General features: G+C 44.4%; 1 protein-coding gene across 1 annotated transcript; it reads right to left on the reverse strand.

Annotated features, from left to right (window-relative positions):
* Positions 1 to 14,112: 14,112 nt before the first annotated feature.
* On the reverse strand, positions 14,113 to 104,664 carry AHNAK (AHNAK nucleoprotein). Its single transcript, XM_030219673.1, is given in 8 exon segments — positions 14,113 to 18,527; positions 18,530 to 22,690; positions 22,832 to 28,099; positions 28,102 to 32,233; positions 34,518 to 34,705; positions 36,643 to 36,799; positions 49,351 to 49,447; positions 104,576 to 104,664. Coding segments are annotated over 6 exon segments (17,514 nt in total). The 5' UTR covers positions 49,351 to 49,447; positions 104,576 to 104,664; the 3' UTR covers positions 14,113 to 14,919.
* Positions 104,665 to 144,179: the final 39,515 nt, after the last annotated feature.

The raw sequence follows: 144,179 nt of genomic DNA on the forward strand, positions 1-144,179 counted from the left end.
CTTCTTCCAGTTGATGATCCATCCCAGGGAGCTCAAAGGAGCAACTACCCGGTCCATAGCTTTGCCGCACTCTGCATAAGAGGGGGCTCGGATCAACCAGTCGTCCAGATAAGGATGGACTTGTACTCCTTCCTTTAGCAGGAAGGCCGCTATGACCCCCATTACTTTGGAAAAGGTCCGCGGAGCAGTAGCCAACCCGAAAGGGAGGGCTCTGAACTGGAAGTGTCGTCTCAGGACTGTAAAACGCAGAAAGCGTTGGAGAGGAGGCCAGATGGGAATATGCAGGTACGCTTCCTTGATGTCCAAGGAAGCCAAGAACTCTCCTGCCTTCACTGCCGCTATAACAGAGCGGAGAGTCTCCATGCGAAAGTGCCTCACTTTCCAGGCCCGATTGACCCCTTTGAGGTCGAGGATAGGCCGGACAGAACCTCCTTTCTTTGGAACCACAAAGTAAATGGAGTAACGTCCCTTGCCAATCTGATTTTTTGGCACCGGAACGACCGCACCCAGGCGGATCAGGTTGTCCAAGGTCTGCTGCACTACCACAGCTTGACCGGAGACTTGCAGGGAGAGAGTACAAACCCGTCTCTTAAGGGTTGGCAGAACTCTAGCTTGTAGCCGTCTCTGATGACTTCCAGCACCCACGCGTCTGAAGTTATAGTGGTCCACTCGCCCAGAAACGAGGACAGCCGTCCTCCAATCTGCACTGGGGCGTGGACCAAGGCCCCGTCATTGGGTACGAGACCCTGGGGGAGGACCGGAGGGAGCACCTCCGGGACGGCGGTCTCTGCGAAAGGAATGCTGCTTGGGGGAGAAATTCCTCTTGAAGGAAGAGGGGGCAGAGGAACCCGACTTGCCCGGGCGGTATGGAGGTATCGGGACGAGTACTAACCCGAGCCCTGACCTCTGGTAATTTCTTGCCCTTAGACGTGCCGAGATCGGTCACGATTTTGTCCAGCTCGACCCCAAAGAGCAGCTTGCCTTTAAAAGGCAATCTAGCCAGGCGGGATTTAGAGGCGTGGTCAGCAGACCAATGTTTCAGCCAAAGCCACCGCCGCGCAGAGACTGTCTGAGCCATGCCTTTAGCTGAGGCTCTCCAGACATCATACAGCAAGTCTGCCAAATAGGCTAAGCCCGATTCCAGGGCCGGCCAATCAGCCCTCAAGGAATGATCCGAGGGGGAAGCCCGCTGCACCATAGTCCGGCACGCCCTGGCCACATAGGAGCCGCAAACTGAGGCCTGCAAACTTAAAGCAGCTGCCTCCAAGGACGACCTTAAGGCCGCCTCCAATCTTCTGTCTTGGGCGTCCTTTAGGGCCGTGCCACCTTCCACCGGCAACGCCGTTTTCTTAGTCACCGCAGTGATTAAAGAATCCACGGTAGGCCACAGATAGGCCTCACGTTCACTCACAGCCAAAGGATAGAGGCGGGACATAGCCCTAGCCACTTTAAGGCTTGTTTCCGGGACATCCCATTGAGCCGCAATTAAGGTGTGCATGGCATCATGCACGTGGAAGGTTCTAGGCGGGCGCTTCGTCCCCAGCATAATGGCAGAGCCAACAGGGGCTGAGGGAGAGACGTCCTCCGGAGAGGAAATCTTCAAAGTGTCCATGGCCTGTAACAACAGGTTGGGCAAATCCTCTGGGCTAAAAAGCCGCGCTGCAGAGGGGTCATCCGCTCCATCCGAGCGGGGATCTATCTCCTCCAAGGAATCCGCAAAGGATCGTTGGGAGACCTCAGACACGCTGCCCTCATCTACATCGGAGGAGACAAAAGTCCTCCAAGGCCTGGAAATCAACCCGAGGGCGTTTACCTCTGGGAACCTCAACCTCTTTATCAGAAGAGGGAGCAGGGGCAGCGTTTTGCATGAGGAAAGCCTGATGCAGCAGCAAAACAAACTCGGGGGAGAAACCCCCCAGACTGTGCACTTCCGCAGCCTGGGCAACAGCCCTAGACGCACTCTCAACCGGCGCTCGCAATAGCGGGGGAGAGACATGCTGCGCATCCAAAATGGCGTCCGGCGCGAAACTCCGTGAAGGAGCCGCGCGGGAAGAACGGCGCTTAACTTTAGCCGCTTTTGTGCCGTCGCCCAAATTAAGGGCGTTCATGGCATTAATGTCTCCAACCTCAAGGGCGGCCCCGAAGAAGCCGTCCGAGCCGCGTGGCCGGCCAAGATGGCGGAGGCGAGGAGCGGGGGATGGGCGTTTATGGCGGGAAAAAACCGCCACGCCGGAGGAACGACCGGGACATTCATCGGTCACTAAACTATCATCCATCAAGGGCGAATCAGGTTGTAAAACCCCCGCATCCCCTCTAGAAGCGCTCCAGCGATCCGGGGAGCGACCCTTTGCGCCCTCGCCCTCCGACGCCATTGCCACGAGGAGAAGAATCGGGGAACCCCCTGCCCGCTATAAAAAGGTAAAATTACCTGCTTGCCGCTCCGAGCTGTAACGAACTGGTGTCCCAGTGAGTAGCTGCAATGAACGTTTAAAGAAACGTCGAATTAAACGCCTTTAAAGACGTTTAAAATTTTTTTTTTTTTTTTTTTTAAACGGAGCCAGCGGGAGGGGGGAGAAAAGGAGGGACCTGGCACCACCAGGTTTGCACTTGCTCAAAAGAGCCCTCAACCCCAGGCCTCAACAAAACCTAAGGATTAGGCTTGGAGGCCTAGCCAGAGCTGCTGCTGTGTGTGACCACCACCTGCTGAGATAGAGAACATACTGAGGAGTTTCCGGCAGCACATGACCACATATAGGGAGGCAAAAGTTTGCTCTCTATCTCCACCTGCTGGTAGATGGACACAACCCACCAGTCTATGGATTGATCAGCTTGATGATATGGAATGGAGGGTTAAGTGACTTGCCCAGAATCACAAGGAGCTGCAGTGGGAATTGAACTCAGTTCTCCAGGATCAAGGCCCACTGCATAACCATTAGGCTACTCCTCCACTCTAGGCATTAACACCTCCTTTCTTCTACTGGATAGGCCTCTCTCTATGCAACCTAGCATCATTCTGGCTACAGCCACCTTTTTGTCACATAGTTTCAGTGCCTTAAGATCCTCCGATACTATCACCCCAAGATCCATCTCCCAGTCTGTGCTTATCAGCCTCTCACCCCCTAGCAAATACAACTCTTTTGGGTTTCTATACCTGATGCACATCACTCTACACTTCTTTGAATTAAATTTTAACTGCCAAACATTAGACCATTCTTCTAATCTTTTTAGATCACTTCTCATGTTGTCAGCTCCCTCTGGGATATCCACTCTGTTGCAAATCTTCAAGCCGACTGCAAAAAGGCAAACTTTCCCTTCTAACCCTTTGACAATGTCACTCACAAATATGTTGAATAGAATTGTCCCCAACACTGATCCTTGGGGCACTCTGCTACTCACCTCTCTTTCGTCCAAATGAATTCCATTCACTACCACCCTCTGACTTATGTCAGTCAACCAGTTTATAATCCATTTCACCATTTTTGGATCCTAACATGCGCTTACCGCAACTTAAAATGCCTTCACGGGGCACTCTCAGCATGTGATACCTGTGCACTAAAAAATTGGGGTCTGGGGGTGAAGAGTAGGCATGTTCTGTGCTAATCGTTTAGCACATCTATATTGCTGCACGCTAACCGATTAGTGTGTGGTTAGTTCACGCAAGAGCCCTTACCACTTACAAAATAGGTGGCAATAGGGGCTCACACTCTAAAGGGAAAATAGCACCTGGCCATTAATAGAAAAAAGCAGAAATTCAGTCATTTTACCCAGGCGGTAAAAATGGCCTTAGCGTGCAGGAATGACCTACATAAGCACATCCTAAGGGAACAGAAGTTAGGGTGCGCTGATACCGGGTTGCACTAGTGTTCTATAATATTCTATAATGGAACTGTAGCGCCCCCTAGGTTTCAGCACTGCTTTGTTTCACTACAATAACAAAACTTGCTATTGGTCACAGCACCGGGGGGGTGGGTAAGATGGTTCCCCTGAAATGAAGTACACTTCCAACCTTGATACCACTGCCGCTAAAATCAACCAGTGTTGATTTGTCAGAGTGAGAGTAACATCCCCCTACAGGGATCAAACAATAAGCCACAACTTATAAAGTTAACAATATTTGATTTTATTGCACAATTATTTTGAAAAAGATAATTTTAGAGCTTTTCCAAAATTGTTGCATGAGTAAAGTGCTTCTAAAGTTAAAAACATATTTCTTAAGTAGTTAAAAGTGCAATAAGTGCAACTACAATTAAAACAATTTCATCCCTTCTACAGGTAATGTCTCAATTAAACAGGTATCGCTAATTCAGTTTTCCTTCCTTAATTGTACTTGCTTCTAAACCCTGGGTTTGTCCTTACAGGTTTCCCAATTGAACAGCAGTTGAACATGGATCAGTCAGTTCAGATAGGAGAGTACCATTCGGAAGGGACGGGCAATGACCTCGGTCGCCCTCGGCTGTTCGAAAGGAAGTCGGGTTCAGATTCCCCCCCCCCCCCCCCCCCCAGAACTTTCTTAACATTGCTATCTCTCTAGTATTCGCAACCTAAATTCTCAATTCAACCCCCCCCCACCCCCCCACCCCCCACACACACACTTCTTTACAGGTGATCTTCCTTTAATTACCGGTGAATATCACTCCAACCCAGGTATTTCCCAGTGTCTGTGTTCACTTTAAAAAAAATACATCAAAATTATTAAAACTCAAAAATAAATCAGTATGCACACTCTAAAAAGTAAACATAAACCTCTTCGCCGGCTCCGCCCCTTTCTTACGTTGGGTACCATTCAGCGGATGTTCTTCAGCCAGGAACCAGGTGACGTCTCTCTCCAGGCCAGGAACCAGAAGAGGAACTCAGGAATACCTACTGACCTCTCTTTAATAAAATCGATAAAGCAAAACCCTATGCCTCCCTGATGTATGCTTTCTATAGTCAGTGTCTTCTTAGGTGGGGCGGGCCATGTATTCTAGCTACTTTTTGAAACTAAAAATAATTCAGGAAACCCTGTACTAAACTCCCACAATTATATTGGCTCACTCAATTTAATTGGCTCAGGCTCACTCTCTCTTTCAGCCCCATACAAGCTCAAAGGCAGTATTCAGTTCCACCTCCAGGTCACAGTGCCTCACTGTACACAATTTGGCTTTGCACCACAACCTTCAGTGCAGCACCTCAGTTCAGTCTCAATAAATAGGCCGCACTTCACTCTGCTTTGCTTCTGCAGACTTCCAAAAAAAATCTAGTTCCTCTTCAATGCCTCTTTCAGGCAGCACTGATTAAATAGGACTCTATCTCTTTAATTAAATAGGACTCTATCTCTTTAATTGGAATCCTCTGCCCACAGAGCACAGTACAGCACTGCTCTCCATATACCAAAATTCTAATTACTAAAGCTCAGCTAAAAGTTTCTCAGATCTTATATATTTCACCACAAATCTTTCCCTTTCACGCCTTTACTTAGAGGCTTGCCCCAAACTCAGCTTGAGAGAATTTATTCTTCCCTTGAAACCACTTTAGTCACTTAAAAATGATTAAATTCCACTGATTTTTTTTAAACCCCACCAGAACCAGGTTTTCCCAATATATCCTGGCTAATTCTATCAATAATAAGCTCCTTTATCAATCTGAGTTTCAAGAGCCAACCAAACTTTTTTATAAGAAAGAATTTAAAAGCTTTCTGCCTCTAAAAAAAAAAAAACAGCTAGCTTATCCCAGCCTATTAAACATTAAATGTACTTTCACACTATTTCCCATTAAATTATCTCAAAATTCAGGCACACATCTAGCCATTACCTTAGCCTGTTTCCAACTGCCAAAACGTTTTTTCATCAGCCAATGAACTCACACCATTCCAGATCCAGATTTCACCAGCAAAAGATTCCATTTCCATACATTTCTTCAGAATTCTCTTCACAGTCTTCATAACACACAAATGCAGAGCTCTGCCATTCATCCCAACATTCATAAATATAGGGTTACCATATGTCCGGTTTTACCCGGAAGAGGACATGACCGGACAAACGGGTGGGTGGGCAGGCCTAGTGGTGTCCTATCCTCCACTCCCCTTACCTTACTATACTGCCCTGGTGGTCTAGTGACCTCTTTGGGGCAGGAAAGAGCCCCCTCTTTCCTGCCCGGAGCGCCTGCATACTACTTCCTTGCTGACGGTCCTGGCGCCAATTCAAAATGGCCACCGACAGTTGAAGGACGTCAGGACTCACAGCACAGATCAGCGAAGTAAACAAACGCACCGGAGACCAGCACTGAAGAAGACTAAGGCTGGCGGGGGTTGGAGACCCCAACCAGCAAAGGTAGCTTGCAGCGGTGATGGCAGCGGCGGCTATGGCGGCGGCAGGGGTTGAAAGTGGCAGGGGAGGGTTGGCAGGGGGGGGTCAAAAGTGGAGGGGGCCAGGACTAAATCTGTGGGGGCTCATGCCCCTGTGGCCCCACCTAGCTACGCCCCTGGTGCTGAACACAACCCAATATTCTCCCTCCGCCTTCCACCACCAAAGAAATAGTCTTAGGTTGCATTCAAAGATAAAATGAGGCTCCATTTCCCGAACTTTAGCTTGCACACCATTCCTGAGACATTACTACACCATCAAAGCACTGTCCCCTGCATGTTTTAAAATCCAAACCACACCTTATTAAGACATCTTTATACTATACATAAACTTGAGCACAAACACACTCAGAACCTTACCATAGCATAATAGCACTAACTCCCAGGACACGAAGAGCTACAACCTCATGTGTGAAAAGGCCGCATTGTAAATTCTACACTGGGCCCTAAAACACCAATACACTACCTAGTGGAAAAAAACAAAGCAAAACAAGATCTCTATGCAGATGCTACATGCTAGAAGAATACCGCATCGTGGACACACATGAAAAACACATGGCACAACAAGTATATCACAAGGGACCAGAGATCAATATGAAGGCAAAAAAACTGAACTGAAAACCTCAAGAAGTCAGACTCGGCATACAACAATACTAGAGAAATTGAAACTAAAATGCAAAACATCAGAAATGTGCATTTCCAAAAGTTGACATATTCCAATTAATAAATTCAGTATAAAATACTTTGTTCTACCTTTGTTGTCTGAGCATTTTATTTTTCTGTTCCCTTTGGTCCCTGTGTCTCTTTTTTGCATTTGTTTGTTTTCTTGTCTTTGCTATGGTCTGTCCATTTGACAATTCTTCTCGCTGCATGTCCACCATCCTCCTCCTGCATCCTTATCCGTCCTGTCTAACATCTCCCTCTCTGTGTCCCTGTCGTTTACCTTCCTCTATTTTCAGCATCTGCTCTTTCAGTGTCCCGATCCAGCCCTTATATTCAACATTTCCCCTCTGTGTTTGTCTTGCCCTAGCCTGCATTTCCCCTTCTGTGTCCCTGTCCCTCTCCCTGTGATCAGCATTATTCCTCTGTGTCCTTGTCCCCTCCTGTGTCCAGCACTACCCCTCTGTATCCCTATCTCTTCCCCCTCCATGGCCAGCATCTCTTCTCTGTCTCACTGTCCCTCCCCTCTCTCTTTCCTTCTACCCTTTGGGGCCAGTATCTCTTCCTGTCTGTTCCCACCCACATCCTCCACCCTAGGTCTAGTATCTCTTCCTGTCTGTTCTCACCCACACACCCCTCACAGTTCAGTAGGACTACCTCCTGGGTCTCCAGTGTCTTACCCCTCTCTTCCTTCTAGCATCTTCTTTCCCTATGTTTTTCCCCCAGTCTTTGTGTGTGTCTCCCCCTTCCCCCCAAGCTGGTCCAGTATCTATCCCTCTGTAATAAAAGTGAATTTTAAAGATTGTTTTTCAACGCTGCCTTGACCGACAAGTGCACTTGGGGTCTGTATTTTTGATTAGAAGTAATTCTGTTTAAAAATGATTGTTTAACTTTGTGTGAAAATAAGTTGGAATGTAGAAGATAAGACACAGCTCTAATTAATTTGGTATGTGAAGGGGGAGGTGGAGCCTGTTTCGAGTTCAGACTGGCCACCTGGACTGAGAAACATGTGACCACATTCCCACAGCATGGCTTGTTTACCAAAACAGAGAAATTCTCAAGCATTCTTTAATTTTCCTTAGCTCTGAATATGAGTTCTAAGCCTAATAAAAAAGGGAATTTCTATCAATGAAATTGGGAACTCGTCTGTGAGTAACGTACAAACTGCGCAGAGAACCATATTTCCTGATCAAAGAAACTCCTGGCTTTTGCTGTGAACAAGGCCCCCCCAGCTGATGGTAAGAGCCTGGATGATGTAATGATCAGTGATGAACGTATGTATATTATAGTGTATTATTGCTTCTTTTCCTGGTCTAGAAACTCCTAGCATTGCTTGGATGTAGAGATTAGGGACCAGTGATGTAATGATTGTTTATAGGTATTGTTTCTTTTCAGTTATATAGCTAATCATTGTGTGTGTGTGTGTGTATATATATATATACAAAGGGTGACATATATATATATATATATATATATATATATATATATATATATATATATATATATATATATATATATATATATAAATTATTGTGTATCTTAGATTTTAGTACCTCTAATAAAGGTCTCATTTACCTAATACGAATCCAAAATAATCCACAGTAATTACTGAGTAGTCTGTGTCCGTAAAGTAGGCTGTAAAACCAGGGCAGTACACTCTCTCACTCTCCCCTTTCTGTCCAGCACCTCTTCCTGTTTGTGTGCCCCTCCCTCCCCCCTCCCCGGTTCAGCAGAGCAGTACCTCTCTTCTTCCCTCTGCCCCCACAGGTCCATTTTTTCTCTCCTTTGTCACCCCCCCCCCCCCCAACTTACTGGTGCTGCTAACTACCTTGATTGCTGCTGCTGCTGGTAGAGGCACCACATGGATAGAAAGGTGCTGCCTCGGGGGCCTCGATCTTCCCTGTGACACGTCCTGCCCATGTGGAACAGGAAGTTGCATCAGAGAAGGCAGGACGTGTCATAGGGAAGACCAAGATCCCTGAGGTGTAACATGATGTCAGTTCAATTGTCAGAATTAAATATGCAGCAGAATTATTGAAATATGTAGAATTGTGCTGAATCAGATACAAATATATATATAGCAATACAAAAATACAGCTTTAAAAATATATTTGAAACTGCAGCAGAAACTGGCTTTCAGTTCAAGCCCCTCTTCCCCCTCCCTTTGGGAACACTTAACAGAGACAAAAGGGCACTGCTTCACAGAGATATAAAACTTTCTTCTCCTCCCACTTGAAGGACTGAGAACAAAAGCATGACTAAGGTGGGTACCTGAAGGCTCACTAACATCAAAACACAATTGCAGACAGAGGGTCTGGGAAGGCGTAACTCCAGCTATTGACAACAAAGAACTCAGAGGAAAACCATAAACAAAACATTTGCCTGTCATCAGAGGTATACCTGCCCCCTCCCATCAGTTATCAGACATGAAGATGCCAAGACATGTGCAGAAAGGAAAGACTTATAATGTGATCATGTGAACAGACTACAATAACCATAATGCCTTGCAAAATATCCAGTGCAAACCAAGAAGCAAATGATCCAGGACATGCACCCACCATGCTTCTCTGCTAACTATACAAAGCCTGGAAATAGCCCAGCCAGCCTCTTGGGGCCTGCTGCTCTCTCTTGGAAATCTGCTGTTCTGGAAACCTGTAGCCCACCTGCCTCTGCCTCATGGCTCTTCACTGGACTACAGCATGCTCTACAACAAAGACTGTTCTGTAAGTTACTTTTGATCTAGATTTGTTACCCTGCTTGCACAGATTCTCTGTAAGATCTCTTAAAAGAACTCTCGCTTGCAACCATATTTACACGATTACATTAATTATATTGTAAATAAACCCTTTTGAAGTTAAATATATGGTCTGTTGTTTCTTAAACCTGGTAATGCAGGTTAACGCAATCCAATAAATATATTTAATTCCTTTCATTCAGTGTAATTGTAGATCTTGTTGCTTTAATCGGCAACTGGTGGAGAATTTAAAATAAATATATATATATATATATATATATATAAAATTATAAACATTAGTGAGTGCTCTAGAGCTCTTCCCCCAAGATAAATCATTTCTTGTAACAGAGGCAGCGCCTTTTAATTGCCATGGAGCCTTTAGTGGCAGCGATCAAGGTAATTAGCAGCACCAGTGAGCCGCAGGGAGCGGGACAGCTACTGGCAGTGGGACAGTGCATGAATTGACAATCAGGGTCCAGGGGCCCTCTGATGGAGCATTGCACTTGCCATGCCATCTATGTCAGGCCCCAAAATATTGGGGGGTGATCAAGCACCCACAGAGAAGGTACCTCTGATGCCATGCTTCTTCCTGGGTTGTGTAGGTGGCAAACCTCACTTAGTAGGCTTTCACTTCCAGTGCATGGTTTGCTGCTTGCACAACTCGGGAAGGAGCAAGGGCATCAGTATTTGTGTAGCTGCATCTTCTACTGCTAGGCCGGATTTCCTGCAACCGTTTTCGTGCTGAGCCACAGCCCTGCTAAACATTGAAACCTGAACTTTTTTGGGGTTGGGAGAGAGGAGACAGTGAGCTGACAAGCCATAGGGGTAGAAGGGAAGAGAGAAGGGACAGAGAATTGCTGGATCATAAGGGGGAAGAGAGGGGTCAAGGAATTGGTGGACCATAGGGGTGGAGGGGAAGGGGAAAAAGAGGGGAGAGGGAAATGATGGACAATAGGAGTGGAGGAGAAGAAAGAGGGGCCAAGGAATTGCTGGAATATAGGGTTGGAGGGGAAGGGAGTGGCGACAGGGAGTTGCTGGACCACAGGGGTACAAGGACCAGGGGTCACTCAACACTCAGACTATTCATAAAGTTACAAATTTTCGATATAGCCAAGTCTTCAACATTTTTCAAAATGTCAGGTAGTCTCATGACATATAAAATGTAGTAGTGTATTCCACCATTTTGCTGCCTGGTAGGAGAACAAGGTGGTAAATTCTGTTCTATAGATAATACCCTTAGGCAAAGGAAACTGAAGAGTTGCTTCTATTCCCTCCGCCTTATACGTTCCCTCCGCGCTTACCTTTCTGTTGAAAGCTGTGCCACACTTCTCTATGTTTTGGTTGCAGTAATCAAGCTTTGTTGAGACACCATCTATGCAGGTCTTCTTGCTATCTCCCTTCGTAAACTCCAGACTGTACAAAATACTGCCATTCGTATCCTTACTCATGCCAGATGCTACGACCATGTTGCTCTTCTTCTGACAAAACATGATTGGTTTCCCTTCAAGTTTCTTATTATCCATATAATTCTAACCATTACCTGTACGGCTCTTTGTTCCAGCTCTCCTCCATATCTAGCCAGTCTGATTACTCCCTACTGTCCCACACGCGCTCTTCGTTTGGTTTTTGACTCTCGTCTCTCCATTTCTCCTCTTCACTGTGCCCAGCTTGATTCTACCCACCAGCTTTAGAACTCCCTCCCCTTTTTAGCATTTCCCTAATTTTCAGCATGCCCGGCAGGTACCCAGGTTGCGACATCCATTGGCTGCCAGCAGATGTTCTATTGCTATCTCCCCTTCTCTCAAACCCCTTGTCTTCTCCTCCTTTCCTTTCTCTGTCCTATCTCATTTTGGCATTTGCTTTATTTATTTATTTGCTACATTTGTACCCCACATTTTCCCACCTATTTCCTGATTTTGTTTTGTGTTGTACTCCGCTTTGATTTGCTGTCAAAGGCGGTTTATCGCGTCCCAATAAACATAAAACATAAACATGTTGTTTGAATCATTGAAATTAGTGCTACTGTTGCATGCTAAATTTGCTACATGTATGTTGAGTTAGGATTTTTTTTTAGGTTTTGTAATTTTTCACAATGTGCCCGGTAGTGGAGAGATGTATGTTGCTATCACTCAGTGACATGAGAATCAGAATATTTTTTGTATGATAACTTCCATGGAGGAAATGTGCTAGTTATGATCTGAACTTGTTGTTGGGGGAAGGGGAGGAGAGATTTTTGTGGATGCAGAGCATGTTTACATTTAAGTCACAAGAACTGCCATACTAAATCAGACCAAAGTCCATTAGTATCAGTGCATTTTTTCTAGCCAAAAAGGTGGACCATCCTTCAGGGGTGGGGTGATCACTGAGAAACCCACCCCACAATAACTAGGCACCTTGCAACCGGTCACAGAATCTATGAAAAGGCAGCAGCGGGTGTGCAGAACCTGGGCTCTTTCATTAATACTTGGGGACCATGGATCAGTTTTATCAGGCAATGGAAAAGGTGCCAGTACTCAGTACCCCTGAGTACCCCCTGAAAAAAAGTCCTGATTAGGATCATATATGATGTGTGTCACATATGCGAGCATCATCTGTCAGGAGTGTTCTGACTGAAAAAAGGTTGAGAACCACTGATTTAGGGTATTTAAGTATATCTGGAGATTTCTGAGGGACACAGAGGGGATAGCTGAAGTAATTTTGCAGAATGTTGAAGAAGAGGGGTAGCAGAGAGCCATTTTCAGGATCTAGATATAATATATTGAGGAATATAAGGGGTCCATTTACTAAAACACGTCAAAATCTAGGCTTTACACATTTTAATGCAGGAGTTTCCCGCGTGCTAAGCCCAGTTTAATGCATTCATATTTAGGGTTTTTTAATTGTAATGTTTATTTTTAGGTCCTGTGCTAATATTTCTATTAGCGCATGGGACTTGCAAAAAAAATTAACATGGGAGCACTCACCACCTCATATTTAGGAGGCGGTACATGATCCAAAGTCTGTGTTATCCAGTTACTGAGCTCTACTGCGAACATGTTAGCTGGATAACGCTTCCATGTCTATTCCCCGCCCATGACACACCTTCTCTCAAAAATATTTTTTGAAAAATAAACACACGATTAGCATTTTCCAGTGAATCTTTTTCATGCACTAAAAAGTATGTTAGGGTTTAAGATCCTTTAGTAAAAGGGCCTGTAAAGGCCCCCTTTTACTAAACCGCCCTAGTGAGGCAAATGAAATGCAGTCCAATCAATTTGAATGGGCTTCATTGCATTTTCTGTGAGGAAATCACTAGTGCAGTTCAGTAAAATGGGCACTAAGGGGGTCTTTAGAAAGGCACAATAGTGTTTTTAGTGCACACTAAATGGTATAGGAATATATGGAAGTCTCTTGAGCTTATTTTTGAAAGAGATGGCCGGCTATCTTCCGACACAAATCGATCCCGAACAAATCGGTATAATCGAAAGCCGATTTTAGCCGGCCCCAACTGCTTTTTGTCGTGGAGCCAACCAACCTTCAAGGGAGGGCACAGAAGGCGGGACGGGGTGGGGGCGGGACGTGGGCGTGGTTACGAGATAGCTGGCTTCACCCCATAATGGAAAAAAGATGGCCGGCTCAGATGAGCATTTCGCCGGCTGCACTTGATCCATTTCTTTTTAGGTCCAAGTCACAAAAAAGTGCCCCAATTGACCAGATGACCACTGGAGGGAAACAGGGATGACCTCCCCTTACTCCCCCCAGTGGTCACCAACCCCCTCCCACCCAAAAGAAATTAAAAAAAAAAAAGTTCTTTGCCAGCCTGTATGCCAGCCTGAAATGTCATACCCAGCTCCCTGACAGCAGTATGCAGGTCCCTGGAGCAGTATTTAGTGGGTGCAGTGCACTTCAGGCAGATGGACCCAGGCCCACCCCCCCCCCACCCCCCGTTCCACTTGTGGTGGTTAATGTTGAGTCCTCCAAAACCCACTGTACCCACATGTAGGTGCCCCCTTCACCCCTTAGGGCTATGGTAATGGTGTAGAGTTGTGGGGAGTGGGGTTTGGTGGGGATTTGGGGGGCTCAGTACCCAAGGTAAGGGAGCTATGCACCTGGGAGCTTTTTTTTTTTTTTTTTAATTTCTAGAAGTGCCCCCTAGGGTGCCCGGTTGGTGTTCTGGCATGTGAGGGGGGCCAGTGCACTACAAATGCTGGCTCCTCCCATGGCCAAAAGCCTTGCATTTCGCCGGGTTTGAGATGGCCGGGCCCGGTTTCCATTATGGCTGAAAAACGAAGCTGGCCATCTCCTCTAAACAACGCTTGCACACCTTTGTAAAAGGACCCCTAAATTATTTAAAACTTTAAGATTCTGATTCAAAATAAGAAGCAGACCAGGCAATATGTGAAGCTTAATAAACACTTTATTTGCACTTTACAAGATCAGTCTTCTTACATTCCTTAATAATTTGCCATTAAAGTGCTGAAAGATGTCTGAAATCAAGGGAAATTTATTAACAGAAAGTTTAACAAGCATCAGAAAAGTGGCAGTCAAATTTCTGCATCACATACTTAGGAAGAGACATTCTCCTATACAATACAAATAATAAAAGTGTCACATGGAACCAACTAAGATGATGACTGTAAAATAATGAATGTACAAATTTAACTGTATTTTAAATTAGCCTTTCTTTCAGAAAAGAAACTCCACATGAGAAAACAATGGTAATTGCTGCATTCCACAGTTTCCAAGACCAAGCTATGAAAAATATACACATTTTTTAACACATCTTGAAATTATATGTGAACGTGCAAATAAGACACATCTCAGTTGGGTCTATATGTATTACAGTATTTATTAAATCAGTTTTATTACAAATGTTGAAGCCCCTAAAAGCCAAAATGAATAAAAATGGAAAACAATTATTTCCATAAACAACACTGAAAAGACTTTGTAAAATGAAAACTGTATGAAAGACCCTACAAGTAAACGTAAGCTCTCAGCATAAAACGCACACATGACCATCCCATCAGTTAAACTCCCTGGATTCTTGTAAAGGACCATACATGAAGGCAATTCATCAGACATTCACCTCATTGCTGAGTTTCAAAGGATTCAAGCTATGAAATTTATATACAAACACAAAAGATGTATATATATATTTATTTATTTATTTATATATATATATATATATTTTACACAACTCAAAACATTACTCCTTCTTTTTTGCAACAGTCAATTCTGCTTTTGGTAGCTGCACTGCTCCCTTTGTACCACTGTCATGGCTAGAAGATGAAGAAATTCGGGATTTTTTGGATGCCAATAAGACACCGCTGCCCTGAACATCTCCTGCCTCATCACCACTTAATGTAACTTCATAAGACCCTTTTGTTTTGGATCCCAAACCACCAAAGGTGCCAAATTTAAGTTTTGAGTGCTTCTCTTTACCTTTTTTACCCTCTAGTGATGCTGTGCCACCCTCAAATTCCAGTGTGCCACTTGGCGTTGATGGTGAGGAGTGTTCATTATCATCACTAAAGGATGAAGACCTGTGCCGAGGCTTTTTATTTTTAAATAATGAAAATTCAAATGCAGAGGACTTTCCTTTTGGTGATGCTGTATCCCCTTCACCCTCCAAATGTGGTGATGCTTTCATTCTATCCATTTCACCCTCTGCAGAACCAAGACTGGTTTTTGAACTTTTCAAATCTTTAGATCCCTGCACTGAAAGTGAAGCTTCTGTTGACCCCAGACTCACATCACCACTTTTTCCCTTCTGCTTAGAAAAGTTAAACTTTGGCATTTTGATTTTAGATTTTTTTATTCTGATGTCTTGTTCAAGCTCAACATCCATGTTGGAGGCCTGAATATTTAGATCAGACCTTGGAAAATTCACATCAACCCCTACTTCCCTTCCAGTCAGCTCCGGCCCCGCATATGTGAATTTTGGCATCTTGAATTTTGGGAATGTCACTCTTCCCAATGGACTTGCTAAGTCACCAGGAGGGACATTTAGCTTTACTTGTGATTCAGCTCCTAGTTTGGGACCTGTCATCTCACCCTTTATTTCTTGCCCAGGTAGTTGAAAACTTCCTATAACAGTTGGCATATGCACATTGAAACCTGAAGAGGGCCCTTTCAGGGTGATGTTAGAGGTATCCGTTTTAAGGTTTGGAAAATCAACGTTTACTCCAAGGCCAGGAGCACTTACATCTTTAATCTCTGAACCAGGAATATCAATAGATGGCTTTGCCAGCTTTATATTCATATCTATATCAGACCCTTCCACTTTGGAATGAGATATGCCAAAGCCTGGCAAATTAGCTTTTGCAATTTCAAATTCCCCACCTCCACCATTTATGCCAACAGCAGGTGTATCAATGTCACCTGAAGCATTAACATTGCCCTTTAGTTTTGGTCCTTTTAAATTGATATTGGGTACTATGTTTATGCCTGATGCATCTAAACCCAAGTTAGGAGGGCCACCAGAAATATCCAGGCCACCTTTCAGGTTTGGTCCTTTCAGGTTTACATCTAAATCAGGTCCAGATATTGTTGGGGTTGAAACATCCAGTGAGGGTACCTGACCTGTAAGTCCTTTAAGCTTGCCATCAGAACTTTTAACATTTATATCTGGTGTATCAAGACTTGCAGTCATACCAGGGACTCTCATATCTCCTGTAATTCTAGGACCAGAAACATTGATATCTCCTTTTGGAAGCCTTACATGGAAATCAGCATCTGTTCCTTGCAAAGTGGGACCAGACATGCTAACATCTGGCATCTTAATATTTACTCCTTCACGTTTAAAATCAACATTTGGTGCTTCTACATCCAAATTTGGACCTTTAATATCACCAGAAATATTGAGGTCTCCTTTCAGCTTTGGTCCTTTCAGGTTTAAACCAAAATCAGATCCAGAGATCTTTGGAGCAGACATATCTAATGATGGCATCTGAATTGTAGGTCCACTAAGTTTTCCATCAGGTCTTTTCACATTAATATCCGGAGTATCGAGATGTATGTCTATGTCAGGTACTACTGTATGTCCTTCATGCTTTAACCCAGCGATATCAAGTTCCCCTTTTGGAAGATGGACATTCAAACCTGCATCAGGTCCCTCCACTTTTGCTTCTGACATGTTAAATGATGGTAACTTGAATTTTGGTTTTTTAAGTTTTATTTCAGAACCATCAATATTGACATCAGGTAGGCTTCCAGTGCCACCTGCAGAAATACCAATTCCAGGTGACTTTATTTCACCTTTAATATCTGGTGAAGACATGCTAAAATCGGGTGTTTTTAATTCTCCTTCAACCTTAGGACTTAGTACAGAGGCTTCACCTTTGAATTTAGGAGATCCTATGTCAAACTCTACATCTGGAAAATGTATTTTCCCAAACAAAGGTTTCTTAACTTTAGGTGCCTTTAGATCGCCCTTTAAGGCTACGTCTGGGTCAGATGCACTTAAATTTAAATCTGGTGACTTTAAACTTACATCTGCATCAACAGAGGGAACATCAAACCCACCTCTCTTGCCTTTCATTTTGGGACCACTCATATGAATTTTAGGCATTTTAAATTTACCTTTTTTCCCTTTATTCAGATCAGGAGATTCAATATTCAACTCGCCCTCTGGAGCACTAATATCCACAGAAGATTTGATCTCTGGTTTAGAGGTTTTCATTCCAAATGCAAATTTTGGTTTTTTAAACTTAGGGGCTTTAACATTCACCTCTGAACCTTCTAAATTAATATCGGGGGTATCTACATGTACATCCAAATCAGGAGTTTCTATATTCCCTTTTGGTCCTTTCACACCTATGTCAGGTCCTTCCAATTTATGTCCAGATAAACCTATGTTGGGTTTCTTTAGATTAAGTTCAACATCTGGTGCTGCAAGCTTTGGCCCTGATATATCCAAAGAAGGCATTTTTAACTTTGGCCCCTTCAATTTCGCATTAGGGCCTTCTATATCTAAATCAGATGTACCCATGCTCACATCCAATCCTGGGACATTCAAATCACCTTTTACCTTAGGAATTGACAAATCAAGGTCACCTTTTGGAAGATTTACATCAACCTCAGGACCAGCTATGCCAAACGCAGGAAAATGCAATTTTGGAATTTTCACTTTACCTTTTCCTTCTGGCCCTTCAACATTTAGAATGGGAGTACCAACATCAATAGTTGGGCCCTTAAAATCAACACTAGGACTTTTCAAATCACCTTCTATCTTAGGAATTGAAACATCTACATCTCCCTTCCATTTCGGACCTTTTAAGTTTAGGTCAAAATCTGGCATGGAGACCTTTGGTAGATTAACATTCATTGATGGCATCTTCAATTTAGGACCTTTCAGTTTACCTTCTGGTACTTCCATATCTACATCAGGTGCATCAACATCTATCTTTGGACCAGAGATATCAATATCAGCTTTAGGAATTTTGACGTCAACATCAGGCCCTTCAAATTTGGGACCGGACATACCAAAGTTTGGCATATGAAATTTTGGCATCTTCAGTTTTCCCTTTCCTTCTGGCCCTTCAATATCTATATCTGGAGCCTGAAGATTAAGATCTGGACCCTCAATATCCAGACTGGGACCTTTCAAATCACCTTCTATCTTTGGGACTGAAACATCTACATCTCCCTTCCATTTAGGACCTTTTAAGTTTAAGTCAAAATCAGGCATTGAAACCTTTGGTAGATTCACATTCATTGATGGCATCTTAAATTTAGGGCCTTTCACTTTACCTTCTGGACCTTCTAGGTCTACATCAGGTACATCAACATCTATCTTTGGACCAGAGATATCAAATCAGCTTTAGGAATTTTGACATCAACATCAGGCCCTTCAAATTTGGGACCAGACATACCAAATTTTGGCATGTGAAATTTTGGCATCTTCAGTTTTCCCTTTCCTTCTGGCCCTTCAATATCTATATCTGGAGCCTCAAGATTAAGATCTGGACCCTCAATATCAAGACTGGGACCTTTCAAATCACCTTCTATCTTTGGGACTGAAACATCTACATCTCCCTTCCATTTAGGACCTTTTAAGTTTAAGTCAAAATCAGGCATTGAAACCTTTGGTAGATTCACATTCATTGATGGCATCTTAAATTTAGGGCCTCTCACTTTACCTTCCGGACCTTCTAGGTCTACATCAGGTACATCAACATCTATCTTTGGACCAGAGATATCAAAATCAGCTTTAGGAAGTTTGACATCAACATCGGGCCCTTCAAATTTGGGACCAGACATACCAAATTTTGGCATATGAAATTTTGGCATCTTCAGTTTTCCCTTTCCTTCTGGCCCTTCAATATCTATATTTGGAGCCTCAAGATTAAGATCTGGACCCTCAATATCCAGATTGGGACCTTTCAAATCACCTTCTATCTTTGGGACTGAAACATCTACATCTCCCTTCCATTTAGGACCTTTTAAGTTTAAGTCAAAATCAGGCATTGAAACCTTTGGTAGATTCACATTCATTGATGGCATCTTAAATTTAGGGCCTCTCACTTTACCTTCTGGACCTTCTAGGTCTACATCAGGTACATCAACATCTATCTTTGGACCAGAGATATCAAAATCAGCTTTAGGAATTTTGACATCAACATCAGGCCCTTCAAATTTGGGACCAGACATACCAAATTTTGGCATGTGAAATTTTGGCATCTTCAGTTTTCCCTTTCCTTCTGGCCCTTCAATATCTATATCTGGAGCCTCAAGATTAAGATCTGGACCCTCAATATCCAGACTGGGACCTTTCAAATCACCTTCTATCTTTGGGACTGAAACATCTACATCTCCCTTCCATTTAGGACCTTTTAAGTTTAAGTCAAAATCAGGCATTGAAACCTTTGGTAGATTCACATTCATTGATGGCATCTTAAATTTAGGGCCTTTCACTTTACCTTCTGGACCTTCTAGGTCTACATCAGGTACATCAACATCTATCTTGGGACCAGAGATATCAATATCAGCTTTTGGTAGATTCATATCAATATCAGGTCCTTTAAGTTTAGGACTAGACATCCCAAATTTAGGCATATGAAATTTTGGCATCTTCAGTTTTCCCTTTCCTTCTGGTCCTTCAATGTCTATATCTGGAGCCTGAATATTAAGATCTGGTCCCTTAATATCAACAGTGGGACTTTTGAAATCCCCTTCTATCTTTGGGACTGAAACATCTAAGTCTCCCTTCCATTTAGGACCTTTTAGATTCAAATCAACATCAGGCATGGAAACCTTTGGTAGATGAATATTCATTGATGGCATCTTAAATTTAGGGCCTTTCAGTTTACCTTCTGGACCTTCAATATCTACATCAGGTACATCAGCATCTATCTTTGGACCTGAGATATCAATATCAGCTTTTGGTAGTTTCAAATCAACATCAGGCCCTTCAAGTTTAGGACCAGACATACCAAATTTAGGCATATGAAATTTTGGCATCTTCAGTTTTCCCTTTCCTTCTGGACCTTCAATGTCTATATCTGGAGCTTCAAGATTAAGATCTGGTCCCTTAATATCAGCACTGGGACCTTTCAAATCACCTTCTATCTTTGGGACTGAAACATCTACATCGCCCTTCCATTTAGGACCTTTTAGATTCAAATCAACATCAGGCATGGAAACCTTTGGTAGATGAATATTCATTGATGGCATCTTAAATTTAGGGCCTTTCAGTTTACCTTCTGGACCTTCAATTTCTACATCAGGTACATCAACATCTATCTTTGGACCAGAAATATCAACATCAGGTTTAGATAGTTTCACATCAACATCAGGCCCTTCAAGTTTGGGACCAGACATACCAAATTTAGGCATATGAAATTTTGGCATCTTCAGTTTTCCCTTTCCATCTGGCCCTTCAATGTCTATATCTGGAGCTTCAAGGTTAACATCTGGTCCTTTAATATCAACACTGGGACCTTTCAAATCACCTTCTATCTTCGGCCCTGAAACGTCTACATCTCCCTTCCATTTAGGACCTTTCAAATTCAGGTCAAAATCTGGCATGGAAACCTTTGGTAGATTAACATTCATTGATGGTATCTTAAATTTAGGACCTCTCAATTTGCCTTCTGGACCTTCTATATCTACATCGGGTATATCAACATCAGCTTTTGGTAGTTTCACATCAACATCAGGCCCTTCAAGTTTGGGACCAGACATACCAAATTTAGGCATATGAAATTTTGGCATCTTCAGTTTTCCCTTTCCATCTGGCCCTTCAATGTCTATATCTGGAGCCCCAAGATTAAGATCTGGTCCTTTAATATCAAGATTGGGACCTTTCAAATCACCTTCTATCTTCGGGCCTGAAACGTCTACATCTCCCTTCCATTTAGGACCTTTCAAATTCAGGTCAAAATCTGGCATGGAAACCTTTGGTAGATTAACATTCATTGATGGCATCTTAAATTTAGGACCTCTCAATTTGCCTTCTGGACCTTCTATATCTACATCAGGTATATCAACATCAGCTTTTGGTAGTTTCACATCAACATCAGGCCCTTCAAGTTTGGGACCAGACATACCAAATTTAGGCATATGAAATTTTGGCATCTTCAGTTTTCCCTTTCCATCTGGCCCTTCAATGTCTATATCTGGAGCCTCAAGATTAAGATCTGGTCCTTTAATATCAAGGTTGGGACCTTTCAAATCACCTTCTATCTTTGGGCCTGAAATGTCTACATCTCCCTTCCATTTAGGACCTTTCAAATTCAGGTCAAAATCTGGCATGGAAACCTTTGGTAGATTAACATTCATTGATGGCATCTTAAATTTAGGACCTCTCAATTTGCCTTCTGGACCTTCTATATCTACATCAGGTATATCAACATCAGCTTTTGGTAGTTTCACATCAACATCAGGCCCTTCAAGTTTGGGACCAGACATACCAAATTTAGGCATATGAAATGTTGGCATCTTCAGTTTTCCCTTTCCATCTGGCCCTTCAATGTCTATATCTGGAGCCTCAAGATTAAGATCTGGTCCTTTAATATCAACATTGGGACCTTTCAAATCACCTTCTATCTTTGGGCCTGAAATGTCTACATCTCCCTTCCATTTAGGACCTTTCAAATTCAGGTCAAAATCTGGCATGGAAACCTTTGGTAGATTAACATTCATTGATGGCATCTTAAATTTAGGACCTCTCAATTTGCCTTCTGGACCTTCTATATCTACATCAGGTATATCAACATCAGCTTTTGGTAGTCTCACATCAACATCAGGCCCTTCAAGTTTGGGACCAGACATACCAAATTTAGGCATATGAAATTTTGGCATCTTCAGTTTTCCCTTTCCATCTGGCCCTTCAATGTCTACATCTGGAGCCTCAAGATTAATATCTGGTCCTTTAATATCAAGGTTGGGACCTTTCAAATCACCTTCTATCTTTGGGCCTGAAATGTCTACATCTCCCTTCCATTTAGGACCTTTCAAATTCAGGTCAAAATCTGGCATGGAAACCTTTGGTAGATTAACATTCATTGATGGCATCTTAAATTTAGGACCTCTCAATTTGCCTTCTGGACCTTCTATATCTACATCAGGTATATCAACATCAGCTTTTGGTAGTTTCACATCAACATCAGGCCCTTCAAGTTTGGGACCAGACATACCAAATTTAGGCATATGAAATTTTGGCATCTTCAGTTTTCCCTTTCCATCTGGCCCTTCAATGTCTATATCTGGAGCCTCAAGATTAAGATCTGGTCCTTTAATATCAAGATTGGGACCTTTCAAATCACCTTCTATCTTCGGGCCTGAAACGTCTACATCTCCCTTCCATTTCGGACCTTTCAAATTCAGGTCAAAATCTGGCATGGAAACCTTTGGTAGATTAACATTCATTGATGGCATCTTAAATTTAGGACCTCTCAATTTGCCTTCTGGACCTTCTATATCTACATCAGGTATATCAACATCAGCTTTTGGTAGTTTCACATCAACATCAGGCCCTTCAAGTTTGGGACTAGACATACCAAATTTAGGCATATGAAATTTTGGCATCTTCAGTTTTCCCTTTCCATCTGGCCCTTCAATGTCTATATCTGGAGCCTCAAGATTAAGATCTGGTCCTTTAATATCAAGGTTGGGACCTTTCAAATCACCTTCTATCTTCGGGCCTGAAACGTCTACATCTCCCTTCCATTTAGGACCTTTCAAATTCAGGTCAAAATCTGGCATGGAAACCTTTGGTAGATTAACATTCATTGATGGCATCTTAAATTTAGGACCTCTCAATTTGCCTTCTGGACCTTCTATATCTACATCGGGTATATCAACATCAGCTTTTGGTAGTTTCACATCAACATCAGGCCCTTCAAGTTTGGGACCAGACATACCAAATTTAGGCATATGAAATTTTGGCATCTTCAGTTTTCCCTTTCCATCTGGCCCTTCAATGTCTATATCTGGAGCCTCAAGATTAAGATCTGGTCCCTTAATATCAACACTGGGACCTTTCAAATCACCTTCTATCTTTGGGACTGAAACATCTACATCTCCCTTCCATTTAGGACCTTTTAAGTTTAAGTCAAAATCAGGCATTGAAACCTTTGGTAGATTCACATTCATTGATGGCATCTTAAATTTAGGGCCTTTCACTTTACCTTCTGGACCTTCTAGGTCTACATCAGGTACATCAACATCTATCTTGGGACCAGAAATATCAAAATCAGTTTTTGGTAGTTTCACATCAACATCAGGCCCTTCAAGTTTAGGACCAGACATACCAAATTTAGGCATATGAAATTTTGGCATCTTCAGTTTTCCCTTTCCATCTGGCCCTTCAATGTCTATATCTGGAGCCTCAAGATTAAGATCTGGTCCCTTAATATCAACACTGGGACCTTTCAAATCACCTTCTATCTTCGGGCCTGAAACGTCTACATCTCCTTTCCATTTAGGACCTTTCAAATTCAGATCAAAATCTGGCATGGAAACCTTTGGTAGATTAACATTCATTGATGGCATCTTGAATTTAGGGCCTCTCAATTTACCTTCTGGACCTTCTATGTCCACATCAGGAACACCAACATCTATCTTGGGACCAGAAATATCAACATCAGCTTTTGGTAGTTTCACATCAACATCAGGCCCTTCAAGTTTGGGACCAGACATACCAAATTTAGGCATATGAAATTTTGGCATCTTCAGTTTTCCCTTTCCATCTGGCCCTTCAATGTCTATATCTGGAGCCTCAAGATTAAGATCTGGTCCTTTAATATCAAGGTTGGGACCTTTCAAATCACCTTCTATCTTCGGGCCTGAAACGTCTACATCTCCCTTCCATTTAGGACCTTTCAAATTCAGGTCAAAATCTGGCATGGAAACCTTTGGTAGATTAACATTCATTGATGGCATCTTAAATTTAGGACCTCTCAATTTGCCTTCTGGGCCTTCTATATCTACATCAGGTATATCAACATCAGCTTTTGGTAGTTTCACATCAACATCAGGCCCTTCAAGTTTGGGACCAGACATACCAAATTTAGGCATATGAAATTTTGGCATCTTCAGTTTTCCCTTTCCATCTGGCCCTTCAATGTCTATATCTGGAGCTTCAAGATTAAGATCTGGTCCCTTAATATCAACACTGGGACCTTTCAAATCACCTTCTATCTTTGGGACTGAAACATCTACATCTCCCTTCCATTTAGGACCTTTTAAGTTTAAGTCAAAATCAGGCATTGAAACCTTTGGTAGATTCACATTCATTGATGGCATCTTAAATTTAGGGCCTTTCACTTTACCTTCTGGACCTTCTAGGTCTACATCAGGTACATCAACATCTATCTTGGGACCAGAAATATCAAAATCAGCTTTTGGTAGTTTCACATCAACATCAGGCCCTTCAAGTTTAGGACCAGACATACCAAATTTAGGCATATGAAATTTTGGCATCTTCAGTTTTCCCTTTCCATCTGGCCCTTCAATGTCTATATCTGGAGCCTCAAGATTAAGATCTGGTCCCTTAATATCAACACTGGGACCTTTCAAATCACCTTCTATCTTTGGCCCTGAAACATCTACATCTCCTTTCCATTTAGGTCCTTTTAAATTTAGGTCAAAATCTGGCATGGAAACCTTTGGTAGATTAACATTCATTGATGGCATCTTAAATTTAGGACCTCTCAATTTGCCTTCTGGACCTTCTATATCGACATCAGGTATATCAACATCAGCTTTTGGTAGTTTCACATCAACATCAGGCCCTTCAAGTTTGGGACCAGACATACCAAATTTAGGCATATGAAATTTTGGCATCTTCAGTTTTCCCTTTCCATCTGGCCCTTCAATGTCTATATCTGGAGCCTCAAGATTAAGATCTGGTCCTTTAATATCAACATTGGGACCTTTCAAATCACCTTCTATCTTCGGGCCTGAAACGTCTACATCTCCCTTCCATTTAGGACCTTTCAAATTCAGGTCCAAATCCGGCATGGAAACCTTTGGTAGATTAACATTCATTGATGGCATCTTAAATTTAGGACCTCTCAATTTGCCTTCTGGACCTTCTATATCTACATCAGGTACATCAACATCAACATTAGCTTTTGGTAGTTTCACATCAACATCAGGCCCTTCAAGTTTAGGACCAGACATACCAAATTTAGGCATATGAAATTTTGGCATCTTCAGTTTTCCCATTCCTTCTGGTCCTTCAATGTCTATATCTGGAGCCTCAAGATTAAGATCTGGTCCCTTAATATCAACACTGGGACCTTTCAAATCACCTTCTATCTTTGGCCCTGAAACATCTACATCTCCTTTCCATTTAGGTCCTTTTAAATTTAGGTCAAAATCTGGCATGGAAACCTTTGGTAGATTAACATTCATTGAAGGCATCTTAAATTTAGGGCCTTTCAGTTTACCTTCTGGACCTTCTATATCTACATCGGGTACATCAACATCTATCTTTGGACCAGAGATATCAAAATCAGCTTTTGGAAGATTCACATCAACATCAGGACCTTCAAGCTTGGAACCAGATATACCAAATTTAGGCATATGGAGTTTTGGCATCTTCAGTTTTCCTTTACCTTCAGGACCTTCAATATCTATTTCAGGAGTATCAATCTCAACTTGAGGACTTCTGACACCTGGACCTTTCTTATTGCTTTCTATTTTTGGAATAGCAATGTCTACCTCTCCCTTTAGCTTTGGCCCTGATAGATTGAATGATGGCATTTTAAATTTCGAACTCTTCACTTTTCCTTCAGGGACTTGAATGTCTACTTCAGGGGATCCTATGTCTAATTTAGGGCTGGAAACCTCCATATCAGCTTTTGGAAGGCTCACTTCTGCACTAGATGACTGTGATTTAGATCCAGAAAAGTTAAATTTTGGAAGCTTGAACTTCGACTTTTTAACTTTTCCCTCTGGTATTTCAACATCCAACTTTTTACCACTAATGTCACCTTCAATTTTAGGGCTTGAAACTTCAGCATCACTTTTAATTTTGGGACTTTTTAGATTTATATCCACATCTGGAAGGGAAACACTGGGTTTAGAAAAGTTCCATGAAGGCAGCTTAAATTTGTGACCTTTCACTTTTCCTTCTGTGCTTTCAATAGATATGTCTGGTGTTTCAAGCTCAATATCTACTTTAGGAGTTTTCACCTCATCTTCAATCTTTGGCCCTGACACATCCATATCACCTTTTATTTTAGGACTTTTTAAATGTAGGTCAACCTCAGGAAGACTGGCATTCACTGAAGGCATGTTTAATTTAGGACCCTTCATTTTTCCATCTGGACCTTGAATGTTCACACTGGGTACATCAATGTCTACCACAGGAACAGAGATATCAAGGTCACCTTTTGGAAGTTTTACATCAACATCCAACCCTTCAAGTTGGGGATCGGAAATTCCAAATTTAGGAAAACTGAGTTTTGGTATTTTCACTTTTCCCTTACCTTCTGGCCCTTCTATACCTATATCCGGAGTCTCAAGACCAAGATCTGGACCCTTAAAGTCAACATTGGGACCTTTCAAATCACCTTGTATCTTTGGGCCTGAAACTTCTACATCTCCCTTCCATTTAGGATCTTTTAGATTCCAGTCAACATCAGGCATAGAAACGTTTGGTAGATTAACATTCATTGATGGCATCTTAACTTTAGGGACTTTCAGTTTACCTTCTGGACCTTCTACATCAGGAGCACCAACATCTATCTTTGGACCAGAAATATCAATGTCACCTTTTGGAAGCTTCACATTCACATCCGGGCCTTCTACTTTGGGACCTGACATTCCAAACTTAGGCATACTAAATTTAGGCATTTTTAATTTCCCTTTACCTTCAGGGCCTTCAATGTCTATAGCAGGGGCCTCAATATTCAGTTCAGGGCTTTTGATGTCTGCTTTAGGGACTTTTATATCACCCTCTATCTTAGGAACTGAAATATCCACATCCCCCTTCCATTTTGGACCTTTCACGTTCAAATCAACATCAGGCATGGAAATTTTCGGTAGATTTACATTCATTGACGGCATGCTAAATTTAGGACCTTTCAATTTTCCTTCCGGGCCTTCAATGTCAACACTTGGTACATCAATATCTACCTTTGGACTGGAAACATCAATGTCACCTTTTGGAAGTTTCACATCCACATCCGGTCCTTCTAATTTAGGACCCGATATTCCAAACTTAGGCATACTAAATTTAGGCATTTTTAATTTCCCTTTTCCTTCAGGTCCTTCAATGTCTATAGCAGGGGCCTCAAAATTCAATTCAGGACTTTTGATGTCTGCTTTTGGGACTTTCATACCACCCTCTATCCTAGGACCTGATACATCCACATCCCCCTTCCATTTTGGACCTTTCACGTTCAAATCAACATCAGGCATGGAAATTTTCGGTACATTTACATTCATTGATGGCATGTTAAATTTGGGACCTTTCAGTTTTCCTTCTGGGCCTTCCACGTCAACACTTGGAGCATCAATCTTTACTTTTGGACCAGAAATATCAATGTCACCTTTTGGAAGTTTCACATCCACATCCGGTCCTTCTAATTTGGGACCCGATATTCCAAACTTAGGCATGCTAAATTTAGGCATTTTTAATTTCCCTTTTCCTTCAGGTCCTTCAATGTCTACAGCAGGTGCCTCAATATTCAATTGAGGACTTTTGATATCTGCTTTTGGGACTTTCATATCACCCTCTATCTTAGGACCTGATATGTCCACATCCCCCTTCCATTTTGGACCTTTCACGTTCAAATCAACATCAGGCATGGAAATTTTCGGTAGATTTACATTCATTGATGGCAAGTTAAATTTGGGACCTTTCAGTTTTCCTTCTGGACCTTCAATGTCAACACTTGGAGCATCAATATCTACCTTTGGACCAGAATATCAATGTCACCTTTTGGAAGTTTCACATCCACATCCGGTCCTTCTAATTTGGGACCCGATATTCCAAACTTAGGCATACTAAATTTAGGCATTTTTAATTTCCCTTTTCCTTCAGGTCCTTCAATGTCTACAGCAGGGGCCTCAATATTCAATTCAGGACTTTTGATGTCTGCTTTTGGGACTTTCATATCACCCTCTATCTTGGGACCTGATATGTCCACATCCCCCTTCCATTTTGGACCTTTCACACTCAAATCAACATCAGGCATGGAAATTTTTGGTAGATTTACATTCATTGATGGCATGTTAAATTTGGGACCTTTCAGTTTTCCTTCTGGGCCTTCAATGTCAACACTTGGGGCATCAATATTTACTTTTGGACCAGAAATATCAATGTCACCTTTTGGAAGTTTCACATCCACATCTGGGACTTCTACTTTGGGACCCGATATTCCAAACTTAGGCATACTAAATTTAGGCATTTTTAATTTCCCTTTTCCTTCGGGTCCTTCAATGTCTACAGAAGGGGCCTCAATATTCAATTGAGGACTTTTGATGTCTGCTTTTGGAACTTTCATATCACCCTCTATTTTAGGACCTGATATGTCCACATCCCCCTTCCATTTTGGACCTTTCATGTTCAAATCAACATCAGGCATGGAAATTTTCGGTACATTTACATTCATTGATGGCAAGTTAAATTTGGGACCTTTCAGTTTTCCTTCTGGGCTTTCAATGTCAACACTTGGAGCATTAATATCTACTTTTGGACCAGAAATATCAATGTCACCTTTTGGAAGTTTCAAATCCACATCTGGGACGTCTACTTTGGGACCTGATATTCCAAACTTAGGCATACTAAATTTAGGCATTTTTAATTTCCCTTTTCCTTCAAGGCCTTCAATGTCCACAGCAGGGGCCTCAATATTCAATTCAGGACTTTTGATTTCTGCTTTTGGGACTTTGATATCACCCTCTATCTTAGGACCTGATATGTCCACATCCCCCTTCCATTTTGGACCTTTCACGTTCAAATCAACATCAGGCATGGAAATTTTTGGTAGATTTACATTCATTGATGGCATGTTAAATTTGGGGCCTTTCAGTTTTCCTTCTGGGCCTTCAATGTCAACACCTGGAGAATCAATATCTGCCTTTGGACCAGAAATATAAATGTCACCTTTTGGAAGCTTCACATCCACATCCGGGCCTTCTACTTTGGGACCTGATATTCCAAACTTAGGCATACTAAATTTAGGCATTTTTAATTTCCCTTTTCCTTCAGGTCCTTCAATGTCTACAGCAGGGGCCTCAATATTTAATTCAGGACTTTTGATTTCTGCTTTAGGGACTTTCATATCACCCTCTATCTTAGGACCTGATATGTCCACATCCCCCTTCCATTTTGGACCTTTCACGTTCAAATCAACATCAGGCATGGAAATTTTTGGTAGATTTACATTCATTGATGGCATGTTAAATTTGGGGCCTTTCAGTTTTCCTTCTGGGCCTTCAATGTCAACACCTGGAGAATCAATATCTGCCTTTGGACCAGAAATATAAATGTCACCTTTTGGAAGCTTCACATCCACATCCGGGCCTTCTACTTTGGGACCTGATATTCCAAACTTAGGCATACTAAATTTAGGCATTTTTAATTTCCCTTTTCCTTCAGGTCCTTCAATGTCTACAGCAGGGGCCTCAATATTTAATTCAGGACTTTTGATTTCTGCTTTAGGGACTTTCATATCACCCTCTATCTTAGGACCTGATATGTCCACATCCCCCTTCCATTTTGGACCTTTCACGTTCAAATCAACATCAGGCATGGACATTTTTGGTAGATTTACATTCATTGATGGCATGTTAAATTTGGGACCTTTCAGTTTTCCTTCTGGGCTTTCAATGTCAACACTTGGAGCATCAATATCTACCTTTGGACCAGAAATATAAATGTCACCTTTTGGAAGTTTCACATCCATATCTGGGCTTTCTACTTTGGGACCCGATATTCCAAACTTAGGCATACTAAATTTAGGCATTTTTAATTTCCCTTTTCCTTCAGGTCCTTCAATGTCTACAGCAGGGGCCTCAATATTCAATTCGGGACTTTTGATATCTGCTTTTGGGACTTTCATATCACCCTCTATCTTAGGACCTGATATGTCCACAACCCCCTTCCATTTTGGACCTTTCACATTCAAATCAACATCAGGCGTGGAAAGTTTCGGTATATTTACATTCATTGATGGCATGTTAAATTTGGGGCTTTTCAGTTTTCCTTCTGGGCTTTCAATGTCAACACTTGGGGCATCGATATCTGCCTTTGGACCAGAAATATAAATGTCACCTTTTGGAAGTTTCATATCCACATCCGGAACGTCTACTTTGGGACCCGATATTCCAAACTTAGGCATACTAAATTTAGGCATTTTTAATTTCCCTTTTCCTTCAGGTCCTTCAAAATCAACAGCAGGGGCCTCAATATTCAATTCAGGACTTCTGATGTCTGCTTTTGGGACTTTCATATCACCCTCTATCTTAGGACCTGATATGTCCACATCCCCCTTCCATTTTGGACCTTTCAAGTTCAAATCAACATCAGGCATGGAAACTTTTGGTAGATTTACATTCATTGATGGCATGTTAAATTTGGGGCTTTTCAGTTTTCCTTCTGGGCCTTCAATGTCAATACTTGGTGCATCAATATCTACCTTTGGACCAGAAATATCAATGTCACCTTTTGGAAGTTTCACATCCACATCTGGGACTTCTACTTTGGGACCTGATATTCCAAACTTAGGCATACTAAATTTAGGCATTTTTAATTTCCCTTTTCCTTCGGGTCCTTCAATGTCTACAGAAGGGGCCTCAATATTCAATTGAGGACTTTTGATGTCTGCTTTTGGGATTTTTACATCACCTTCTATCTTAGGAACTGATATGCCTACATCTCCCTTCCATTTTGGGCTTATCAGGTTCAAGTCAACATCAGGCATGGACATATCAGGCCCAGATATTTCCTTGTCACCATTTGGATGTTTTATAATGTATGGTGACTTGAAATTACCTTCTAGTGTTGGGCTGGAAATGTGAAACTTTTGTTTCTCGGTCTCAGAATTTTGAACAGAAACGTCATAATCTGCTTTGGGCAATTTAACATCAAAATAAGGACCTTCCAATTTTGATCCTGAGTATCCAAATTTCGGCATTTTCAGTTTAGGAATTTTTAGTTTTACCTCAGAACCTTCATCATCAACAGCTGGCATCTTTATATCAACATCTGCTTTTTTAAGGTCCTTATTTGTAATCTTCAAATCATCTGCTCTTTTTGGACTGGTCCAGTCAACTGTTGGGGCTTTGATACCCGCTTCATTCTGTGGTACGGAAATACTAATATCAGTCTTTCCTAAATTCCCATGTAAATCAGGCGCTTTCAATTCTGTGCCTGAAAGTTTAAACTGAGGAATTGACAGTTCTCCCCGTGGACCTTGGAAGCCAACTTTAGTAGTCTTAGTAATATCTTTTATCGTAGGGCTTGTCAAGTTAACTTCAGACAGATTAACATCTGCCTTAGTTTTTGATGCTGAAATATCTGCATGGAGATCAACATTTGGAACCTTCATGTCAACATCTGGTTTACTCATTTTAATATCAACACCAGGACCTGTTAGCGTAGGTCCAGAGATATTTAGATCAGGTTTTCCTAAACTGGGTTCTCTCAAATGGACATCAGAGGTTCCCACCCCTTCTTTCCTGCTTAATAATTCTGTTGGCCCAGAAGACATCTTGTTTCTTACGTCAATACTAATGTCTCTCGTTTTCAAGTCTTTCCCACTTATATCAACTTGCGGTAGTCTGATCACTGTCTTTCCCTCTTCTCTTTCCACATCCGTTTTTGAGATTTCTGTAAAGTCTTGCCTTGGAATTTTAATCTTAAATTCAGGGCTGCTGATATCAATGTCTTTCACGCCTTCTGACCCAGTCACATCCACAGTATATGCAGTAACTTTTCTGGTAACTGTTATGGTCCTGCTTTGTGTTTCCATATGTTCTGTTTCTGTCATCTCATCTGACTTGAGACGCGGTTTTATTTTCTTTGTGTAAATTCGCCTGTACTCTTCATCATCCCCACTCTAGAAATAAAACACATGTGCATATACAATTCAGACAAAATTAAATATTACTAGCAATTCCATACGTTAAAATTATAAACAAAGCACATCATCCAGTGGCCTAGTGGTTAGGGTGGTGGACTTTGGTCCTAGGGAACTGAGTTTGATTCCCACTTCAGGCACAGGCAGCTCCTTGTGACTCTGGGCAAGTCACTTAACTCTCCATTGCCCCATGTAAGCCGCATTGAGCCTGCCCTGAGTGGGAAAGCGCGGGGTACAAATGTAATAAAAATAAAAAATGAATCCAACTAAATTATCCTACAAATTGGATTGATGTTGTGAATCATATCACTGTGCTAAGAGAGAAGTGCAATGCAACTCAGAGTGCCAGGAGTGCAAAAATAATGAAAAAAACAGCAACAACAACAATAATAAAACATCAGTTAATCAAGGGATTTACTATACAGATCATTCACGTCTACTTAATATCAGCTGCATTTGTTACTATCAATCATGCACTTATGTTACATAGATTGCAATCCATCAGTGTGGAAGAAAATGTATTGAGCTGATTTTCTTTTTTTTTTTTTTCAATGTAGACAATGTTATGTTTCTCGGAAAGAGGATGTTTCCATTTTCAGGTGGATATCAACTGGAGTCCCTCAAGGCTCCTGTTTATCTGCAGTTTTGTTCAACATTTTTCTATTACCACTATGTCGTTTGTTGAACTGTTTTAATATCCAATTCAGACAGTTTTTTATTCCAAGTAAACATTTGATAATTTAGATTTGGTTATGCAGTCACTCCATTGCTGGATGAAAGCAGATCATCTAAAACTGAAGGTCAATAAAATGCAGATTTTGGTGTTCTTAAATTTGGAGGTGAAAACATTTCTTTTGTGAATAGTTTGCAAAACCTAGGAGTTACTGTAGACTCTGGTTTAACTATGGGACTCCATATTCAGAAAATCATTCGGGATGTGTTTTTTAACCTGAGACTGATTAGACATTTGAAAGAATTGCTAAAACCATGCAAGTTTAGGACAGTAGTACAAAGTATTAATTCACTCTGCTTCAATTACTGCAATGGGTTACTTCTGTGAATTAAAAAAAAATCAAGTTAAAGCCCTACAGGTAGCCCATATTTGATTGCCAGGGTACTAGCTGACTGCAATTGTTATGAGCACATCTCTCGGATTTTAAAAAGACTGCACTGGCTGGCCATTAAATATAGAATACAATTTAAGATCATGTGTATTTATTTATTTATTTATTTATTTTATTGCATTTGTATCCCACATGTGTATGGTTTTAAAAATATTAATGTGGCAGGTCATAGCAGCAAAACCCTACCTCCCCCCCCCCCCCAATATTTAGCACTATTTAACCGACCATAACGGCTGCTGACCGGTTAAATAGCACTTAACTGGCTATCGGTGGCTATACCCACTGAATATCCCCAGTTAGTGGCTAGCCAGTTATATCGCACAGTATAACCAGCTATCTGCCAGTTTTTTAAGCGAGTTTAGTGCCCATATTTTGACTGCGTGAAACCGGCCAAAAATAAACCGGATATTCAATACTGGTCACCGGAAATGGCCTGGCATTGAATATCCAGGCTAAGCGCTGTCCACAAGAGTTAGCCAGTCTAACTCCCACAGTCTGAAAATCAGCAATAAAGTCAAATGAGTTTCAAAATTCAATCTTTTATATTGGCGGGTCCCTCATTATGGAATATGCTGCCTTTGAGGATGAATACAGGACGTGAAAGAGTTTAAAAAAGAATTTAAATGTTCTTTTTCTTGCAGGCATATGAGAGGGTTGATGATTGAGCCAACTAAGGAGCAGGTCTATTTGTTTTGTACTGCACTGACTGTCTTTTTATCAGTTAATCTCTTATGAGATATTTTTATATATGTTATAAGGTGTCCTGTTTTTCATATCTGGTATTTTGTGAAATATATATTATGTATATATAATTTGTGGTCCACCTAGTAGTTTTGGATTGTGCGGAATAGAGGTTTTTTTTTTAACAAATAAGTAATCAGGCTGTTCAGAAGTTAACTTAAGTGTTACCCTTAAGGTGATTCCTGCTAGATGGTGAAAGAAGGCCACTGAAGATGCCTCCTGCTCTCTCTGCCTCCACAAGGTTATCAGAAAAGGTAGAAACAGAAAATGCTCAGTAACATACATAAGGGCTCCTTAAAGAGAGCCAGAAAAGAAGGTTGTCGGGGACAGCGCTTTTTGAGAGCATCTAGAACAGCAGAATGGCAGAGCAAGAAGTATTTTACTAATTTCTCTCATACCAGTACAATATCTGGACTTTTCAGACTGAAAACATCTTGAGACAAAGTCATTCCTGGTTGGGGAGACCTGTCCCCTTTCCTCTGGAGCCTAAGTCCCACGGTGTGATGGCCCATGCTTTCTAGAAGATGTTGGACTTCACCGGACGCCATGTTATCAAAATAGACAGTGGCACTAACAATCTGGTCACCTGCAACCAAGAAGAATAATTTTAACAAAACAGAAAATGCAGAAAAACTAAACAGCACTGTGCAAGGAAGCCACCTCTATCTACTTCCTCACAAAGAATTCTATGGGACATAATTTATGAATGTTGCTGTCAGGACTGTGGAGTCAGTTGTAGTCATGGAATTGGAGTCGGTAAAATGTATCGACTTTGACTCCAGCTTTAAAAATAAAAGCTTATAGCAGTATATAATTTTTTTTGTTCAAACTTCAAATAAATATATTTTGTGGTCTAGTAGTCCTAATTTTGTACATAAAGAATGTTACGGCAATTAATCAAATTTCTCTTAGATTTGCTATTCAGAATAGGAATTGGAGTCAAAGTCGAAGTCAAAGGTTTGGTGTACCGACTCCACAGCCCTGGTTGCTTTAAGCAATTTACATGGAACAATGTACTAGATAAAACATTTTCCATCATGAAGAGAAGGGATTTAGTTCACACCTTTTTCTGTAGTAGCTCAAGGCAAGTTATACACAGGGACAAAAGGCTTTTTCAGAGAGTTGTACCAGAGAGTTTACAATCTGAGTTTTGTACCCAAGATCAAAGGAGTGGAGATGGCATTTGAAATGGGCTTTCAGCCCACTCTCTGTTAGGCTACTTCTCCACTCCACAAGGGAAAAAAGTAAATACACTGGTGACTCGATATAACGCAGCTCTTGGGGACCAAAACATTCTACCACATTGTACTTGAGGCCACATTGTAAGGAGGAACCTTTTCTGTCATGTATACGAACAACCCATGGCCGCCATTGTTTATCAACTTACCAAATTGTTAGCGCTATGTACTGTGCTTTAGCAAACTGTACAATGCCGTGAATGTGCACATGAAAGGGAAGAGCCAATGGTCTTATTGACAGTGGATGCAGGTAACCAGTCATATTTAAAAACGATTTCTTATTTTACCGTTACCGAGCCCTGTTTTTAAAATGTTCAAAGAAACAGCTACAAGGAATACTGCTTTGAAGAAATGTGCGACAAATTTGTGAAGAAAAGTGTTTGTTTAGACTATGTTTGGATAATTAAATTTGCTGAGGACACAGTTATTCAAAGTTGTTAAGTTGCAAGAGGATTGTGAAAAATTGCAAAAGGACCTTATGAGATTGGGAGACTGGGCATCCAACTGACACATGAGGTTTAATGTGAGCAAGTGCAAAGAGATACACTTGGGAAAGAGGAAACCGAACTATAGCTATGTGATGTAAGGCTCCCTATTAGGAGTTACCGCCCAGGAAAAGGTTCAAGGTGTCATCGTTGATGATGATACGTTGAAACCCTCTGCTCAGTGTGCAGCAGCAGCTAAGAAAGCAAACAGAATGATAGGTATTTTTAGGAAAGGAATGGAAAACCAAAATGAGGACGTTATAATGCCTTTGTATCGCTCCATGGTGTGACCACACCTCAAATACTGTGTGCAATTCTGGTCACTGCAGATATAGTGGTATTAAAAAAGGCACAGAGAAGGGTGACGAAAATGATAAAGGGGATGGGATGACTTCCCTATGAGGAAAGGCTAAAGTGGCTAGGGGTCTTCAGCTTTGAGAAGAGAAGGCTGAAGGGAGATATGATACAGGTCTAGAAAATACTGAATGGAGTGGAACGGGTAGATGTGAACTGCTTGTTCACTCTTTCCAAAAATACTAGGACTAAGGGGCATATTTGGCCGCATGAAAACCTGGTATATCTTTGGCTAAGTCTGAATATTGCCCTAGCCAGTTATCTTTAAATCGGATAAAAATACACTGGATATTCAATGCTGTTCAACAGAAACGGCCCGGCATTGAATATCCGTGTTCAGCGCGGACCGCTGTAGATAGCTGGACTATCTCCTGCGGTCTGAATACCGGGGCATCTTGTTTAGCTGTCAGTAGCCCTGATCTAGGTCCTTTTCTTCACACACTCACCTTCTTTCACCACCCCCGTTTTGGCTGCAGGAGAGTTCTGCACCAGCTGCTTCACAAAGACACCTTCATCATTCTGATCAAGTGTAATTCCATGTGAGCTGCTTCCTTGCCAGTTCGGAAGCAGCAGCTCCCGTGTTCCTTCCTCTTCTTTTTCCATCTAAACATAATCAGAGAACAGCAATGGGAAAACTGTCAGTACCAAACAAAAATGAGTAGAAAAAACAATTTTCCACTCGATATTTAAAACTCTTTAACCAGCCAGGAATGGCTCCTGGCCAGCTAAATGGCACTTAGCCGGCTATCTCCCACTGAACGTTGCCAGTTAGCGCCTAGCGGATAACCAGTTATATCGCAGGATATAACCGGCTATCCACCAGTATTCAGTGCATTGCTGGCTAAGCTTGGCAGCCAAATTTAGCCACCAAAATAGCTGGTATATCTTTGGCTGGTTTAATCTTAACTGGCCAGCGCTGAATATCGGCTTAGCCGGTTAAATTTAAACCAGACAAACAGAACCGGCTTAAGGGACTGTGGCACCCTGAGCCAACTTTTGTTTTGGTACCCTCCTCTCCCTCCCTGCCCTCAATTGAGTATCTTCCCTTCCACTCTCCCCACCCCCACCCCACCACAGTGGTGACCCAGTATCTCCTCCTCTCAAATTACCCTCCCTCCCAACCCTCCCCACTGATGATAAAAGGGTATTCAGCAAGTCCCCACCTGGACAATTCCCATCTACCAATTACCCTCTGGACAATTGCCATCTAGGTCAATTTCCCCCTGGATAATTCCACCCCCCCCCCCCCTCAAGTATCAATTCCCACCTGATTCCGGTTAATTCCCTGTAATACATGGGATTGAAGGTCAGCTGGGGATGGAATGAGTGGAATGTTTTGGCTGTAATTATGTGTTGATATTCTCTGTTATGGGAAACAGGCTAGTTGTTTAAGGGATGCCAGCACCTTTGGGAAAGACACCTTCAACCTGTGCAGGTCTGGGGGAGTTATTCTCTGTTATGGTGGTTGTTTAAGGGATGCCAGCACATCTGGGAAAGGCACCTTCAACCTGTGCAAGTCTGGGGGAGTTATTCTCTGTTATGGGAAACAGGCTGGTTGTTGGAGGGATGCCAGCTTGTGCAAGTCTGGGAAAGGCACCTTTGTTTCACACTATAAAAGAGGGGGGAGCACGGACCTTCTTTAGAAGCTTGCCTGGACATAGGGACGCCTTGTTCAGTGAAGGGTATTTCCCTGCAATCTCTGAGGAAGAGCTAGTGCTTCCCTGGTAGTCTTCCCAGATGCTGACTGAATTGCGGGTGCTGTAAGTATCTTGGTGTATGTGTTCACAAATGTATCACCAATAAAAGCGATATACCGCATATTGTGTCTGGTGGCTTTTGTGTTGTCATAAGCACAGCGCCCCCTAGTGTTACATTCCCCCACCCTCATCTGCCTTTTCAGTGCTCACTCTTTCCTTGTTCTGCTCTTCAAGTCTTTGGTCTTCCTCCCTCTTCCCTCCTTGCAGTCACTGGCATTTCATTCCCTCCCCCCCCCCCCCAAGTTACCTGCATTTCATTCTTGCTTTGCCCCACCTCGCCCTTTCATGGTTACCGGCCTTTCCCTCCTCCTGTCCCTCTCTATGGTGACTGGCGCATCTATCCCTGACCTCCCCCCCCCCCCCCCATGACCAGTATTGCTCTTCTTCTCACGCTAATACCAATACTATGCTCTGTGCACAGCTCATAGCATTGGTGTCAGTGTGAGAAGTCATGGTTAGAGCAATGATGGTCGTCGGGGGGGGGGGGAGAGACAGAAGTGCTGGCAGAGGGCGGGACAAGAGTGATATACAGGAAACTGGAGGGGGGGAGTGGAAGACAGAAGCGCGGGTCTAGAAGAGGTGGGAAAATGGCTGTAGTGTAGCAAACTCACAGTACAGCCTGCAGACTATTAAAACTTAATATAGGGTTCAACTATAAATACTAGAGTTTTAAGAAACCTAGAGATACATCCAATTCAGTCTTATAACTGTCTACCCCACTTCCTCCTTTCTAATGGTTTACCAAGCAATAGTTTTTTCTTTAAATATACACTGTGTTTGAAGTATATTTGGTAACATAAATGTTATGAGGGGAGGGAATTGTCCTTGGTAAAGGGGGGAAGGGAATTAGTCAGACAGAAATTGACCTAGTTGGGAATTGTCCAAGGGGTAATTGGTGAGTGGGAATTGTCTGGGGAGAATTGTCCAGGTGGGAACTGATCTACAATCGATATAAGGCATCAAAATCCCAGTTCAGCATCTCTCCTTCTCTCTTCCTTCCCTCCTATCCTGTACGGACAGAGAGAAGGGAAGAGGACGGGATAGATGCTAGACTGGGATTTTGACGCCCTTTATCACTGGCACTCAGGTCCAGAGCCTTACGTGGTCCGTAGGTTGAGCCGGCCCTGTAACCAAAATACACCCGGATATTCAATGTCGGAAACGGCCCGGCATTGAATATCCGGGCTCAGCACCAACCACAGGAAGCAGTCCAGCAACCTTCCGTGGGCTGAATATTGGGCCCTAAGAGTTTTCTGTTTCACCAATAATAGTGTGCACTATGTAGAAAGAGGGTTCACTATTTCAGAAAGTGTGCACTTTTTCCCAATAGTGGAACCACCACATATGCAAGAAACATTGCACATGCAGAAATTAGTATGCAGGTGCACTTAAGGAGGTTTTATGACAGGAGGCAACATGATGTCAAAAAGTTGAAGCCGTCTCACCCGTGCAGCCGCCATATTGTGTGACCCAAACATTCATAGATGCTATTGAAAACAATAGCAAATGTGTGAGGCTTATGACTGCTTATGTGTGTGGATTTTTTTTTAATATTTGACAGCTTTTTTATTTTTTTGAAAGCTTCCTATATGTAACCTAAGGTTTTTTTTTTTCCCTCTGGGGCATCCCCACAACTTGGTCATGAGACTCAGGTAGAGCCGGAGCCTTTCTTAAAGCTGCCCCTTACAACAATAGAGCCCCATGGCTCTGGAGCGCCTGCACCTGCGAACCATAGTTCATGCCCCAAGACCCCCCAGAGATTAAAAAAAAAAAACCTTGGGCTACTTATGGGAAGCTTTCAAATAAATAAAAAAGCTATTTAAAAAAACCCCACACATACATAGGCATTCATAAACCTTGCAAGTTTGCTATTGTTTTCAATGGCATCTGCAAATGTTTGAGGTTACACAATATGGCGGCAAGCTCCGCCCACTGGCCTCAGCTCACAGAATGGGTCAGATAGGCTCATGCTGTCTCCTGTCCTAAAACCTCCTTGTGTGCACCCTATCTAGAAAAGAATGTGCTCTCTTTCTAAAATAGTGAGCCCTCTTTCCACACAGTGCGCACCATTTTCAAAGGGTGTGCACTAGCATCAGCAACTGACAAACTAGCCAAACGAAAATGACTAAAATGAAAATTCTTTTAAACAACATGGGAAACAAGAAATGAACATTTTCTGGGTGCCCATCCCTCCCAGCTCCCTTGTTTTTGAAATGACCATTTAGATTATATGCGCCAAGAACATTCCCCAAGGACAAAAACACAAGCAGCCAGTTTCCTTAGTCCCATCTGGAAGAGGATTCTCCCACTTACAGCTAACACTTTCCCAAATGTAAACCTTCCTGAGGCCCATAAATGGCAGAAAATCAGGAGATATTCAGCTGCAGCATTTTGTACTTATGCTGTAGAAAAGATTTTCAGGCTGATTCATGGGATTGCCTTTCTGTGCCCTTATGTACAATGTTTTGCTACACCTTCAAATTTTAAAGCATAATCATGTTATCTGAAATTTTGTAAACTACTGAAAGCACATTTATTTCAAAAATATTTGCACTGAAAAGTTGTTATTTTTGAAAATATTTGATGTTATATTTAATTATTTTGATGTTGTGTGATTCTTTATGCTTTTATGTATATTTTAAAATGATGTGATTAGTGATGGCCTGGTATTCTTATTTTGTAATCCGCACTGATCCAAGAATGGTTTGTAGCGGAATATAAATTGCAATTGTAATTACCCCTAAAAGCAGGACAGCAAGTATCATAAGAAAAAAAACAACAACAAATCAAATCCTTAATAATTAGCAATACATTTGAAGCCAATGTCTCTTCTGCCCAGCATGGAGTACTGTCCCATACTGTTGACATCACAGTTTGGTTTTTCTTCAATTGAACCACAAAATGATGTAATCACTAGAGGCAGTCACAAGCAATAACTTCCATGAGGGTAAGGTACGCACACACTCACTCAATATTTTCAGTAGTATCCACCATCCATTGCGTGACTCCAGGCCCTCTTGTCGGGCCCACTCAGTCTCTTGTGGGGCATAGATAGGGGTCTCTGTGGGGAGGTGAACGACGAGTACGGGGTCAGAGGAATGAGAGAGGTAAGGGAGTCGACTCGCCCTTTTTGCAGCATCATCCGCCCGTTGGTTACCGCGGGCAATAGGGTCCGTCCGGCCGGTGTGGGCCCTGCAGTGCATCACAGCCACCTTCTTCGGTTTCCATACTGACTCGAGTAATTGGCAGATCTCAGTGGCATTTGCAAGTCCTTTCCCCTCAGCTGTCAGAAATCCCCTCTCCTTGTACAAGGCTCCGTGCACCTGGAGGGTGAGGAAAGCGTATTTGGAGTCGGTGTAGATGTTAACAACTTTTCCTTCAGCCCACAGGAGGGCTTTGGTGAGGGCGATCAGCTCCGCTTTCTGGGCTGACGTTCCGGGCGGCAGGGCCATAGCCTCGATCACGTGGTCCTCAGATACAACAGCATAGCCAGCTCTTCGACTTCCCTCTATTACTTGACTGCTTCCATCGGTGAACAGGGTAATGCCCCCTTGCCAGGGTTGGTCCTTGAGGTCAGGTCTGCTAGAATGCACAGTGGCCATTACCTCCTCACAGTCGTGGAATGGTGGTTCAGGGGCTGGAAGGAGAGTGGCGGGATTGAGGTTAGTTGTGTCCAGGATCCGCACCTCCGGATTTTCGCACAGGAGGGCTTGGTATTTGACCAATCGGGAGTTGGTCATCCATCTGGGTCCGTGGCTCTCGAGTAGGCCTCGGATGGTGTGGGGCGTAGTTACAAAGAGTGTTTGGCCAAACGTGAGTTTATTGGCCTCGTGTATCAGCAGACAGGCTGCCGCAATGCTCCGGAGACAGCCCGGCCATCCTCGTGCTACGTTGTCCATTCCCTTGGAGAGATATGCTACAGGGCGTTGCCAGGTGCCGACCAGTTGGGTGAGGACTCCAAGTGCCAATCCCTTCTTTTCGTCAATGAACAAGTGGAACGGCTTAGTCACGTCTGGCAGTCCGAGCGCTGGTGGGGCCACAAGGGCCTCCTTGAGGTCCTGAAGGGCTTTCAGTTCGTGTTTCTCCCACTGGAGATTTTGGCCCTCGAGTTCAGGTCCTTTCAGTTTGGCGTACAAGTCTTGGGTCAGGACAGCGAAGTTGATGACCCAGATCCGGCAGTATCCAGCGGCTCCGAGGAGTGCCCGCAATTCCTTCTTATTCGCAGGAGTGGGTTGGCTGCGAATGGCTTGGGTTCGGGGGGTACCGAGTCTTCGGGTTCCTTCTCGGAGGCGAAACCCCAGATACTCGACTTCGATCTCACATATCTGGGCCTTTTTACGACTGGCCCGGTACCCCTGGGCTTCCAGGGTTTTCAAGAGGTAAAGGGTAGCTTCTGCACAGCCCGTGTACGTTTCACGGGCCACCAACAGGTCGTCCACGTATTGAACGACCGGCCCGTATTCGTCCTGGTACGTTTTCAGGTCCTGGGCAAGTTGGTCACCAAAGAGGGTGGGTGAATTCTTGAACCCCTGGGGGAGCCGGGTCCATGTAAATTGCTGCTTATTTCCTGTTTGTAAGTCTTCCCACGTGAAGGCAAACAACTTCTGGCTGTCGGTAGCAAGGGGGATGGAGAAGAAGGCGTCCTTTAGATCAATGACACTATACCACTTGCTGTGGGCTGGCACTTGGGCTAGAATGGAGTAAGGGTTCGGTACGAGGGCAACTATGTCGGCTACCTGGTTGTTGACTTTCCTCAGGTCCTGGACGGGTCTGTATTCTGATGTGCCTGGCTTCTTAACGGGCAGTAATGGGGTGTTCCACGCGGATCTGATCGGTTTAAGGACCCCCTGTTGAAGAAGTTTGTGTAAGTGAATTTGCATACTATGCCGGGCCGCATAAGGGATATGGTATTGTCCTTGGTTGACGACTTGGGCATTTGGTTTGAGTTCAATCCATATGGGGATAGCATTTACGGCCAGTCCGCCTGAGTTCACTTCTGCCCATACATTAGGCACTTCATCCATTAGGCCCCGCCTCTGCTGGGCGAAAGGGGTGTTCTGGTCATACCGACAGTCGCCGGGCCCTACAGTTGGGAGGGCGTGTAGTCTCCATTCTTCTCTCACTGGGCATACAAGTGTTACTGGCCGATCTTCAAAGCTAGCTTCCACCTCCCCCGTGGTCTTGAACTTCAAGGTGGCCTGGAGCTTACAGAGTAGGTCTCGACCAATCAAGGGGACTGGGCATCCGGGGATGTGTATGAACTGATGAGACACCATCGTCCCTCCGATCTGAACTTGGCGTTCCTTGAGAAGGGGCGCCGCAAGGGACTTCCCGGAGGCCCCCACAATTGGTATGGTTTCTTTTGTGGCCGGGGCTATGGCAGTGGTGATTACAGATCGTTGGGCCCCCGTGTCTAGCAAAGCTCTCATTAACTGCGTCCCCACCCGAATTTCCACCAGAGGGTCAGTGGGGACTCTGCCCTCCCGGTCTCTTCATGCGGTACTGTCCCGGGTAGCGTCAACAGCCATCTGCCATTCCCTTTGGTCATCCCATCCTCGACCTCCTCGGCCTCGGCCCCGGCCTCTTCTGGGGCCCCCTGTGCGGTCGTTATTCCCCTCCTCTCTCGGGCGGTCCCATGGTTCCTCCGTGCAGTCAGCCCACCAGTGCCCTTCTTGCCGACAATTTGCACACTGGTTACGTCCTATGGGGGACCGTGTTCCTCTTGTCCTTTTGCCCCTCCCCTTCGGTCTAGACCTCAGGCGCTCTTCCAGTACCGTGGCCAACACATCCGCCTTCTCCCGCATCCGTCTGGTCGATTCCTTCCGGGCCTCCGTCTTCTCTTCTTGGTCGCGATATCCGAATACGCGATCAGCTATAGCTTTCAGTTGGCTGATGCTCATCCCTTCAAACCCCTCCGTTCTCTGCAGCTTTCTTCGTATATCCGGTGCTGACTGACTAACAAAACTCATTACCACGGTTGGGAGGTTCTTGGGGTCTTCAGGGTTTATTGGACTGTGCCTTCTGAATGCCTCCATAAGTCGTTCAAGGAAGTCCCCCGGGCTCTCGTCCTTCAGTTGGACTACACTATGGATTTTCCCCATATTTGTAACCTTCTGCTTCCCCTTCTTCAAGGCTGCCAGGTACGCCTGCTGATACCGGCGGATAAAGGCCTGGCCTTCAACGGTCCGGTAATCCCACGCAGGGGCAGCGAGGGGCGCCTCCGTTTCTATTAGATTCTGTAAGTTAGCATGAGCCGGGTTCGCATCCCGGACAGCTTGCTCCATATTCTGTTGTAAGAGACGGCGTTCTTCCGTGGTCAGAATATGGGCGCTTAGTTGTCTAAGGTCTCCCCACGTAGGATTATAGCTGTATATAATGCCTTCCACTAATTCCACCAACTGCTCGGGCTTCTGGTCGTAAGATGGCCCATGTAATTTCCAATTGTACAAGTCGGCACTGGAGAAGGGAACGTGGCTATAAACTGTTGATTCAATGGGCTGACCCCCTTCTTCTGTCGGGTTTGGGGTAAAAGTGGTAGATAGTCGGACTGGGTATATATTGATGGGCCCCCCTTTACGGCCGGGAAGGATGGCCTTTTGTGGACTTAGTTGGGGAAACCGGGTAATGTTCTTCACCCCCCGTGTACTCTTCCGGGTAGTCGCGGGGCCCGTTGGTTCAGGTGAGGCTGGTCGGGAAATCTCTTCGGCCTCCGTCTCTGACCCGGAGGCTCTGGCGTTATCCGGGCCCTCCGCTAGGCCCGCGAAGCCGGGGTACATAGGGGCATATGGCAGTGGCGCAATATCGTCTTCGTATGCTTCCGTCGTAGCAAGTATCGGGGCCTTTGGGGGCTTCTTTTCGGGCAAACCCTGAACTTTCCCTCGGGTTTCCTTCGGGGTTTTCATTCTAGAAAGTGTGTTGGTAGTACTGGGCGTGGTTTCTGCTTTAACAATGGTAGCAGGGGGCGTGGTCTCAGTGGCCTCTACGCTAGGGGCGGTCGGCCGTATAGGGGCGGTCCCTGCGGCCTTCTGAACGGCAGCGGTTGCCGGGCTTTGGAGAGCGAAGGCATAGGTCGGCAGGGCTTTAAGTTTAGTTTTCCGGCCCTTCCTCTGCTTCACCACCATGAGGGCGGCTTTCTCTACCTTCCGTTGGGCCCAAGCCGGCGGATCCCGGACTACATCCAACCACGCTTGGATGTATGGAATGTCCTCGGGGCAGCCTGGGTTCCCTTCAACTATGACAATATTCATGACCGCCGCCACCTTTTCATACTCAAATGACCCTCCCGGGGGCCATTCAGCAATCCCTAGCCCTGGCCACATAAATTGACATCGTTGTATCATCCCGGCCCTGCTACACTTATCTTGATCGAACACTTCGCTAAAGTGTTTCGTCATTAAATCTAACGGTGTGGACCCACCCCCGCCCATCCTAACCTGAGTGCCAAAGGACAGGTGACGGACAAAGGGGGAAAGGGGTGGTGGAGGAGTAAGGGGTCTCGTTCCACCAGACACAAAAGGTTCAACACTCGGCCTGACCAGATCGCGGTCGCCCGGCCTGGAACTGCAAGCCCATTCACACACTTTCATACGCCACAAGAAACCCTCCCGTTCGCCGCTCGGTTTCGTCGTCGGAGCCTAGTGAGTTTCGGGACCTAGTCTTATACCAATAGTCCGTATTAGTCACTGGCTAAAAGAGGGTGATCACGCCTCTTCTTCGGTCCTACTGGGCCGGTCACTACGTAGAGTATACTCGCCTGTCCGCCGGGGTCGCAGGCCGCGCCGTCGTACGCTTCTCTCTGAAATAGAAAAAGGTGCCTTGCCGGAACCACACAGCCCCCTCTACAGTCAGGCGGAGTTGATCGGCCCTCCTCCGGGAGATGGACGCTGAAATCAGCGGTGGCCACTCACCACCTTCTCGGAAGGGGATCGATGACCCGTTCCGACCGCAGTGGGGGAGGGGAAGAATATAATCCGATTTCCCTTTTGATAACACTCCTGGCTGGCTCGCCAATGAAACAGGCTAGTAAATCAGAAGACAAAAGGCCAAATTTGGTTCCAACCAAGGCAACTTTATTGCTAGCAAGTGAACAGTACCGAGTAGTCTCGGGACACTGTGTGTCGCAAATCACCTGACACTTACATTTATACTTCCCTACTGGGCCTGCGCACTAGGCCCCTTACACGTCACATTTGGCATGCGCAGTAAACAGTTGTAGTTCTTACAGTGCATAATTGTAGTTCTCAGTACGTACACACGTCATAATACTGAAAAGATACTGGCAAGAGAAACGAAACTTAGCAGCTTATTCTACATACACACAATGCTCCTTTCTAGCACAGGAGATAAGGCTCGTCGGCTCAGAGATGCAGGGCGGGGTGTTAGCACCCTCCAAGGCCACCTATTCATGGGGCATCTACGTGCAAGCTGATCTCGTATACGCCTTGCTACTACAGTTACAGTTACAAGCTATATGTCTAATAGCCCTGCATTCTGTCTTACATTAGTAAACAATAAAACTGAGTAAGGCACAATGGTCCAGTGCAGTGATAAAGTATGGCTAAAAGCCAAAAGCAGAGGTAGAATACATAAGTATAAGTCCATCAATAGGCACAAAACATGAGGTTGTTCGGGTAGGCAGTAGTATTCGGGTAGTATCCAGTGTTCCACTCCTACAATACTGTATATTAAATTAGGCGTCAGACACTCAATTGTCTGATTACAGAGTAGCAAAAGCTATGTAGAATTCTGTGTAGCAGGGAGGATGTTTACGCTTGAATATTAAAGACTAGCCGTTAAGCCCGTAACAACGGGCTAGTTTTTTGTTTTCCTATGGCCTCCCCCCCCCCTCACCAACCCTGCTCTCTCCCCTGCCCTCCCCCCCAGCGTCTGTTTCCCTCAGTTCCGCCCCCTCCTTCCCTCCCTGCTCCCTCCTCCCCCGATTTCCACACCCATGACCAAGCCCTCCTCCCTATTGGGCTGTACTGCTGGTGGAGGCGGGGCTTGGAGTTCTACACTCTCAGCATTCCGACTCTACTGCGCATTTGCAGGTGAGTCGGTCACTTGCCGTTTATATGTTTGATGTGGCAGTAGATTTTTGGTATGGTATCAACTGACATTCTATGAACCTACTGTTCAGCCTAAAAAAATCCTGCTGATATTCAAAATACCCACATAACAATGAAACAATGCTGCAGATTATGAATGTCTGCTCCACCTGTTATTCTGAAACTGTAGATGATCGTCAGGTTAGCTCCAGAGATAAAACAATGCTTTCCCCACAGAAATGGGCTTTAGGACAATTGCCTAATGAGTATACAGAGAAGAGCAAACAAGTGAATCCCAGCAGCAGAGGGAGGTGCCCCTAGAGACAAGGACCAGGTGGGGTTTGAAAATACCCACCTATTTTTGAATTTTCAAAAGTCTGCTGGCATTTTGTCCTCAGATAAAGTACTCATATAACTCAGCAGCGTAAGAGTGGGGGTGAGGTATTTTTAACTTCAGCAATTATCAAAATGAAAGTAACACACAAACTTTCACTCTGAAAATTAGAACAAAGTCTATGAGTAAGAAATTCCTATGGACTTGGCAGCTACCTGGCCAGTCTTAAAATGACCTGCAATTTATTTATTCACAAATGCACAACCAGCATCTCTACCATGCACTCCAAGTGATAAAACAACATGATACATATATAATTCATCCTTAAACAGCACGTTTCTTATTTACATCTTAACTCCATAGATATTTAACTTGAAATTCACTTTATTATTATTATTAAAACATGACAAGATCCAAAACAATAAAATTTCACCATATTGAATAGAATTTAAAAAAACAACAAAAATACAAAGCCATCAATCATCGGAATATAGTACACAGACAAATCACAAGAATTATCACAATAATAATCCATGCCATTTCCTGAAGAAAAGAAAGGCCTACCTTTTACCCGCTGTGATAAAAGGGCACCTCGCCACACATAAATAACACGCACAGGCCCCCTTTTGCCGCAGCTTGGTAAAAGGGGCACATAATTCCCTAAAAGATAAACACAAAAATCTATACCCCTGAAGGCTGTGCATTTTAAGGGGTCTTTTTACTGAGCTGCACTAAAAAGTGGCCAGCGGTAGTTTTAGTTTGTGGGTTTCCCATGTGCTCCGGCCACTTTTTAGTGTGGCTCTAAAATGGCTAAATTTCTATTTCTGCCATTAATGGCCACATGTTAATTTCCAAGTCAGCACGTGACCATTACCGCCACCTATTTAGCTGGTAAGAGCTGACACGCTACTCATGCAGTAATCGGGCAACACACGGCAATGTGTCCACGCTGCCAGATTACCGCCGGGCATGCCTACTCCCCCCTGCCTCCTACACTAGAAAATCTTCTAGCATGGGAAATTGCACGCAACAAAAACGGAACTACCACAGGGCGCAACTGGAAGACGTGCTGTTTTGCCACACACTACTTACACAGCACCTTCGGAAAAGGGCCCCTAAGTTAGGCTAGACTTTCTGCTAGCCCAAATGTACCCACGTCCACACTCCACCAGCACTAACCTGATTGTACCACTGAAAATGAGTGGATAGAGCCCATATAGTGGCTACCACTCTGTGAATAAGTGCTTTCAAATACAACCCTGACTATTTTTATTTATGAAATGATATTTTGTATATTTATGTATGTGGATCATGTAATTAACTTTTTTTTTTTTGTAAAGTTATTTTGTAGTCACAATTTTTACCATTTTTGTGGGGAAACAGATATGCTGACAATCCCATTATCCAGCTCTGTTTTTAATAGATGTGCAGTTTTCTTTCCTGATCATATGAAGTTCCTGTGCACTTAGGCTAGCTAAAAAAATTACTTAAGAGGATTCAGTCTTTCTATCCACTGAAGCCTGGTTACTACCTATAAGGCTTGTGACAATGGTCAGGAAAATATACCATATGACTTCCTTCCATTGCCCTCTCTCTTAGGATTTTCATCCACTCTACATCTGTCACTCGCCAGTTCTCTCTCCTCCCTCCACATATGTCTACGCTAGCCTTCATTTGGTCAAGGAATTAAAAGGAAATCCTATACAAACTCTGACCCCTGTTCAATTCCAGGCCCTCCCTGATACCATGCCTGCAACCCAGTGCGTACTACAGCTCAGTGCTCTAACACAGTGTTTCCCAAGTCGGTCCTGGAGTACTCCCTTGCCAGTCGGGTTTTCAAGATATCCACAATGAATATGCATGAGATTGATTTGCATATACCGCCTCCATTGTATGCAAATCTCTTTTATGCATATTCACTGTGGATAACCTGAAAACTGACTGGCAAGAAGATATTCCAGGACCAACTTGGGAAACACTGATCTAACCCAAGAGTGAAGAAAACAGTTTATTTCAAACCTTAGAGCAGAGCAAGGGGAATCAGTCCCGGGTATCGTCACGTCCAGAAAGGTTCAGTCGAGCAGGACTTCACTTAGATTTGCAACAATGTGCTTGGCTGGAAGACAGAGAAAAACAGTTTCAGAAACAAGAGCCTTTCTCTCTTATTTTAGTTTAATTTAATTTGGGGGATTTATAATCCACCGTTATAATTATTGAAACCAAACCAAGCAGAGCATATCCTAAAACAAACAAACAGACCCAAAGAGCAATGTTTTATGTCCCATGGCATTCAAAACATCAGATAAACATTAAGATGACATCAACCCACACTTTTTGCACAAGTAAATGTGTTCACCTGTGTAAAATATGTCTTCATGATTGCTCCTCACCCAGCACACAATAAAAGGGACAGAGACAAGTTAGGAGGGTTAGCGCACACAGAGAGATTGTATTTACAAATCTCTACACCTATGTTCTGCTTTATCTACTTCCATACAAGCATAAAGCAAATGAGCATTTTGGACCCATGTTGTGGATAATTCTAGAACTTGGCGTCCCATTTAAGTGCTTAAAGGCAGATGAGAGGAGCCTATACTATAATGGAACCCTGGCGCACAAGGTGAATCGCATAAAGATAAAACTGTGTTTTATGCAGTCCTATTTATCCAGTTAACTATTGAATACCATCACTTAACCACATAAGTGCTGGCTCCGCCCCCGGACTACCCACAAAATAGCTGGCTTTAGCAGCCCCAGACAAGTGATTAAATGACCAGTTACTGCTGTTTACTGTTAACTACTGCCTCTTGTTACAATGTAAGCCACACTGTTAATTTAGGGCTCCTTTTACTAAGCGGCGGTAAGCCCAACGCGGGCTTACCACTTGCTATACAGGAAGTACCACCGGGCTACCGCAGCAGCCCAGCAGTACTTCCTACCCCTAGCATGCCGTCATTTCCGGCGCTACAAAAATGTATTTATTTTTGTAGCACCGGAGTGTACCCAGCGGTAATCAGGCAGTGCCATGCACTGCTCGGTTACTGCCAGGTTAACGTGGATGGCGGTAAGGGCTCCCACCCCCCCCCCCCCACAAAAAAAAAAATGGCCGTGCGGCAAGTGCTTCATTTGCCACACAGCCATTTCCTGGAGGAACGTGAGACTTCCCTTTTACCAGCTGCGGGAAAAGCGGGCCTCAATGCATGTGTAAATGTCATGTCCCCTACCTCAACGCAAGCGGCGTCCTCGTGCTGCACGGGGTCCCGTCGACACGCACACTTGACTGACACTGCCTGAGCCATGTGTGTGTAGTCCTCTCTGGGTTTGTTCAGAGAGCGGTGGTTGCAGGCTCCTTGATTGCTTTGCTTCCACCCACCTAGGTCTGCTCTTCCTCTGCCTGGCTTCCCTTGCTTCTCTCCTATTGGACTTCCGGTTCCTCCTTCCCCTGTTCTTGTCCTATGGCTGTGCCCCTTCTCCCTGCTGATGTCAGATGCCAGCACTTTATCAGCTGAGCTCTCCCTGGACTCCATGCTTCGGCTTCTACTTTGGTAGGTGTTTCTAACTCTGTAGTCTGCTTCTTATTTTCTGGTCCCTCGTTGCTGACTTTTGACTGTACCTGGATTGCCCTTCTGCCTGCTGCCTGCCTACTGACTTTTGCCTGCATCTGGATTACTCTCTTGCCTGCCACCTGCCTATTGACTTTCGCCTGTACCTGGATTACTGTCTTGACCTGCTGCCTGCCTGGCCGATACATTCATCACCCTGCTTCCAGCTCCATCCCATAAGTCCTGCAGGCTGCTCGCACCTAGGGGCTCAACCTCTGGGGAACAGTGGTCAGCGCAGGTGAAACCCAGGGTTGTCCAGCCGCCAAGCAAAACCTGGTCCGAGTACCGGGCTCATCAGCACCACTCTACTTGGTACAAGAACTCACGTCTGACAGTAAAACACGTGCCAACACCAGCGCCGGCCCCCTTTTGCCGCAGCTTGTTAAAAAGCCAAATATTGGCACCGATTGGCTTGTTATTCAATTAGATTACACATGCAAATTGGGCGCACGCCCAAATTTAAGCATGTAATTTGTGGTGACTTCTGTAGAATTAGGGAGTTAATGTTATGGTAAACTTTAAAAAATCCTTGAAGACATGGTTTTATGGGAAACTGTTTTTGTGAAGATGCTTAGTTAATCTGGGAGAATGAAGAGGATGATGGAAGTGTAATTCACCTCGAGCTATTTGGTGAGGTGAACAATCAATCTTGTAAAGCAAAGTATTTAAACATTTGCTTGTGTAATGCATGCATAAATGTTAGTGCCCATTTTATAGTATCACCCTTATTGTGTGACCAGTCAGCCTTTGGAAGTAGGCTTGTAGCCTCCTGGGTACCAAGCACATTCATTACTGTTCTTCCACAAGCCATTCTGAAAGGAATGCTTACTAAGGGGTCCTTTCCTAAACTGTGGGAAAAAGGGCCCTGCGGCAGTGGTGGGAGCTGTTTTTCCCGCGTGCCAGGGCCCTTTTTACTGCATCTGGTAAAATTCCCACCCCACCCCACCCCCCAAAAAAATGGCAAAGCGGTAAGGTAACTCTTACTGCATGGCCATGCGGCAGAGAGCACTTACTGCCACCCGCTGGGCCAGCAGTAGCTCCATTTTAGCGTGCGGTAAGCCCTTGTTGGGTTTACCGCCGCTTTGTAAAAGACCCCCTAGGGGTGATATGATACAGAACCTTTCAAGGGAAAGGAATCTCAGCTCCAGACCAAGGGATCACAGGATTAGTGTGAAAGGGGGTAGATTAAGGATTAATCTAAGGAAATACCTCTTTATGGGAAGGATGGTGGATGATTGGAACAGTCTCACAGCAGCCATGATGGAGACAAGGACTGTCTGAATTTGAGAAAGTATGGAACAAGCACAGAGGATCTCTAAGGGAGAGTAGATGGTATGGATGGGCAGAATAGATAGGCTGCAGGGTCTTTATCAACCATCATGTTGTACATTTCTATGTTTCTATGTTACTCAGAGTCATTTAATTAAACAATCAGATTCACTATTCAGGTCAAAGTGCTGTACAAGATCATTCATATGCCTGCAATGCTCCAGTCCCCGCAGATCTGGCAGCCTCCATTAGCACACAGTTAGTGCCAGAAAAGGGACTCTAACCTTACTTCCCACATAGCTAGATGCGAAACCTACACAAATCTATACTGCTAGTCATCAGGACTACAAAAGAACATTTCTTGAATGGCTGAAGTCACTCATCATGCTGGCACTGTACCAGAATGACAAAGGGCAACATCAATCAGGCAATTTCATTGGCTGAATGCCACCTGCTGTTCCTTAATAAGAACACAAGATGTGCCATGCTAGGTCTGATCACAGGTTCATCAAGCCAAGCATCCTGTCTCCAACAGTGGCCAGCCCAGATTACTAGGAAATGCCCAGCAGACCCCAAAAATTAGATGCCAACTTCAACGCACAGCCTCCAAATTCTATAACATTGCGCATAATTCTTTGGAACGCACCTCACCCGCCCATGCTCCTCCCACAGCAATACCCCCTTTTGGGTTGTGTGTGAGATGATTTGCGTAGGGATCTTTATACAATCGCGTACAGCCTGATCCATGCGTAAACCCAAATTAGAGACTGCTTATATCAATGATTAACAGCTCATTAACTAATTCATTTGTGTGTGGATCTCAGGATCACATGTAATTTCAGGCACCCGAATCTGAGCACCAGTTATAGAATCCAGGTGAAAGTGGACCTCGCCTCCCAGAATGCCTGTTCCACATTCATTTTCATTCATATATAAAACTAAGTGTACAACATAACGTATGCCTAATTTCACACATGTAGCTCCACTGAAAATGAGATTCAAGTGGCACTTAGACGTCTGGCACGTCTGAAGTCCCAATTCACCTTGTAATGTTCATAATGTTCAGCATTTAACTTTCTAAAGGTCAACTACTATCAAATAAGAAAACATGTTTTGTTTTGTTTTTAAAGCTAAAAGGAGCAGCTGCAAAGGTTAGAAGTTTAAATGAGGCATGGACATTGCTTAAAAATAGAATATTGGAAGTCTGGACCAGATACATAGTAACATAGTAACATAGTAGATGACGGCAGAAAAAGACCTGCACGGTCCATCCAGTCTGCCCAAGACAATAAATTCATATGTGCTACTTTTTTATTTGTACTGTCCTCTTCAGTGCACAGACCGTATAAGTCTGGCCAGCCCTATCCCCGCCTCCCAACCACCAACCCCGCCTCCCAACCACCAGCTCTGGCACAGACCCTATAAGTCTGCCCAGCACTATCCCTGCCTCCCACCACCGGCTCTGGCACAAACCGTATAAGTCTGCCCAGCACTATCCCCGCCGCCCAACCACCAGCCCCGGCACAGACCGTATAAGTCTGCCCAGCACTAGTCCCGCCTCACACCACCAGCTCTGGCACAGACCGTATAAGTCTGCCCAGCACTATCCCTGCCTCCCAACCACCAAACCCGCCTCCCAACCACCAGCTCTGGCACAGACCCTATAAGTCAGCCCAGCACTATCCCTGCCTCCCACCACCGGCTGTGTCACAGACCGTATAAGTCTGCCCAGCACTATCCCCGCCGCCCAACCACCAGCCCCGGCACAGACCCGTATAAGTCTGCCCAGCACTAGTCCCGCCTCCCACCACCGGCTCTGGCACAGACCGTATAAGTCTGCCCAGCACTATCCCCGCCGCCCAACCACCAGCCCCGGCACAGACCCGTATAACTCTGCCCAGCACTAGTCCCGCCTCCCACCACCAGCTCTGGCACAGACCGTATAAGTCTGCCCAGCACTATCCCTGCCTCCCACCACTGGCTCTGGCACAGACCATATAAGTCTGCCCAGCACTATCCCCGCTGCCCAGCCACCAGCCCCGGCACAGACATATTTAAAAAAGGTGGAAAGAAGACCAAACAGCAGCCACATGGTTAAAAGATGAGGTGAAAGAGGCTATTAGAGCCAAAACAACATCTTTCAAAAAATGGGGAAAGGATCTGAATGAAGATAAAAGAAAGAAGCATAAACACTGGCAAATTAGATGCAAAGTATTGATAAAGAAGACTAAAAGGGAATTTGAAAAGTAATCTACCATAGAGTGAAAAACTCATAGCAAAAGCTTTTTCAGTATATTGTAAGCAGAAAGCCTATGAGGGAGTCTGTGGGTCCATTAGATCATCAAAGAGTAAAAGTGGCACTCGGAGATCAAGTATGAAGCAAAACAGCAATGATGACTCAAAGGCAATAGATGATGCTTCAGATAAGAAAAACTGTTTATTAAGGATGGTGAAGACTCGACACAGCTGTGTTTCGGCCAACTAGGCCTGCATCAGGAGTCTCTTTTATCAAATAAGATCATCCACTGAAGATATTTTTCGTCGTCTGTGTGTATTAACAACAATTTGGTGCGCCTGGTACGCCAAAACAAAAGCTATTGTAGATAAAAGAACTTTGAGCATGAACCCGCAGTTTGTGAGATTAAGGCCAAAGTGGAGAGACTGTCAGGCTCATTTTCAAAAGAGAAGGGCACCCATCTTTCGACACAAATCGGAAGATGGGCGTCCTTCTCACAGGGTTGCCCAAATCGGTACAATCGAAAGCCAATTTTGGACATCCTCAACTGCTTTCCGTCGCAGGGACGGCCAAAGTTCCCGGGGGCATGTCAGAGACTTAGCGAAGGTGGGAATTGGGCGTGCCTAAAACATGGACATCCTCAACCCATAATGAAAAAAAAAGGGCGTCCCTGACGAGCACTTATACGACTTTATCTGGTCCTGTTTTTCTTACGACCAAGACACAAAAAGGTGCCCGAACTGACCAGATGACCACCAGAGAGAATCAGGGATGACCTCCCCTTACTCCCCCAGTGGTCACTAACCCCCTCCCACCCTCAAAAAAATCTTTCAAAATATTTTGTGCCAGCCTCAAATGTCATACTCAAGTCCATCACAGCAGTATGCAGGTCCCTGGAGCAGTTTTAGTGGGTGCAGTGCACTTCAGGCAGGCGGACCCAGGTCCATCTCCCCCCCCCCCCACCTGTTACACTTGTGGTGGTAAATGTGAGCCCTCCAAAACCCACCACAAACCCATTGTAACCACATCTAAGTGCCCCCCTTCACCTGTAAGGGCTATGGTAGTGGTGTACAGTAGTGGTAGTGGGTTTTGGGGGGGCTCAGCACACAAGTTAAGGGAGCTATGTACCTGGGAGCAATTTGTGAAGTCCACTGCAGTGCCCCCTAGGGTGCCCAGTTGGTGTCCTGAAATGTCAGGGGGCCCTGTGCACTACGAACGCTGTCTCCTCCCACGACCAAAGGGCTTGCATTTGGTCGTTTCTGACATGGTCGTCCTTGGTTTCAATTATCGCCGAAAATCAGAAACAACCAAGTCTAGGGATGACCATCTCTAAGGACGACCTAAATTTCAGGATTTGGGCATCCCGGACCGTATTATCGAAACGAAAGATGGACGTCCATCTTGTTTCGATAATACGGGTTTCCCCGCCCCTCCATCGGGACATTTTGCAAGGATGTCCTCAGCAAAACTTGGACGTCCCTTTCGATTATGCCCCTCTGTGGGCCCCTTTTACCGCAGCTTGGTAAAAGGTTGTTTTGGCCAAAAAAAAAAGAAAGAACCCAGCACTTTATCACAGGGATTAGTGCATGGCCATTTTCCGGAGGGAGCCCTTACAGCCACCGGAATGGCGTGTGCTGTAGGTGGGAACTACCACCGGGCTCCAAATTGGGAAATTTGGTGCACAGCAAAATGGTGGTACATATACTGCCACTAAGGGCCCTAAATGAATTATTTGCTTTGGTCTTTATTGAGGAGGATGAAACAAATCTCAGTGAACCTGGAAGACCTAATAAGCCAAATCAACAAGTTAAAGAGCACTAAATCACCTGGAATGGATGGTACACATCCCAATGTACTAAAATAACTCAAAAAAATGAAATTGCTGATCTATTATTAGTGATCTGTCATTAATAGAAATCAAACAAAATAAAACATGGAAAAGAAAATAAGATGATACCTTTTTTATTGGACATAACTTAATACATTTCTTGATTAGCTTTCGAAGGTTGCCCTTCCTCGTCAGATCGGAAATAAGCAAATGTGGTAGATGACAGTATATATAAGAAAAACTTCCAAGCATTTCATTGACAGTCTAACAGGGTGGGGATGGGCAGAAAGGTATGCATGGGAATATCAAAGCATTTCAGAGATAGTCTAACAGGATGGGGGTGGATAGGTGAGAGAGGAGGGTGATAAACATAGCAATACAACTTTATGGTTTATAATGGGCTAGAAAACCCAGATCTTTGTTAAGTCCTGTCTGTTGGGTGTCAAAATATTCAATCATTCTGACTTCAAAGGTCTTACATTCCTGAATTGTTTTAAAGTTACCTTTCAGGATTCTTACTATGAAGTCACTGGTACAGTGATCTGGTTTCGTAGAGTGCTGGCCCACAGGGGTGGGAACCCGGCTGGCACTAGTATTGTTCATGTGATGTCTATGTAAATTAAATCTTGTCTTTAGCATCTGGCCTGTTTCTCCAATATAGCATCCTTTGTTACATTTTTTACACTGAATGATATATACCACATTGGAAGATGTGCATGTGAAATATTCCTTTATGTTGAATATTTTTCCTTTGTGAATGACTGTGGGGTCCTGTGAAATGTTTTGGCATAGCTTACAGCTGGATATATTGCAAGGATGTGTGCCCTTCTCTTCTTTTTCAGTCTGTGTTGGGAGTTTACTTCTGATTAGCTTGTGTTTCAAGTTGGGTGGCTGTCGGAAGGCCAGCATTGGTGGGGCTGGGAATATCTCTTTCAGTAATTCATCCTCTTGGAGTAGAGGCTGAAGATCTTTTATGATTTTTCTTAATTTTTCCAGTTCTGGATTGTATGTCACTATAAGGGGGATTCTGTCTGTGGCTTTTTTTTCTTTGTATTGTAGCAGATTTTCCCTGGGTGTTTTGAGGGAGGAGGCAATATTTTTGGAGATTATTTTGGGGTTGTAGACTTTCCGTTCGAAGGATGCAGTCAGGATTTCAAGATTTCTGTCTCTGTCCCCTGGGTCAGAGCAGATACGGTGGTATCTTGTGGCTTGGCTGTAAATAATGGATCTCTTTGTATGTGAATGGTGGAAGATGGAGTTGTGGAGGTAGCTGCATCTGTCTGTGGGTTTCTTGTATATAGATGTTTGTATATAGCCATCACTGATTGAGACCGTAGTGTCCAAAAAATTGACTTTTTCTAGGGAGTAGTCAATTTTGAATCTGATTGAAGGATGGTATGTATTGAAGGAATAGTAAAATTGATCTGTCATTAAAACTGTCCATGGTAACCGAAGATTAAAAGTAGCCAATGTAATGCTAATGTTTTTAAAAGGGTTCCAGGGGTGATCCAGAAAATTACAGACTGGTAAGCCTGACATCAGTGATGGTAAAATGATATAAACTATTATGAAAAAACATGATTTAATAGAACAGAGTCAATATGGATTCAGCCAAGGGAAATCTTGCCTCACCAATTTGTTACATTTTTTGAAGGCATAAACATATGGATAAAGGAGAGCCACTTGATGTATTGTATCTAGATTTTCAGAAGGCCTTTGACAAAGCCCCTCATGAGAGACTCCTGAGAAAATTAAAAAGTCATGGGATAGGAGGCAATGTTCTGTTGTGGACTGGGAACTGATGAAAAGAATAGGGTTAAATGGCCAATTCTCTCACTGGAGAAAGATGAATAATGGAGTGCCGCAGGATCTGTACTGGGACCGGTGCTTTATAACATATCTAATATAATAAAACGCACCGTGAACGTTCTGAAGACAACGTTCTGAAGTCACTCAAACACTCCCTGGCTGTAGGGTTCGTGGATTCATGGTGTGAAGCCAGCCAGCCGTCTCTGCCCCGCCCTCGCGTCAAACGTCATGACGTTTGAGGGCGGAAAAAAAAACAAACGGATCGCACCCACGCACGGTGCGTTTTATTATATTACATTTACCTCCGTGGTGGCGGTTGCGGAAGCGCAGCATCAGGGAAGGAGGCGGCGCTCCCGACGTCTCTAGCCTTCCCTTCACTGTGTTCCGCCTTCTTCTGACGTCAAGGATGACGTCAAAAGAAGGCAGAACACAGCGAAGGGAAGGCTAGACGTCGGGAGCGCCGCCTCCTTCCCTGACGCTGCGCTGCCGGAACCGCCACGGAGGTAAATTTAAAAAGAAAAAAAAAAGGGATGTTGGGGGGAGAGAAGAGGGTGGGCAGTAAAGTTGAACAATGGGAGCGGGAGGGCAAGGGAAAAACGACAGCATGGATGCAAAGGGGGGGAGCATGGATGCGAGGGGGGGGGAAGAAGAGGGCGGGCCAGGCTGGGACATGGGAGAGAGAGGAGCATGGATGCGAGGGGGGGGTCATGAAAGGGAGAGAGGGGAATTGCTGGAAAAGGATGAATGGAGGGGGCAGGGGACAGAGGAGCATGGATGGGTATGGATTGGGAGGGCAGGGCTCAGGGAGAGAGGGGAATTGCTGGAAAGGGATGAATGGAGGGGGCAGGGGACAGAGGAGCATGGATGGGCATGGATTGGGAGGGCAGGGCTCAGGGAGAGAGGAGAATTGCTGGACAGGGATGACTGGAGGGGACAGATGGGCATGGATGGATATGGATTGCAGGGCAGGGCTCAGGGAGAGAGGGGAATTGCTGGATAGGGATGAATGGAGGGGGCAGGTGACAGAGGAGCATGGATGGGCATGGATTGGGAGGGCAGGGCTCACGGAGAGAGGGGAATTGCTGGATAGGGATGAATGGAGGGGACAGATGGGCATGGATGGATATGGATTGCAGGGCAGGGCTCAGGGAGAGAGGGGAATTGCTGGATAGGGATAAATGGAGGGGGCAGGTGACAGAGGAGCATGGATGGATATGGATTGGGAGGGCAGGGCTCAGGGAGAGAGAGGAATTGCTGGAAAAGGATGAATGGAGGGGGCAGGGGACAGAGGAGCATGGATGGGCATGGATTGGGAGGGCAGGGCTCAGGAAGAGAGGAGAATTGCTGGATAGGGATGAATGGAGGGGACAGATGGGAATGGATGGATATGGATTGCAGGGCAGGGCTCAGGGAGAGAGGGGAATTGCTGGATAGGGATGAATGGAGGGGGCAGGTGACAGAGGAGCATGAATGGGCATAGATTGGGAGGGCAGGGCTCACGGAGAGAGGGGAATTGCTGGATAGGGATGAATGGAGGGGACAGATGGGCATGGATGGATATGGATTGCAGGGCAGGGCTCAGGGAGAGAGGGGAATTGCTGGATAGGGATGAATGGAGGGGGCAGGTGACAGAGGAGCATGGATGGACATGGATTGGGAGGGCAGGGCTCAGGGAGAGAGGGGAATTGCTGGAAAAGGATGAATGGAGGGGGCAGGGGACAGATGGGCATGGATTGGGAGGGCAGGGCTCACACTCTCTCTCTCATATACAATGTCTTTCTGACTCTCACTCTCACACACTCTGTCTCACACTGTATCACATTCACTCTCTATGTGCCACACAGTCACTCACACACTCGCTTGGTCTCATACACTCACTCTCACAGAGAATCTGTCTCACACACACTCTCTCTCTCTCGCACACACACACACACACACTCTCTCACACTGTGTCTCACATACACACTTGCACACACTCTCATTCTCACACACACACTCTCTCACAAACACACTCACACCCAGACTCACTCTCTCTCTCACACACACACACTCCCACTTTCACTCTGACTCTCACACAGTCACTCTCACATACACTCTCCCAAACATACACACTCCGAGGAAAACCTTGCTAGCGCCCGTTTCATTTGTGTCAGAAACGGGCCTTTTTTACTAGTTTATAAATAATCTGGAAACAGAAACAATGGGTGAGGTGTTCGAATTTGCAGATCACACAAAACTATTCCATTAGGAGTGGAGGAGTGGCCTAGTGGTTAGGGTGGTGGACTTTGGTCCTGGGGAACTGAGGACCTGAGTTCAATTCCCCGCATAGGCAGCTCCTTGTGACTCTGGGCAAGTCACTTAACCCTCCATTGCCCCATGTAAGCTGCATTGAGCCTGCCATGAGTGGGAAAGCGCGGGGTACAAATGTAACAAAAAAAAAAAAAAGTTGTTAAATCGTATGCAGACTGTGAGAAATTACAGGAGGACCTTGGGAGGCTGAAAGACTGAGCATCCAAATGGCAAATGATGCAGAATGGGAAGAATAAGCCACATCAAAGCGACTTTATGCTAGGTTCCACATTAGCAGTCACCACACCCAAGAAAAAAGATCTAGGTATCATCATGGACAACGTAGTTAAACCTTCTACTCAGTGTGCAACAGTGGCCAAGAAATCAAACAGAATGTTAGGAATTATTAGGGAAAGGGAAAGGAAGGGAAATGGGACTTGATATATCGCCTTTCTGTGGTATTTTGCAACTACATTCAAAGCGGTTTACATATATACAGGTACTTATTTTGTACCTGGGGCAATGGAGGGTTAAGTGACTTGCCCACAGTCAGAAGGAGCTGTAGTGGGAATCGAACCCAGTTCCCCAGGATCAAAGTCCACTGCACTAACCACTAGGCTACTCCAAAAGGAATAGAAAAGTATCAAGTACAATTCTGGCGCCACATCTCAAAAAAGATATAGTGGAATTAGAAAAAGTAGAAAGAACGGCAACCAAAATAATTAAGGGGAAGGAACAACTCTCATATGTGGAAAGGCTTAAGATGTTAAGGCTCTTCAGCTCGGAGAAGAGATGGCTATGGGCAAATGTGATATTGGCCTACAAATTCCTGACTGGAGTAGAGTGGTTTAACATGAATCGTTTACTCTTTCAAAAAGTATAACTAGGAAACACTCCTTGAAGTTACAAGGTAATACTTTTTGGGTTGTTTTTGCTTCCTGGTACACAGATAAGAAACACACTGCGTGTTTAACATCCTATTCTTTGTGCTGGATCGTTTATTTTGTACTTGTACACTTAATTATAATTAATAAAGAGATTTTTTTAAAAATAATAATAATTTCGTGTCACTTGAACATTTCATCACCTCACCTGTTGCTCACTTTTCCTGATCATTTATGTCAATGTTAACCAGCAGTGGTCCCAGTACAGACCCCTGGGGCACTCCATCACTGGAAAAACTGACCATTTAGTCCTGTCCTCTTTTTCCTATATTTTCAGCAGTTCCCAAGCCACAAGAGGACATCACCTCTAGAGAATGACACGGGGACAGGGACCCGAAGTAACCGTGGGGATGGGGCCAGGGACAGATCTCGCGGGGACGAGATGTGGACAGATCCCACAGGGGTGGAGCAGGGATGAGGCACAGCTCACGGGACCATGTCATTTTCTACTTTGAAGCCTGTTAATGAACTGGACTGTTATTTATGTTTGAGTGATGCAGACAACGATATTTTGATTTTTTGGAAAAACAAGCAAGCATGCTGGCTGCAACTAGCAAAATTTGCATGGGGGGTCCTGTACATCCTGCTACCAGCACATCTTCTAAGAAGACATCTTCTATTGCAGGAAGGTCTGTGGAAGAGACAGGAGAGCTAGACTGAATCCTGAGATTATTGATGACTTCCTATTCATCCACAGATTAAAAAATCATAACAGTGCTTCAACGGGTTGTACTTTGTACCCCTGGACATTTTAACAAGGTGGATTAGGATTCCTTGGGGTAGTAGATTAGAAATCAGCTATTGTTGGGGTTGGAAGGGTAGAGGGTGGTGGTGAGGAGGGTTATTATAGCTGCTCGCTGTTTTATTATTGTTTTCTATTTGTAATTTATACACAATAGTTGCACAGCATATTGTTCCTTTTTGTACTTTAATAAAAAGATTTAAATATAAAATCATAATTGTTCGAGGCTTCTGCAGATGAGGACAGAGCCCATGGGGACGGGGTGGGGACAGGGACAGAACCTGCAGGGTTGGGGCAGGGATGGGGACAAGCTCTGTCCCCATGTCATTCTCTAATTACCTCCTTTTCAGTGACTTTTTAATTTCCTGAGCAGTGTCTCACGACTTTGTCAAATGCCTTCTGCAACCTCAGTTATACTTTATCCACATGCTTATTTACGCTATCAAAAAATTCTAATGGACTGGAAAAGCAAGACTTCCCTTTGCTAAATCCATGTTTGTACCTCCTCATTAAATCATATCTACCCATAAGCTCAATAATTGTGTCCTACGATTTTCCCAGCCCTGGCATCAGATTCATTCCCTCTGATATTCAAAACTATTTTATCGGCCAGGAATGGCTCCTGGCCACTTAAATAGGGTTTAAGCGCCTAACCACAGATATTCAGTAGGAGATAACTGGTTATCTCCTGCTGAATATTCTGGATAGCGGCTAGCCACTAACTAGTTATACCACACAACATTGCCAGTTAGGCACAGATATTCAGCGCTAAACCAGCTATGTTGAGCAGTCAAACTAGGTTGCTTACATGGGAAGCCTATTAACTGCTAAAAAGTTAACCAGTTAGCACTGAATATCAGCCTAACCAGTTAACTTTTTGGCGGCCAAAATAAACCTGGACATTCAGTGCCGGTTTCCGGCATTGCCAGCTGAATATCGGGCCCACTATGTATAGTTTCCCAGATAATTTCAGAGCCCTTTTTAAAAATTGGTGTTACACTAGCCACCTTCTATGACTCTCAGGCTGCCCCTTTGTACTGAACAGCCAGGCCGAGGGCCTGTTATTAAAAATGGAGCCAAACAGAAAAATAGTCCCCCTTCTTCCAGAGATTTAGGCCATCCATTTGTGGGATGTTCTAGTCAGAATTTCCCTGAGCAACATAGTTCATTAAGAGCTGGCCCTGTCTGTTCCCTGGCCCCCAGGGCTAGCTGACAATGCAGTAACTCCAACCAAAGTTGAGTACTTTGTAAACAAAGGCCAAGAGGCAAATAACATGGTTTATTTCCCCTGCTATCTGGAGAAGGCATTCAATCAAGGACTGTTAAAAAAAAAAAAGACCCTGAATACTTGTAAAGAGATAAATATTTACAGAGAATTTTGTAAATGAAAGATTGTAGTAACTTCTAAAACTCCTCCACTAGTTACAGCAGTTCTTCAAACACTTAAGGCCAAGCACTAACATAAGATCTTCTTTACGTCAGTGTTTGTACCCTATCAACTTCTTATGCGGGAGTAGAAAAAGCAAAGTTACATACTGTAGCAGGTGTTCCCCAAGGACAGCAGGATAAATAGCCTTAGATGTGGGTGAAATCTTTGACGGAGCCCTTGTGGGAACACTATACAACTATAACAACTTTTTAAAATGTTTTATTGCACATGCAATCAAACTTTTCAACTAATAGAATTGAACTCCAATAGGGGAGGAGGGAGGGTAAGGCTCGAACAGAGAACACCTCTCGGAGAACATCTACTACAGGTAAGTAACTTAGCTTTCTCCAAGGACAATCAGTATATAAAAGCCTTACATGTGGGACTACCTAACTAAAGCCTGCCTTCAACAACAAGGGAATATGCAGAAGCTCCCACAACAGACAACAGCTAATGAACAGTGATAATAAACTGCAAGAACTTGTAACCTGAGGTGGGAGGGTTATTTATTTGGGGGGGTTTTTGTCTTTGTTTTTTTTGGAAGGCAGTCTGGAACAGAAAAAAATGAGCCTAGAGAAATGGAGTTGGATTCTATACCCCAAAGAGATTCCGAAGGACTGTGTGGCCAAAACGACTGTTGCACTGGGAGTCTTGTTCCAAACAGTAACGGGATATGAATGTATGGACCAAGACAATGTTGCAGCTCTGCAAAGTTTGTCTATGGAGAATGATCTCAAGTGGGCTACTAACACAAGCATAGCTCTGACATTATAAATTATGACATGACCCTGCAGAGACAGCCCAGCCTGGGATAAGTGAAGGAAATGTGGTCTGCTAGCCAGTTAGAAAAAGTGTGTTTGCCAATGGCAGCCCCCCCCCCCCCCCCAAAAGCTGAGTGGAATTTCTATGGGCTTGAGTCCACTCCAAATAGAAGACCAAGACTTTCTTGCAGTCCAAAGTGTGCAGTGCACCTATAGGGGCATGAGGTCTTGGAAAAAATATTGGCAGTGTAATTGACTGTTTAAGATGGAATTAGGAAGGACCTTAGGATGTACGCGTAGGACCACTCTATTGCTGAAAAACTTTGTGTAAGGTGGATTAGCTACTGCGGCCTACAGTTCATTGCCACTGCAGACTGAAGTGACTGGAACTAGCCAGGGGTGTAGCCAGACCTCGAGGTGGGAGGGGGCCAGAGTCCAAGGTGGGGTCACATTTGGTCACCGCCCTGCTGCCCCCCCCCCCCGCCCAATGCTGCCGCTGTAACATCTTGGCTGGTGGAGGTCCCCAACCCCCTGCCAGCTGAAGCACTACCGCCGCAAATACCTTGACTAGCTGGGGTCCCCAACCCCTGCCAGCTGAAGACTTCATCCAGCGCTGGTCTCCGGCACCGCCACATTGCCTGCCCTGCTCTCTCTTCCCCTCACGTCTGACACATTCCTTTTAGTGAAACAGAGCAAGCTCAATTTCACTATTAGGAGCGTGCCTGACACGAGGGAAAGAAAGAGCAGGGCAGGCAATGCGGCAGCACCACTGCAGACCAGCGCTGGATGTAGTCTTCAGCTGGCAGGGGTTGGGGACCCCTGCCAGCCAACCAGGGGCCCAGGCCCCCGTGGCCTCACCTAGCTATGCCACTGGCACTAGCTAGTTGATTGTTTCTTCCATTAAATGATTGTGGGAGAAGAGCAAAGCTTTTGCCTGTTTCCTGATGTAAAGGTAGTCTTTCAGGGAGCGCATTCCAGCATGTGGGGGCTACTCTGGAGAAAGCTTGTTGGCAGGTGTCACATCACAAAATTTCTTTTGGAGAAAGAGTAATATTCCTTGGGAGGATAGTAGCAACCTTTGGAGGTGTGTATAGGGAGATTCTGTTCTTCTATTACCCTAACCCGTTTCCTTTAAGGGCTTTGAATATCAAACACAGTTTCAGATTTAACCTTGGTAGCCTGGGAAGTTTTTGCAGAATTGCTCTGAATGCTCTACTACTGTGGAGTCCTTTAAGCTTAATATGCGCTAACAGACAGCACACACTAAATGCTGCATGACCTGTTTTATACCTATGGGCCATGCTAATGTCCATTAACGCTCACTAAGCTTAGGTAAATGGGCCCATATGTTAGGAAACAGGTACAATACATGGGAGGGAAATTGCCCCTCCCTTCCCTTCAGAGGGTGTACTACCTGCCAGCAGCCACTCAAACAGACTTCCCAAGACCCAGCTGCTGTGCCAACTAAGTAAATACCTTCTAGTTTTCTTAAATTATGGGTGGAGCAAAGAAAAAAAATCTCCTGAACCAGGAATATGAGCATGGATCCCATACTTGGCCCCTGCGAGGAAGCAGGCTTGAAAGAATTCAAGTCACGCTGCAAGGAACAGCTGGACACTATTCTGATGTCAACCACATGTCCTGGTAGTATTTTTAGAGAGATAGCTGCCTTCTAGTTATAAGATTTGTGTCTTTCCTTCATCTCATCAGATTGCTATTTTTCATTATCATACTCTCTTTTTTAATGTGAAAATATCTTATCCCCCCCCCCCCCATGACCAAACTTCTAGATATGTGGGAGAACTGGAAGAAATTCTGGGGGTCAATATTCAGCATGTTTAAGCGGGCAGCAGAAGGCTCCTGCCCACTTAAACCTTGCTGAGCTGACCGTCCACCAATATTCAGCAGCAATAAACTGGGTAGTATCACTCAGTAATGGACCTGACCCCTCAGCACAATCTGGCCAGTGCTGGGGCAGTTTGGGGGCACCTTCAAAGAGATATAAACAGGATTGAGTCAGTCCAGAAGACAGCAACTAAAATGGTGAGTGGTCTTCGTTATAAAGCATATGGAGGCAGACTTAAAGATCTCAATATGTATACTTTGGAAGAAAGAAAGCAGAGGGGAGAACATTTAAATACCTCCATGGCACAAATGCACAGAAGGCAAGTCTCTTTCAACTGAAAGGAATCTCGGGAATGAAGGGGCATAGGATGAAGCTGAAAGGGGACAGACTCAAGAGTAATCTAAGAAACTACTTCTTTATGGAAAGGGTGGTGGATGCATGGAGCGGCCTCCCGGTGGAGGTGGTGGAGACCAAGACTTTGAATTCATGAAAGCTTTGGACAAAAACATAGGATCTCTAAGGGAGAGGAAGAGATGGGGGAAAGTATAGAATATCTAAAGGAGAGGAAGATATAATAGATAAGAAAATAAGTATTGCTATAGTAGAACAGACCAACAGTCCATCAAGCCCAATATCCTGTTTCCAACGGTGGCCAATTCAGGTCACAAGTACCTGGCAAGATCTCAGAACAGTAAAACAGATTTTATGCAGCTTATCCTAGGAATAAGCAGTGGAATTTCCCAAGTCCATCCTAATAATGGCTTATGGGATTTTCTTTTAAGAAATTATCCAAATCTTTTTTAAACCCTGCTAAGCTAACTGCTTTTACCACATTTTCTGGCAATGAATTCCACAGTTTAATTACTCTTTGAGTGAAACAATATTTTCTCTGCTTTGTTTTAAACTTACTACTTAGTAGCTTCATTGTGTGTCCCATAGTCTTAGTATTTTTGGAAAGAGTAAACAAGTGATTCAGGTCTACCCATTCCACTCCACTCAGTATTTTATAGACTGGATGGGCCGACTGGATGGGCCATGTGGTCTTTATCTGCTGTCATTTTCTCTGTTTCTGTGATGTCATGGCAGACCCAAAAGAGATGCATACATCAGCAAATTCATTGCAGATGCCCTCTTACCTCATTCATCTCTCTCCCAGGTATGTGTGTGACTGTTTGAATGACACCTGTCCTATTTTAATGGAATTATTTTCTGTACTTGTATAATAAGTTAGACTGTACATCGCTCTAGTTTGCAATTTGTAATAAGGGTGGTTTTATCAAATACCAATAAACATAAACATAATTGTATAGACATATAGACAACCATGTATCTTTATAAAATAGGCACCTTCTTGCCCTCTTAACCTAGGTGATGTATTACAAAATTAGTCTTTGAGAGGGAATTTTCTTTACATAACACTAGCATAACAGAAAACAGAGCAGGCCACGTAAAAAGTAAAATATTTATTTCCAAGTCATCAAAACAGCAATTTCCTTTAATTGCCCAACATGGCAATGTTTCGTCCTACAAGGACTGCATCAGGAACTAAACAAATAACTGTAAATAAATAAATACAGTTATTTGTTTAGTCCCTGATGCAGCCCTTGGAAATAAATATAATTTTACTTTAAGTGATCTGCTCTTTCTTGTGTTGTTCTGGATCTTGCAGATCATTTACCTGTTTGTTTTTTGGGACCTTCATAACACTAGTATATGCAGCATAACCTGTACCTACATTGCAGGAATGGACATGCACTAGAGTTGATGTACAATAAATGCCCACACTTAGATTTCTAAAGCATGCACATAAATTATAAAATGTTATGATCTATCGGGGGAATCCTATATCTGGTAGACAACATTGCAAACACAGTTTAATTGATCAATGAGCTCTTAACTTGTATGGGGCGGTGAGGGATGGCTCCCTTCCAAATGCAGACATATACCAGAAGGAGGAGCTGGGCAGGCCAGGCCTAGGCCAGCTAGGTAAGGAGAATGGAGTCCCAAGGGAGGGGTTGAAGGACTAGGACATCATGGGAGCAGGAGTAGGAGGGCAGGCACCTCTGGGGAAAGAACAGGAAGACCTGGAGCCCATGGAGATAGGAGAGGTGGCCAAAGCTGAGGAGGTGGCCGAACCAATGGACTTGATAGAAGCCGGTGCCTAACTGAACCAAGAACAGTCCCAGGACCTGACTGAAGACAGCATGGAAGTAGACCTAAGTCCTTAACAGGTCCTGGGGGATACCCAGCTTTGCTAGAGTAGACTATTTGCATAATTTTTGGTTGAAAACCCTGACAGTGGGGGAGGGAGCGTGTGCTAGAAATGCTGAATGGGAGGAGACTGTCCTAACCGGGATAAGCACTACTGAGCCCCGTGCTAGAAGGTTTTTTTTTTTTTTTTTCTTTCTTTTGATTGGAGAGGATAACCTTTTGATGAATAGAGTGTGAACTGATTTGGAACTATAAAATACAGTAGACAACTTTGCACTTTGTGGGAGAAGGAGGTGGGAAGGGGCACCGGAGAGGTGCCAGGATTGCACTTCTTTTTCTGTTCTTCTTCTTCTTTTTTCATGGGGAAGGGAAGAGAAGTTCCCACCCACAGTCAGCCTGAAGTGACTGAGAGAGGTGGTAGAAGTCCAGGCTGCAGTCTATTTCGAGAACAGAGAAAAGCAAGTCAGAGTACTGTAAAGTGACTACATCTGGGGAAGAACAGTCTGGGTTTTGGTGGTGGAATGTTTGACCAAACCCTCAATTAAATCTGGAAAAGCAGTGGAGCCAAGTCAGAAATGTATGTGTTAGGGGCGTGTCAGGGGCATTCCGCAAAGTTGCACGCAGAATTACAGAATTTGGCCTAAGTGCAACTAACTTCAGTGCCGACATTGACACCTCATTTCAGCAGCCATAAGTCCAGCACCCAAAGGTTATGTGCAGAATCCGTACCAAAGCGCTATTTATTTGTTTGTTTGTTGCATTTGAATCCCACATTTTCCCACCTATTTGCCGGTTCAATGTGGCTTACATTGTTCCGCCATGGCCAACGCCATACCAGAGTAAAAGATACAATTAGTAATTACATAAGAATATGGGTAACATAATGGAATAAAGCATCAGGTATAAAGAGATCACAATCGAAATAACAGTTAAAGCAGTAATGCGCTGAAGTTCAAATGATGGATCGTTGTGGTATGCTCTGTTGAAGAGGTAGGTCTTCAGTGATTTCCGAAAGTTGATGCCCTTTAAAGACATATTGCCCTTTATAGAATAGCGCTTAGCGCCAAATTTTTTCGGCACACAAGTTTCAGTACTATTTACACAATTTCCTCCTGTGCATAATTATGCTGTCTATCCAAACTCTACTTGTGCACATCTACTGGCAAAGTACGAACCATGGAGTCTACATGTGTACTTGTAAATTTGCTCCCTGGGTAGATTCTATTTATGGGCATATGTGACCACATACATTGTTAAATGACTAAAATATCACTATTTTTTCTTAGCTCCTAAAACTATAGACACATCCTTATAGAATGACCCTCAGAATGTGCAAATCTATGGTGACCCGATCTACAGAAGAGTTTGGAAACCTTTTCTTCAGCCTGTGAAGGAACTACAAAAAGTACCAAGACCAGGGAACTCTCAATGAAATTACATAGAAATATTTTTAACCCAAATAGGAGGAAATATTTTTTCAATCAAAGAATAGTTAAGCTCTGGAACTCATTGCTAGAGGATGTGGTAACAGCGGTTAACGTATCTGGGTTTTAAAAAGGTTTGGACATGTTCCTGGAGGAAAAGTCCATAGTCTGTTATTGAGACAGACATGGTGAAGCCACTACTTGCCCTGGGATTGGTAAAATGAAATGCTGCTACTATTTGGGTTTCTGCCAGGTACTTATGACCTGAATTGACCACTAGTGGAAGCAGGATACTGGGCTAGATGAACCATTGGTCTGACCCAGTATGACTATTCATATGTTCTTCAGACTTATCCTTCTTTCCTATGTAGTAGTAGTTAATGTTGATGAGAAGATGGGCCAATCAGAAATATTTAGCACTATTTGCTCTCCTGTGGATCATATCCAGATGGCTTCTGACATGCACGTGCTAGGTCACTGTAACTGACAAGCTGAGAGCCTCAGGCACAGTGAGACACTAGCAGAATGAGCTCCTGTGATGAGAGGTAAAGTTAGCCAAATGATCCCATGTTCTCAATTTACATTTTAACCTGTTGTGGAGGGCATTTTAGAAGCATTTTTCTGAAATTGTGTGTTTGAGTGGGATTAAAATTTATGTACTTTTTATTCTTTAATTTTTTTAGGGCTGCATTTTGATTAACATTTTAATTGTGATTAATCGTGCTATTAAAAGTATGCTGTTTTGTTTGGTTTTCCCCACTACAGCTCCTTGTGAGCCTGGGCAAATCACTTAACCCTCCATTGACCAGAGTCACAAGGAGCTGCACCGGGGAAAAATAAATAAATAAATAACATACCTTTAATCATGCCATTAATTGCAATTAGAAATTTTTATCAAAATGTGTAACTTAATTGGCTTAAGCTAATCAGCGTTAACAGCACTTAAGCAATAATTGGCAATAATTAGAATTTACGTGCATAACTCGCTAAGGAGCCCTTTTACTAAGCCGTGGCAAAAAGAGGTCAGCAGTGTGAGCGTGTCTTTTGGGCTTGCACTGGGGCAGTTTTTACCGTGTCCTGGAAAAGGGGCCTTTTTTTAAGGGGCCAGAAAATGGACATTCGGCAAAATAAAAACCAGCGTCTCTCCATTTTCAGCCTGAGACCTTACCCCCACCCATTGACTTAGTGGTAAGGACTCACGCGCTACCCAGGCGGTAGGCATGCAGCATGCGGCCACTGCCATTTACCACCAGTAAGCGCCACGTGGTAGAAAATAGAAAATATTTTCTACAGCTTGTTTTCGTTGCGCAAAATTCAGAATTACTGCCCGAGGAAAGCGGTAGCTGGGTGGTAATGCCGATTTAGCGTTGGTGTATAGGCCCTTACGCACCTTTACGAAAGAGCCCATAAGTGTATTCTGTAATGAACTGCACCTAAATTCTAATGCATGCGTTCAAAAGGGCCATGGCTACAGGCAGGGAAATGGGTGTTTTGTGCACGTTCCAAAATTTACATGCATAATTATAGAATATGACCCAGTGCACATAAAGCTACGTGTGTGGATTTACACCACGATTTACACTGGGGTATCAACTAAGCGTATTCTATATACTGCGCCTAAATCTAGGCGACACTTATAGAATATGCTTAATCGGAAATGTTTACCGCGCAGATTTTTTCGATGCCATATATAGAATCTAGCCCAATATGTGTACCTCCTCACTCTATAATGTGGTGCTTAAACTTCGGTGTTTTTTTTCCCTGTGGCTTAAATTAATGTACCGATTGCGTGCATAGATTTATAGGATACTAGCACTTATGCAGGTAAGTGCTAGCTAAGCACTTAACACTATTCTAGAACTGATGCATGCAACTCGCTAAGGCCCCGATGCTCAGAAGTAAACGTGGGCGCTCGAGGCTATTAAGGCCAGACTAGCACCTGCATTTACCAGCGTACTATGCTCAGAGGCCCTCACTGCGGGAAAGAACAGCGCAAATAGCATGCTAATGTAGACGAAAGAATGTAAATGAGGTCATCTCCTACTCCCTCCAATGCTCAGAGAACAACGCGCTTCACAGGGATGCCCTTACCGCTGTAAGCTCTACACCAGCTCGGAGCTGGCATTAGGGTGTGTGAATCCTGTAACAGCCCATTACTGCAGGCAGATCCGGCAAGGCGCAAATATTACATGAGATTTCTGCTGCAAGGAAAATGGGGAATGATATCACTGCCCCCCCCCCCCCCCCCCCCCCCCCCACACACACAAAAAAAAGCAAAGATCCCTGGAAAGAGAGCCTCACCAGTTATTCACGAAGAAGTAACCACACAACTTGGATTTGGACTTGTAAGTGGAAGGGCAGCGGCTTATGCTCTCCTCCCTGCCAGTCTCACAACTTGGATTCGGACACATGCGTGGAGGAGGAAGCAGCTTTTGCTCTCCTCCCTGCTGGTCTCCACTCCTCAGCACAGGCTCCTGCTCCCCAGTTTGACTGGGCATGCAATAAACAGCTGTGCTTGACGCACAACTCGCCAGTACATGTGCCAGGCACAACACTCCCCCTTAACTTCCTAATGCTCAATGCTAACAGCGCGCCTATATTTGCATACTATTAGCGTTGTTTTGCCGCACTTCAAAAGCCATTTATAAAATGTTATCTCGCACAGTTTCTTAATTGGTTCTTTTTATGCATCTCGTCCCCCTCCTGCACTCCCATCCTGAACCCACCCACCCCCTCTTTGCAGGCGGGGGCACCGTCAGCTAAATCAGCCACATCTGCTGCTGACACCAGAAAGTCCCTCTGCCATGACCCACCCCCTTCTTACATCACTTCCTTCTTCCACAAGCACAGGCTGCGGCAGAGGGAAGTTCCAGTGTCAACGGCATATGGCTGATTTAGCTGCAAGACCAAAGGAAAAGGTCAGTGGCAGGGGGAGAGGGAGAGGGAGGCAGCAGGACCAGGGGAGCAGCAGCAGGATCGGGGGAGCCACAGCAGGACCAGGAGGATCCCAATGGTCCTCATTGCCCAGGGGCCCAGACCACTCTCAGTTTGCCCCTGCTTTCAAGATCCAGCACATACAAGTGTAAGGTGTGGAACAATTGCACACACATATACTAGGGAATTCTAGAAGTAGTGAGCACTCATTTCGTGCCCAACTTTCAGAGCAGAAATGCATTGTATTGAATGCAAGGCACCAAAATGGGGCTGAAATGACAAATCAGTGCGGTTATAGGATAGCGCCTAACTGCACAGGGGGCGTTCCCATGGGAGGTGCATGGGGGTGGGGGTCGGGGCGTTCTAGAAAATTGAATGCAGTATTATAGAACACCGTGGATGCACTCCAGGATTTACACCCGAATTCAGTTGGTGCACGTCTTCATTCCCGAATTCGGCATACAACACTATTCTATGAACAGCACTTACCCCGGAGTGCCCTTTATGGACTAGCGCTGGATGCTGATTTTTTTTTTTTTTTGGCGCCCCTGTTGGGCACCATTTACTGAATCTTGCCCCTAAAACCCAAAGAAGTATCACTCTTTTTTTGAATGTGGTTTTTCCAAAATGGCTGCTCCTAACGTATGTTATGACTTTATCTTGTTGGGCAGACTGGATGGACCAAACAGGTCTTTATCTACCATCATCTACTATGTTACTATGTTCCTATGTGCCAGCAAATAAATGTGTACATATTGATATCCTTATCTATTTTCTTAAAGGCTTCACTTTCAGCAGAGGCTTTTGTAAAATATGAAGAGAACTGTGAACATCCTGACCTGGACGGCCCCAATTGCTACATAACAGCACCTATACAAAATGAGATTTTATATCTTACAATCATCTATTATTGTTTATTCTGACTTAATGTGCAGGAGCACTGCTGGTAATTTCTACTACTAGCAACTATAAGTTAGGTTGTTATCTCTACAGCTAGCTTGTATTTATTTATAAAAATATATATGCTGCCCATTTGGCAAATGTCATTCAAGGTCCCCGCAAGTCATGATTTATGGCACAAATTCTGTAACTGCCACAAAACAGGCACAAAGGACCAAATTTTATAAATGGCGCCTTAAAAATCAGCGCCGAGAAACCACACGGTTAGTGTGATTCTATAAACTATGCCTAAAGTTAGACGGAGTTTATAAAATATGCCTATTTGCCGTTCTTGTGACTAAAATTTAGGCGCAACCATTTAGGCCGCCTAAAACCAGGACTAAATACCTGCGCCTAAGTTAGGCGCAGATCAGGTGTATTCCATAATACTGCGCATAGTTTTTTGAAATGCCCACAACCCACCCATTCCATGCCCATGACCCCTTTTTGACCGCATTGTAGAATATGCCTAGAAAGTTGTGCACACTAGAGATCTTATTTAGGGAGGGGAGAAGGTCTGTAAGTCTGGAAATTTTATCTAGTGCGGGATAAGGGGGCTTCTATTCTTAGAGACACACATGGGGAAGCCCTGGGATTGGTAGCATGGAATGCTGCTACTATTTGGGTTTCTGCCAGGTATTGTGATCTGGATTGGCCGCTGTTGGAAACAGGATACTGGGCTAGATGGATCATTGGTCTGACCCAGTATGGCTACTCTTATGTTTTTATGAGATTCTATCTTGAGAGGAGAGAGACTGTCTCTTTCCTGGGATTAAAAAAGAGATTGGGGAAGTGAGAGACAGTTTCTTCTTTCAGTATATTCTGTACATTTCTTTTATAATAAAAAAGGGTTCAATTTTGTGTTTGAGTAGACAAGAAGATGATTTTTGTGTAGTTATTATTTTTGGTTACTGGTCTAAGATCTTTTTCCTTTATGATACGGTATCTTTTCTGCTTTCTGAGCTCAGACAGATGTGTATTTTGGGATAGCCAACTTCTAAGAGTGCAGTTTCCTTTTAACCTTGGTAGAAATCTAATTAAAGTCAATTAGTGCCGCTAATTGGTTGATAAATACCAATTATTGATGCTGATCAGGACTGCCAAAAGAGGGGACAGGGGGCAAAAGTCCACAGGCCCGGTCTCCAAAGGGGGGCCTGGCGCCGGCAAGCTTCTTCATACCTGTCTGCCTGCTTCTGGGTCTGTCTCTCCTGCTCCTACTGCATGTTGCCCGAGACCCGGATGATTGCATTAACACGATATCACATTAATGCAATCATCCGGGTCCTGACTCCCAGCACACAGGAGCAGGAGAGGACAGCAGCAGTCACTGAGACAGGAAGGTAAGGATGGGGGGGAGGACGGTACAGTGGTGGCCCAGGTGGGGTGGCGGCCGGGTCTCTCGGCGGCCCTGGCGCTGATTTGCCAAACTAGCATGCAATTCTATTGGAGGAAAGCCCACTTGCACCTTGGACCTCAGGGCTTGCAACCATATATTCAAGAGAGAACTCCCCATGCGGGTCTCCTCTTGAAAATGTTGTACTGGCTAGCACCAGGGCCACCGAGAGGGGGGGGGACAGGGGGGACAAAATTCCCCGGGCCCGGGCCTCCGGGGGGGGAACCGGCGCCACCGCCACAGTCCAGCCCGCCCACCCTCCGTCGCTCCCTGGCATTGAACTTAAGCGCCTCACCTTTGAAAGCGCAGCAAGCAGCGGCAGACCACTCCTTCCTTCCGTGTCCCGCCCTCGCCTGACGTAACTTCCGCAAGGGAGGGACATGGAAGGAAGGAGTGGTCTGCCACTGCTTGCTGCGCTTTCAAAGGTGAGGCGCTTAAGGTCAGTGCAGAGGGCCCGGGGGTGGAGAGAGGGCCCGGTGGCGGGTGAAGGGGGGGCCCGGCGACCTCGGGTGGGGGGCCCTGGGGTGGCCTTGTCCCTGGCCTGGCCCAGTCTCTCAGCGGCCCTGGCTAGCACCATGGGGAGGGACATCAGCACTCATAGACTCTTCACCTAGTTTTTAACAGTTGGTAACTCTACGCTGTGAGTCATGCACAGAAATTTCAAAGTGAATTCTTTGCCTGGCATCTTCTGGCTCTGCCCCTTTTTGGTGTGGGTAGGGGTACCCACACATTTTACCCAGGGAGTTAATTTATAGTCCCCGATTTTACCCAGGTAATCTCTTTGGGGTAGATAAACTCTCTGCAGTTTTGCAACTGCCTTAGGTAGTTTTACCACAAGGTTTGCACAATAATAAAAGCAACTCTATATGGTTAATTTTAAAGTTTCCAAGTTTATTTCACATTTGATATACTGCTAATTGGAGTACCATCTTGGTGGTATAAAACTTAAAATTCATTGCTGCCTAATGAAGAATCACACACAGAGATTTGCACAAACAAGTGTATTATAATTATAACAAAAGTACACGTTGTTTCCTCTCCCAACTGAATTCAACCCTCTAGAACACCTCTAAATGGTGTAGGCCAAATTATTCAAGCTGTTGAGCCATAGGAGCCAACTTTTCAAAATTATTGGGCGTGCTAAACCCAATGGAAATAACCCCTCCCTGGACACATACAAAGAATTTTCTCAATATTCAGGATGCTCAAGCACCCGCAGCACCCCCAGAGTCGGCTCCTATGTGTTGAGCGACATACATCCTCTCATCCACATCGAAACTGAGCAATAGTTGAAGAGGCCCACAGAAATGTCTTTAATGATCACCTTCCCTGTTACCCAGTCAGATCATTTGGAAATTGTCCTCCCTGTCTAAAAGAGTGGGTTAACAGAAATGTCAGGTTTCACAAGCTATAATTAGAATCAAGGTTCGGAGGAACCTCTAGTTCAATTTTGAAATTTAGGGTTAAAGGGAAGGTAGGAGGTTTGTTACTTGAATTTGAAAGCTAAAATTAAAATAAGATGTTGAATTTTTACAGTGAGTCTGAAGTGAGGACTTGCCTGAGCCTTTTAAATTTCATAAATGCTAGGGTTGTACTAAAGGTTAGACGATATACCTCAGCTAGGTATTGTTTTTGGTCAGTTCCTTTAGGAAGGCTTCAGAAGGGTTTTGTAATAGCAGAATCCAAGATCTAGGTTGTAGCATAAATTGAATCTCCATGCAAGATCCCACCAAGCATAGCTAATCAACCAATATTGGACTAGTTTGTGTAGTTTTTCCGTAAGGCAAACTGCCAGCCAGCAAGACATTTAAACTGGCCAATGTAAGTGCCCATTTTCTTCTCAACTGCCAGATTCCAGACTGGCAGAGACACCTCTTTCTCTCCCCTTGCTTTCATAGGCACACGGGCTGGGGACTGAGTCAGCAGACACTTCTCTACTCCCATGCCCTGTAGTGGAACCTGCCCTAGCTTTCATATGGAAGGTGGGATCTGGGAATGGAGGGGTATGTGCTTGCTTACTCTGCCATTTTATTTCACATTGTGCTAAGACAGCCACTGGTACCACTTTCTGGCCTGACAAGGCGGTGGTTGTTTGGTTACAGAGGGGAGTTTGATGGGAAGCTGCAGGTCATAGAGAGCAGATCAGCGGAGATGCTCATTATGAAAGAGATGTTTGCTGGCTGTTCTTTCTAGTTTTGTAAATTGGTAAACCTAATCCCATCTCTGGTTACTGGTGATTTAATCATGAGAAAAATCAAACAGAAGCTTGTCTGCCTACTGCAAAGATAATGGCTCTTGCATATGAGGACTTCAGAGAGAGCTAAATAGGTACCAATGACACAGGAAGGTGTAGTAGGGAAGATCTGAAGGCCAGATCTCTAGACTAGGCCTCAGAAATACTCCCAGTCCAGTGTGCAGGATCCCACAAGCAGGCTTAACTCCAAGGGTCTCAATGCACAGATGGGAGGAAGATGCAGGCAGCAGATTTCAGTTTATCAGGAACTTGGGAAAGCGGAAGCCCACACCAAAAGGACAGGGCTCCAGCTCAACCAGAAAACAACCCAACTGCTGGATCTAACAATTACAAAGGTGATAAAGCAGGTTTAAACTAGATCATGGGGAAGGCCAACAGTCACTGAGGAGCAGATCATTCAGAATGAAGTATTGCGAAAAATTACCACCAAAACAGGGATGATAGCATATCCTGACAAATGAGAATGGAGAAGTTTGAAGAAGCTGAGGGAGCAGAAGTGAATATAAACCCAGAGTAGGCAAATAAGAATGATTTCAAATGAAGTGACTCAGTACAAATAAGCAGGAAGTGAACACACATTATGCCCTGCACATAGGGAGTCTTTTACAAAGGCACGCTAGCGTTTTTAGCACATGCTAAATGCTAGAGACGCCCATAGGAATATATGGGCATCTCTATCTAGCGTGTAGCGCACACATATTTAACACACACGCTATAAATGCTAGTGCGCCTTTGTACAAGGACCCCACAGGACTAGGTTTCTTGGAATGGAAATCTCTTTCACCGATTATCAGATGTTCAGGTTTCGACCTTTCATCACAATTCTGTCATATTAAACTAAACACTTCTCACCCACACAGGCTCAAAGACAGAAACATAAAATGACCCAAACATATACTCACTCATTGATCTAAACATATATAGGCTCAAAGGATACGCCTTTTGTGCCATGATAAATGTATAACTGCTATTTTTTTTTCAATATCTGGGGACCTTATATTTTTAGTGCTATATGTATAAACCCACTATACATATAGTTCTATACACAGAGCAAAAGGGGCAGGGTGAGAGAATTCTGGATGCAGGGCTGCAAATACATACAAATGATAGGTATAGGTATCAATATGTGACCCCTATTCCCCGGATTCTATATATGGCGCGCCGAGTAACGCAAGTAAATTTGTGCATGCAGCCAATTTACACGCACTAATAAATTAAGTGATGAGCCAATTAGCCTTGATGATTGGTCGATAACAACCAATTATCAACACTAATTGGGCATAATTGGAATTTACCTGCACACTTCTTTTTAGGCATATTCAAAAACATGGCGCACGTAAATTTCCACGCATGCAGCCAAAAAGGGGGTGTGGTCATGGGAGGAGTGTGGCCTTGTCAGGGCCATCAATCACATCTACGCACATGGTTACGGAATTCGAGGGAGCATGACTAAATCTAGGCACATCCACCCGGCCTATGCACTATTCTATAAATTTCATCTGAATGTAGACACAGCTTATAGACGCAAGAATCATATGCACCTAGATTTTAGTTGTCATATATAGAATCCAGCCCTATGGGCTCTTTTACTAAAGGGTTTCGCGCGGCAACCTGGAACTACCACCGGCCCAACGTGGGTGCCGGTGGTAGTTCCAACCGCAGCGCGGGCCATTTCCGGTGCTAGTGGATTATCCTGGAAAATAATACCACTGGGGTTGCCCAGCTCTAATTGGGCAGCATGCACGGTTACTGCCGGGTTAGCACGGAAGCCCTTACCGCCACCTCAATGGGTGGCGGTAAAGGCTCCCTCCAAATTGGCCACGTGACAAGTGTGAACTTACCGCAGGGCCATTTCTTTTTTGGGGCTTTTTATCCGCTGCAGTAGAAGGACCCCTATATGTACAGATAAGTTTGACTCACACATACAATAGGAGAACTTCTATTCCACTACTTGCCAATAGGCTTAGTGCGAATTACAAAAGAGCTGTTAAAAGAGGGGCACACATCCCAGATTACAATTTAAACTTAATACTAATTACAGAAAATTCTAGAACTAAAGAACCTAACATTTCTGATTACTCAAAACCAAATTTACCCATTTCAAGCCAGACATTTAATATATTTCCTAAAAAGATATGACATGGGAAAACCAAGTATAACTTGGGCCAACTGAGCCGTATTCAGGGTCTTATATTAATATTTTATATGTACAGATATGTAGATATTCGCTATATATGTCTAGATATATGTATAATTTATACTTAAATATTTAGCAACATTGGTTACACATATACAGCTAAATTCTATACATGGCACCTGAAAAATCCATGTGGAACAAAAATTACGCCGAGGCGTATTCTCTAATGTATGCCTACATTTTATAGAATAAACTTAAATTTCTGTGTGGTACATAGAATACGCCGAGCGGCTCGCCACGTAACCAAATTTGGTCATGTCCATTTAAGCTACGTTTTACTCGGTGTAAATCCCGACACCTAAATTAGGCGCAGCCCATGGCCACGCCCCCCTTTTCAACTACACGACTTAAAATTTAGGTGCACCACATTATAGAATACATTTAGCGAACTGTGCGTGTACATCTCAATTAATGCCAATTAGTGCCAATAATTACTTGTTAACATCCAATTCACAGTGCTGATTAGCTAGTTTACCAATTAAGTTATGCGCATTGTTAGAATACGCTTTGGTTTCTGTGCTGATTCTCAGGCGCCATATATAGAACCTGGGGGATACTGCCACTGAACGTAGCAATAATTTATTATTTCCAAGATGTTTTACTGAAAATTGACGCTGCTAGTAGGATCAGAAAAGGAGCCTTCTGTAGAGCTACCAGTGACAGAGCTCTAGAAAAAAAAGATAGCATACAAAACTCAGATCAGTCTCGTTAGAAACTGTGCCGATTTTTAAGTGCTGATGTCCCATTATAATGAAGTCATATTTATATGTTTCCCTGTACAGATTTATCATATTATCGCCCTTCATTTTTGTTCCATTTAGAGCTGATTTAGCCCCCTTTGGTTCGAATTCCCCTTTTGGGTAATGCCCCAAAGCTCAATGCAATGTAACCAGAACTCAGAGGTTCTAGGAATTTTTCCTGGCGCTGAACCACAATCTGTTAAAAGACCAAATGGACCTGTTAAATGACCTGTTAAATGGACCTGTTAAATTTCGGTCCTACAGCTCTACACATAAGGCAGGAACTTGCGCAATCAAGGGCCCTTTTACTAAAGGGTTGCCACGTGGCAATAGGTTTGCCGTGCAGCAACCCAGAACTACTGCTGGCCCAACACAGCATCCAGCGGTAATTCTGCCTTGAGTGTGCGCCATTTCCGGCGCAATAAAAAATGTTTACCGCCAGGTTACCATGGGAGCCCTTACCACTACCTCAGCGGGTGGCGGTAAGTGCTCCCCGCCACGTGGCCACACAGTAAGATTACTCTTACCACATGGCCAATTTGTCTTTTAGGAGCTTTATACCTGCTGCAGGAAAAAGGGCCCTGACACGTGGGGAAAAACGGCCGCCACCGCTACCGCAGGGCCTTTTTTTCCCACAGATTGGTAAAGGGCCCCTTAATACATAATTTGGGTGTGTGTTTTCCTTTGTGCAGTACTGATGCAGTTATATGAGGACAATTTCAATATCCCTTTTAATCATTGTAAGAGTGTTAGTACAGACTCCTGATGCAGGCCCTGCAGCCGAAACACGGCTCGTATTACTACCCACTAATAACTTTCTGCACCACACGGCTTATTTTTGGAATTTTTTGGTCACCTTTGCCGTGTGTTCCTTCTGTTCATTTTGTGCAAAAGCTTGCTTTTCCCTTTTCTGTTTTATTTTTTTTTTCCTGAGAAATAAGAGTCACCACCAAAACATGTATATTCTTCTCTCCTCTCTTTTTCTTTTTCTTTTTCTTTTTCTTTTGTTTTTGCTTTATAACCTCATCCTTTCAACCTTTCTATATTTTTGTCTTACGTATGTGTTGATGTTTATTATGACTAAAATGAGTTCAAGTTATTCACTTATTATGTTTTTTCATTATACTGAAAAAAAAACTGAGGGAGAGGGCTTTCAAAAACTTGTTGCAGACGTATAGAGTTAGTTTCTACAAATGGTTGTGAAACCTGGTTTCTACCAAGTTAAACAGCACTCTTAGAACTTGGCTATTCCAAAATACACATCGTTTGTTCTCACATGAATTGAATTGTACTGTATCTGTCTGAGCTCAGAAGCAGCAAAGACACTGTATCATAAAGGAAAAAGATCTTAGACCAATAACCAAAAATATAACTAAACAAAAATCATCTTCTTGTCTACTCAAACACAAAAATGAACCCTCTTCATTATAAAGAAAATGCACAGAATATGCTGAAAGAAGAAACTGTCTCTCACTTCCCCAATCTCTTTTTTAATCCCAAGAAAGAGATAATCTCTCTCCCGTCACAGAAGCCCCCATGTCCCCAATGAATAAAATTTCTAGGCCTACAGTCCTTCTCCCCTCCCTGAATAAGATCTCTAAGCCTAAAGCCCTCATTGCCCCCTACAGGATAAAGCCTCCTGTTTTCCTATAGCCTCTCTCCCCAAATTGGTTAAAATCTCCAGGTTTCCAGTTCTTCTTTCCCTACTGAATAAAATCTTTTGGCCTACAGGCTCCACCTTCCTATGGGATAATATCCAGACACAGGGTCCTTCTTCCCACACTGGATACAATCTAGGCCTAGAAGAACTCTCATACCCTATGGGATAAATCTTCCGGCTTTTTTTTCCCCACAATGGATGAAATCTCTAGGCCTAGAACCTTTCATTTGTCACTGTGGTGTCTGTATGGAATCAGCACCAGGACTATGTCATCCATGGTGCTCTCTGCACAGCCAGTAACACAGATAAATAAAATGGTCGTATAGATAAAAAGAGAAAATAATGGGCAGATGATTAATAGAGATGAATGAATGGTAATAGATAAGCAGAGAGGAAGGAGGGCAGAATTATTTAGAGAATGAATAGATGGTTGAATCATAGATGGACGAGTATGGAATATATGAAATACCAGCCTCCTAGCAACTCTGCAAAGATTATTTTGGGGCTGGGGGACGCTCCACCAATGTCACTGCATAATTCTTGAACAAATTAGCGGATCCTTTTCATGTGGCAAGAGAGTTTGGGGGGGGGGGGGGGGGGGAGGGAATCCTGTGAACCACGATGTAGTCTCTTCATCTCTTACTCAAGCTTTTTCTATTGTCTCTGAACATGCATCCAGAGGTCAAAGCCATTCCAGAAGAATCATGCCACCAGAGAGGTTGCAAAATAACTCAGGGTGCCTGCTGACAGTGTAGGCTAGTCTCTGCAAGCTAGCTACCCACTTTCCCTTTCTATCTTGTGTGCTTGGGCTTTCTGTCCTATTTTTAATGAAGGTTCAAGGTTATGTGATGAATCGCCTAAAGGCAATGCCATCAAAGCGATTTACATATAATAAAAGCATTATCACCCAATACAATACATTATGTCTTACAATTTTACAATAAAAGCAAAAAAAAAGGAGAAAATAATACAATAAAATAGTAGAAGAAATAGGAAACAAGACCAAACAGAGCAAAAAAAAATAAGCAAACAAGAAAACCAGCTGTATCTAACAGAACCCCAATGGAGTTCCTTTTTTACCAAATGCCTTAACCCCGCAACACAACAATATAAACGTTCGTACTGGACACAACCTAACTCTTCCCCTTATGACCCCCAATGTGTTTATCACAACTGATCATTACTCACTTTGAATTTGTTCATACCGGTATTGGCAATCACCTCTAGTGTACTATGTAAGCCACAATGAGCCTGCAAATAGGTTGGAAAATGTGGGATACAAATGTAACAAATAAAATAAATAAATTGTTCTGCTCTGTTTGCCAGTTTGAGCGGTATAGTAAATTTTAATAACTATAAGGAAAATCTCACACTGACTAGGGTAATGTCATCTGGAACTACAGGCTACAACGCTAATCATTCATCTCAGCACAAACAGTGCATCACCCAAAGCAGGAGGATCTTCCCTTCATTCTGCTGCAAATATCCCACAGAACTCAGTACCAGATAGGAATATCTGACCGGAAGAAAGCCATCTTCACCCAATTGCCCAATACCTGGTGAATTTCTTACCCCAATTCTGATTCATGATATTACAAATCCCCAAGGACTCCTGACACTAAAATACAGGGCCGAGGAGGGGGCAGGGGGGCAAAATTTCCAAGAGCCAGCCTCCAAGAGGGGCCTGGCCACCTGCGCGATGCTAGCTATGGCTCTCCTGCTCCTGTTTACGCTGCAGAGCAGAGTTATCACACCTATTGTGTTAACTCTGCTGTGCCAGCCTTCTTGCTGCCACGTCCTGCCTCCTGTGTGAAGTATTTCCTGTTTGGATGCGGCAGGAAAAAGGACCTGTGCAGTGCAGCAGAGCACAGCAGGAGAGCAAGTAAGCAGGCCCGGGCAGAGGGGAGTGCGTGGGCTTAGAGGGGTGTTTGCTCCGGGCTTGGCTTTTGTCTCTCAGCGGCCCTGCTAAAATACAATCCCCTTACCCCAACAGCACCCCAAGAAATTCCCACTATGAGGAAGAATCCTCAAGGACCTCCTGCACCCCAAGACAATTCCCATATTGAGGAAGAATCCCTCAAGGACCTCCTGCAATAACGATGTGACGCTTTATCCCAGAATACTATACACCCCAGAGTTGTCCCCAAACTGAGGTACCCCACTTCATCCCTCAATATCACAGCAGTATCAGCTCATGTTAACGCTATGAGAAACACCAAACTACCCTCACAATGTCACAGGCATGAGCCAACCTGCAAGGACCTATACTGTATCACAGCCATGAACCGCATCAGTATCATTTGCACCTGTACCACAGGTGTGTAGACACACCTGCAATGCCTGACTTTTCAAGTCCTCTCTTTTGTGTGCACCCTCCTTTTGTAAATCAGGAAAATAAGTCTTACAATTAAGTTATTGTCGAAATCTCATCTTTTGTAGCAATTCTGTCCTAAGTCCTTGAGAACCTATCTGCAGTTCACAATCATAGGTTGATGAATAAAGTCTCTGTACTCTGTCTCACAATCACAGGTGAAAACAGAGCTTGCCCTGATCCTCCCATTGACTGTATATACACTTCTAAAATATTTTGGTCCTCACCAACTATCAGCAAAAAGAGAGAGAAAACAGAGTACACAATACAAAATGACATGAAAAAAACAGCACTAAAAGCCTCCAGAGCTGGGAATAGCAAATGAATCTTATTTTTGAGGCCTGACAAGGGCTGTGTTTAGGCAACTGCACCTGCGTCAGGGGTTTTGCAAAGTTCACTGAGTGAACAGCTATCCAAAAAAACAGGTCAGGAAATCTTCAGACAGTTTTGCAATCTTTAGACCTGGTCTCCGGCGTCTTTCACCTTGGCCTCCTCATGGGGATAGCTTTTCACTCAGTGAACTTTGCAGGCCCTCTGATAAGGCACAGAATCCAAAACACGGCCCATGTGTCGGGTCTCACAATAAAGATCTATTTGCTATCCACTCTAGAGGCCCTTAGTGCTGTTTTTCCTTGTCTCTCTATCAGCAATGAATGGAACAGACCTGCAAGCAAAGCCCTTCAGCAGCCACTCCAACATATCTACAGAGCTATAAATCCCTCTTCCCTTAGCTAAATTCTCCTAAACGCCCAGCAAGTGAACTCTCAAACCCAGCTCCAAGTACACACAAGAGAAGGCAGTTCCAGTTCTTTCGTTCAATCCAGATCGCAAGGGCCGAGGAAGGAAATTCAATGAAGAGGGCAGTGCAGTAGGAGACTGGTGACAGACAGGGTTCAAGCATAGGCAACGGGAGAAAAATGCCATTGACCTGGAGTAAGAAAAAGCCCCCCTGCCTGCTGTCTTGTGACTTACTTGCCTCTGACTGTCTAATCCACAGGATTTCAACTTCCCCACCTGGACTGTAAGTTCAAAACCCAGGACAGGTCAAAATCTGGCAACTGTACTGCCCTCTACCTAGCAGCTCCTGAACTATGAAGGCCACAATGAAACTCCATTAAAACAGTAAGGGAAAGAAAATAATTGTGGAAGTCAATGCCCAATCTGTCACTGTGTATTAAGGATCACTCCACCAGCAAGTAGGTCACCTTGTATAAACGAGACCTTTGGAGTGGATTTGGCTGCTCCACTCTGCTTCATTTATAGTTTTAACACTATAACACAGATCAAGGATCTTCAGCAACCCAGAGAAAGTTGCTTGTAAGATCCCTGGTCTTCAATCTCAACGTGGAACTACTGTGTCATTACTTGATTCGATCTACATTGGATTCTCTTCCAGAATAGGTGTCATTGGCCAATATCATTGTGCAATCCCTGATAGCAATGACTAGACAAAGAAAATATTCTGCCACTTTGATGCTGTTTTCTCTGTGCAGCAACAAGTGCATATGTAAGGAATTTTAACAAGGAACACAGGATAGGTCTGTGCAGGTTACAAAGCAGCCACCTTAACCCTGAGCCAAGGTTTCATTGGCTGGATGAAGGACTGAGTTGAGTACAGCCTCGGTCCTAAAACAAACTCTGAAGAGACAACAGGGCTTAATTATGCCAAAGGATGTAGTCAAGGTGATTACAGATCTAGAAAGTTCATTTTTAAAAATTATTAGCCAGGTAGACCTGGGAGAGACGTTGCTCAAACCTGTAAACGAGCTATGAAGAAATGGATCTACTTTTAGGATCTTCCGAGTACTTGTGACCCAGACTGGCCACTGTCAGAAACAGGATGCGGGGCTTGATGGACCTTGGTCTAACTTAGCATGGCTTTTCATATGTTCTTATCTGTCTGAGATCACTCTTTTTCCTCTGCAGCTATCCTATGTCCAATTCCTCAGACATGTGGATGTGTCATAGAAAGCTGGAGGAGAACAACATGCAGACAGTTTATATTAAGACTAACAAATATATATATATATATATATATATATAATATATATATATATATATATATATATATATACAGTGCATTTTTTTTCTAGCAAAAAAGGTTGCTGGTACTCAAATGCCAGGTCACCCTTCAGGGGTGGGTGATCACTGAGGCGACCCACCCCACAATAGCCAGGCCCCCTTCAACCAGTCACAGGAATCTATGACAAGGCAGAATTGGTGTGTTGAGCCTGAGCTCTTCATTAAAACTGGGATCCATGGGTCAATTTTAGCAGACACTGGAAAAGGTGCCGGTACTCAGTACCCCCGAGTACCCCCTCAAAAAAAGCCATATATATATATATATATATATATATATATAGATATAGATATATAGATATAGATATAGATATATATACTAGGTAAATATCAGGGGACCTGCTTACTGAACCGTGTTAACAGCAAAAGTTAACGTGCCATACCTCTGTGGTAACTGTTGAGAGTATTATTTGCACTTTGGGGAAGGCAGCCATGTTGCAAATACAGGGCAACGGTCACTACGACAACAGTGTAGCCGCTAACACCGAATGCATTTAACCATATATTTGCAAGTATTGTTAACTGCTCCATGTTATCTGCCATGTTAGCAGTTAACACCCATCATTGACATCTGCATTAACTGCAAGGCACATTCCCCACCCCTTCTCCATCTCCTAATATGAATTTCCACATTAGCCATTTAACATAGTAGTTAACGCACGCTTTTAAGGCACAGCTCAAACAGTGTGCATTAAAACACCGGTTAAACACCTAATGCAATTTAGTAAATAGGTTCTTGTGTGTTTTACAATTGATTTCCACTACATCTTTATCAGCCTTATTCCCCAGCTGCCTGTCTCTTCAAAGAGATTGGATCAGACACTAGTAATCTTAGCAACTTTCAGACTAAGGGTTTCAGAATAGGGGTGGCACAGCACTCCTCACCAGCTCTCAAACCTCAGGAGGCCATCAGAACAGAGAGAAAAAGAAAATCCATATGTAGAGTTTGGTGTGGGCAGGGGATGGTGTCCATCTCAAATGCTGCAGATACACAGACACGCCCAAAGTACACAGGCAAACTGCATCTATGGGGAAGGACTGGCTGTTCAGATTTTTATGCAAAGCTCACTCTATTACTTAAACCTGAGCTATAAAATAAAACACAGAGGTGAAGGGTCATTGCTTTTCCAGTTTGTATGAACAGCATAAAACCCGCGCCTATAATAGTTACAACAGAGCCAACAGAACAGGACCTTGTGCCCCGTTTGCATTATACACAGCCGGACAGATTGCCAAATAACTCACCTGTTCATTTTTTTCACGACCACAGGACTGTGCGCACTCTGTGTTAACGGGGGAGCTGAGTGTTTGCACATTCCTGCATTTTGGACCGTTTCATGCACATCCCAGAAACCAGTTTCCCAAATGAGAGAAAATGTTCACCTTCACCCTCAACTGTCAGGAAATCACCAGCCTTTCCTGGTGAAAGAAGCTCTCTGTTCAGATCCAGATATTCAGATGCAGTGGGCAGAAAAGGACCAGGTGGATTGGTTTCACCCATCCTGCCCATTTGTACCTGCCTGTTGGGCTGTCTCAACTCTGTCTGACATTTCCCCCCTTATCTCCCGGCTTATTCACAATTTTCAAAATATAGTGGCATGCGCTTCAGGGAGTTTTTCTAACAGTGTCTAGACTTGTGCCAACAGAGCAACATTTTTAGTAAAACAAGATTCCTACCTTTCTGCGACTATTCATGTACTGTACAAACATATAGATCTACATAAAGGTAGACATCTAATCATATGAAAACAAAAACATCCTAGTATTACAGATCTAACCAATGACAGCACATCAAACGCACTGCTATTACCTATAATGTGAGAATTAATTTAAAAAAAAAAAACACATCAGCTTCCTTGAAACAGCATACGCCCTTGATGTTTGTTCCCAGTCCTCAAGGCCACTAACAGGTCAAGTTTTCAGAATATCTCTAATGTGTATGCATATGACAGATTTCTATACCATTGAGGCAGGAGACATGCAAATCTCTCTGAGGAGTATCTCGCTCAATTTCAGTTGCTCAACCTAAATTAATCTGTGTTTTTGTAAAACATTTAGAACTAAGACGGTGCTGGCTGAAATAAGGACAAACTTAAGATTGTTTTTGGATAAGGGAAAATAAATATTAGTTATGCACTTAGATCTCTCGGCAGCTTTTATCTCGGTAAATCATGAAATAATGATTGATAGACTGAGTGAAACTGGTGTGGCTGGTGTAGATCTAAATTGGTTTAGTGGATGATTAAATAACAACAGAACACTTCAGGTTTCTTGGCAAAATGAATTCTACAGTCCTTGGAATATGTTAGAAGGAGTCCAGCTCCCCATTACCTCCAATATTATTCATGGGGTCTTTTACGAAGCAGCAGTACGCCCAACACGGGCTTACTGCTCACTATTCTGGAACTACTGCAGCAGCCTGGCGGTAGTTCCCACCCCCAGCCACTTCCGGTGCTCCATAGCACCAGTGTTTACCCGGCAGTAATCGGGCAGTTTCCTGCCCGGTTACCGCCAGGTTAGTACGGGAGCCCTTGGCATGCTGGGGGGGTGGGGAACTACCGCCAGGCTGCTGTGGTAGCCCGGCGGGTACTTCCAGTTTAGCAAGCGGTAAGCCCATATTGGGCTTCCTGCCACTTAGTAAAAGAGCCCCTTACAGCGGCATACTTGAAAGAGAAGGACGCCCATCTTCTGACACAAATCGGGAGATGGGCGTCCTCTCGGGGTCGCCCAAATCGGCATAATCGAAAGCCGAATTTGGGCATCCTCAACTGCTTTCCGTCACGAGGACGACCAAAGTTCACGGGGGCGTGCCGGAAGTACGGAAGGCGGGACTGGGGGTGTGGTTAAGAGATAGGCGTCCTCGGCCGATAATGGAAAAAAGAAGGGCGTCCCTGATGAACATTTGGCCGACTTTACTTGGTCCAATTTTTTTCAGGACCAAGCCTTGAAAATCCGCCCGAATTGACCAGATGACCACTGGAGGGAATGGGGGATGACCTCCCCTTACTCCCCCAGTGGTCACCAACCTCCTCCCACCCAAAAAAAAATATCTATGCCAGCCTCAAATGTCATACCCAGCTCCATGACAGCAGTATGCAGGTCCCTGGAGCAGTTTTGATGATGATAATGATGATGATGATGATGACGGCAGAAAAAGACCTGCATGGTCCATCCAGTCTGCCCAACAAGATAAACTCATATGTGTATACCTTAGCTTGATTTGTACCTGCCTTTTTCAGGGCACAGACCGTACAAGTCTGCCCAGCAGTATTTCCCGCCTCCCAACCACCAGTCCTGCCTCCCATCACCGGCTCTGGCACAGACCGTATAAGTCTGCCCTCCACTATCCTCGCCTCCCAACCACCAACCTCTCTTCCCCCACCTGCTCCGCCACCCAATTTGGCTAAGCTTCTGAGGATCCATTCCTACTGCACAGGATTCCTTTATGCATATCCCACGCATGTTTGAATTCCGTTACCGTTTTCATCTCCACCACCTCCCGCGGGAGGGCATTCCAAGCATCCACCACCCTCTCCGTGAAAAAATACTTCCTGACATCTTTTTTGAGTCTGCCCCCCTTCAATCTCTTTTCATGTCCTCTCGTTCTACCGCTTTCCCATCTCCGGAAAAGATTTTTTTGTGGATTAATACCTTTCAAGTATTTGACCATCTGTATCATATCACCCCGGTTCCTCCTTCCTCCAGGGTATACATGTTCAGCGTCAGCAAGTCTTTGCTCATACGTCTTGGAACGCAAATCCCATACCATTCTCGTAGCTTTTCTTGCACCGCTATCCATTTTTTTAACATCCTTCGCAAGGTACGGCCTCCAAAACTGAACACAATACTCCAGGTGGGGCCTCACCAAGACTTGTACAGGGCATCAACACTTCCTTTCTTCTGCCTGTCACCCTTCTCTCTATACAGCCTAGCAACCTTCTCGCTACGGCCACCGCCTTGTCCACACCTGTTTCGTCGCCTTCAGATCCTCGGATACTATCACCCCCAAGATCCCTCTCCCCCTCAGTACCTATCAGACTCTCACCGCCATAACACATAAGTCTCTCTCGTGGGTTTCTACTCCCTAAATGCATCACTTTGCATTTCTTCGCATTGAATTTTAATTGCCAAACCTTAGACCATTCTTCTAGCTTCCTCAGATCCCTTTTCATGCTTTCCACTCCCTCCCGGGTGTCCACTCTATTGCAAATCTTAGTATTATCCGCAAATAGGCAAACTTTACCTTCTAACCCTTCGGCAATGTCACTCACAAATATATTGAACAGAATTGGCCCCAGCACCAATCCCTGAGGCACTCCACTGCTCACCTTTCCCTCCTCCGAGCGAACTCCATTTACCACCACCCTCTGTCGTCTGTCCGTCAACCAGTTCCTAATCCAGTTCACCACTTCGGGACCTATCTTCAGCCCCTCTAGTTTATTTAAGAGCCTCCTGTGGGGAACTGTGTCAAAAGCTTTGCTAAAATATAAGTAGATTATGTCTATAGCACGTCGATGATTTAATTCTCCAGTTACCCAATCAAAGAATTCAATGAGATTCGTTTGGCACGATTTCCCTCTGGTAAAACCATGTTGTCTCGGATCTTGCAACTTATTGGCTTCTAGGAAATTCACTATCCTTTCCTTCAGCATGGCTTCCATTACTTTTCCAATAACCGAAGTGAGGCTTACCGGCCTGTAGTTTCCAGCTTTAGTTTTAGTTTAGTTTAGCTTTCCAGTTTTAGTGGGTGCAGTGCACTTCAGGCAGGCAGACCCAGGCCCATCCCCCCCTACCTGTTACACTTGTGGTGGTAAATGTGAGCACTCCAAAACCCACCCGAAACCCAATGTACCCATATGTAGGTGCCCCCCCTTCACCCCTTAGGGCTATGGTAGTGGTGTACAGTTGTGGGGAATGGGTTTTGGGGGGCTCAGCAGCGAAGGTAAGGGAGCTATGCACCTGGGAGCAATTTGTGAAGTCCACTGCAGTGCTCCCTTGGGTGCCCAGTTGGTGTCCTGGCATGTGAGGGGGACCAGTGCACTACGAATGCTGGCTCCTCCCATGACCAAAGGGCTTGCTTTTGGCTGTTTTTGAGATGGGCGTCCTCGGTTTCCATTATCGACGAAAACCGAGGTTGTCCATCTCTAAGGTCGACCATCTCAACATTTCGGTCAACCATCTCTTAGGTCGACCTAAATGTTGAGATTTGGGCGTCCCTGACCATATTATTGAAATGAAAGATGGATGCCCATCTTGTTTCAATAATACGGGATACCCCGCCCCTTCACGGGGACATCTTCAGAGATGGGTGCCCTTAGAGATGGGCGTCCCTGTTCGAAAATGCCCCTCTTAGTGATTTAAGCTAGATAATTGAAATATGGAGGAAAAAGGTAAAGGGCTAGGATTAACTGGGATAGACAGGAGTAGTGGGAAGTGGGGTTGAGGTAAAATTTAATGCTATGAGTTTATTTCAGAAGAGCGCTTATTTCCTTAAAGGCTAGACTGAAGAAGTGAGTTTTCAGCAGACTTCGGAATAACAAATAATCATCGGTGCATTTGATGGTTTTAGGTGAGGAGTTCCAAATTTTAGTGCCTTGATAGGAAAAGTTAACCGTATGGATTGTTTTGTAGGTTACTTTCTTACAATTCGGGAAATGTAGGATTAACTATGGGAAAATATGGAAAATATTTTGACGATGATATACCGAATTAGATCTATTTTGGATCCTCAATATTTACAACCTGTAACTCAGGCATTGGTTTTGACACATGCAGACTGTAATATGCACATAGTATTGTTAGGTCTTCCTGATAAGCAATCACATAAGTTACAAGTTGACACATGTAGTGGAAAAAAATAATTCTTGATGGTACAGCAAGAGATCATGCCACTTCATTTCTGATCAGTCTTCACTGGCTTCTGATAAAGCTACAGTAGAAATTAAATTGTTGACTTCCATGTTTAAAATCTTATACAAAGATGTTCAAGACACGCTGAGCACAGCCCTGACACTGGGATCTCAAAATTAAGTCCCGCTAAAGTACCATCATAAACATTTGTTAGACACCACGGAGGACATAGACTACAAGAAGAAAGCACAGGACTGGTCTGCAGACCTGGCAGCTGAGGTGACAGATAGTATGATACAAAACTTTTTGTTGTCTGTTCTCCGCACCTCGCCATTCGCACGACATTGGGAGCTGCAATATAAATTTATACTCCGTTTATATGTATCGCCACACAGAGCCCAGACAGCAGGATACGGAGCAACTGGAAATTGTCCAAAATGCATTGCCCCAATGGCCACCTTGGGACATATGTTCTGGGCCTGTTCGAGAGTGCAAAGATTTTGGAAACAAGTGCTTGAAGCAGTATGGATATGTTGGCATAGAAGGACAGTGTTACAGCCATTAATGTTATTCGAAGTATACAGATATGCCAAGCCGGCATTGCCGGGATATCGCAGATTTCTACAACGCGCGATATTGACAGGAAAGAAAGTGATCTTAAATGGTTGGATGGACCGGAAAGGACCGAACATTACTCAATTGAGAATACTGATGATAGATCTATCCAAACTGGAACGATGCGCAGTCCGAGACCTAAACTCAGAGGAAGGAAGGAGGCTGCAACAGACTTGGGGCAAATTCTGGAATACGCTACAACCATCAGCAAAGAGACAGTTACTTGCCACCTAACTCCTAATGCTCTTCCTTACTGTTATATCTAGAAGTTAATAACGGAAGGGGAGAAGGGGTGGGGGTGGGTTGGGAAAGAGGGGAGGGAGTTGAATAGTTATATAATGTTAGATAGCAAAGAACTAACATGTAAGTTTCCAGATGGATGTAACTGTATTTGATTTGCTGTCAATAAAAATTATTGAAACATAAAATCTTATACAGTGTTGCCCCAGAATATCTTAAGGTCCCTTTTACTAAGCTGCGTCAGGTGATAATATGCACCAACGCAGCAAAAAATGGACTATCGAGGGATATGCTATAGCGTCACAAGGTAGTTTTTGAATGTGCGTACACTAAATAATTTTTTCAATTTTTTTTTCCAGGGGGGCAGAGAGTGGGGGGTCCTTTTACTAAGTGGCAGCAAGCCCAATGCAGGCTTACCACTCACCAACCCAAAACTACCACCGGGCTACTGAAGGAGCCCGGCGGTAGTTTCCTCCCCCAGCGCACGCCATTTTTGGCACTACAAAAATCTTTTCTATTTTTGTAGCGCCAGTGCTTACCCAGTGGTAATCGCTGCCCAATTAACGCCAGGTTAGCGCAGAAGCCCTTACCACCACCTCAATGGGTGGTGATAAGTGCTCCTCCCCCCCCAGAAATGGCCACACAGTAAGTGGTTCATTTACCATACGAAAACTTGAAAACCAATGGGGTGTGGAAATGCTAATTCGCTAGAAAACTGTCTCAAAAATTTCCACTTAACAAAAATGACTAAATCAATTTACTAAACGAAAAGTGCTTCAGCACTGGCACCGAGACCCTGAAGCAGAAACGCTGGCCACCGTGGGATCGGGGCAAGAGGGTGAAGACAGCGCAGCAGAGCACTTGATCAGGCAATACAGCCCAATGATAAGTACCACCTTTAAAGATAAATGTTGGTACCTATTTTGAGTGCTTTCTACTATAATAAATATAAAGCAGTAAAGTGTACTATCTTCCAGGAAAACATTTACATGATTTAAAAAGCAGGAAGTTGAATATATTTTGAAGGTTTTTTGGCTGATGACGAAGGGAAGATCATAAAGATCTGTTTTAGCTCCGATTGATCAAATAGTACCTAGGAGCTCTTTGAGGCCTTTTTCCTTCCTGCACGGTGCACTATGATTTTGTTGACAGTTACATACAACACTTTTCATAAAGTAAATTGATCTAGTCATTTTTGTTAAGTGGAAATTTTTGAGACACTTTTCTAGTCAGTTACCATATGGCCATTTCTTGTACAGAAAAAAAAAAAAAGACAGCCTTTTACCTGCTGTGGTAAGAGGGGGCCTCAATGTGCATCAAAAACACACGCTGATGCTAACGCAGGCCCTTAGTGCATCTACATGAATGGTTAGCTCATGGATAACGCAGAAGCCCTTACCGCCTACAAAATAGGAAGCCATATGTGTTCCTGCAGTATTTTTTTTTTAAATGCCCATGCGCTAATAGCTTCTAAACCCAAAAGAACCGACCTCCACACAAAATTAGTGAAACTAAACAAAAACAGTGGCGAATATGCACTCAAAAACTAAACCACAACGGTGTTTCTTCACAATTATGTCATTGTTGGCGTCTTGCATAAATCGTGCTGGGTCTTTTACTAAAGATTTAGCTTGAGTTATCTGCAGCAGGGCCCATTTTATTCCTATGGGCCCTGCTGCAGATAGCTCGGGTTAATCTGTAGTAAAAACCCCCTCTGTTTCTGCCCAGCAGTGTGGCCTGAATTATGAGAAACATACAAGTAAGTCTGTGCAGTGCCTTGAGTAGGGTTTTTTTGTTAAAACACTCCTTTTGCCACCGTGTTCTCCACAAGCTTTATGAATTAACAATATGAGGAGTTCGTGCTGTGCAAGTTGAAATCTGTTGTTTGGGTTCCTTGACAAAGCGAGTAGCAAAACATGGTATGTATTGGGACCCTATAAAAGGACCAGAATCATGGAATGCTTTACCTAGATCTTTGAGCTCCGCTATAGCATTTTCAGATGTCAACTGAAAACTTTTCTGTTTCAGAATTATTTTTGTATGGGAATACAAGTGTAAGGTACATAAAACTGTATTACATATTAATAAAGAAATTTAATAATAAAACTGTATTACATAGGAAATGTGTTATTCCTCTGTCTCTTTTATTATGATCTGCCTTGAACTGTATTGAATAAGCAGACTATAAATAACCATATTGAATTCAATTAAATTAAAACTAAATCATGTATAGTCATTAAGGCTATCCTGAAAACCTGACCTGTTGGAAGCTCTTGAGGACTGGGAGTGAATGCCTAGGATCTATGCTACTTTATTTATTCACTGCACTGAAACTACAATACCCAGAATGCTTTTCAAGTTAAAGACACAGGCATGGAAAGAGGTAGATGTGGAATGTGATGTCGGTGACCAGGTACAATTTGCATATCTACTCCTATTAGCATCAAAAATGGATTTATATTCTTTTCTTCCTCCTACACATATTTCAGTTTGTATATCCTGAAGAGTCTCTGACCCAGTGGGTAGTACGAAAGTTCTATAGAAATTGTAGCAACAACAAAAAAAGGCACTACTGGATATGCATAGCACTGTACAACAGGGGCGTAGCTAAGGGTGGCCACGGAAATTTCATCCGGGCCCCTGGTTTGGCTGGAGGGGGTCCCCAACCCCCACCAGCCGAAGCCTTCTTCAGCGCCCGTCTCCGGCACAGCCGCGTTCCTGCCCTGCTCTTCTTTCTCTTGCTCCTCCTGTCCTGTGCACAATGACACTCCTTTACGTGAAACTGAGGAGCGTCTGGACAGAAGGAGCAAGAAGAAAGAAGAGCAGGGCAGGAGCACGGCTGTGCTTTGGCTGGCTGGGAGTTGGGGACCCCCGCCAGCAAAGGTATTTGTTTGCGAGGTGAGGAGGGGTGCGAGGACGTGCAAGGCGGTAGCAGGGGGGAGGTGAGGTGAGGCAAAGCAAAGCATGGCAGGGCACTCAAAATGTGTCCCCAACCTCGGGCTCTGGCCCCCTCCCACCATAAGTTCTGGTTACGCCCCTGCTATACAATTCTAAGAACGTAAGAACAGCTATACTGGATCAGACCAATAGTCCATCTAGCCTAGTATCCTACTACTAACAGTGGCCAATCCAGGTAACAAGTACCTGGCAGAAACCTGATTAGTAGCAACATTCCATGTAACCAATCCTGGAGCAAGCAGTGGCTTCCCCCAAGTCCATCTCAATAACAGACTATGGACTTTTCCTCCAGGAACTTGTCCAAACCTTTTATAAATCCAGATAGGTTAACCATGCTTATCACATCCTCCGGCAGCAAGTTCCAGAGCTTTACTATTCTTTGAGTGAACAAATATTTCCTCCTATATGTTTTTAAAGTATTTCCATGTAATTTCATTGAGTGTCTCCTGGTCTTTGTACTTTTGAGAGTGAAAACTCAATTCACTTCTACCCATTCTACACTACTCAGGATTTTATAGACCTCAATCATAACCCCCCCTCAGCTGTCTCTTTTCCAGGTTGAAGAGCCCTAACCTCTTTAGCCTTGCCTCATATGAAAGGAGTTCCATCCCCTTTATCATTTTGGTCACTCTTCTTTGAACCTTTTCTAATCCCGCTATATCTTTTTTGAGATACAGAGACCAGAACTGAATGCAGAACTCAAGGTGCAGTCACATCATGGAGCGATGCAGGGGCATTATAGTACTTTTGGTCTTATTCACTATCGCATTCCTAATAATTCCTAGCATCCTGTTTGCTTTTTTGGCAGCCGCCGCACACTGAACAGAAGATTTCAGCATATTGTTTACAATGACACCTACATCTTTTTCTTGATTGCTGGCTCCCAAGGTGGACAGGTAACTACGATTCGGCTTATTCTTCCCAATGTGCATCACTTTGCATTTGTCCACATTAAATTTCATCTGCTATTAGGATGCCCAGTCTTCCAGTTCCCTAAGGTCTTCCTGCAATTTTTCACAATCCGCATGTGTTTTGACAAATTTGGATAGTTTTGTGTCATCTGCAAAGTTAATCACCTCACCCGTTCGTTGATCCGTTTTTCAGATCATTTATAAATAAATGATAACTAAATAAATAAATTTTGATACATAGCCAGGCAAAATAACTATTTTCCCCAAGAGTTTACTATCTAAGTGGGTACCATTGGCAGCATGATTTGCTCAGAACCACAAAGAGGCGCTACTGAAACAAATATTTGAATCTAGTTTTCCTAGCCCATTGCTCTAACCAGTCGGAGCTGCAGTTAGATCTAGACAACCTCGGCCAAATGCAACAAAATGGGCTGGAAGGGAAGTAGACAGAGCACCACCCAACAGAGAAATAATTCCTACATATTATCCACAGACACTCTCTTCATGGGCAGCCTGCTTTCAAAGATGGATGGGAAAGCAGTGTGGTTGTTAGAGCAGTCAGATGATAAAGGCCGGATGCCCTAATATTTGATGTAATTGGCCAAAATTGTTCAGTTTAAAGCATAATAACACTGGTAAAAAAATTTAAAAAAAAAACAAAACTAATGGGGCCAATATTCCAAGCAAATGTACTCGGAGGGTCATCCGCAATTATTCAGTGGCACTTAATCAGGTAGTAAAATAGAAGATACCACCAGGAGGATGGAGGTACACTGGTTTCCTACGTGAAAAGATGCGGAAGCCTACCTTTGGCTCTTCTGAAAAACCAGAGGAGACGTCTGTTGAGAATCAATTCTTTATTGCAAGAAAAACAAGAACGATGCGACTCAACATAGCTGTGTTTCGGCGCTATCACGCGCCTTCCTCAGGAGTCTTATGGTGTATAGCTGATTATATATAGTTGATGGTTTGTTTAAACAAAATACTTTCACATAAGGTATAAATATCATCCGCTATTGGAGCAGGGAAGTACACCGTAGTGTTGAAATCGCTATATATAATTATCAGCTATACACCATAAGACTCCTGAGGAAGGCGCGTGATAGCGCCGAAACACAGCTGTGTTGAGTCGCATCTTTCTTGTTTTTCTTGCAATAAAGAATTGACACTTAATCAGGTAGTACCACGGACTATCAACACTAACTGGCCATCTTGAAACTGGGCAGGAGAGAAGTGTTATGGGGATGGAATCAAGGAGGAGCCAGCCTTTATGCAGGTGCCTGCATAGCAAAGCAGGCAGATGAGACCAGACAAAAAGCAGTCCTAAATCTGTCTGCTTAGCTATATGAGTGCACGCACTGAATATTGGCTGGCGACGCATAACATCTGAGTAGTATTCTGAAGCAGCATGGAGTCTCCTTTCCCTTTTGGACTCCCACCTGAAGAGCAATAGGCCCTTCCTCCTGACCCCTCCCAAAGAGCAATATGTCCCCTTAGGCCCCCCTCCTTTCTGACCTCCCCAAAGAACAACAGGCCCCCTCCTGAAGCCCCACCCACCCCACAACCCTTGTAGGTTCCCTTTCAGGCCCACCTTAGCTTTCCAGCAGAGTTTTTGGGGCAGTAACTTCTGCCCATGCTGGTGGTGGCTTCCAAACGGTTGCTGTGACCTCTAGCAGCAGTCTCATACTACTGCAGTACCATGAGACTGCTGCTAAAGGTCATGGCAGTTATTTTGAGGCCACAGCCAGCATGAGCAAGAGTACCTGAGAATTGCTTCTGCTCTGAAGACCCCGCTGAACCACCAGAGAAGGTTAAGGTAGGCCCAGGGTCCTACAGGGGTTGGGCGTATGGTTTTTCAGGAAGGAAACTATTGCTCTTTGGAGGGGTCAGGAGGGAAGAGTTGCTCTTTGGGGAGTTTGGAAAGGGCCTACTGCTGTTTGAAGGGGGTCAAAATCAGGGGGCAAGAAAGTGGAGATACCTTTATTCGGGTCCTAGCTGAATATTGGCCTCATAAGTGCCAGCAGCCAGCACATGTTTGGTCATACCCAGATATTCAATTCTGGTGCCTGGACATGGCTCGGCATTGAATATATAGGTCTAATTTAGTCAGTGACAGTCAAGACTTAAACAAAACACTGACCACCATCAGCTGAATATTGACCAAAATATGTTTAATAAAGATGGAAGAAAGGACTTCTTACAGTCCTATAAGAAACAAATGAGCAACATGATCCAGGAGGGGGAGGACAGGGGGAACCTATAGACAGACTGTGCTATCTCTGCACTAACACACCTGAATTCAGGGCCGCCGAGGTCGTCGTTGTCGCCACCCCCCTTCCACCCGTCCCCCTCCGTCCACCACTGGGCCGGGCCCCCCTGAATTCAAATCATAGCGCCTCACCTCGACCTCGATCCGTGCGAAAGAAGCACAGCAGCGGCAGGCTGCAGATCGCCTCCCTTCGGGCCTTCCCTCCCTGTGTCCCGCCCTCTTCTGATGTAACTTGCGCAAGGGCGGGACACAGGGAGGGAAGGCCCGAAGGGAGGCGATCTGCAGACTGCCGCTGCTGCGCTTCTTTCGCACGGATCGAGGTCGAGGTGAGGCGCTATGATTTGAATTCAGGGGGGCCTGGTCCGGTTGTGGACAGAGGAGGGCGGGGGGAGGGGACTGCGGCACCCGGGGAATTTTGTCCCCCCCCCTGCCCCCCACTCTCAGCGGCCCTGCCTGAATTGCTGGATGACACTGAAAGAAAATGAAGCATTTCGTCATTTTTGTCAGATTCAGATTAAAATGTTTCAATTAAAATTTTGATTGTATCTCTGTTTTCTGTCTTTCTAAGTCTACCTGACTGTTTTAAGTACATAAGAATATAAGAGTAGCCATACTGGGTCAGTCCAATAGTCCATCTAGCTCAGTATCCTGCTTCCAGCAGTGGCCAATTCAGGTCACAAGTACCTGGCAGAAACCCAAATCACGGTAACACTCCATGCTACCAATACCAGGGCAAGCAGTTGCATCCCCGTGTCTGTCTCAATAGCAGACTATAGACCTTTCCTCCAAGAACTTGTCCAAACCTTTTTTAAACCCGGATACGCTAACCACTGTTATTACATCATCTGACAAAGAGTTCCAGAGCTTAACTATTTCTTGAATGAAAAAATATTTCCTCCTATTTGTTTTACAAGTATTTCCATGTAGCTTCCTTGACTGTCCCCTAGTCTTTGTATTTTTGGAACGAGTAAAAAAAAAAATCGATATTCTTATAATCGTTCTACACCACTCAGGATTTTGTAGACCTCAGTCATATTTCTCCTTATCAGTCTCTTTTCCAAGCTGAAGAGTCCCAAACATTTTTAGCCTTTCCTCATGTGTTGTCCCAGAAAGTCAAATTTTTCACTGAATCTGGAGAGGAAGAATACTCGGCACACCCTCCAAGAATCATTCACAAGACAGAACAAGGAGAAATCCTCTCAACAAATCTTACTCTCACACCATCAGAGGGAGACTGTTTGATTATGGCACATTTTGCTAATAAATAAAATAAAACTTCAAAATAAAACAGTGTGTGAGTATGATAGACTTCAAGAAAAGAACACCTGATCGTCATATTCTGTTTTCATCATGCAGATACTGGTTACATAATCGCTTTCTTCTGGTTTAGCAGGTAGAGAAAGACATTACGCAACCGGAAGAAAGCCGTACAGACAGACCAGCCGCTTGGGACAACTGACATGATGATGTGCTTATTTAGTAAAATGCTGGGCAGTCTTAATCACCTGCTTCCAGAGTTGGGATTGCCAGCCCTGTGCCAGAACTTCCTGTGAGTTCCATGAAATCACTGACGCTAAGTAACAGGGGCAATTTCTCTAAACTATTTACAGCTTGATCTTCAGGTGTTTCTAAACAGAGAAGGCACAAAGCACATCACATGGGTAATCTGCAGAAAAACTGAGGGACCCTTTTACAAAGGCATGCTGAAAAATGGCCTGCGGTAGTATAGACGCATGTTTTGGGTGTGCGCAGAATCATTTTTCAGTGCAACTGTAAAAAATGCCTTTTTTTAAAACATTTTTGCCGAAAATGGACATGCAGCAAAATTTGAATTGCTGCACATCCATTTTAGGTCTGACACCTTACCACCAGTCACTGACCTAGCGGTAAGGTCTCCCACAGTAACTGGGCGGTAATGGTCTACATGCGTAATTACCGCCCGATTACCGCCCGCGCGCCAGAAAATAAAAATATTTTCCGGCACGCACAGCGGATGCGCATCAAAAATGAACTTACCGCAAGGGCCACATGGTAGCCTGGCGGTAACTCAAAATTGACTTGCACTGGGTGTGCGTAGGCATCTACGCAGCTTATTAAAAGGGCCCCATAATCCCCCATGCCACAGGGAACAGGATCCTAACAGAGAAAGTATCAAATTGTGCTGGCCCTGTGGTGTTCACTGACTGTCCTGGAGAGCTGTCATCAGGTTACGTTAGTTAGATATAGATAGATATGCATGCATACTACCGCCACTGTACGCAAATACATCTCGTGCATAGTCACTAATCCTCTAACTAATGATAACAGTTCTAAAATTCACCAAATACTTACAAAGTATAAGCAAAAATAATTTATTCATATTTATTTATCTCTAAATCACAGTACATAGTCCTAGTTACCGTGCATAGTCAATAGGGATATCCTGAAAACCTGAACCCTTTGCAGCCCTCAAGGACTGTCAGTGACTACCACCATGCTGGGGGTATTTATTTATTTATTGCTTCTTATATCCCACATTATCCAAAACCAATTTCACTTCAATGTGGCTTACATACATTACAAAAGCTGATTACACTGAGCGAGATTTGAAGATTGCAAAGCCAGAGAACATTTACAACTAGTGCAGTGTTAAGACGGTCAATGGGAATACTGAAATTAATTCGTTTCTTGAGATAAAAAGCTTATGAACTGGAAAGTTTGTTGGGATTTGCAGGAGGAAATGTGAAGAAGATACTTTATTTACTGGCAATCAATATACTACAGTAACTAAGTAACACAGTAAATGACGGCAGAAAAAGACCTGCACGGTCTATCCAGTATGCCCAACAAGGTGGCCAATCTTTGCAGGCCCCAGGCACCCATGCTTAAGCCTAATATGCCACAAGCCTCCAGGAATCCTGGGCTATAGATTGTGTCTATCTGCTATCCTCGTAGCAGATAGACACAGTAATGCACCTGAAGCTCACCTCTCTGCTTACTGACATCTTTCCTCTTCACACCACTTTTTAGTTGTATTTAAAGCCAGAGAAGGGACGGTCACACCAGGCTACTAAGGGACCATCAAATAGGTTTTATTGTCAGTAGGTCAAAAGCAACCATAAGCTTCCTCCTGTGTAAATAACAGCAATTTCTATCCCTTCAAAGCGTCACCATTGAAAGACATTACCTGCAGTTTACAGATCTCTGAGGTAAAACGCCCAAGAGGTGGGGAATGAGAAGGCAGGGAAGTTTATCTACACCCTGAAATAAGCAATCTCTGTCAAGAACCCACAAACATTCACTGGACCAATCCCAGTAGTTTCCAGATCTGGTGCGAAAAGGCAAGATTTCGATCCAGGTGAGGCGATCTGTCATCGATTTGAGTTTGACGGCCTGGGTCTGCAAGTTTTGAAGTACATGTCCCACCTTGCAGAAGGCGCTGGTTAACTCCTCTGTGCTAGCAAAAAGCAAAGAAGAACCGTTTTCCACCGATCGTTCCGGGACAACCCTGTGCAAAGAATAAAAAGAATTTCTGCAAAAAAAAAAAAAAAAAGGCTCGTAGATACCCCAGAAAACTGCCAGGCGAAAGGATCGGATGCGTTTGAGCAAAAAGGCAGAACGCTAATCCCTCTCAGCTACACAGAAGAAAAAGTTTCAACGCCACGAATGGTCTAAAGGGGAGAATTGATTTTCTCCATTCTCCTTTTCTTTTCATCCGACGATTGAGGGTTTCTGGCTTTGAACAAGAGAGAGAGAGAAAAAAAAAGGGTGCAGCACTTTAATGCCACGAAACCCTCCTCCCTTTGCTGAAAGCCAGGGCAGCCCTATATTGGAGGTGCCACACCCTTCTCCAAGATCACAGCAGCAGCCAGCAGGGGCAGCAGCCCAAACACAGCCCCGATCCCTCCGGCTTCAGGGGCTTCAGCCCCCACTAGGGAAAGGCTGAGAATTCACCAATCCAAAGGAAGCAACATTAAGCTATCAGTTGCACTCTGACCTTCACCCTGACCCAGGAGCAGTAGACCCCCCACCCCTTTTTTTTCTCCTGTCCCACCACAAGCTCTCTAATGCTGATGCTGTGGTGGGCAAAATATTGGTAGGACCATAGTCCCAGTGGCACATTCCACTGCCAATGCCCTAACCTGGCTTTATTGCTTGCCTATTTCTCTATATGCTCCCAGCTACCCACCCAAAAGCCCCTAAGATACCTACCCTAAATGCAAGGATTGCTTTAGGCAACAGATTGGCTGCAGTGCAGTTTTGTAGCTGAAGATCCAAAAGCAGAAGAGGGCAACTCCTCCCTCCCCAAGAGACGAAGATCCAGTTCCCCTTTCTTCCCCAGAAAAAGGAGGCACTGCCCGATTTTCAAAGCACTCAAAATAACACTTTTTTTTTTAAAGGGGGGGGGGGGATCTTCCTCTACCGCACGTGCAATGCAACCCCGAACTTTTTTTTATTTCTTTATTTTGGTAACTAACCATTCCACTCCACGCGCACTTCTTTTTTTTTAATATATATATTATTTTTTTGGTAATAAAAAAATTCCACTCCTCGAACGAAGCCAAAAATCTCCTCCAGTTCTGCCATTGGCGAGTCTGCTTCAAATTACTCACTGTTTCCTACCACCACATTCCAAGAGCCTCCTGGTGCCGAGCCAGAGAGGGGGAGGGGGCCGTCCCCACCCAGCAGCCCGCAGCAAACTCTTCGCAGCAACTCCGAAACGACACGATCAAACTTTTTTCGCCCCTGTCCGATCGCCCTCGGCAGAGGCTGATTTCTCGAAAAAGCGAGCAGCTTCTCCCGTCTGAAGTTCAGAGTGCACAGAACAACATTCACCCTCCTGGCTGCTCCTTTCTTGAGGTCTACGAACTTTCGGTTCTTTTCAGAAACGAACAGCAAAGCCTGCAAAACATTTTCCAACCTAGTTGGGGAGGGGGGGGGGGGTCTCAGTTTGCCTCTGCCGGGAAGTGGGACAGAGAAAGAGTGCCGATCCCTCTGTCCTGAAAGTACGTTTCCATAAAACCAACTCGTGCATGTGGAAGGGTGAAAAAATAAAAGGTAAAGTTTGCAGAAAAGAGTGTGGGATCCCCTGAAAAAGCAGCACCACTCACCCCACCCCACCCCGCCCTGTGCCTCCGCGATCGCACAAAGCTGGGCTCCCACCTTTCTCCAAAACCTATATCGCCCTACCTAGGGTGCGAGAAAAACAAACACGCACAAAAAAAAAAACAGAGATCCTACGGACCCCCCCCCCCCCCCTGCCTAGAAAACAATCGCTTCCCATTCCCGGGACCCCCCTCGATTTCCAGCTGGGATCGAACAGGGGGAGGAGGATCGGGACTGAGCCCCCCTCTCACCTGAAAAGAAACGAGAAGAAAACTTCCTAACTTTCTGCAACAGATCCTGAAAGGGACATTTTAAAAAAACGAAGAAGAAAAAGTCCAGTGATCGCCCCGGTGTCCTACCTGCTCTCAGCCTCCTGGCACTGCCATCCCGGGGAGCCGTGCCCGGTCCGCTGCTGAAGCGTACTGCTCGCAGCCGAGCGCAGAGTGCCAAGCTGCGATCCCGGGGCTCAGCTCTTGTAACAGGAAGGGAGCAGCCTGGAGCTGGGTGTGTCTCTCTCTCTCTGTCCTCAGCATAAGAGGGTGGGAAGCTGCAAAGCCTGTTCACAGCAAATCTGCTCCTCCTCGAACTGGCCAAAGGGGCTTTACCCAGCCTCAGCCAAGCAGGCACCCCAGCCACACCAGGCTAAGCCCAGAGCAGAAGGCACAGCCCTGGTGATTACTGCCGTTGTGTGACTCTGAGAAGAGTACCCAGGTTCCTGTCAGGGGTCAGGGGGCATCGTCTGACTTTTCAGGTGGAGGTTGCACTAGGTAGTGCGATGATGGACTGTGGTATGTAAGTGGATTGGCCAGTAACTTTGCCCTTGGGCTAATAGTTCTGGTCTGGATAGATCTCTGGTTGTGTCGTGTTTAATAGAGGTTGCCTATGAAAGTTCGGGGGAGGGGGGGTGAATGACCCCAGAGCCTACCTTTCCTAATGTGCTCTTCTTGGCTAGATGATGCATAATTGGGAGAGAGATTTATGGCAAAGCCTGGTCCCTCTGGATCTTTCCTTTGGATTTACATTCTGTCTTGCTGCAGCTGAACAATTAAGAAGATCACCGATATAACGCTGTGAGACTGCAGCAGGCAACTGCGAGATTTGGGGGGTTCCAATAGAAAATGACACCCTGCCACAAAAGTCAACTGATCCCCTAGAGGACTTGCAGAAGATGTTCACACCTTGCCGTTGATATCGGATACTTAAGTCAGATATCTGAACAGATGTTTTTTTTAGAGTTGTTTATGGATAGATGGACCTGCCGGTTAATGTACTGCCTATTGTGTGTTTGTGGATGTGTGACATTGAGATGTCAGGCAGAATGCTGTGTGTGGTTGTATCGTTGTATTCTGGAGGCTAGTGGTCCCTCAGAGGTCAGCTCAGTGTAAGGTTAGGTGTGTGCTGTGTTAACTGTATAAACAAAGGTGCATATAATGAAAATCAGTCTACACTCAGAGAATTATTATTAGTACAGCTGCTGTCTGACCCTTTCTTCCATTATGGTGTCGGGTAGACACAACCCCTGGTTTAATCTGCTTCTAAATCATGCATCTGGACAGCCACACACAACCAGCAGAATCTCCTAGGTAAAAGGGAAGTCACACTTCCACCTCTCACCATAAAATCCAGAATAAACTCTGGAACATGCAGAGCCCTTCTTCTGAGGCAAAAGATCAGGGCCTTTTACTGCACAACCGGAATGACCTTTCTCTCACCCAGGGCAGCTAAATTACCCAGGAGGGAGACTTTTTTTTTAATGGCAAAATATCCTGGTTTTGTAGTCCTTGACTCTTCCCATTGCAATCAGGGCTGCAGGTCCCTCATGCATAAGGATAAGGTTTTCAGAAATCCAAGTGTGGGCTGAACTCTCCCTCCTGGAACTAACTTGGCAGCTGTAGTTCACCACACTCTCTGCTCTCTCTAGTGTGCTGATAACAGCCCCTGCCAATATTATGTTGGCACACACCATGTAGATTTTTATCCTATACTGGCACCTTAACTCTGCTGTAGCATTTTCTTACCATCCCGTTTCACTTATGCCACGATGGTAAGCCTATGCACGCCATGATGATAAATCCATTCCAGTGGTGAATAGTTTTAGGTATTTGGGGTGGTGATTGATTCTGCCATGTCTTTTGGGATCAAATATCTTCCTTGGTGAAAAAGGCATTTTATTCACCCAGACAGCTGCGTTCAGTAAAGGGGTATTTTGGTGAAATGGCTTTATTTATTTCCAGGTTGGATTATGGCAGTATAGTATATTTAGGTGTACCTGGTTGTCAGCTTAGGCAGCTGCAGATCTTGTAATTTAGTGCAATTAAGCTTTTAGGGAGTGCTCGGTTATTTGATCATGTGTCACCTCTATTTGTTAAATATCATTGGCTACCTGTCTCTTTTATTTATTTATTTATTTATTTATTTATTTATTTATCACATTTATACCCCACATTTTCCCATATGTTTGCAGGCTCATTGTGGCTTACAATAGACCGAAAAGGCTGTCGCCAGTCCAGTAGTTCTTCACATGTGGTAGGCAGAGTGGATAGAAAGAACAGGGTATAAAGGGTAAAGGTAAGAGAGTCCAAAATAGTCCATGTACATGCTGTTTTGAAGGACTTTGGGTTTTATGTTGGAGCCTGGGGGTAGGCCTTCCAGAATAGGCTGGTCTTGAGTAAAGTTGAGATGGTTTTGAGTAGTTTTGACAGCTTTTGGCAGTGCATTCCATAATTGGGTGCTGATAAAGGAAAAGGATGAAGCGTAAGTGGATTTATATTTGAGGCCGTTACAGGTAGGATAATGGAGATTTAGGAATGAGCGGGATGTGCTTGATGTATTCATGGCTGGAAGATTGATCAATCTTTTAGAAGTACGTTTAAGATCCTTTGCCTGTGTCTTAGGTCAATGCAGGATTACAGGCTGTAAATGCCCCCATTAGCTAAGGTGTGTTGGGCGAATACAAGGGAGAGAACATTTTTCTGGCAGGGGTCAGGGGGCATCGTCTGAGTTTTCAGGTGGAGGTTGCACTAGGTAGTGTGATGGTCTGTGGTATGTAGTGGACTGGCCAGTAACTTTGCACTTGGGCTAAAAGGTCCTGGTACTTTGGAATGGCCTGCCGAAGGAAATTTGCGCCGATGGGAATTATAACAGATTTAAAATGTATTAAAAACTTAGGCGTTCAGGGGTCCTTTTACTAAGCTTCAGTAAAAAGTGGCCTGCAGTAGTGTGGGCGCATGTTTTGGCATGTGCTGGGCCATTTTTTACCGTGGCTGGGGGGGAAAGGCTTTCTTAATGGGGCAGTAATTGGCTTTGTGCTGAAATTAAAAGTAGCATGCGGCTATTTACTGCCTGAGCCCTTACCACCACCCATTGATCTAGCGGTAAGGGCTCATGTGCTATGTGTGCAGTGCTCAACCAGCGCATGCCAGGAACACCCCCGCGGTGGAAAATAGAAAAATATTTTCTACCGTGGGACACAGCACACGCCAAATTGAGTTGTCTTTGTGTGGAAGAATGAATGCAATGATGATGAATTCTGTATTGGGTCTATCCAGTGGCATAGCAAGGTGGGGGGTCCACCCCGGGTGCACGCTGCTGGAGGGTGCAGAGAGCAGCCGCGCACCTGTCGGCTCCGCTGGTTCCCTGCTCCCTCTGCCCCAGAACAGGTTACTTCCTGTTCCGGGGCAGAGGGAGCAGGGAGCCAGTGGAGCCAACAGGCACGCGGCTGCTCTCTGCACCCTCCAGCAGCCAAGAATGCACCGGGGGGGGGGGCTTGATGCGCCGGGGAGGGGGTGTCATTGTGCCGGGGGGGGGCTTGATGCGCCAGGGAGAGGGGGTGTCATTGCACTGGGGGGGGGGGTGTTGTATTGTACCCTGGGGGTTTCGCAGCGGTGATCCACCCCAGGTGGCAGCCAACCTAGGATCGCCACTGGGTCTATCCTATCATTTGACAGAATTCTTTTCATTTGTGTGTGTATGTTTAATCTGTTTTGTAAACTGCCTAGATCTGGTAAAGATAGGTGGCATATCAAGTGTTTAAATAAACATGATATTAAGTGTTTAAATAAACATGGCATTGCTGTTATGCTACCTTCCTTTTACCATGCAGGGCCTGGTAACCCCCACACATACCATCCCTCTTAATTTTCTACAAGATGTACCTCATTCCTCTGTTATTATCTGAGCAGAAGTACTGGTGATGGAGAATACCCCCTTCCTACCACCACCACCTTTCATAGCTGTGAGTCACAGATGCTGCTGACCTGAAAAGCGCAGTATGAATGCACATCATTAATAAGATCTTAAGCAGGTGAGGCTTGCAGGCTGGCACAGCCTATCATTGCCATCTGGAGCAGAAGCAGAGCTAGGGTAGCCTGGTCAGACAAAGCACCACTCAAGGCGTGTCATTACGGAGGAGGCTGCCCTACAGTAGAGCTGGTGGACTGAGAAGAAGAATGTAGAGTCCACATTTTTCTTGAAGAAAGTTTCCGTTTAATTTCTATACACCTGTTATATATAGTAGAATCTCGATCATCCAACCTTTGCTAATCCAACCATCCGGCATATCTGACAGACCCCCATGGTGACATCATCGCAGGTTCTTTTCCTGTTTTCCGGCTTCATACGCTGCTGGTTAGTGTTAATAAACTATATTGTATTTTAAATACAGGCACCCCCATGCCTGTTCTTTATGCATAAAATATGTTTTCCATGCATTTGTAAGGGGTTACTATTGTTTTCCATATTATCCGTCTTTTCACTCATCCGACAATGGCTCAGTCCAATTTACGTTGGACGATCAAGATTGTACTGTACTTTAATTACTCTTTTTCCTATTGCTTACTTTCACATTTTAATTTTTAGAAAACAGGTTTTCTACTCTTACATTTGGGTGTTTCTGAGTCTGTGTGCACAAATCTCTCTGTTACTGTACATTTAATTTCAACCTACGCAGTTATCACAGACTTTGTCACGTTCTTGATCTAAGGCTTCTAACTCTTCTGATACTTTTCTTTAAATCTTTGGGATAACTTTCTCTTTTAGGGGGATAATAGGACCTTGCTGATTCTCACTTCCTCTTTGCCATATGCTGATTTCTTTCATCTCCTGTCTTCCTGGCTTAGTGCATGGTGTCTTGCCTTCAGTCTGGCGTCTAGCTTCCTGTAATTACCTCATACAGCTTTCTCCTACACCTGCCAACATGCATCATGAGCACCAGCTCTTTCCCAACTATCCCAGTAAACTGTCCATGCCTGAGGCAATATGCTATGCCCAGACACCAGGGAGACAGATAAACTCTAGTCACAGTGTGAGTGAACTACCCTACTAAACCTAGAGGGAGAGCAATTTTCAAAAGTCGTGTAAGTAAATGGTTATTTACCTGGCTGATAGAGCTTGTTAAAGATTACCCAACTTTATCATAAGATAAAAGACAGATATATGTTTTAGAAGATGCATATTTTTACTTGTATTGAATGGAGGAATGAAGGTAGGATGGGGATTGATATAACACATGTAGCTTTTCATTTTTCAAACCACATGCATTGTTTTGAAAGGAAAAACTACTCATACAGGGTGAGGCAAAAAAAAAAAAAAAAGTAACCCCCCCTACAGTTTTTTTGCTGTTTTCTCAGCAACCATTTGGAATTTCAACATGAAATTGCACAGCTTTATTTGCTGTTATTATCTACTCTTATGTGCTGAGTGGAATGAGATTTTCTTTAAACATGGCAAAGTTACAGACTTTTTAGCATGACCACCCAGCAATTTTTGTGCATTCAAAAATGCTTGCACTATAAAACTACCATTATTTGAAGAAAAAAAAAAGGTACCAGCTTACTGATAATGATGTCACAGTGACATAGACTTTTGTCTGGAAAGCAACGGTGGAGGCCTGTCACAAGCTCCACCCACAGCCGCAATCGCTGAACTCAAGGAAGCGCTGCCGATGACCCGGGTCTGCCTGCCATGGGGACTGATTGACAAGAACTTCCCAAAGCGACTGAAGGCCTGTGTTGAAGCTGGAGGCGGGCACTTTGAGCAATCACAGTGACTGCAAAATTCTGACACATCGCTAATTGCATTGTTTGAATGATGTTATTTTACTATGTTTTAGCTCAAACATTTTTAATGCACAAATTTCGCTAGGTAATAATGCTAAAATGTCAGTAACATCAACATAGCTTAAGATAATTAAATGTTGTTTAATAGTAATATGTAAGTATGACGACTAAATAAGTACACAAAATTTCTAATTGAAATTCAAAGTAGTTGCTGAGGAAATGGCAAAAAACTTTAGGGGTTACTTTTTTTTTTGCCTCACCCTGTAGAAAAAGCAGGGGCAAATCTCCACGGATAAGTTTTGGCATTTTTCAAAGGAAAACTGGTGCAAAGTCCATAGACTGGACTTTGCAACCAGAACCGGTGCAAGGGTGGTGGGTCCCCTGGGCAAATCTTCAGCGTTATACCCCTCTCCTCAATTAACGTTCAGGTCCCTCACCTGCAGCCCCCCCCCCCCCCCCCACACACACACACACACAAGATTTTGATAATTAAATTCAATAATTATGTTCATCACATAGACATCCTATGAAATGCAGATTAAGGTGTGAGCTGATGGATCTTTTGTTCCTGTGACTGTCAGGAACTATTGTGTTGCTTTTTGCTACCCCCAAGAAGCTGCAGCCCTGGGTGACCATTTAGTTTTGCCCTAATGGTTGGGCTGGCCCTGTTTGCAATGACCCACAAACATGTGAAAATTACCCCAAATACTGCTTCTGTATTACTAACATCAATTATGATTCTACAACTACTTTTATTTGCCATTATCGTTATGTTTTTTTGTAGTACAATATATTTATGTTAAACATATGTTTTATTATATATATTGATGATAAACATATATTTTACTTATTTATTTATTCATCTATGTATACTGTGTCATTTAAAACTTTCTGTTCCTATGTGTTTTATTTATATTTATGTTTTTATTGATTTTAATTTGCATATATATGTTTATAGACTCCTGAGGAAGGCCCCTGTGGGCCGAAACACGATTCGTGTTGAGTCCTGGATGTTTTAATAATGATGGTTTGGATATCGTCTTCTGCTCTTTCTTTATTCACCCTTGTGATTGTTCGGTTTGTGTGCCCACAAGGGTCACTGTTCTTCTGTTCTCCTGCCGTGTTCTACAAAATGTGAATTATTTCTTGGTCTTTGGCTAAGATTTAAGTGTAGGGTCTGAGCTTTGAGCTTTGGGTGGTCTTTCCTGGACCTTTTTGTGGATATTGAGAACCTGTCCAACATGGAGGCTTAAAATGTTGCCACCTGACATTTGCCAAAGCAGGAGGATCAGATCTCCAGTTTTAAAAATGAATTCCCTACCACCACAAACTCTCATTTGATCTTCCTGACGTTCCACCCATTGGAGGGATGGCTCCTCAGCGTGTTTGAGGAAATCATCACCCCTGCTCCTTCCAACTCCTCTCCCCCTTCATCATCACCTGAGTAGCGTTGCTGTCACGATACCCCCTCTTTCTCCTGCTACCTTTAGGTACTGTTGTGACTCTAGAATTCTATTTACTCCTCCCCACCAGCTTATCTGCCAGAACCAGCTGTTCTTGGGTCACATACATTTCCTTCTGTAGATGGACAGAGTGCTTCTGCCTGCTAACAGAAGCCCTTAGCTCTCAAACTGTACAGACCTGGAGCTGCAGTCAGATCTAGACAGCCTCAGGCGTCTGCACCAAAATGAACCGGAGAGGTAGCAGATGAAGCACTGCCAAACAGAGAAAAAAATTCACCAGGGTTGTCTTTCTGCTTTTCTGCACTAACATACCCAAATTGATGGATGAAGAAATTGGACATAGATGAAATCTTTGGGAGCTCTAATCATATGCTGTCCCGGAAAGTCGCATCATTCACTGGATTGGAGAAGAAGAATGCCCAGCACACACTCCAAGAAACATTTTACAACAGACAGATCAAGGAGAGATAAGAAGAACACAGCATAAGGGGAACACAGTCTCATTCTCATGCCATCAGAGGAAGACTGATTATAGCACATTTTGCCAATAACTGTCATGTCTGCAGCTTCAAAAAAAATTATATGTGGATATGATCACATGCTTAGGCTCCAGAGAAAGGAAAAGTGCTGACCTAGGGCTGATGTGACTGTCACATCAAGATTTTATTTTCACTGTACAGATATTTGTTATGTTATAGAAACAGAGAAAATATAGGCAGATAAAGATCATATGGCCTATCCAGTCTTCCCAGCCATGCCATCACCCTGTCCCAAGCTCTCTTGAATTCAGATACTGTTTTTGTCTCCACCACTTCCACTGAGAGGCTATTCCACAAACTCATCACCCTTTCTGTGACGAAGTATTTCTTCAGGTTACTTCTGAATCTATCCCCTTTCACCTTCATCCTATGCCCTCTCATTCCAAAACCTCCTTTCTATTAAAAGAGACTTGCCTCCATAGGTATTTAAACATCTCTATCATATCTCCCCTCTCCCGCTTTTCTTCCGAAGAATACATATTGAGATGCTTTATGATGAAGACTACTGACCATTTTAGTAGCCACCCTCTAGACTGACTCCATCCTGTTTATATCTCTATGAAAGTGCGGTCTCCAAAATTGTTCACAATATTCTAAATGAGGTCTCACTAGAGTCTTATACAGGGGCATCATCACCTCCTTTTTCCTACTGGCCATTCCTCGCCCTATGCACCCAAGCATCCTTCTACCTTTTGCCGTTGCCTTTTCTACCTGTTTGGCCACCTTAAGATCATCACATACGATCACATCCAAGTCTTGCTCTTCTTTCTTGCACAAAAGTTTCTTCACTCCCTAAACTGTACCTTTTCCTTGGGTTCTTGCAGCCCAAATGCATGACCCTGATTGATGCCAAATTCCAAACCTTTCCTCTAGCTTCAATAAGTCCTTCCTCATGTTATCCACCATCAGGGGTATCTACCCTATTGCAGATGTTGGTATTATCTGCTAAGAGACAAACCTTACCAGACAGCCCTTCAGCAATATTGCTTACATGAACCGGCCCAAGAACCAAACCTTGTGGCACACCACTGACATCCTTTTCCTCAGAATGAGCTCCATTTACAACTACCCTCTGTCGCCTTCCACTCAACCAGTTCCTAATCCAGTCAGTCACTTTAGAGCTCATACACTTAGCTTATTTATTAGTTATCCATGCAGAATCATGTCAAAAATTTTGCCAAAATCTAAATACACCACATCTGGCACTCTCCCTCGATCCAACTCTCTGGTCACCCAGTCAAAGAAATTAATCAGATTTCTCTGACAAGACCTGCCTCTGGAGAATCCATGTTGCTTCGGGTCCTGTAATCTATTGATTCAAAAAACTTTGCTAATCTCTGTTTAAAAAAGCGTTTCCATTAATTTACTTACCACAGAATCAGACTTGCCAGCCTGTAGTTCCCAACCTCTTCCTTACATCCACTTTTGTGGAGACGGCCATATCTACTCTTCTCCAGTCCTCCGGGACCACTCCCAACTCTAGAGAAGCATTGAAAAGTCAGCCAGTGGAACCACTAGAACTTCCTTCCTTCATTACCCTGGGATGTATGCCATCCAGCCCCATCACTTTGTCCACCTTTATTTATTTTAGTCAACTCCTCAGGAAAATCATTCAGGGATTACCACCCCTCCATTGTCTTCTGCGGTCCTGCTCCCGGCCCTTCAGCTGTGAACACAGAAAGCAATTCTGCCTTATCTTTATCAGCTTCTACGTATTCCTCCCCTTCAGCTCTGAGTATCAGAATGTCACTTTTGTACTTCCTCCTATTATTAACATATCTAAAGAATGCTTGTGTTCCCCATCCCCTATTTCTTTTCTTCCATTTGCATCTTTGCTTTCCTGACTACCAGCTTCCCTTAGCTTTCCCAGATTTTGTCACCTGTCTTCCTCTTTCTGCGATCTCTTATGTAAAGTATTTGTATCCCAGCAAATCCCTAATCAGGTTCAAAGCTGGTAACAATATCATCAAATCTACAATCTTAAATGAAATAACATATATAAAAATTAACAATCGGCACATACAAACATAGTAAAAAAAAAAGTGTGTTTTCAGCTTCTTTTTAAATTCCATATAATTCAAAATTAGACAAACGTTCAAATATAAAGAATTCCAAATACTAATTGCACCATAACCAAATGACTTTTCATGGGCAGGTTTAAACTTCACCCCCTTCATCGATGGAAAAGACAAAATTAAACATTCACTATTTCTGCCTCAGGTACACCACCATTCAAAGTTTTAAAAAGCGAACAACAAAGCTTTGATTCACCATTCCCCAGGTTACCAGGTAGAAAAGGCATTAGACATATAAAACATAATTGGTCTGATAGACCAGTGCGGTGGTTCCCAAACCTGGTCCTGGAGGCACCCCAGGCAGTCAGGTTTTCAGTATATCCACAATGAATATTCATGAGATAGATTTGCATGCAGTGGAGGCAGTGCATGCAAATCTATCTCCTGAATATTCATTGAGGGTATCCTGAAAACCCGATGGGACTAGGTGTGCCCTGAGGACTGGGCTAGAAATGGCTGGATTAAGGCATAGACAAACTAGGCATGTGCCTGGGGGTCTAAATGCTTGGGGGAGGTGGGGGCATTGTCAGATGTATTTAATTCAGTGGTTCCCAATACTGGTAGAAGCTCAGGTACATGGGTTAGATGTTTTACTCGGTGAGTTAGCTGTCACCTAGCAGAGAGATGAGTGAGGGGCAGGTCATATCTGTTCCACTGAACAAAGTCTTTCTGCCCTTCCTGCCCATTGTACATTGTCCTATGGCCAGCATGAAGAATCAACAAGCAGCACTTCTTTCTCTGTTTGCTGTCTTCTGCACTTGGAATCATGCAAAACTCTATGATCTCACAAGATTCACCAGCCCTACTTGGTTCCAGCCTCAGAGGAGGCAGAATTAGGTAAAATGTGTTGCTGAATGCAGGGGAAGGGCAGACTGATGAAGGTGATTATGCCGTGGGTGCGGGAATGAGGGAGGTCATGTGATCCATGGAGGTTTAAAAATATGTGTTGCAGAGAGGAGTCCATCATGGTTTTTTTTTTTATTGTTTTTTTTTTTTTTTTGCCTAGTAAAGGTTCCTATTTGCTCCAGGTCATTACATACCGATAGTTAGTTCTGGAGTTTTTTCTCCAGGTGAATGCAATGGAAGTAAGTTGGGATAGGCTTGGTTGTTGCTCATGACCTAGTCCATTACTTAAATCAGTGGTTCTCAAACCTGGTTGCAGAGGCAACCCAATCAGTCAGGTTTACATTATATCCACAATGAATATTCATGAGATAGATTTGCAGTGGAGGCAGTGCATGCAAATCTCTCTCATGAATATTCATTGCAGGTGGACCAGGACCAGGTTTGGAAACCACTGGCTTAAAGCCTACCAAAGAGTTAATTGTGCCCTGTTCCTTCATTATATCTCAGTTTTTAGGGATGCTGGGCAGTCTTATCACCTGCTTCTAGAGCTGGGATTTTTCTGACACTTTTTTTTTTTGTAAGTAGTAGCACAAGGTGAGCTACATTCCAGTCTAGTAGGTATTTCTCTGTTTCTGAAGAGCTTACAATGCTAAGGTGGCAAGAAGCAGCAGCAGGATTTGAACCAGACATCCCTGGTTATTAGCCCAGTGCTCTAACATTAGCTATTCCAGGACCACCGAAAGGGGGAGGCAGAGGGGGCAAAATTCCATGGGCCCAGCCTCCGGGGGGGGGGGGCGGTGGCACCAGCAAGCTTCTTCCTGCCTGCCTGCTTCTGGGTCTGTTGTTCTCCTGCTTCTGTATGCCAGGACCCTAATGATTGTACTAACGCAAAGACCCGGGTGACCCGGGTTATCGCATTAATGCAATCCTGGGTCCCAGCACACAGGAGCAGGAGAGAGACTGAGGGATGAGCAGTCAGACCATCAAACCTCCTTGAGTCAAACACAGAAAGGTAAGGGGGTGGGCAGGTGGGGGCGGCAGCCAGAGTGGGAGAGTGGCACGGCGGCCCAAATTGGGGGGGGGGGGGTCAGTTGGTCGGCGGGTCTGCCCCGGGCCCAGCTGTGTCTCTCAGATGTGCTGGGCTACTTCTCCACTTATTGTCAGCTCTCTGCCGAAACTACCTGTCTGCTCAATGAGATCATTGACACTAGGTTACAGGGCAATTTCTCCATGCTGGGTCATCCTCACTATCCAAGGACCTGAAACTCACAGAAAACTACCTACAATTCAGAAAAAACCTGAAAACTCATCTTTTCAAGAAGTCTTTCCCCCCTGGATCTGCCTAATCCCACACCACCATACATCACGAAAAGTTCAGAAATGGAAAACAATAATATTAACCTCTCTCACAAATACTAATATAGAGCTGAGACAGAGGGGAAGGCAGTCTGAAGTGCCGCTCACCTTCACTGCTGACACTGGACCCCAAGGTAAGAATTTTAAAATTACAGCCGGCACTTAGGAAGGCGAGGGGCTGCCGGAAGACAGGTCGTGCTTGCACTCAGAGGGGAGAGAGAGGGAGGGAGGGAGGTGCGGGGGTCTGGAACTCGGAGGAACAGGGGTGCGTGGAACTCAGAGGGGAGAGAGGGGGTCCTGGAACTCGAAGGGGAGGGGGCAGGGGGTCCTGGAACTCAAAAGGGAGGGGTGCCTGGAACTCGGAGGAGAAGGTGGGAGGGAGGAAAGTAGGGGAGCATGGAACTCGGAGGGGAGGGGGGCTGGAACTTGGAGGAGAGAGAGAGAGAGGGAGGGAGTGAGATAGGGAGGGGGGCGTGGAACCTTGCTAGCGCCCGTTTCATTTCTGTCGGAAACGGGCCTCTTTTACTAGTATGCTAATATATCAACCTAAGCGTTTATTGTACTTCTGTATTATGTACTAGACTTCTACAAATCTAAATTTTGGAACCGCCTTTTTAGCAATATATAAGCCACATTGAGCCTGCCATATGATGGGAAAATGTGGGATACAAATGCAATAAATAAAATAAATAAATATGAGGAAGGTACATTATTTACTAGTAATGAATATACCAGTAACCCAGAAAACCTCCTATGCCATGAGCCTCCTGGGCTATAGACTCACTGCCCTCAGCAGACAGACACACTGAAGCACTTCTGGCTCCTCTTTCTTCTTGCTGACAAGTTACCCATTCCAGGAGAGAGACCAGCTGGTTCTGGATTTCTGTCAACCTCATCCTGATGCATTATAGGACCTGTAGCACTGATTTCAATCGGTAGAATCATAAGCTACACATACTACACTGCTTTGGGATGTACATTTAAAATCAGGACCGGCAAAAAAGTCTCCCTCCTGGAATGGATTACTTGGCAGCTGTAAGCTACTAAGGGACCATTGGTGCTGCTGTCACTTGTGCTGAATCCAGGCTTTCCCCTGGATTCTATATAGGTCACCCAAAGTTAGACACCAGATTTACAGTCTATGCCCTGATCTTAAGAGATATAGATGGGCTGGAGTGTAAATCTGAAGGGGCTTTGACGTTAGCTTCAGAACTTTTAGTACAAGAACAGTGCTGGTCAGACTTCTACGGTCTGTGCCCTGAAAATGGCAAGGACAAATCAAACTCAGGTATACATATAAAGTATCACATACCATGTAAAATGAGTTTATCTTGTTGGGTAGACTGGATGGACCATTCAGCTCTTTATCTGCCATCATTTTTCATTTACTATGATCCGCGCACAACTTAATGACGTAATAAGCATCGGTTGGCCACTGAATTGGTGCTTGATTGAAGTTGTACATGGATGTCCCCTATGCACTGTTCGCAAACTCAGTGCCTAACGTTTCCCATGCACAACCCAAAAGGGGACGTGCCCAGGGGAGGAGCATAGGCAGGTTATGGGCATTCCCAAAAGTTAGGCGCCAATTTATAGAATAGTGCTGATCCATGTCTAAATTTGGGCACCAGACTTGCACCTCTTTCTATCAGGTGTAAGTCCAGCGTTCAAAGTTTGGCGCAACCTGCAAGCTATGCCAGTATTCTATAAAGGTCAGGCGCTCTTTAGGGGTTCAGTGCACCTAACTTTCAGCGCTGTATATAGAATTCCCTCCTTTGTGTCCAAGAAATAAAACATTCCAATACTTCATTATAAAATATCATGTATATTTGGTTTTAAATTACCAGGAGAAAACCAAATGCCCTACCACGCAACCCCCAGGACACCATTATATTCTGCTGTTTAAAAATAAAGTGAATTCCTTACCTTCACAAGCCATCTTTTGGTCTTTCTGACTTTCTTTGTGTCTCTCCATTGGAGGGATGGCTCCTGATGATGTTTGAGGGTATTATTGACCCTGTTCCTTCTATGCAGTGCCCTCCCTCCTCTCCTTGGTAGGGTGCTAGAGGGATAAGGCAGACTTGATGCCTCTTCTCTCTCCTGCTAACTTTAGGCATTGTTGCCACTGTAGTATCCTCTTTACTCCTCCCTCTCCAGCTTATCTGCTAGTGCCAGCTGCTCTTGAGTCATATTCTGTTCTCTCTGCAGATGGACAAAGTTTCATAGTGCACCAATGGGAGCCTTTAGATCCCAAACTGAAGACTTTCAGGCAGTAGTTCCCCAACAGGTCCTGGGTGACCCTGGTTGCATGCAAATTTACTTTAATTATTTGCTAGAACACTTTTGGAAGGCAACCACCAAGGTGCCTCACAAGAATTGAAACAGGGAAATTAAGGACAAATGTCTTCAGAACAGTCTCAAACAAAGGGGGCAGAAACACCCCAGATGAGCCTGAGGGGATACACAACATAAGAAATGCATGAACAGCCATTCCTGTAATTTACAGCCAGCAATCCCTGGACCTTAGTCAGGGATGGGGGGGGGGGGGGGGGGGGGATTAGTCCAGGTGTGTCCAGACTGTCCAGATGCCTGATTAAAGAGCCATGTCTTTAAACCACTTTTAAACCCAGAATAAGAGGAACTGGTTCTGAGTTCAGCAGAAATGGGATTGCATAGGGCTGAGGCCAGATAGCTAAAGGAAGTGCACCATGTAAGCTCCAGACAAACTCTGGTCAAGGGAGGAAAACTTTGACAGTTGAATTTGGATGTGGAATCAGCAGATCATACTGATAGTTAGGAAGAACTTTGGTCAAGGCTCAGAAAGCCAAAACCAGAATTATAAACTTGATCCTAAATGCAATGGGAAGCCAGTGGCAACAGAAGAGAAGGGACTCGGCAAGATCAGTTTGTCAGCTGTATTTTGGAACAATTGCAACCATATTATTTATGTTCTTTAATTTACTTATTAGAATTTATTTACCGCCTTTATGAAAAAATTCACCCAAGGCAAAGTATAGCAAGAACCAGTCGATCACAGGCAATAAACAATTATAGCAGTAAAATTATTCAAATAACAGTACATAGTATGGCATAGTATGCTTCTTACAATGTCAGGACAATACACATTCAGACATCTTAATAGACAGCTATGGGGGGTGAATTCTATAAATAGTGCCTAAAAATTGACGTTGAAAAAAAAAGTATAAGTGGTATTCTATATGCTATGATGAGCAAACACAACTGGGGTGATGCACCGGGGGGGTGATGCTCCGGGGGGGGGGGGGTGCATAGCGGTGATCTGTACCAGGGGTGTGCACAGCAGCAATCTGCCCAGGGTGGCAGCCAACATAGGAACGCCACTGCCCATAGTCTGTCCTGCCACCGATCCCAGCCCCTTCTCTCTACTGTGGCCCACCTCTCTGTTGTAACTTCCTGTTTCCTCAGAGGTGGGCCGCAGTAGAGAGAAGGGGCCAGGACTGGTGGCAGAACAGCCCATGAGAATTGCTGCTGCTGTCACCCTTTGAAAAACAAGAAAAGAAAAGGTAAATTCAGGGAAGGGAGGTTGGGAAAGGAAGGGAGACATGTCAGACAGTAGCCAGGGGATGCAGCAGTGGCGGCAATGGAAGAGGAGCTAGGGCAGCAGCTCATTCCTTGCCTTAGGCGGCAGATTGTCTTGGGCTGCCCTGTGTACCTGGGATTATTTTTGCTATGTGCATTGTGCTAGCCCCACTTGCTGTATATATGGTAATAAATTTCATGTTTGTACATTTGATTTGTGTAAATTGGACTAGGTCCCTATATTCTGGTGGTCCAGTGATTAACCTTTGTAAGCACCTGTGCTGCTCTCACACCCAGATGCACTAACCCCCTGCAATTACCTCTTACCTTACCAATCCCTTTTGCCGCTCACCGATTTTTAAAAAGCCGAGTATGCACAAAGGAAATCGCATGCAAATGAGCTGCTCGCTTTCATACATGCAGATAAGCTGTGTGTATGAAAGTAGCCTTTTTTTTTTTTTTTTTTTTTGCTCTGTAAAGGGAAGAAGGGTGGAAATCAGGAAAGTGCAGGGCACCCTACATATCAGAAGAAAGCCAGCCTTTACTCGGGACTGCTAGGAGCACTGAGAGGTTCCTTGTGGGTGAGTGGGTGAGAGTCTTTACTTGCAGCGGCACTCCAGTTCTCAAAGCCCTTGTCATCATCACACACTGCAGCCAAGAGTGGGGCCTGTGCATTCATCCCCTTGCTCCTCGGGAGCTCGTGCCAAGCACTATTATGTAGTTACGTGTTAGTAGCAGGGTGGTGTTAAAGTGGCTGTAGTTTGGGGATCTTACCTGTCATCGAAAATCAGAAGTGAAAGCTATTATAGCATGGGAGCATTTATATTACATTGCCTTTAAAGCTTACGCCCACCTGCCGGTTTCTTTGCTCTCCTCGACTAGAACTTGTTACACCACAGCTGTACCGGCAGCTGTACAGCTGTACCGGCAGTACCGGCAGCTCCTGACCACCCGTTAAATTTTCCACGGTAACGGTAGAAGCTACTTCTGCGCATCACTAAGGAAAATGGCTGTGCATCCCCTTGCATGCACATTTGTATAGTAATTAACTCATTATAATAGCTTTGCAAACAATTTTCGTTAGCTGCTACTGTGACAGGAAAAGAGCTCGGAGGACCCTTTTGTGCATGTCTCATTGTACTCCTTGCCGCTAAACCGGCTAAAACTGGTGTAATAAGCACAGTTTAGTGCATCTGGGCCTTAGTACATGAGACTTCTTGTTGTTGCCTGCCTCTGGGCACGCTGGGAAGAGCAGGTTTGCCCCCTCCCTCCAAGTGATCTCTGAAGAGAAAAGTAGAAGGGCATGGTAACTGGCTGTTAGAGCTATCCCTTAAGCATGAATCCAATGTGTAGAGTGCCTGAACATTCCACATTGAGGCAGCACCCAGCTGCTTAGTATCCCTTTCAAATATAGAAAGCCATTTTTCACCTGTTGGCTGTTTTCGCTGTTACTGTTGATTGCTGCTGTTGATTATTAGCTGTTGACTTTGACAGTGGTGTAGCCAGACCTTGATGTGGGGGGGGGGGCACATTTTGGCCTGCCTCCCCACCACCACCACCTCACATACCTTGGCTGGCGGGGGTCCCCAACCCCTGCCAGTTGAAGCATTTGTCCAGTGCTGGTCTCCAACGTATTGCCTGCCCTGCTGTTCCCCTCACATTGTGTGTATGCTCATTTTAATCTCCCTTATTTGGTAGAAAACAGTTTCAGTACAGCCACAGGTTTACCTATCTGGATACACAGGGCCAAAATAATGCCTTATACAGGCCAGAAGAAGCATCACTATGCACTTGTCCACGTGAAAGTTCATCATCTCTCAGGGTAGACTGACCATTCGGGCATCGAGGCAGTGCCTGAGAGTCCAGAGGCTCTGCCTAGTTGCCCACCGCTGCACACTACAACTCCCCCCCCCCGGTCCTACCTTGAAGGGCCCTGGTGGTTTAGTGGCCTCTGCGGGGGGGGGGGGGAGCAGAAAAGAACAACACTCTTTCCCTGTCCATTGCCACTATTCTGCCTGGTGCTGCCGTGTTTTAAAATGGCTGCCAAGACTCCCTGTGACAGACTCACGAGAGTGATGAAAACCAAGAGACTACCCTGGGAAGTCTTGTCTGCCATTCTGAAAACATGAGGGTGCCGGGCAGAATAGTGGTAGTGGGCAAGAAAGAGTGGGGTTCTTTCCTGCCCCTGAAGAAGCCACTAGACCACCAGGGCCCTTCAAGGTAGGACTGGGAAAGGCCCACTGAGGCTCAGGTGACTGTGATGTGTGGGAGGGGGCTCTGTTCTTTCAGTATCAGCCTGCCTGTCTGACATTGCTGCCTGGATGTCTCACCGCCATCTGTAACTAAACATGACCAAGACTGAGCTTCTTATCTTTCCCCCTAAACCAACCTCGTCTCTTCCCCCATTCTCTATCTCTGTGGATAACACTCTCATCCTCCCTGTCTCATCAACTCGTAACCTTGGGGTCATCTTCGACTCCTCTCTCTCCTTGTCTGCACATATTCAACAGACTGCTAAAACCTGTCATTTCTTTCTCTATAATATCACCAAAATGTGTCCTTTCCTCTCTGAGCACACTATCCACACTCTTATCACCTCTCGCTTAGACTATTGCAACTTGCTTCTCACAGGTCTCCCACTAAGACATCTCCCTCTCCTTCAATCTGTTCAAAATTCTGCTGCATGGCTTGTATTCTGCCAGTGTTGTTATGCTCATATTAGCCCTCTCCTCAAGTCACTTCATTGGCTCCCCATCCATTTCTGCATACAGTTCAAACTCCTCTTATTGACTTACAAGTGCATTCACTCTACAGCTCCTCAGTACCTCTCCACTCTTATCTCTCCCTAAACTCCTGTCCGGGGAACTCCATTCACTGGGTAAATCTCTCTTATCTGCACCCTTCTCCTCCACTGCTAACTCCAGACTCTGTTTCTTTTATCTTGCTGCACCACATGCCTGGAATAGACTTCCTGAGCCTGTACGTCAAACTCCATCTCTGGCCGTCTTCAAATCTAGGCTAAAAGCCCACCTTTTTGATGTCATTTTTAACTCCTAACCCTTACTCACTTGTTCAGCACCCATTTTTATCATTCCCACCTTTGTAATTCCCTTGTCCCTTATTTGTCCTGTTTGTCTGTCCTAGTTAGATTGTAAGCTCTGTCAAGCAGGGACTATCTCTTTATGTCCAGTATACAGCTCTGCGTACGTCTAGTAGCGCTACAGAAATGATAAGTTGCAACTTATTAGTAGTATTCTGCAAATTTTTGCAAACCTCTGCTATTTTAACAGTGTTGAATAGTTTAGTATCATCTGTGAATCTGCTCACCTCATTGGTTGCTCCTTTTTCCAGATCATTTATGAATGTTAAATTGCACAGACCGTAACGCATATCCTTGCCATTCTCCACTATTAACTTTGTATTTCGCCCTACTCTTTATTTCCTGCCTTTTAACCAGTTTTCAATCCACTATAGGGCATCACCTCCTATCCCATGACTTTTCATTTCCAATGGAGTCTTTCACGAGAGATTTTGTCAAAGGCCTTCTGAAAATGCAAGGTGGATTTGGAGAAAGGGTGAGAGAAAGGGAATCTGTGAAAAAGGATGAGAGAGAGAGGCTCATGAGGAGGGGGGCAGGTGAAAGAGAGAAGATCATATGGGGGGAAAAGGCAGGGAGAAGACAATGTAGGGGTTGATGGGGAATGGTGAAGGTGTGGGCAGAGATGAGCTATGGATGCCCATCCTCGGTGTTGAGGCAGAGGGAGTAGGAAGGGGAGAATTTTGAAATTAGCTTAGCCCTTTCTCAGTAGTAGCTCAAGGCAAGTTACATTCAAGTACTGTAGGTATTTTCCTATCTCTGGAGGACTTCTCATCTAAGTTTGTATCTGAGGCAATGGAGGGTTAAGTGATGACAAGGCGAGGCAGTAGTGTTTCAAATTCTAAATAAACCATAAACCTGGCTTACCTGTCCAGATTTAAAATGTTGGCTTGCCACTGATAGACTGGGCCAGAGAGCAGCAGGGAGGAGAGATTTCTTCCCCAAAGATCAGAAATTTAAGTTAGGTGGAATCAGGTTCCTGTTTAGTCCAGATATTTGCTGCCTTCAAAATTTGCCACCCTACATCAAGCTACAAATGAAAAGATGTGAGCTAAATCTAAAAATGTTAAATGATAAAGGATCGGCTAGTGTTAGAAAATATATAAAGCAAAGTCACAATGCTAAAAAAAGGGATTTAGGAAGGGGAGACATAAGCTCAAAGATAGTCCAAACTGGGTCTATTTACATTAGGGGAAAAAACATTTAAGAGAACACTTAATTACAGTACACAAAGAGAGTGTAATTAAATCTTGTATAGTGGAAATAGTAAGTTAGAATCTTCAGAAACCAACCAGATTGGTGCCAGCAATGGTGGCCATCCAGGAAGGCCACAAAGTCCCAGGCAAAAAGGCAATTGCTGAGCATGAGTTAGGGGAAAAGGGGCTGATGCAGCTGCTGAGCAAGAATTGGAGGAATAGGGGAAAAGGAGGCGGTGGCTGCTGCTGCTGCTGCTGGGCAGGGGCAGGGGAATAGGGGAAGCTGGATTGTGGGACTCCTTCATCTGGGCAAGGGTTTAGGGAAAAGAGAGTGTCTGCTTTGGGGTCTGGTGACTGCTGCTGAGCAAGTGGTATGGAAGAGAGAGTAGGAAGCAGCTGCTGGACAAGAAGTGGAAAAGCAAAAAGGGGAGATGCAAGGGGGAGCAATGAGGACTGCAGGACAAGGGGGAGAGGGAGAAAGAAGATTTCTTGATCATTTTCTGCTTGCCCTTTATCGGAGAAGCTACATTGGCTCCTGATGGAATTAAGGCTTCAATTTAAAGTTTTGTCTGATTTTTCAGGTTTTACATAATGAAGGTCCTTGATATTTGTCCCAAACATTGGTGCATTTTTCTCCTACTCACTCCCTCCATTCTAGTTGAGGTTCATTGTTGATAGTTCCACCATTACTACATATTAGACGCACTCATCTGAGATAGAGCCTTCATTGTACCTACCCTGTTTTGTGGAATAAATTGCCCCCAGAGCTCCACAAATTAGATCATTAAATGAGTTTTTAGAAAAGCTTTAATAACCTGATTATTTTCGAGAAGTGTATTAGAGGGACCTTTGTATGTCTGCTCCTACCTAGAGCCAGCTCGAGGGGGTGGATGTTTAAAGAGAAGGTCAATAATGCAGTCAGTAGGGGAATAAAGAATAAAGTCATTTCCCCTACTAAATAGAGTTAGTGGATGTTCTAGTACTCTGGGCTCTGTTTTCAGCTTTGTGTAGGTAGAAAGTAAAAGTTGGGAGACAAATGGTCTTTAATAGATTTTGTACAGGTTTGGGGTGGATGGGGAGAGGTAGAGTGATTATAATTGTACACTGCTTTGATGGTTTTTGTTAGCCTGTAATCAGTAACAAAAATAAACAAATAAATAAATATTGATGGGTATAAGATAGCTACGCAGTCGGGGAAATCACTGACCCAGCACTTTTAAACTAATGCCCGCATCTGGGGTTGGGAAGGAATTTTTTTCACTGTTCCAGAACCGGCTATAGGTGGACAGTGACAAAGTCCCTTTCCCAGATCACCATGGAGGGAGAGCTGTCAGACAATCAGAGGAAGGCTGGATGAGATGATTCTCCATACTGCTGTTACCAAGGATACTGATGAACATAAGCAGTGGGTGCTGAAGGTTTTCTCCTCATACCATAATTACAATCAGAAAATACCTCATTAGTCATAACACAGAAGAAAATTATAGCCTGGGATCCAGAGGGCATGCAGCAGGGTGTGGACAGGGCTCAGTCTAGTGCTTGAAATCAGGAGACCTGGGATCATATCCCATGTCTACCCTGTCATTTTATCTTCCACTGCCTCCGTTACCTACACATGGGGTAATATTTAACCAGTGTTTTTTCAAACACTGGCCACAGTGGGGGATTTCTATGCCCTGATACAGGTGCTGAATATCGAGAGTATATGTCAGCTGCTAGAAGTCTCTGGTGGCAAGTTTGGCCTGGCTAATGGCTATCCTAACTTGCTCAGATGGTTACCTGGGTATGGGTGCTGAAGATTAGTGGTACTCTCATTACCTCTGGCTCCACCTGAACTCCACCCTGGACCTCTATAGCACTACCCAGATAAGACTAGATTCTATATATGGTACTGTAAAAATTGGAGCCGAAAAAAAAACACCTAGGTGTATTCTATAAACTATGCCTAACATTAGGTGCAGTTTATAGAATATGCCTAGCACTCATCCTCATGACTAAATTAAGTTGTGGGCAGAGACACCGAGAGACTAAACCAGGCCTATGGCAGAGCCACTGCTGCCCCCCCAATCATCGTCCACCACTGCCCCCCTGATCACCGCCCTGCTGATTGCCACTGCCCCCCCCCCCCCCCGATTGCTGCTGCTGCTGCTGCAACAGGATTGAAATACCTTGGCTGGCGGAGATCCTGAGGCCCCGCCAGGAGAAGACATCTTCCTCTAGCGCTGACTGCCTGCCCCTGTGGCTGCTTTTCCTCTCAGGGCATGCTCAGTTTCAAAACCAAGTATGCGAGCCTGAGAATAAAAGCAGCCGCTCAGCAATGGACAGAACAGCGGTGCTGGAGGAAGCTCCAGGTCCTCCCCAGCCTCCAAGGGGGGCCCAGTACCGGAGTTTTCTCTCTACTGCTCCTGTCGGGACGCAATCACTGGAGTCCCATGAAGAGCAGGAGACAGAAAGAGACCTCGGTGCCAGGCCCCCCTTGGAGGCCTGGGGAATTTTGCTCCCCATGCCCCCCTCTCGGTGGCCCTGGTTATGGGTATTTATGCCAAGTAAAACTTGGTGTAAATGCCAACGACTGAGTTAGGTGCAGAGCAGATGTATTCTATATCAGTGCGCATAGATTTTAGAAACACCCACGCCTTGCCCATTCCAAGCCCATGGCCACGCCCCCTTCCAGTTCTGCATCTTAGAATTTACATCAAGTCCACAACTTTATTGGCAAGACACAATGACTTCAAGCAATGCTGTTCCATGACATGATGTCATCTTAGACTTTTTGAGCATCACTTTATAGAATACACTTAGCAAGTTCTGTGTGTAAATTCTAATTAATGCCAATTAGTGCCAATAATTGCTTGTTAAGTGGCAATTATTGGCGCTGATTAGCTTGTTAAGATAATTAAGTTGTGCGTGCAACTCCAGTCACACTATATAGGATCCGGGAGAAAATGCCAAGAAGTCAGGCATGATATTCAGCTGCATTATCAAGATAATGGCCCCATGAGTGCTAGTTAAGAAGGTAGCAGGCACTGCTTTAAATATCAACCCCTTAGACTCTAAGGGCCCTGTTTACTAAGCTGCTCTAGAGGTGCGTTAGCGTTTTTAGCGCATGCAAAGCATTAGCATGCGCTAACCCTGTAGATATCATAATATTCCTATGGGCATCTACAGGGTTAGTGCACGCTAAAAATGCTAGGACACCTTAGTAAACAGGGCCCTAAGCTCTTCTACAAGCTTACACCTGCCTGTAATTTTTAAAGTGCCATGATGCTGGAAAGCGTGGAAGGAAAAAAGAAAGAAAAAATGGGGGTTGACCAATCAAACTCCAACTTAAGGGTAACTTATTTATTTGAATGTAAAAAACAAGAAGCACAATAAAACTAAAATGGTCCTTCTTATTGACAATTAACTTGTTAAAACTCGATGCAGTCCTGCATTTCGGTGCCTCAGGAGTCACAAATAATTATGTGAATAAATATATATACAGATAAAAGTATACATAAATATAGACCAAAAATAAATAATGGTATGGATATAAATACAATTAAAGCGACAAAAGGTTGCACAAATGAAAACACAGTATAACTCTGAGAAAGTTATCTAGATAAATAGAAAATAAATACAGAAATGAAAAACATTAAAAAGTATTAAAAACATTCCAGTCTAGCTGATGACACGAGGATGTCAGTCAGTAAGTCAAAAACAAAAAGTAGCGCCATCTATCCAAAAGATATGTATGCAATCAGGAACTAAGTAACCTCTGAATTCATGAGCATGGATCTGATTTTAGAATTCAGCACCTATGGGAAAAATCCAAAAAGTCATTTCTAGGCCTATGTGGCTGTATCATATGGGCACCCAGAACAAAACTCAAGCAAACATGAATGCCACCTTGCTCTGAAGCTAGTGCTAATGTGTGCATGAACTCTAAGAGAGTAATTTTATAACAGATCACTTAGGTTGGGAGGTGAAGCGAATACCTCATTGTAGGCTGTTTAATAAAGACACATAGGTGCCCATGTGCCTTTACAACATTGCCCTTGAACAGCTACAGATATTATGGCTATAATGAAGATGTGTACATTTCCACCAGCTTGGAAGCTACTGTAAATGTACGGGCATACAATACACGTGAATGTGCATGTTTTATAAACAGTAGGGCTGTGCCTTCATGGAAGGGTAGCCTTATGGTTCAAGCAGCAGCCTGAGAACTAGGGGAACTTGGTTCAACTCCCACTGCAGTTCCTTGTGAGTGTGACTCTGTGCATCAGGTACAAAATAAGTCCCATGCCCTTTCCCTATCCCTAAAATGACACAGAAAATGATGACAGATAAAGGCCATATGGCCTATCCAGTCTACCCTTCTATTAGTGGAGTGGCCTAGTGGTTAAAGTACCAGTCTCCACATCCTCAGGTGGCCAGTTCAAATCCCACTGCTGCTCCTTGTGATGCTGGACAAGTCATTTAACCCTCCATTGCCTCAGGTACAAAATTAGATTATGAGCCTATCAGGGACATAGAAATACCCAGTGTACCTGAATGGAATTTACCTGTGAGCAAAATCCCAATAAATAAATATCAGCTGCTATCTCTTCCTTCCCTCTAAGAGATCCCATGCTTTCTTTAATTCAGATACAGTCCTCCTCTATTGGGAGGTAGTTCCAGGTATCCACCACCCTTTCTGTAAAGAAGTATTACTTTTGAGTCTATTACCCTTTAACTTCATTTTATGCCCTCTCGTTCCAGAGCTTCCTTTCGATTGAAAGAGATTTGCCTCCTGTGCATTTATGCAGTGGATATATTTAGATCCTATATCATTGGCAAGCAAAAGGAAATGTGAATTTGGTTTTTTTTTTGGGGGGGGGGGGTTGTTTGCTGTCAATCGTGCACTCTTGCAGAAGAGGGCATGATCTTTCAAAAGAGTGCACACTTTTTCAGAACAGTGTGCACACTTAATGACGTTGCGTCCGTGACGACAAGGAAAAAATACCTAAACATTCCCAGACATGATAGAGGATACGACTCAAAACACAAATTTTCTGGCCATGCACCCCTAAGAAACATCACATGTACACCAGGAGCGTAGCCAGACCTCGAGGTGGGAGGGGGCCAGAGCCCAAAGTGAGGGGGCACATTTTTGTCCGCCTTCCCGCCCCCCCCCCCCTCACCACTGCCTTGCCGCCCTGCCATCCATGCACTGCTGCTACTGCTGCACATACCTTGGCTGGAGGGGTGCCCAACCCCCATCAGCTGAAGCGTGTTTTCCAGCGCTGGTCTCCGGTGCCACCGCATTTCCTGCCCTGCTCTCTCTTCCCCTCTCATCAGTCCAGCATGCTTGTTTTAATGAAATTGAGCATGCGTGCATGCTCAGGTTCACTAAAATGAGCATTCCGGATGTGAGGAGATAAGAGAGCAAGGCAGAAAATGCAGCGGCACAGGAGACCAGTGCTGGAAAAAACCCCCACCAGCCAAACCAGGGGCATAGATCCAGTTTGGGGGGCCCAGGCCCCCGTGGCCCCCCTGTAGCTACGCCATTGATGTACACTGCAATTCCATCTATGCTTTGCCCAAAATCTGCCCCAAACATGTCTATTCTGGAGTTACATAGAAGTATGTGCATTCTTACATAGTAACATAGTAAGTGATGGAAGATAAAGACCTGAACAGTCCATCTAGTCTCCCAACAGTCACATTCATTATCAATTCAAGATTAAAATCAACAGTGAATGTGAGATTATATACTTGAGTATGGTCTTTATTTGGTGTTTCTGGGATGTAGACCATAGAAGTCCACCCGCCTCTGTCCTTATGTTCCAACTACTGGAGTTGCCGTCAAAGCCCACTCCAGCCTATCTGAATCCATCCTGCCATTTGCAGGGCACAGACCGTAAAGGTCTGCCTGGCACTGTCCTCACATTCCAAATTGCTAGATTCTCAGTTGAAGCCCTCTCCAGCCCATCCTAAACTGCTATATGTGAGACAACATAGCCCATACAAGCCAGCATGGACTTGCATGTCTTTGCATGGACTTGGCTTTGCATGGACTTGCACACCCGGGATTAATTTTATAAGTGGCATTCTACGTGTGTATATTATCATACTCATGTGGAAATGCCTTTATCAAATTCCTGCCTAAGCATTTGCTCATGTATTTTAGAAAATACTTGCCTTCGTCACAATTCTATCTCTGCTCTACCCCCAAATTACACTCTTGGGATCACTTACACACAGTTCACGTAAAAGTAGGCAGTTGCATAATTTTATTTAAAAAAGCATTACATGTAAAACAGGCTTCGCACATAGAAAAAGCATTGTAAAATGACCCCCTATATAAATGCTGAAGTTGATCTTTTCTAGAACTGCACAAACCAATGTTTTCCATATCCCTTACGGACAGGCAACAGCCAGAGATGGTTCTTTCCGGCAGGGGATGGAGTAAAGTTCCCCAAGAGCTTCCCTGTCTTTAACTGCCCTCAAATGGGGTTTGGCTTAAATTTTTTTCACTAATTTGCTAATCTGATCCTGCTCCCAACACAGAGGTCTTTACTCTTGACGTATGGGTATACTTCTGCTTGTCCCCATTTGGACCCTGGGATGAAAGAGGTTTCTCCTATGACCCTGATTGTTTCCATTAATTTGGTTTGGTTTCCTTAGTGATTCTCACCACATGGATCAGGCAGCCTAGGGCTGAGGTTGAAAGCAGAGACTGGAAGAAAGATTTCCCCGTTCTGAGTTACATCAGCCCCAGAAGGAGTTTCTCTAGGAAAGAAAATCCACATACAAGACAGATGCATACAACTTTTTAACCCAGTCTATCTAAACGTGAATCTCTGTCTGCCCTGTTTCTCTCTATGCCTATTTCTCTCCTTCTTTGTCTTTCTTCCTTTCTATCTGTCCATCCTTTCTCCTCCAGAGTTGGTGAAAGAGTATTAAGTAGTGCTTTAAGCAAATCTTCAGCCTGCACAGCACAGCCATCAGCTCCTTCTGTGGCTCCTCAGCTGGGGATCCCTGCCTGCTATGCTGCCTGGCTCAGCTCCATCTTAAATACTTCCACTAGCAGGCCTGGTGCAGTATTTTTGCTATCCCCAAATTCTGATGCTCTATGCTACTTCCTAGTTCTAATACACTCTCTTCTGAATTCTCTTCCCCCGTATTTTCACCACACTTAAAACTCTACCCACAGATAAAATTGTTATACCCTAATGTTCTCTTGTTATTGTTTATCGCCCTATCATTTCCCCATTGTTAAATTCAATTGTTCTATTCCCCAAATGATGTTTTGACTTTGACTTTGTCTTCCCATAACTCTTCACAATGTAACCCATAATCGTACTGTAACAAATTATTTCCATCATTCACAATGTATTGTAAGCCACACTGAGCCCGCAAATAGGTGGGAAAATGTGGGATACAAATGCAATAAATAAATAAATAAATAATAGTCGAGCTGGCCCTGCCACCTGTGTCTTTCCTTTCTTCTCTGCTCCTCCACTTCAGCCCTTCCTATTTGTTTCCATGTGTTCCACTGCCCTCTCTCTTTGTTTCTCCCTCCTTCTTTAAGAGTTAAAGAGCAAACATTACTCCACCTTTTCAAACAAGCCTCTGCCCTGGGAATATAGACCCTTAACCTCTTGGCAAAAAGCTGAGTATGATCATTAGTGAACAAGCTCCTTGAATCATCCTGAAGAAGACCGGCTTTTCCTTATTTGAATACTAGTTCTGTGCTTTATGTGGGTCTCTTTCTCACCTACCCAGCTCTCCCTGTTTCTCACCTAACCCACCCCACCCTCTTCCTGTGAGACTGTCATTGGAATGCTTTTGTGTTTCACTTATATATTCTGAAATGTGTCACAATTTGCTTATTTCTGATCTGAAGACGGGTTACCTTCGAAAATTAATCAAAAAATGTATTGTTAGTCCAATAAAAAAGGTATCATCTTATTGTCTTTTCTATGTTTTGTTTTATTTCTGTTTATTACCTTTAAAAGTGGACTAACATGGCTACCACGTCACTTTACCCAAGGCCAACTTACAAATTCAGCAGACAAGGTGGTCACCTAAGGCTGCAGCTTTTGGGGGATAGATGTGGTATAGAGTTCAAAGCAGACAAAGCTTTCATGGTACTTCTATTATTATTAGGTTTTAAGTTACTGTTTTCAAGTTTACCTCTTTTATTGTATTTATGTTTATTCTTGGTTATTTTACTACTAGCCGTTCAGCCCGTAAAAACGGGCTAGTATAGGAGGGGGGTTGAAAGGCCCCCCACCCCGCCGCTGAGTTCACCGCTGCCGCTCCCCCTCCGAGTTCGTCGTCCCCCCCCCCCCCCCCCCCGTAGCCGTCACCTACCCACCTTCCACCCGGTCGGGCCCTCGCTCTGCTATTGAAACAGCGAGGGCACGCAGCACACAGCTCTACTGCTGAGCTGTCGTGGCCTTCCTTCTTCTCTGCCTGTGTCCCGCCCTCGTGTGACATAACGTCGTTGAGGGCGGGACACAGGCAAAGAAGAAGGAAGGCAGACGGCAGCTCAGCAGAGCTGTGTGCTACGTGCCCTCGCTGTTTCAATAGCGGAGCGAGGGCCCGACCGGGTGGAAGGTGGGTGGCGGCGGCGACTCTGGGTGGGGGAGCGTTAGCGAAGGCGGTGTCCCTCACAAATGCGCAGTAGAGACCCTCTCTGTTCCGCCCTCGTCATCACATATTGACGTGGGGGCGGGGCAGAGAGGGTCTCTACTGCGCATTTGCGAGTGAGTACGACACTCGCCATTTATATATATTGATGATTGTTATGCTGTTAACAAAATTGTAAATTTTATGTTAAACTGTACCTGCTGTACACCGCCTTGGGTGAATCTCTTCATAAAGGCAGTTAATAAGTCCCAATAAATAAGTAAATAAAACAGAACATTAGGACTAGGTCCTGAGAGCCAGAAAACTCAATGAGCCCTTAATGATTAAAGTATGATATCCAGCTGTGTGATTTTACAGGCTCATCCAGGGACAGGTGGTATAGGGGTGATCATGATTTTATAGTTTAATCATCTAAGTATTTAGGGAGGGGGGCTAAGGGTCTGAAAGTTAATCATGAGGGAAGCGCACAAAGTGAAGGTTTGCTTAGGGTACCTAACGTCCTTGTACCTTGTTATAATCCCCCCCCCCCAAGGGGGACCAAAAGCAGTTTACATCATACAACAATGCAATAAATCAATATAAATTAATACAATAATAATTAAACCCTGATACTAGCCTGCCCCTCTCTCTAGGGAGAGCAGCAGGCCGTACCACAGCTAATAATAACACTCTCTCCCAACAATACCTCAAAATACCTATCGAATAAATACAAAACTCAAATAACACACATTCTGGAAAAAAATGGACTCAATAATCAGTCTGTGGCACTAAGTGACTCGCAAGCCATGGGCTGAATTAACCCAAGACATTCAGTGCCAGGGCGTGTCCAGCCTCTGGAATTGAATATCCAGGTTAGTGCGGCAACTGAAAGTTAATCAGGCTTCAGCTGATCTTCAGACTGGTGCCCAGTAAACTTAGTGAATGTTCAAACCAGTACCTGGCTAACTCAGTGGATAAAGGTAGGACGGCCTCTTTGCTGTCCTAATTCTATCTGTATATCAACCAGGGGCGGACTGACCACTGGGACAACAGGGCAGTGTCAGAGGGCCCACAGCAGTAGGGGGGGGGAGTCCATTCTCCCCTAGCCTCTATCTAGTTTAACCACTTTTGGTAGGTAGTTAGAGGCCCCTGACTCTTATTGCTCTAAAGCCCAGATCTCTGTCCTTGATATCAATGCTAACCAACTAAGCTTCACCTAAAGTGTGCCCCTAGACCACTCCTCTCCTAGTTGGTTGGAGAATGGCCAATTAGAGCTGATATTCAGTGCAGTGGCATACCTATTTTGGTTGCAACCCAGGGCAGAGCACACACCCCTCTCCGGGTGGTGCACCCCCTCCTCTGAGCGAAAGGATATGAGGAGCAGGTGTGTGGCTGTTGGCTTTGCCAGTCCCCTGCCCCTTCTGATATCAACTTCCTGTTCTAGGGCAGGGGACCAGCAGAGCCGACAGCCGCATGCCTGCTCCGCACACCCCCTTGCTGCCTGCAGCCGAGGCAGACCGCCTCACTGCCCCGCCCTTGGTACACTAGAGATTCAGTGGCACCTCCCAGTTAACTGTCGCTGAATATCAGTGGTTGGCTAGCTGAGGGGCCCTTTTACAGAACGGTGGTAAGCCCAATGTGGCCACCGGCGGTAGTCCCGCCCTGAGCATGCACCATTTCTGTGGGAAAAAGAAAACCCCCGGAAATGGCTTGCACGGTGGTAACCCAGTGGTAATCTGGCATTGCCGTGTGCTGCCCAGTTACCATCGGGTTAGCGCAGGAGCCCTTATTGCCACAGGGGCGTAGCCAGACCTCACGGTGGGAGGGGGCCAGAGCCCAAGTTTGGAGGCACATTTTCAGTACTGCCCCCCCCACCACCATGCCTCGCCTCCTCGCCCCCCCTACCGCCTCGCCTCCTTGCCGCTTCCCCTCACAAACAAATACAGGAGGAGCAAGAAGAAAGAAGAGCAGGGGGAAGGCAGCAAATGTGGCTGCGCTGGAGACTGTCGCTGAAGAAGGCTTCGGCTCGTGGGGGTTGTGGACCCCCCCATCAGCCAAACCAGAGGCCTGGATGAAATTTGCGGGGGCACAGGCCCCCATGGCCCCCATGGCCCCCATAGCTATGCCCCTGTCGCATGACCATGTGTTTCAGGAGTTTTCTTTTACCCTTTGCTCTAAAAAGGGCTCTGGCGTGCAGCAAGAATGGCCCCCACCACTAGCGCAGGGCACTTTTTCCTGCAGCTTGATAAAAGGACCACTAAGTTCCACTGAATACCAGTGCCCAGTTAAACCCCGTTGAATATTGGCCTCATTTCCAGCAAATGAATGTGCAGTATACAATAAAGCTGAAGTGCAATCCCCCTTGTCTCTCCCCTGCACCAGTTGTCTCCCCCATGTCTCTGTTTCCTGTTCTGTACAATTATTCCATAGCAGCTACAGAGGTAAAAATATGTTGTACCTGGAGATCGGGTTCAGAGACAATACTGAAACTGAACATTACCTAAAACCCAGGAATGGTCTTTGGTTTTTATTTCAGTATTTGGTCATTTTTTTCCCCACTTACTGCTTTATAACTGCGTTTGGAAACATATGGGCAGTTTGTCAGGACATGAATGTTAATTGAATCTGAATCAGAAATCTCCTTGGGGCTGTGTCTGCAAATGGGTTAGTTCTGCACATACCATGACAGTAATGAACCTCACTCCCTTCATGTGGAGCTATCAAAGTCCCCTTCTCCCTCTTACTTTGATTGTGTATCTTTCCTCTCTTCCCCTTTCTCTATCTTTGCAAAGAAGTGAAGGCAAAACCAGAAGTCGATTGGGCACAACAGAACATGTTGGGTGGCAGGGGAGGCCTTCCTGCCCTCCAGTTATCTGGCTCTTTGCTTCTTTCACATCTCTTATGATCTCCCTTATGCTTCTGTTTCTACCTGTCTCTGCTTCTCCCTTGTTCTTCATTCTGGTCTCCAGGTATCTTTCTCTTGAGGCTTCCAAGGAGAAATGCAAAGTGATTTGGAGGTCATGTTACAGATTTCTTGCTTATGTAAATACTCTAATCCAGGTTTGTCCTTGTGAATACACATAACACTGTCCACACCTTCAAGTGATGTGTGCTTCTGTTCACTTTTATCTGTGCAGATCTCCACCTTCACACCAAGAACATCAGCGAACACACCTTCTGAATATATGGCACTCTAAAAATCAAATCCCTCATTCCATATAAAGGAGACCATGCGATCACAGGACCCCCCTCTTTATAAAGCTCATTTGAGCATGGTAGCCCCTTCTTTTAAAGCCGACAGTGCAAATGCAAGATTCCCCCTTCCCACCATGTGGCCACGTGAGCAAGAAACTCCCAGTGAGTGCACACACCCCCTATGAAAGGCTGATTGCATGAGTACACAGAATACCCCTAATTCAAAGCCCTGTTTCCTCTGGATAACCATATCATTGCACACACACTGCCAGCAAGAAAGATCTAGGGCCAGATAGATTTATGTTTTTATGACTGTTTTTTTATCTATCTTATCAGTTCTTTTTCTTCTATGAATAGCATCACACAGAAACCAGCCTGAAATACCCACAAAGACTCAGAGAAATACCAGTAAGCACACAGGCTGACAGAGAGACCTGGACATGTACCCAAAGATACAGATAACCCAAACTTCAAAATATGATTGAATTGTTTTGTACTTAATCTAAATTCCTCCAACTGGGATTTTCTTCTTTGATTTTGTGATCCGCTTTGCACTGTCAGGTTAAAGGCAGAATAGAAATCATGGAACAGAATACAATAGAATAGGCCTGGATTTACGCAGAGGCAGCAAAGGCAACTTCCTAGGTCACCACATCCCCAGGCCAAAGAGGAGCCTGCTCCTGCTTACTTTAAAGCTGTATGTGTGTCCTGCTTCAAAGGGATGCCACTGTGCTACTGTGCCTTCATCTTCTCCTTTTCAGGCTCTCCTATATTTTGGGGATCTCTGACACCCTGCCCTCCCCCACCACCACCACCATCACTACCAATACCAACTCTCTAGGGTCTGCTGTCTAGTATTGCCTATGGGTGCCAAAATCTTAAATCGAACCCTGGAATTCTCCCTGTTTCTGTCTCTGCTGGAAGTCTTTTAAATCTTGGATCTGGGACCTGTTCACCTGGGCCCATACAATCCCCTCCCTCCCCAATCCCCCCCCCCCCCAATTTTGCTTCCTTTCAAGACTAGCATCATTAATCAATAACACTCACTAACAAACCAACTTGGGATAACAGTAGTCCGCAGCTTAGTTTATTAACAACTTTCAACAAACATATCACATCAAGAAATAACATACCCCCCCCCCCCCCCGAGCTACAGCTGGCAAAAGGTAGCAACATCCAAACCCTACCCCCCCCCCCCCCCCAGCTGCTGCTCTACATGTCAGCAAAGCAGCAAATCCACGTCCTGTTGTCGCCACCAATCTTCCTGTTCTGGCTCTGCCCTGGCAGCAAGAGCCCCAGCTGGTGTGGACCTCCACACCTTTAATCTGAGCCATCTGACCCGCTTTTCAATGACCTGGCTCATCCCCCATGAGCCATTGCTCTCGTAGCTTAGGTTTTCCGCTGCTGCAACAACCCAACACTCGCCACCTGAAAAGACAAAACTACACCACAGATAGTCACGCCTACCCATGAAAACCAAAAAACTGGGCGGGAGGGTGGGAAAGAGGCCTCCGAGGAGCAGGAATGCCCTGATCCTTGGAGGAGGCAAGCATTTAAGAGACATCTTTAGCCCACCTCTTCCAACCCTCCCAGCCAATCCCCTAGCCGATGGGTTCACGGGCAAGCCACTTTCCTTTAAATATGCCCAATAACAGTCACCTAAAACCCTTCCAGACCCTCTAGACCCGCCCCCCTCCCCTGCCATTAGCCTCAGCACTAGCCCGATCAAACAGGCCTAGCCCTTGGTTAATCGGGGCCCATCAAGACAAGCTCTCGGGCTTGTCTTTTCCATAGGCAGTGGAATGGGGTAGGTCACTGGAGCCATGGCTCCGCCATTATTTGGCACAACAAAGCATCAGCAATTAGAGAGTTTGGGGTGGGGCCAGATATTAGTTTCTTTGGCAACTCCAACCAAAAAGGTGTTCCATTGTCCTTGCCTTTTACCACAGGTTGAATTCTGTCTGTGGTGTCTCTTTACTTTTAACAATAGCAGCTGTCGGATATGGCATCTCACACTCCGGGTAGATTAGTTAGCAGTTGATAGTTCTGGAAGGAGGCCAAACCAGCCAGATATTTGACCCTGTAGTACAAGGAAGGATGTGAGAGTTTATGACAATCTTGGGCCTGCTTTCCCCAGGTCAGAGATTCTTCATGCACAGTGTTAATGCTCTTTAAAAAAAAAAAAAAAGTACCAGGTTAGGACCATCAGTAACCCCACTTTCCACTCTGGCTGCAACGGAGAAAAGGTTCCTGATCAATGACCTGGTGTGACCTGGCAGATAATTACCTCTGCTTATATACACCAAAGAGTATCATCCACTAGTGAAAGGGCAGTCAGAATTTTTTTGTTTTGTGTCATTTTCGGGAATGTTATTTTATTCATTTTTGTTAAGGCACATTGTCGTTGCAGGAGTACAGTCAAGTATACACTCTTTTCAAAGAGTACACACTATTTGCACATGTTCAGTGGTTCATGCATGCAGAATGGTTTGAATGGGTAAACTATTGGGAAAAAAGCATGCATTGTTTTGAAGAATGTACCCTCTTCGCAAACAGGGCTAGATTCTATATATGGCACCTAAAAAAATTGTCATCGAAAAATGCCTGCTTAAGCAGTGTTCTATAAGCTGTGCCTAAAGTTTGGCATGGTTTATAGAATAAATGCTTAAGCGGTGAGGTTGCACGTAAATTTAGGCACTGCTATTTGCACCAATGAAAATGTGGTTCAAATGCCCAAACCTACATTTACACATGGAGCACCAATATTCTGTAATTACGCACGTAACTCAAAACCACACCCCCGTTCCATCCTGAAATGCCCATGACCCTCCCATTTCAGCTCCCTCTTTTTTGGACCGCATGTAAATTTTAGGCGTGGATCCCGCGCCTAAATTTACACATGTAGGTCCCAATTAAATCTAATTAGTGCCAATAATTGCTTGTTAAAAAGCCAATTATTGGCACTAATTGGGTCATTATTCTATTAAATCGCACAAGCAAATCAGGAACACACCTAAATTTGTGTGTACAATTTTCGGCAACTTTTATAGAATCAGGGGGATGCACTATTATCAGCCAATGAAAAAACACAAAATATATTGGTTTTGTAATGCTCATTGTCATTTATTAACGACAAGCAACGACATGGGATATGTTTTTGATATTTACCATGTCATTGCAAATGACAGCCCATCGCTATCATCTACCTCCTCGGTCACCATCCGTTCATCACATCCCACTCCCTCTGCAGTTCCAGGATCTCCCTCAGCTTTGGCCACTAGATCGCCACTAGTGTATGCCTTCTGTTCACCTGCCCCAAAGCCATGTGCAGACAACACTAGAAAAACAGTTCAAAGAAGAAGAAATTCACTATGTGGTAATAACTTTCTTTCCTTGTATTGTAGAACATGAAAAGAGTAAGAACATAAGAATATAAAAATAGCCGTACTGGGTCAGACCAACAGTCCATCTAGCCCAGTATCCTGTTTTGACCTATGATAAGAACGGAGTCACAGAAATGTGGGCATTGAGTACAATTTCTGTTCTGCTGCCACACGGTGACTACTGAGGTCTTTTTCTCCACTTTACTAACTTGATATCACTTGAAAACAGTATAGATACTTATGGTGATTGAGTTAGTTAAGTTTATTTCAGCTTATCAGTAGTATCCAACAGTGGCCAATCCAGGTCACAAGTATCTGGCAGAAAACTGATTAGTAGCAACATTCCATGCTACAAATCCCATGGCAAGCAGGGGCCTCCCCATGTCTGTCTCAATAGCAGACTATGGACTTTTCCTCCAGGAACTTGTCCAAACTACTACTACTAAACTAAAGCGCTACTAGGGTTATGCAGCGCTGTACAAGTTAACATAGAAGGACAGTCCCTGCTCAAAGAGCTTACAATCTAATGGACATTTCCTCCAGGAACTTGTCCAACCCTTTTTTTTAAGCCCAGATACACTAACTGCTGTTACTACATCCTCAGGCAACGAGTTCCAGAGCTTAACTATTCTTTGAGTGAAAAAATATTTCCTCCTATTTGTTTTAAAAGTATTTCCACGTAATTTCCTTGCCTGTCCCCTGCTCTTTGTACTTTTTGAAAGAGTGAAAAATTGATTCATTTTTGCCTGTTCTACACCACTCAGGATTTTATAGACCTCAATCATATCCCCCCTCAGCCATCTCTTTTCCAAGCTGAAGAGCCCTAACCTCTTTAGCTTTTCCTCATATGGGAAGAGTTCCATCCCCTTTATTATTTTGGTTGCTCTTCTTTGAACCTTTTCTAATTTTTTTTTTTTTTTTTACATAAAGTGACCAGAATTGAATGCAATACTCAAGGTGAGGTCGCACTATGGCGCAATATGGAGGCATTATAATGTTCTTTGTCTTATTTTACATCCCTTTCCTAATAATTCCTAGCATCCTGTTTGCTTTTTTGGCCACCACCACACACTGGGCAGAAGATTTCAGCGTATTGTCTACAATGACACCTAGATGTTTTCTTGGGTGCTGAATCCTAAGGTGGACTCCAGCATCAGATAACTATGATTCGGATTATTTGGAGTCATTTTATAACAGGACATTGGTTGCAGAAATATGCCTGTGTCATAAAGGCAAAATAGACACCTTTGCGCCTTTCTGAACTAGGCACTGAACACAAACACAGATTTACACCCACTCCACAGAAGGTGTGTGCGCATACCAGGGCCAGATTAAGGCCAACAGCCCAACAGTGTTGCCCCTCAGCCCTTTCATTGCTTAACTGACTTTAAACGACATTGACTCAGTAAGTGCTGAGAAATATCACTATTGTACAAAACAAAACATCATATATATTGATAATGGTTAGAAAACCACTAAAATTCATGTTGGCTAAAGGGTGTGGCAGATGGCAGTGAATGAGTTAAGGCATGATAGCTAGGGAAAAAAAACTCTGTGGTGTCCCCCTTCCTTTGGTGCCCTAAGCATGTGCTTATTTTGATTAATAGTTAATCCAGGGTTGCTGTATTCCATGCTTCTTCTCACATGTTTTTAGAACATACGGGCATACTCTGCCCCAGTTCTGTCCAAACTGCCGCCCCTCAGGAATGCCAAGCCTGATTACGTAAAAGAATGTGTAGTCTTTCTGCGTGCATAATTTATACAGGAAAAAGCTTTATAAAATTACCCCCAAAATGTCCAGATCAGATCTAACTGTTTTCTCTGGACGTTCGGAGGATGTGGAACAAGGTGTCCGGGAAAAAGAGATAACCAGGGTAGAATCCCAGGCTGACTGGAAGCACTTCTCAACCTGAAATGTTATCACTCATTGTAACAAATAATAACACACATAAATATAATTTAACTACATTGTTTCCAGAAAGGAGAATTTAGTTTCTGCAGAGGGAGCAAAATATAGCATAACATCTGGAGGTCAAAAACAGACACATGGCTCCAAGATCAAAGGCCTATGCAACAGATCAGTAGAGAGTTCTATAAATGCTGAGGAAACAACCTGCAGACATGACCAGGGCCAGTATGGACCATTAGACACCCAGGTGATCTTCTGCCTTGTGCCCCTCCCTCCCCCAATTAACTTTCAGGCTCCAGGCTCCCATCTCAAGATTTTTCTCATTAAACTCAAAAATTATGATCATCCCGACACCACCTCTCCCAGAAAAAAATCCTGTAAAAATGTATAATTGGACATTACCCCTCCCCCCAATACTATATATGGTGCTCATATGTTGCATGTGCAAATTGGACACGTGTCCAATATGCATGCACAATTTAATTGGTAAATGAGCCAATTAGCGCTGATAATTGGGCACTAAGAATCAATTAGCAGCACTAATTGGCATTAAAATGTACTCGTGCATCTTTTGGCGCCATGATCCGCGTGTAAATTTTATGTGCTGGCCCAAAAAGGGGGCGCAGCCATGGGAGGGGCATGGGCAGATCAGGGGCATTCCTGAAATGTGCACACAGTTTTACTAAATAAGGTGGATCCGTGCCTAATTTAGGCATGACAATTTACACCAGGGTTCCATTGGTGTAAATTCTTGAGCCTAAAAGTAAAGTGCGGATCCCGGTGCTAATCGCTATTCTAGAAATGCCACCCATCTTGGAGCACCATTTACAGAATAGCGTTTAGCACTCATTTTTTCAGCACAAATTTTTCAGTGCCAGTTATAGAATTGGGTCCTAAATGTTTAATGCTGCAGCAGTGCTGTAGCCACAGGTGGGCCTGGGTGGGTTGTGGCTCACCCATTTATTTTATTTTTCTTACATTTGTACCCTGTGCTTTCCCACTCATAGCAGGTTCAATATGGCTTGCATATTATATACAGGTACTTATTTGTACCTGGGGCTATGGAGGGTTAAGTGACTTGCCCAGAGTCACAGGGAGCTGCCTGTGCCTGCAGTGGGAATTGAACCCAGTTCCCCAGGACCAAAGTCCACCATTCTAACCACTAGGCCACTCCTCAGGCCCACCCAACAGTAGCACATGTTTAGTGGTAGCTACTGGGGATCCCAAGCTCTGCCAGCTGAAGACTTCCCCCTGATGCTAATGCAAATGCTACTCTTCAGGATACCAGCACCTGCACATGCTCAGTTTTCAGCACATGCCTGCTGCAGATTGCCAAGGTGGAAAGAAGCATTTTCTGGCCAGCTGAGATTTTTTTTGGTGGTGGGGGAGGGGGGAGAATACTTGGTGCCCACCAACTTCTTGCCTAGGCCCACCCAAAATCTGTTGTCTGGCTACACCTCTGTAATCTGCAGAAGTCATTTAACAAGGTAAATGGGCTGCTTCAAATCTGTTGGTAAAAGTATGCCTGATGGTTCCTTGAGTTAACCTGTCTGACAAGTGATCTGTTTTCCCTTGAATTCAGCTGCTCTTTGTGTCCCTCAGAAGCTGCCACCTTAAGTGCCCACCTATCTACCTAATGGCAGAATTACTGCACAGTCAGAGACCAAAATTTAACTTGATCGTGATGCCTGTCTGGGAAATAACACGGACTCCTGTTTCACTTGGGAAGTCCAATACGAGACAGTAAATCAGCCGTTTCTGTGTTTTGCAGAAAGGCTTAGATTGTAAGCTCTGTCGAGCAGGGACTGACTCTTCATGTTCAAGTGTACAGCGCTGCATACGTCTAGTAGCACTATAGAAATGATAAGTAGTAGTAGTAATGGTTAAGCCAACCTGAAACAGTAATATTGTGGATAGTGACAAAAAAACTACCAATACAGCCATCTAGTTCTACCCAGCTATTCTTGTCCACAATGATAAGGCAACATCTCAGCTGTGAGCTCTAGAAACTTAATCCATTGGGGGGGGGGGGGGGCATCACTCCTTATCCAACATGGTTTGTTTTTTCTATCTTGTTGGTTCTCAATCCTTCTGGGTTGATGAGTGTAGAGATTCCCATGGTTAATGCAACATCTAGCTCCAGGGCCACAGAGAAGGGGGGCAAGATTCCCTGGGCAAAGCCTCCAAGGGGGGCCCGGCACCAGCAAGGCTTCTGGAGGCAGGTAGAAGGTTCTGCTGCCTCAGTCTATCTTCTCCTGCTCCTGTGTCAGGACCCAGGTGTTTGCGTTACCGCGATAACCCAGGACCCAACACACAAGAACAGGAGAGTCACAGAACAAGGTAGGAGCAGACACAGGAAGGTAAGGGGTGGGGGGCGGTGGCAGCCCGAGTTGGGGGGAGGCAGCGATGGTGGCTGTGGCCCGAATGGAGGGGCAGCGGCCCTGCCCCGGGCCCAGCTCTGTCTGTCAGCAGCCCTGTCTAGCTCCTCTCTCCTTCTTCTTTGCTATTTCCCCTGCCCCTTACAATGTCTTAACACAAAGTTTTGTAATAATTTACATCCACCAGACAATTGGTTCAGAATGTGCTGCTTATATCCTGGGGCCTTTGATGGAATTTGTCCACCACCAACCTGCAAGCACTGACCTGGTTGATCTTTGCCTATTGATACTAACCTGGCTTTTCCACAGGC

This window comes from Microcaecilia unicolor, chromosome 11, assembly GCF_901765095.1.
Source record: "Microcaecilia unicolor chromosome 11, aMicUni1.1, whole genome shotgun sequence".
Lineage (NCBI taxonomy): Eukaryota > Metazoa > Chordata > Amphibia > Gymnophiona > Siphonopidae > Microcaecilia > Microcaecilia unicolor.